The sequence below is a fragment of the Triticum urartu genome, chromosome 7 (genome assembly GCF_003073215.2).
Source record: "Triticum urartu cultivar G1812 chromosome 7, Tu2.1, whole genome shotgun sequence".
NCBI lineage: Eukaryota > Viridiplantae > Streptophyta > Magnoliopsida > Poales > Poaceae > Triticum > Triticum urartu.
This window is the reverse complement of record NC_053028.1, coordinates 19,501,467-19,644,923: the sequence shown is the minus strand read 5'-3', so window position 1 is coordinate 19,644,923 and position 143,457 is coordinate 19,501,467. Positions and strand designations below refer to the sequence as shown.

Sequence of the window (143,457 nt, the reverse complement as noted above, 5' to 3'; positions counted from 1 at the left end):
CTTTTTGCTATTGAAGAATATTATAGTTTTATTTTAGTTGATCATAACATAATAATTTAATTGATTGTTTTTATTTTCATAAAAGTTTTGTAGTTTATTCTGTTTGCTGTTAATTCATTCTTTGAGCTAAATGACTCTGAAATTGGAAAGCATTTCAAAATGAACTCTGAAAAGGTTGAAAGTTGGCATGGTATCATCATTTCACCCACATAGCATGTTCCAGAAAGTAGAGAGGGTTACGACAAAAACTTGATGCACTTCGTATACAAAATGGACAATCACTTTCGAAGTATCAAAGTTTCGAACCATAAGACATGAAAGCATTTCAAATGAACTCTGAAAAAGTTGAAAGTTGGGATGGTATCATAATTTCACCCACATAGCATGTGCATGTACAAAACGGACAATGGTAGCATGTTCGTCTGTTACAAATTTGGCATGGTATCATCATAATAGTTGCGGGAGAAAGTCTTCACTTTTTCTTCGCTTGTGTCATTTGCTTATTGCGCCGTAACCATGGATAATCTTCATTGTTTATCAGGATGCTTAGGTCAGCCTTGACATTGAAGGGAGGAATTTCATGAAACTTTTCATAATCTTCAGACATGTCTGTCTTGCCGTCCACTCCCAGGATGTCCCTTTTTCCTGAAAGAACTATGTGGCGCTTTGGCTCATCGTATGATGTATTTTCTTCCTTATCTTTTCTTTTTCTCGGTTTGGTAGACATGTCCTTCACATAGATAACCTGTGCCACATCATTGGCTAGGATGAACGGTTCGTCAGTGTACCCAAGATTTTTTCAGATCCACTGTTGTCATTTCGTACAGTGGGTCTACCTGTACCCCGCCGCCTAACAGATTGACCCATTTGCACTTAAACAAAGGGACCTTAAAATCAGGTCCGTAGTCAAGTTCCCATATGTCCACTATGTAACCATAATATGTATCCTTTCCGCTCTCGGTTGCTGCATCAAAGCGGACACCGCTGTTTTGGTTTGTGCTCTTTTGATCTTGGGCGATCGTGTAAAATGTATTCCCATTTATCTCGTATCCTTTGTAAGTCAATACAGTCAAAGATGGTCCCCTGGACAACAAGTACAACTCATCACAAACAGTGTTGTCACCTCCGAGACGTGTTTCCAACCAACTGCTGAAAGTCCTGATGTGTTCACATGTAATCCAGTCGTCGCATTGCTCCGGGTGTTTGGAGCGCAGACTGTTCTTGTGTTCATCGACATACGAGGTCACCAAGGTAGAGTTCTGTAGAACTGTGTAGTGTGCTTGAGACCAAGAATATCCGTCCCTGCATATTATTGAGTCTCTTCCAAGAGTGCCTTTTCCAGTCAGTCTCCCCTCATACCGCGATTTAGGGAGACCTATCTTGTTAAGGCCAGGAATGAAGTCAACACAAAACCCGATAACATCCTCTGTTTGATGGCCCATGGAGATGCTTCCTTCTGGCCTAGCGCGGTTACAGACATATTTCTTTAGGACTTCCATGAACCTCTCAAAGGGGAACATATTGTGTAGAAATACGGGCCCCAGGATGACAATCTCGTCGACTAGATGAACTAGGACGTGCGTCATGATATTGAAGAAGGATGGTGGGAACACCAGCTCGAAACTGACAAGACATTGCGCCACATCACTCCTTAGCCTTGGTACGATTTCTGGATCGATCACCTTCTGAGAGACTGCATTGAGGAATGCACATAGCTTCACAATGGCTAATCGGACGTTTTCCGGTACAAGCCCCCTCAATGCAACCGGAAGCAGTTGCGTCATAATCACGTGGCAGTCATGAGACTTTAGGTTCTGAAACTTTTTCTCTGGCATATTTATTATTCCCTTTATATTCGACGAGAAGCCAGTCGTGACCTTCATACTGAGCAGGCATTCAAAGAAGATTTCTTTCTCTTCTTTCGTAAGAGCGTAGCTGGCAGGACCTTTATACTGCTTCGGAGGCATGCCGTCTTTTTCGTGCAAACGTTGCAGGTCCTCCCGTGCCTCAGGTGTATCTTTTGTCTTCCCATACACGCCCAAGAAGCCTAGCAGGTTCACGCAAAGGTTCTTCGTCACGTGCATCACGTCGATTGAGGAGCGAACCTCTAGGTCTTTCCAGTAGGGTAGGTCCCAAAATATAGATTTCTTCTTCCACATGGGTGCGTGTCCCTCAGCGTCATTCGGAACAGCTAGTCCACCGGGACCCTTTCCAAAGATTACGTAGTGTAAATCATTGACCATAGCAAGCACGTGATCACCGGTGCGCATGGCGGGCTTCTTCCGGTGATCTGCCTCGCCTTTGAAATGCTTGCCTTTCTTTCGACATTGATGGTTGGTCGGAAGAAATCGACGATGGCCCAGGTACACATTCTTCCTGCATTTGTCCAGGTATATACTTTCAGTGTCATCTAAACAGTGCGTGCATGCGTGGTATCCTTTGTTTGTCTGTCCTGAAAGGTTACTGAGAGCGGGCCAATCGTTGATGGTCACGAACAGCAACGCCTTAAGGTTAAATTCCTCCTGTCTGTGCTCATCCCACGTACGTACACCGTTTCCATTCCACAGCTGTAAAATTTCTTCAACTAATGGCCTTAGGTACACATCAATTTCGTTGTCGGGTTGCTTAGGGCCTTGGATGAGAACTGGCATCATAATGAACTTCCGCTTCATGCACATCCAAGGAGGAAGGTTATACATACATAGAGTCACGGGCCAGGTGCTGTGATTGCTGCTCTGCTCCCCGAAAGGATTAATGCCATCCGCGCTTAAAGCAAACCATACATTCCTTGGGTCCTTTGCAAACTCATCCCAGTACTTTCTCTCGATTTTTCTCCACTGCGACCCGTCAGTGGGTGCTCTCAACTTCCCATCTTTCTTTCGGTTCTCACTGTGCCATCGCATCAACTTGGCATGCTCTTCGTTTCTGAACAGACGTTTCAACCGTGGTATTATAGGAGCATACCACATCACCTTCGCAGGAACCCTCTTCCTGAGGGGCTCGCCGTCAACATCACCAGGGTCATCTCGTCTGATCTTATACCGCAACGCACCGCATACCAGGCATGCGTTCAGATCCTTGTATGCACCGCGGTAGAGGATGCAGTCATTAGGGCATGCATGTATCTTCTCCACCTCCAATCCTAGAGGGCATACGACCTTCTTTGCTGCGTATGTACTGTCGCGCAATTCGTTATCCTTTGGAAGCTTCTTCTTCAATATTTTCAGTAGCTTCTCAAATCCTTTGTCAGCCACAGCATTCTCTGCCTTCCACTGCAGCAATTCCAGTACGGTACCGAGCTTTGTGTTGCCATCTTCGCAATTGGGGTATAACCCTTTTTTGTGATCCTCTAACATGCGATCGAACTTCAGCTTCTCCTTTTGACTAATGCATTGCGTCCTTGCATCGACAATGACCCGGCGGAGATCGTCATCATCGGGCACATCGTCTGGTTCCTCCTAATCTTCAGCAGCTTCACTCGTGGCAGCATCATTGGGCACATCGTCTGGTTCCTCTTGATCTTCACCAGCCCCCCCCCCCCCCCCCCCCCCCCCCCCCCCGTTGCAGCATCACCGTATTCAGGGGGCACATAGTTGTCATCGTACTCTTCTTCTTCGCCGTCTTCCATCATAACCCCTATTTCTCCGTGCCTCGTCCAAACATTATAGTGTGGCATGAAACCCTTGTAAAGCAGGTGGGAGTGAAGGATTTTCCGGTTAGAGTAAGACCTCGTATTCCCACATTCAGTGCATGGACAACACATAAAACCATTCTGCTTGTTTGCCTCAGCCGCATCGAGAAACTCATGCACGCCCTTAATGTACTCGCGGGTGTGTCTGTCACCGTACATCCATTGCCGGTTCATCTGCGTGGATTATATATAATTAAGTGTCCAAATTAATAGAAGTTCATCATCACATTAAAACCAAAGTGCACACATAGTTCTCATCTAATAACATATAGCTCTCTAGAGCATCTAATTAATTAAACCATACATTGAAACTATGTAAAACATTTCAATGCGAAAACAAATGCGATCATAATCGCAACCAAGGTAACAATTGATCCAACGGCATAATGATACCAAGCCTCGCTATGAATGGCATATTTTCTAATCTTTCTAATCTTCAAGCGCATTGCATCCATCTTGATCTTGTGATCATCGACGACATCCGCAACATGCAACTCCAATATCATCTTCTCCTCCTCAATTTTTTTATTTTTTCCTTCAACAAATTGTTTTCTTCTTCAACTAAATTTAACCTCTCGACAATAGGGTCGGTTGGCATTTCCGATTCACATACATCCTAGATAAATAAAATCTATGTCACGTTGGTCGGCATAATTTTCATAAACAATAAATGAACCAATAGTTATAAAGATAATATACGTACCAAATCCGAATCATAGACAGGACGAGGGCCGACGGGGGCGGATACCAAAACCATCGCACTATATAAGATGCAATAATAAATGTAAGAAAATGATACAAGTATCTATCTGAACATACAAGTAAGAATATTTTTCCTTTCAGAAAGAAGATAAGAACAAGAGGCTCACCGCGGTGGTGTCGGTGATGAGATCGGCGCGGGTGATCGACGGCGGTGAAGACGGGGACGGGGCGTGACGGACCGCTAAATCTAGACAAATCTCGAGGAAAATGGAGCTTGGAGGTCGAGCTTCGAGAGGAGAAAGCTTAAGTAGTGTGGCTCGGGTATTCCATCGAACACCTCATGTGCATAGGAGGTGAGCTAGAGCACCACAAAGCCCTCTCCCCCTCGGCCAGAAAAAACAGAGCACTGTGCTCTGCTCTTGCGCGAGGGGGTATATATAGGCACCTCATTGGTCCCGGTTGGTGACATGAGCCGGGACTAAAGGGGAGCCTTTGGTCCCGGTTCAAGCCACCAACCGGGACCAATAGTGGTGGGCCAGGAGCGAGGCCCATTGGTCCCGGTTCATCCCACCAACCGGGACCAAAAGGTCCAGACGAACCGAGACCAATGGCCCACGTGGCCCGGGCGGCCCCCTGGGCTGACGAACCGGGACCAATGCCCACATTGGTCCCGGTTCTAGACTGAACCGGGACTAATGGGCTAAGCCGGCCTGGACCATAGCCCTGTTTTCTACTAGTGATAGGAAAGAAACGGTAAAATCTATTGGCCTTCTTTTTTCTGATGGAGGCCTGAGACATCTTTCCTATACGGCCTCCTTTTTTTCGAATGAAGGGCTCCTTTTGTTCACATAAATTGAAGGACGCCGATAACCACCACACATCCCATGACCACAGATTGCGTCACGTTAGGTTCAAAGAAAATAGGTTTTTTTTCACTTTTTTCCTTTTGCAAAAGCAGCTAACTGGCAAAATTATGTTTTTATGCCACTTTCTTTCCTCTTGCAAAAAGCAACTACCTAGGCCTATCATGTTTTTTTTCGCGCTTCCTATAGTCTAGGCCAGTTTGCGGTCACGCGGAAGAAACGCCGAAGCGAATGCTCAAGGGGATGTTTGACGTTCGCTCGTTACATCCATCCAGGGGGACAAAACGTCGCTCAGGGTACCACGAGAGCTCACGTTTCCATAGCGCGGTCCTACTTTTCCTAAAAAAATTGGTTAAACATGGACATGATTGACTTTGACAAAAACTAATGCATCTTATATTTTGCACCAGTGAGAGTATAATATAAATTTAATGACCAATGCAAGAAAAAAACTAGAAGGATTTATCTTTTTTAGGAGAATATGTAAGGGACATGCTATGTGTCGGCCAGCGAATCTTCTTAAAAGATCTACTGCGTTGACACCCGTTAGATCTAGAGTTCTTCAGTGTCCAAATATATATCATCCTCGTCACTGCAACAAGGGTGATTTTGCACAGTCCTTTACAACAAAGCTTATGTTACGTAAATCTTTTGCATTATAGGTGATGTTGCGTTTTTTTCTTCACTATTCCTGCAACATGTGTTTTATCATGGAAGAAAATTTTACAACTCAGATTATATTGCAAAAAATCTTTGCAGCTTTTTTTGGCTTTATTTTCACACATAAAAGGCAACGGATCACGATCCACCGGCTGAAGGCAAGTGTTTCCAATTTATAAGGATCTGGCAATAAATAAATCTTATAAAAAATACTCCACTTAGACTAAAGTGGGTCTTGATCCTAGGGCTGGACCAAAAGCTCGTAGCTCGCGAGCTTAATGAACGCTCAATAGTTCGGTTCGTTAAGCTCGTAGCTCGTTTTTTAATAAACAAAGATTTCAGCTCGTTAAGCTTAACGAGCGAGCTAACGAGTTTCACGAGTAGCTCGTTAAGCTCGTTAGTAACAGCATAAGACATATTTTCATCTTACGTGACAAACTTTTTGTAGCACCTCAGCGCATCTATTCAATCTAATCGACATATGAGGCAACAAACTACTGTATTTTTTTGTAGTCACCATATTTCATCTTGAAAACCACACCTACACATTCATCATGCATATCGCAACACATTATAATCTGTTAACGAGCGCTCGCAAGCTTAACGAGCTTCGAATGAGCCGAGCCAAGCAAGGTTTTCAGCTTGTTAAACTTAATAGCAAGCTTAACGAGCCGGGCCTTGAGGAGCACGATCCCACCTAGCCGTCGATGATTGGAATATGACGGGCGGTAAAAGACACGATGGGGATGACGCCTGCAGCCGGAAGGCAGTGGTCACCGGCACCGTGCGTGTCGACACGACTGACGACACGAGGGCCAACAAGAAGAGCCTGCAGTGCCAATCTCTTCGGTCTCTAGATCCCGGGAGAAAATAATAAAAGGAAAGAAACAGAAACCAGAGCATCGGCCGGCCGCTAACTCCTGCCCAGCTCCCTCGCTCCGCTACGGCGGCGGATCTGGGAGACGCGGCTGCGCCAGCGGCGGCGGTCGGCTGGTTGATCGTGGACCGGCAGAGCCCCAGAGACCATCGATTGGGGGGGGGGGGGGGGGGGGGGGTGGGGGGCGGGGAAAACAGAGGGAGGAGAGGACCGGCGCGGCGGAGATCTATCGGGGGCCAGCAGCAGCAGCAGCCCAGGTTCGTACTCCCCGCTCTGAATCTGCTACTACTTGATTCCTTCGTCGTTGTCTCGCTAGCTGTTGGCTAGACTGCATGGAGAAGCTCCGACCTCCATTGCTAACTAGTACTAGTGTTACTGTAGTAGTAACACTCACGCATCACACAGAAGCTAACACCAGCGTGACTATAACTCTGCCTGCACAGTCAGTCCCTGCGCATAGTGATTGCTGTATTATGTTGATATTAATAGCATACATGTGTTGCAATTCTGTTTTGAACATCTGAAAGTTCTTAAAGATGTACTCCCTTCGTAAAGAAATACAAGAGCGTTTAGATCACCACTTACTGGTCGAAACGCTCTTATATTTCTTTACAGAGGGAGCACGTAATAATTACAAGTAGTGGATGTAATGTGCTATGCTATTAAAGTGTCCGATTTTTTTTTTATGTAATAACATGCCAAACTGCAAAATTCAACCCAAACATACGTCGATTCGTGACATCCACAGATGAAAGAACAAACTGCATGATTTTCTTAGAGCGGGCAAGGAATTGTAACATACGAGCACATACTCCTTGGGTAAAAAAATCAACTGTGTGGCTACGAGCTATCGGCGAGAAGCCACTGTTCTAACAGTTTAGCCGTGTCATCCAGAAAAAGAAAAACAGTTTAATCCTGCTTCTGCCAATGGCACATTCAATCCAATCTTTATCAATATGTTGATAATTTAGTTTCGCCAACAAAAATGTTGACAATTTATCTGTGTAATTGAAATTTTGTACTGTATGTTGAAATGCAGCGTGTTTCTGTGCTTACAACAAGCATCTCTGGAACCTTTGTGTGCAGTGCACTGTCATGTTTCTTAATCAGCACCCATTCTTTTAACTTCTTCAATTAGCGACCACGTCATTCTTCTAATGTTTGTCTTTGAATTCATGGCCTCTCGCAGATCAGAAGCTGCTGTCTGCAAAACTAAGAAAGGCCTGTTGTCCTGTTTGTGCCTCCGCCATGTCTGTGCATCAAGGTTGGGCAGATCTACCAGATGTCCTGCTTCATTCCATCATTGCTCTGATAGGCTCCTTCTCCGACCTCCTTGCCTTGGCTTGCACCTGCCGCTCTTGGCGTGAGGCCTTCTTCTCTTTTCCATCAAAGTCTGCCTCCTCGACGATCTTCCCGCCTGTGCTCCTGCAACCTGATGTCCCCGGGCGCTCTCCATGTCACCACCCCTTTGGTGATAAACGTCCATGTCAGGTCATTGATCCAGCCAGCCAACACTCGCGCCTTTGTTGTCAGATTGCCCTAAATCACCTTTCTCGTTGCCCCCAGAGTCCTCTCGGTAGCTTTTGCTTCCTGGGTGCTTCTTATGGCCATCTCATCTTCTCCAGCAACAGATCATGTCTCGTTGTTGATGCATTTACAGGTGTTAGTTTTTCACCACCACAGATTCCGGGTGACGAATTCACTGAGGTCTACTACGGTGCCCTCACGGCTCCTCTAGCGTCACCCAACCCACATCTCCTTGTCACCAACGGATCTCACAGTTACTTTTGGCGTCTTGGTAGTCACTCTTGGTTGAGAGCTTGTCCTTGCGATGGAACGGTCAAGCAGATCGTCACCTTCAAAGGCCAGGTCTTTGGCATGGACTCTGGTGGCATGCTCTTTGTTATGCACTTGGTGCCTCGGATTCGCGTACGGATGATGGGAGTCAGTTGGGGGGAAATCTCCACGCGTCATCTTGCCAACCTATACCTGGTTGCGTGTGGCGATATGCTTCTCTTGGTCGGGTGTCGGGGGTCGTTTCCGGCAAGAGGGGATTCCTTCGAAGCCTTCCGCCTTGACCAGTCGACCGAACATGCAAAGTGGGTGAAGGTGGAGGAGTTGAAGAATTGGGCGATCTTCATCAGCACTGACAAGAGAAGCCAACCATTATCCTTCATGAACCCGGAAAGGTGGGGAGGGAGGAGCAACTGCGTGTACTACTATTCCCATGATTCTGAACACTGGGCTGCATTTGAGTTGGGAAAGCCTGCCTCCAGCCGAAACAGCTTTGTTTTCATAAGCTCTAGCAATGTAGTGCAACCTACGTGGGTTGTCCCTAGCATGTTCTCCCAGTGTGGTGATGGTTGATGATGATAATGCTTTCCTTGGTTTAGGCATCGGCTATTACTGCTGGCTGGAGCAACTGAGCAACTTCCGTTGTAAGAGTGTGTAAGAATGTTCTGAAACATCGATAGGGATAATTATGTAATTATGTTTGTCATTACTCTGCTGGTATAATTGGAGCATGGCAATATTTTGTACTCAATTTCTTGCCTGGTGGTTCAGAATTCATGGCAGTGTTGTGAGGCACTAATGCACTGATGCTCTGTTTTTTGTACTCAATATTTTGCTTTGCTGGTTGTGCCCAATTTTGTGCTTCAAATCCTGAACTGATTACTGGAACTGTCAATTTCAGTGTGCTACACATCGGTGATTTTGAATGTTTGATTTTGGATGTTCCATTCATGTGCTTTTGTTTCGAACATCTCAATCCTGATTTCTTCAAATTCTGCCAAATCTGAATGCCTTGTCTCCAAAGAGTCCCGTACGTTAATGAAACATGCATTGGTTGATTGGTGTACAATGGCTGTGGGTTGTCCCCACTCCCCAGCATGTTCTCCTGGTGTCTGTGTTTGCTGAAGGTGTTGATGCATATGTGTGCTGTTCGATTATCTGGAGAAGAGCAACTTCTGCTGTAAGAATTTTCTGAGGATATTTCTGAGTGTAGAAGAGCAAATATTATGTACAGAGTAATTATTCTAGCACTACTAGAACTGTTAATTGGTACATATTATTTATTTACTTTGGAAGATGACTGCTAGTTCTAAGTGAGCTGATTTTTAGTGTTAACTTTTGGTGTCAGAAGTTATGATTTTGGGCCTAGCATTTGGTTTGAATGTGAATTGCCGCCTCTATCCCAATTCTAATTTCTTCGGATTTTTTGCCCTTCTATTTTTAGAATCGTCCCACTGTTCATCAATCCCGGTGCTTAGACTATAAGCCAGGTTCCGGCATTGCTAGCCTTTACTGAAAGCTAACAGCATGACTCTTATCATCTTGTTTCTTGATATCAAACTGATTATCAATAGATCAGTAAGCAGGCAAGTGAAGGTTTTTTGTTTTTTGATAGGACAAGCAAGTAAACTGATTAGCAGCAGTGAACTGAGAGCTTTTTGTTACTACAGAATTCGAGAGATGCATCCATGGGACTTATTCTAGCTGTTAATTCTACCACGGTGTCTAGCAGAAACTACAGGCCCGTTTGATAATGAATTGTTTCTTATTGTGGGTTCTAGGCATTACATATTTGCATGTAAAATATATAATTTTAGATGTTTTCATTTTTATATATGTTTATTACAGACCGACAAAACACTTCACTTGTTCCAACTTCTATTGAAATGTAGCATAAGGTCACTGAAAGTAAGTAAGTACTACAATAGTACACATTGATTATTAATGAAGCAAACTGAGAGCCTGTGACATACTGTACAGTACATTGGTGAGAGCTCGGCAGGCCACTGCAGAGCGATGATGTTCGCTGAAGGTGTTGATGCATATGATGCGGAGCAACATGCGCTGTAAGAATTTCCCGAGGATGATTTCGAGTATAGAAGAGCAAAAAATATGTAATCATGTTAGGATTACTAGAACTGTTAATTCCTACTTATATTTATTTATTTCGGAAGATGGCCGCTAATTCTAAGTGTTGATTTTTTTTGGTGTTGCAGCAGTTTTGATTTTGATCCTTGCATTTGGTTTGGATGTGAATTGCCTCCTCTATCCCATTTACAATTTCTTTGAATTTTTCGCCCATTCTGAAGATGGTGTCTGCAGAGTGCCAGAAGTCCCACTGTGTTCATCAATTGCAGTGTTGAGTGCTCGACTATAATTGCATACAGCTTTGACATCGCCAGCTTTTACTGACAATTCTATCATCTTGTTTACTGATAATAAACTGATTATCACTAGGTCAGTAAGGGCAAGTATAATAGGGGGGCATAAGTTGGCTATAAGAGGTGCCACATCAGATGATCCTACTGATTAGCAGCAGTGAACCGAGAGCCTTTTATTACTACAGGCTTCGAGAGATGCATCCATGGGATTTATTCTTCTACTAGCTAGTAATTCTACCATGGACAACTAACTTAGTTGTTGCCGCCGCCGTTGGCATGGGTGAGGTCCATGGCGGGTCTCTCCACGTCCTCCATCTCCTCTCGGACGAACACCGCCTGGTCCAGCACCGACGCTGACCCGCCCACGCCTCCGTACAGGTGCTGCGGTGGGGCGGGATGCGCGCCCCCGCCGTGGCCGTCATCGGCAGGGACGAAGACGCCCGTGTCCTGGTCGGGCACCCACGATGCGTCCTCGCCGCTGTCCAGCGCGCCCTCGCCGATGGTCTCGTCCGGCAGCACCGTGGCGACCTGCTCCTCCTCGCCCTGGAGCACCTCGACGTTCTTGCAGTTCAGCGCCGCCTCCACCTGCGCCCCGGTCATCGCCTCCGCCGCCGGACCATGGGCGTCCCCGCGCTCGTCCTCACGCTGCGCGCTGGCCGAGGAGTGGTTCATGCTGGCCCCGCTCCTGAAACAAAACACACAGGATCGATCGATGCTGCCATGAATGAGTGGTAGTTCTACTTCTAGTTCTTGGCGGCAAGAACAGAAGGTGGCAACGCAGAGCAAGCCGCAGAACAAAGCTGGTTACCTGGAGGAGGCGAGAAAAGGCGTAGGCCTGGTCTGGCTCTGGCCGGCCACCCGGCGGCCGGCAGCAGTCAGCGCTCGTGCAGCCATGGCCGAAACGGCAGAGCAGCTCTCTCTCAGATCGGATCGATGGAGTTCCTTTCCCTGCTCGTGTGAGCTCAATACAGAGCGAGAGGGGACAAAGCAGAGCAGGAGCAGTACGAGTACGAGTTTGAGCTTATCCGCTGTGTGGTCTGGGCCTGAGATCGAGTTTTTCGTCGCTCCCCTGAACCTCGGTGAGCGGTGGCCTATTTATTTACTTCTATCAATGCAGCAATGCCGGTGCGGGACGGCTAGTGGCGTGGCAACACGCGGCACGGCGCCATTGACGAGACAGGGTAGAGCAAAGCAGATGGTCGGTGATGGATGGATGCGGTGGAAGGAAAAGAAGGGAGAGGAGACACGCACGCACGCACGCCGCAGCTGCATGCAACCGCCCTTTTCGTCGGACAAAGACACACGCAAAATCTCCGCTTTTATTTCAGCACCGGTGCTTTTCTGGGGACGTTTTCAACATTTTCTTTTTTCCTGCTCCCCCGTTTATAAAATGTAAGGAGTATCATTTTTCCAAATTGAAACTTATTTATGTCTGTTTTTTTAACACAGTACAAACGCAAATACCCATACATACGCATACACTCATCCGTATGCTCTAACCCTATGAGCACCTTCGAAAGACCGAGCCATCACATTATTTTAAAATTAACAAAATCATCACAAACACCTTTGTAGCAGCATTAGTGTGCCAAAGTTATATTCTAAAGTGTGACGGTGACGAGCTGATGAAGTGGTTACTTTATGGTGGGTGCATGCTTCCTTCTCGGTTTCTCTAAAGAAAAATTAACCTTCTCCGTTCCCTACGAAGCGGGCCATGTACTAGCCGCGTGGAGCCTGTCATAGGCTGACACGTACCTGTCCTCTTTGACAGATTCAGCGAAAAGAAACCGCACCTAAACCTGATTCATCGACACTCGACAGCAAACCACGAAACAACATTGATGCAAAAGCTAATCGGAGCAGAGGCAGCCGTCAGATCTCCCGGAAAAGGATGGATTATCCTGCGCATTTTCTATGTAGCAACATTTTACCAAGTCTTCAAAAAAGAAAAAGGATAAGCAAGTCTTTTGACAAAATTTCTTCATCTGTGGAGAAGAAAGAGAAGAGTAGCCTCTCGAGATTAGCCATGAGACCTTTCGGGCTCCTGAGAGTATTTAACCAAAAACTACCATAATTCACGGAAACATGTTGAAAAACTACCACTTTACGATTTTGTGTCAAAAACTACCACTTTATTCTAATCTGTTGTTAAAAACTATCAAATGTGAAAATTGCTCGCTTTGACTGGATTAAACCCGAATCTCTGCCCGACCCCACTGTTTAGATGCCAGCGTGGCGAAGTGCACATGGCCAGCCGTTAACGCCGCCTGTACACCGGCCAGATGCAAGCCAGATAATGGCCATAGTCTGCCGTGGCTGGGCCGGAGGCGAGACCAGTTGCGCCGCCCCTGCGGGCTGCTTTGCCTCGCTGCAGCTCCTCTCCTGCCGCTCAGGACTGTTGCCGCTGCGTGAAGCTCACCTCCGACCCCGTGGGTCGTTGTGGCCTGCAGCTCCCCGTCAGCTCCAGCCCCATCGCTCCTCCGTCCAGCTCCGCCCTTCGTCTTCGCCAAGTCCACGCACGACCGGCTCCGCCTGCCCCGGCAGTGCTGCTGCTCCTCCCGCGGGCGCCGGCTCGTCCCTGCTGCTCCTTCCGCTGACCGGCTCCCGTGCTGGCCAGCTCGCGCCCGCATCCCGACCCGCGAGCATCGCCTCTGCTCCGTGCCGGCTCCAGTCCGCGCCGCCCTGGCTCTCGAGCGCCCGCTCGTCCGCCGTCTCACTCCGGTACAGGCGCCTCCGCGCTCGCCCTCGGCAACTCCGCGCGCCCGCTCATTCCCGTCGCCGACTCCGCCACTCCGGCCGGCCCGGCCTCCAGCGCTGCCCCGCTCCGACGGCTGCTGTGCTGCCTCGCACCGCTCCCGTCTGGCCGCGCGCCCGCATGCCGGTTCCGGGCGCCGTCAGCCGGCTACGCCCCGCGCGCCGTGCTGGGTCCTCCGCTGCCGGCCTCCCGCGCCCTCCGCGCAACCCGGCCTGGCCGGCTCCGCGCCTCGGCCGTCTTCGAGTTGGCCCGGCCTCCGCCCGGCCCGCCGGCTCCGCTCGCGCCGGCTTCCCCATCACCGACCTCCATGCTCCTCCTGACGTGGCTGCTTGACCACGAGCTCCAACACGGCCGCCCCGAATCCGCCTCCCCCGGACCTCCCCGCCGCCCCGCTCGCGCAGGAGCGCCGCCTGCAGGTCGCGCCGTCTCCTGCAGATCCGGACGCACCGCCGTAGTAGTTCATCTTCTCCGCCTTCGGTGAAGGCCGCCGCCGTCTCGATCTCTTTCTACGGTGACGGCAAAGTTAACTGTGCTGACTTTTTCCGTCCTGACATGTGGGCCACACTATCATAAACGAGCCAAAGCGAGCAGTTTTCATACTTGGTAGTTTTTAGCAACAGATTAGGACAAAAGTGATAGTTTTTGGCACAAAATCGTAAAGTGGTAGTTTTTCGACACGTTTCCATGAATTGTGATAGTTTTTGGTTAAATACTCGGCTCCTGATGATGATGTAAAAAAAAGTTTAGCCTTGAGATGCTAGCTATCAAGTGAGCTAAAGGCACAGCAGCTGTACACCAAGAGGACATCTGGATCCTACTCTACTACAGAGCTAGAAGAAAGGTCAGAAAGATTCTAAAACATACAAATCCTTTCTTTCAAGGCACATATTCGGATGCTGCGACAAGATGAGAGTGAAAGTTAACACATCATGTTCATCCATGCAAAGGTGGCAAAATACGCTTCAGGTTCTGTTCAGTTTAGTTCAGACAACATAATAGCACCTGTCCATGTGCTACTTGCTGGTGAAGTTCCATCAGAAAATGGAAGGGTATTTTGTTTGTTTGGCTGAGAGTTGTGCACCAATCCGAGCTTCGTACTCATCTTAAGCAAACTCTCAATTTAGTACTCCCTTCGGTCCTTTTAGTTCGCATATTAGATTTGTCTGAAGTGAAGCCTCGTAAAGTTTGATCAACTTTATAGAAAAAATACCAACATTCACAATATGAAATCAATACTAGTAGATGCGTCATGATTTGAAGTTTCATGTTGTATAACTTTATCATGGTAGATATTGATATTTTTTCATATAAATATGGTCAAACTTTGTAAAGTTTGACTTCAGACAATTCTTATATGCAGAGTAAAAAGGACCGGAGGAAGTATCAGCAAACGGAATGTGTTGTGAAAAGGAAGAAACATAAATATAATGACTGTGTTCCTTGTATTTAATAAACTGTAGTAGTAGTAGTAGTAGTAGTAGTGATAATTTGGGCAATCCACCCAAGTTATGTCACCCTCCGTTCTTAAATATAAGTATTTTAAAGATTTCAATATAAACTACATACGGATGTATATACACATAATTTAGAGTGTAGATTCACTCATTTTGCTCAATATGCAGTTTATATTGAAATCTTTAAAAAACTTATATTTAGGAACGGAAGGAATAAGTCATAGTTTTCATGAAAAGTGTCAAAAAATGATTAGGGGTTATTTAGATGTAAGAAGCAGCAACATGTCCAATCATCTTGACGGGGTAAAAAATGACACGGAGCCTCATGATTCAAAAGTTCGCAACAAAAGGGGAAGTTGAACTTGAGGAAAGCGAAATCTCCAAGGGTCTAGGCACACTGGAAGCAAGCAGTTCAAACTTAAACACCATACGGCCGTAGATCACTTAACTTCACAGGAAGGACCATTCCGGGTGAATTGCGGCGATTTTGGAATGATGAGAGAAGTCAAGCAGCATAACTTCGGCTCACATACCAGCACCTCTCGGCCGACCTCCTTGTGGACCACGGCATTTCATTCCAGCGTCAGACGTAGTTCATCACCAGACGATGAAATGAACACAGTTATTTTGTTAATCAACCAAAGCGAATGCAGTAATCGAGAAGATTTATGTTCATATGTACAGGTTTCAAACAGCCACTTGTGAGGCCTCCAACAGCTAAGCTGATTTTTGACAAACTTCCTTGGAACAACTTGTCCTAGTTCTCAAGTATGTCAAAAATGATTGACGCACCCATGTTACTGTAAATTCCAGTAAATGCATAGTAATACAGCACAGTACGACGCATCAGTTTAGTGGTAGAAAGACATATTAAGGCGGATGCTGTTTTGGTTTAGATTTTCTAAGCTTGTTTTGGTAACCTTGTCTTGCTTTAGTGGGAAAAACGCAACCGATTAAACTCAATATTCTTTTAAAATAGAGAAACTGAATATAAATTTAATTTTGAAACCAAATCATTTTTCAAAAGATAAAATTAAACTTTGTACTAGCGTTACACATGTGTGCTTAGTCAGTTACTAGGATGGTTTATTGCGTAACTAAAATTTGTATCTTTAAAATGTAGTGTGTTTCCATGGTTATAAACAATACAACGATCTCCATGAACTATCACGTCATCTCCAGCGTGGACCCTCAAACCGCCCACATAGGCCCGGACCCTGGAAGCCATCCAACGCGGCCATGTATCCGTCCGCTCAACGGTCCGGACGCATTTCCCCCCACAAACAGGAGACAATGAGGGGGGGGGGGGGGGGGGGGGGGGGGATTTGCGAGCGTCCGGACCGCTGCCACGTCCGCTCCTGGATGCTTTGTCCCGCCATTAACCCCCTCCCACACTTGCACGCGCTTCCCTCCCAATGCAGTCAATGCCGCTCCAGAGAGCCAGTGCCGCATTCATGCCCGGCCAGAGCGGACACACATCTCATTGCAGCCCGCATAGAAGCGGCGCGCCGGCCGAGAGAGCACCGCTCGTAACGCTTCTCGGTCCATGCGACTGCTCCGCGTTTAAACTACACCCCATTGTTCCGTCACCCTACATTAATGATATACGGATGCCGAGGAACCTACTTCGACGCCACCCGTCTGTCCTCTACCGCCCATTGCCATTCGCCCGCTATGTAAACTCCAACTGTAGCCATAGTTGTAGTCATCCTCCTCCGGTCCCTTTTTTCTCTCCGCACCACGCCCACCGTGGCCTCCTTCGGCTCCAAAGCCCTCAAGGACAACCTCTCATCCGAGTAGAAGGAGATGGCCGCCATTGTTGTCTGCTGGAAGGCCGACAGGCAGACGGCGGCTGATAATGTCCCAATGGAGGATTCAGCCGAGGCCAAGCTGGCGCCACCCTCCTCGCCGGTGCATGCCGATCTCACCATCGGCGAGGCCCGTGCTCACTACACGGACTTGCTGCGGGGGGAGCAGGAGGCCAAATTCGGACAGGCGCAGGCCGACCAGGCCTACAACCTTAGCCTCCTCCATGAGCTCCGGCCTCAGGGGAGCAACTCGCCGCCGGCACGAGCATCATGCCGGACATGGACGTGGTGGAGCAGAAAGTGTTGCTCGACTCCTACTGCTCCGCCTGCGATATCTGACGCGACTGCTGGTGGTACCACCTTCATCAGGCGGAATTAGAGCCCGCCTTCAGGGAGATTGACAAGGTGGAGGACGAGATGTTCGGCAAGAGCGACGACGAGGACGAATTGCCAACTCTGCCACGGTCGTGCCCTGCCACCCCGACCACGAAGCCGACACGTATGCGGGCGCCGCCCGCGGTGAGGAAGAGTAGTGCATGGTAGGTCGCAGCCGCTCGGGTCCGACGAAGGCCTCCGCTCCTTTCCTCCTGATGAAGCCAAGCTTGGTGGCCTGATCATCATCGGTTGATTAGCTGCTCAGGCTGTGGTGGCAAAGGCTGCGGAGGAAGAACTGGAGAGCGCTGAGGCGGAACTGGAGAAGGCGAAGGCAAGAGCCAGAGCTTCAGTTTTCAGGGCTCATGGCCGGACATAGGGAACGAGCGCCATCGATCATTTAGATAAGGTTTAGAGTAGGGTTTAGTTAAAATTGTCCAAAATGTAATAAATTTCATCTGGTTTATATGAAAAATGTTCAAAATGTATGAATTTCATCCGGTTTTTATATGAAAATCCACCGTGTTGGCCTCACTAGCTGGCCTCTATAAATAACTAGCTTATTGCTCGTGTAGTGCAATTGCATATAATTGGTAGGGGGAGTAGAGGAGAGTGGAGTGTGGGAGGAGAGCAACAATGACGAGCATGGATAATGGCATGGACTGTAACATAGCACAATCAAGCGGAGAATGGGATGTATTGGAAATTGAAGTCTGGGGCATGTAGAAGAGCATAATTGTTAGATACTAACGAGATAAAATAAGACACGAGAGCACACGGATTTTTACATGGAAATCCTTGCGGGAGAAAACCACGGACGCACGAAGGCGTAATCACTATGAGGAAGAGTATTACAAGCACGAGACGACATGCCATCTGAGGTGCGACTACATGGGGTATATATGAGGGGCAACACATAGGAGTCCTTGTAGGACAAGTAAACGAGTTGTACTCGTACGCGTCGGTACCAACGCAAAAGGCCCACACCGTATGTACTATGTCTAGTCCAATACGGTACTAGAATTTGGATCACAATTTAACTATCTCCACCTTGAGCAAAATTCCCTCCAGTAGTCGAAGAAAGTGAATAACTCCATCCAAATCAGCTTTAACACCTTGTGCGTCAAAGTCCATAGGACTAGTGAGAAATACCAACTAAGCCTGAGCAAAGCTCAAACTTATTGGTCGGAACTGGCTTTGTCATCATATCAGCAGGATTATCATGAGTACTTATCTTGCATACCTTCAAATCACCTTCAGCAACAACATCTCGAATATAGTGATATCTGACATCAATGTGCTTTGTTCTCTCATGATGCATTGGATTCTTTGTAAGATATATAGCACTTTGACTGTCACTAAATACGGTAGGGCAAGATGAGTCTCCTCAAAGCTCAGTGTACAAACCTCTCAACCAGATAGCTTCTTTGCATGCCTCAGAAATAGCCATATACTCGGCATCAGTAGTGGAACAAGCCACAATAGACTGCAAAGTTGCTCTCCAACTCACAGCACAACCACCAATGGTGAAAACATAACCTGTGAGTGATCTTCTCTTATCCAAATCACCAGCAAAATCAGAATCAACAAAACCAACAAGTCCATCTCTAGATTTCTCAAACTGTAAATAAGCATTAGAAGTATCACGCAGGTATCTGAAAATCCACTGAACTGCTCTCCAATGCTCTTTTCCAGGATTAGCCATGTATCTACTGACAACACTCAATGCATATGATAAATCCGGACGAGAACAAACCATGGCATACATAAGTGAACCAACTGCACTCGAATAGGGAACTCTAGACATGTACTCAATATCTGCATCTGACTTAGGACATAAAACTGATGATAATTTGAAGTGTGCAGCTAACGGAGTACTCACCGGCTTGGCATTATGCATATTAAAACGACGAAGAACTTTATCAATATATCCTCTCTGACTTAGATATACTTTTCCAGATGGTCTATCTCTAGATATTTTCATGCCAAGTATTTTCTTTGCTGCAGCCAAATCCTTCATCTCAAATTCATTACTCAATTGCTTCTTTAGTTCATTAATATCTGACATACTCTTTGCAGCAATAAGCATATCATCAACATAAAGGAGCAAATAAATAGTTGAACCTTTGACAGTTTTCAAATAAACACAACTATCATAATTAGACCTTTTGAAACCTTGAGAGAGCATAAAGGTGTCAAATCTCTTGTACCACTGTCTAGGGGATTGCTTCAATCCATAAATAGATTTCTTTAACTTACAGACAAGCTTTTCTTTTCCAGGAATAACAAAACCTTCAGGTTGTTCCATATAAATATCCTTTTCTAATTCTCCATGTAAGAATGCAGTTTTAACATCCAATTGTTCAAGCTCAAGATCATGCATGGCAACAATACTGAGTAAAGTGCGAATAGAGCTATGCTTCACAACAGGAGAAAAGACTTCGTTATAGTCAATACCTGGAATCTGACTATAACCTTTAGCAACTAACCTTGCTTTATATCTTGTCTCATCATTAGGAGAAACACCTTCTTTCCTCTTGAAAACCCACTTGCAACGAATAGGTTTCTTCTCTCTAGGTAATCTTACTAAATCCCAAGTGCCATTCTTTTCAAGTGATTCCATCTCATCATGCATAGCAGTCATCCACTTATTACTATCACCAGAAATAATAGCCTCGGAATATGAAGAAGGCTCAGCATTACCTTCAATTTCTTCTGCAACAGATAAAGCAAAAGAAACAATATTGCACTCTTCAATTAACCTGTCAGGTTTATTACTACCCCCTCTAACTCTGTCACGTGCAAGATTCCAACTGGGTGGAACAATAGGCTGATTTGGAGTGGGAGTGACATGATCATCATTAACGACGGGTTCATCATGTGCATCAACAATTTCATTACCAGATGTATCACCTGAATCAATAACATGCTCCACCCGAATAGTAGGCTCCTGAACAATAGGCTGTTGTTCACTCTCAACGGGAACATTAGTAGATGAAACATCATGTAACATAGCAGATTCATTAAAGATAACATTTCTGCTAATAACAACCTTCTGGGTTTCAGGATTCCATAATTTAAAACCTTTAACACCAGACTTATAACCAAGAAAGGTGCACTTAACAGCCCTAGGCTCCAACTTTCCATTATCAACATGAGCATAAGTAGTGCAACCAAAAACTCTCAACTGTGAATAATCAGCAGGTGAACCAGACCATACCTCAATTGGAGTTTTCTTATTAAGAGCAATAGATGGTGAACGGTTAATGAGATAACAAGCAGTGGAAGCGGCCTCAGCCCAAAAACGCCTATGCAAACCTGCATTGGACAACATGCAACGGGCTCTAGAAATAATGGTAATGTTCATGCGCTCAGCAACACCGTTTTGTTGAGGAGTATAAGGAACTGTGTAATGTCTGACAATGCCTTCAGACTTGCAATAATTCTTAAATTGCTTAGAACAGAATTCCATACCATTATCAGTGCGAAGTATTTTTACCTTCTTTTCAGTTTGTCTCTCAATCATAATCTTCCACTCCTTAAAAGCTGAGAATGCTTCATATTTATGCTTCAAGAAATAAGGCCATACTTTTCTCGAATAATCATCAATAATAGTCAGCATGTAACTAGCACCACCTAGTGACTTTCTACGAGATGGTCCCCATAAATCAGAATGAACATAATCAAGAATACCTTCAGTTGTATGATTCGAAGTGTTGAACTTCACCCTCTTGTGCTTGCCGAAGATACAATGCTCACAAAATTTCAATTTACCAGGTTCATGTCCATCAAGAAGACCTCTCTTATTTAACTCTGCTAAACCAAGTTCACTCATTTGTCCAAGACACATATGCCAAAGGTTAGCAGCATCACAATCAGAATTCTTTGAAACAACTGGAGTAGCGTTACCTGAAACGGTAGAACCTCGAAGGTAATAAAGACCATTGGTCGAACTCATATCACCTTTCATCACAATAAGGGAACCTTTGGTGACTTTCAAAACACTATCTCCACCTGAATACTTGTATCCCTTTGCATCAAGGACACTCATAGAAATAAGATTTCTCTTCATCTTCAGAATATACCGAACATCTGTCAAAGTTCTGATTATGCCATCAAACATCTTGATTCGAATAGAACCTATGCCTTCAATCTTGCATGGTTAATTATCAAAACCCAAAACGGACCAGCAGCAGAAGTGGAATCAAAAGTAGTAAACCAATCTCTATGCGGGCACATATGAAAAGTGCATGCAGTGTCTGTTGGGGAACGTTGCAGAAAACAAAAAAATTTCCTACGTTTTCACCAAGATCCATCTATGAGTTCATCTAGCAACGAGTGATCGGAGAGTGCATCTACATACCCTTGTAGATCGCTAAGCAGAAGCGTTCAAGTGAACGGGGTTGATGGAGTCGTACTCGTCGTGATTCAAATCACCGATGATCCTAGTACCGAACGGATGGCACCTCCGTGTTCAACACACGTACAGCCCGGTGACGTTTCCTATGCCTTGATCCAGCAAGGGGAGAAGGAGAGGTTGGGGAAGACTCCATCCAGCAACAACACGACGGCGTGGTGGTGGTGGAGGAGCGTGGTACTCCAACAGGGCTTCGCCAAGCACCGCAAGAGACGAGGAGGGAGAGGGGTAGGGCTGCGCCAAGAAGGAGATTGAATCGTGTCTATGGCAGCCCAAAACCTCAAGTATATATAGGGGGAGGGGAGGGGCTGCGCCCCCACCTAGGTTTCCACCCCTAGGTGTGGCGGCCAGCCCTAGATCCCATCTAGGGGGGCGGCCAAGGGGGGAGAGAGGGGGGCGCACCACTAGGTGGGCCTTAGGCCCATCTGAGCCTAGGGTTTGCCCCCTTCCACTCTCCCTTGCGCCTTGAGCCTTGGTGGGGGGGCGCACCACCCCACCTGGGGCTGGTCCCCTCCCACACTTGGCCCATGCAGCCCTCCGGGGCTGGTGGCCCCACTTGGTGGACCACTGAGACCCTCCCGGTGGTCCCGGTACATTAACGATAAACCCGAAACTTTTCCGGCGACCAAAACAGGACTTCCCATATATAAATCTTTACCTCCGGACCATTCCGGAACTCCTCGCGATGTCCAGGATCTCATCCGGGACTCCGAACAACATTCGGTAACCACGTATATCTATTCCCTATAACCCTAACGTCATCGAACCTTAAGTGTGTAGACCCTATGGGTTCGGGAACCATGCAGACATGACCGAGATAACTCTCCGGTCAATAACCAACAGCGGGATCTGGATACCCATGTTGGCTCCCACATGTTCCACGATGATCTCATCGGATGAACCACGATGTCAAGGACTTAATCAATCCCGTATACAATTCCTTTTATCTATCGGTACGATACTTGCCCGAGATTCGATCGTCGGTATCCCGATACCTTATTCAATCTCGTTACCGGCAAGTCTCTTTACTCGTTCCGTAACACATCATCCCGTGATCAACTCCTTGATCACATTGTGCACATTATGATGATGTCCTACCGAGTGGGCCCAGAGATACCTCTCCGTTTACACGGAGTGACAAATCCCAGTTTCGATTCGTGCCAACCCAACAGACACTTTCGGAGATACTTGTAGTGTACCTTTATAGCCAACCAATTACGTTGTGAAGTTTGGCACACCCAAAGCACTCCTACGGTATCCGGGAATTGCACAACCTCATGGGTCTAAGGAAATGATACTTGACATTAGAAAAGCTTTAGCATACGAACTACATGATCTTGTGCTAGGCTTAGGATTGGGTCTTGTCCATCACATCATTCTCCTAATGATGTGATCCCGTTATCAACGACATCCAATGTCCATGGTCAGGAAACCGTAACCATCTATTGATCAACGAGCTAGTCAACTAGAGGCTTACTAGGGACATGGTGTTGTCTATGTATCCACACATGTATCTGAGTTTCCTATCAATACAATTCTAGCATGGATAATAAAAGATTATCATGATCAAGGAAATATAATAATAACCAATTTATTATTGCCTCTAGGGCATATTTCCAAAAGTCTCCCACTTGCACTAGAGTCAAGAATCCAGTTCACATCGATATGTGATTAACACTCACGGTCACATACCCATGTGACTAACACCCAAAGAGTTCTGGGTTTGATCATGTTATGCTTGTGAGAGAGGTTTCAGTCAACGGGTCTGCAACATTCAGATCCGTATGTACTTCGCAAATTTCTATGTCATCTTGTAGATGCAACTACTACGCTACATTTGGAGCCATTTCAAATAACTGTTCTACTTGGAGCTATTCTAAATTGTTGCTCCATTATACGTATCTGGTATCTCTATTCAGAGCTATCCGGATAGGTGTTAAGCTTGCATCGACGTAACTCTTTACGTCGAACTCTTTATCACCTCCATAACCGAGAAACATATCCTTATTCCTCTAAGGATAATTTAGACCGCTATCTGGTGATCTGCTCCTAGATTACCTTTGTACCCTCTTGCCAGATATGTGGCAAGGCACACATCAGGTGCGGTACTCAGCATGGCATACCATATAGAGCCTATGACAAAAGCATAGGGGACGGCCTTCGTCCTTCATCTTTCTTCTGCCGTGGTCGAGCTTTAAGTCTTAACTTCATACCTTACAACTCAGGCAAGAACTCGTTCTTTGACTGATCCTCTTGAACACCTTCAAGATCATGTCAAGGTATGTGCTCATTTGAAAGTACCATTAAGCATTTTGATCTATCCTTATAGATCTTGATGCTCAATGTTCAAGTAGCTTCATCCAGGCTTTCCATTGAAAAACACTTTCCAAATAACCCTATATGCTTTCCAGAAATTCTACGTCATTTCTGATCAACAATATGTCAACAACATATATTCATCAGAAATTCTATAGTGCTCCCACTCACTTCTTTGGAAATACAAGTTTCTCATAAACTTTGTATACACCCAAAATCTTTGATCATCTCATCAAAGCATACATTCCAACTCCGAGATGCTTACTCCAGTCCTTAGAAGGATTGCTGGAGCTTTGCATACTTATTAGCATCTTTCAGGATTGACAAAACCTTCCGGTTGTATCACATACAACCTTTCCTCAAGAAAATCGTCGAGGAAACCATGTTTTGACATCCTATCTGCAAGATTTCATAAATAATGCAGTAATCGCTAATATAATTCCAACAGACTCTTAGCATCGCTACGAGTGAGAAAGTCTCATCGTAGTCAAATCCTTGAACTTGTCGGAAAACATCTTAACGACAAGTCGAGCTTTCTTATTGGTGATACTTACCATCATTGTCCGTCTTCCTTTTAAAAAATCCATATGTACCTAACAGCCTTACGACCATCAAGTAGTTCTTCCAAAGTCTACACTTTGTTTTCATATATGGATCCTCTCTCGGATTATATGGCGTCGAGCCATTTTGGAATCCAGGTCCACCATCGCTTCTCCATAGCTCGTAGGTTCATTGTTGTCTAGCAACATGACTTCCAAGACAGGATTACGTACCATTCTGAAGTAGTACGCATCCTTGTCATCCCAGGAGGTTTGGTAGTGACTTGATCTGAAGTTTCATGATCACTATCATAAGCTTCCACTTCAATTGGTGTAGGTGCCACAGGAACAACTCCCTGTGCCCTGCCACACACTAGTTGAAGAGACGGTTCAATAACCTCATCAAGTCTCCACCATCCTCCCACTCAATTCTTTCGAGAGAAACTTTTTCCTTGAGAAAGGACCCAATTCTAGAAATAATCCCTTATTGCTTTCGGATCTGAGACAGGAGGTATACCCAACTGTTTTGGGTGTCCTATGAAGATGCATTTATCCGCTTTGGGTTCGAGCTTTATCAGCCTGAAACTTTTTTCACATAAGCATCGCAGCCCCAAACTTTTAAGAAATGACAGCTTAGGTTTCTCTAAACCATAGTTCATACAGTGTCATCTCATCGGAATTACGTGGTGCCCTATTTAAAGTGAATGTGGTTGTCTCTAATGCCTAACCCATAAACTATCGTGGTAATTCGATAAGAGACATCATGGTATGCATCATATCCAATAGGGTGCAGTTATGATGTTCGGACACACCATCACACTATGGTGTTCCAGGCTGTATTAGTTGTGAAACAATTTCCACAATGTCTTAATTCTGTGCCAAACTCGTAATTCAGATATTCATCTCTATGATCATATCATAGATATTCTTGTCACGACGATATTTCAACTTCACCCTGAAATTACTTGAACCTTTCAATAATTCAGACTCGTGATTCATCAAGTAAATATACTCAACATCTACTCAAATCATCTGTGAAGTAAGAACATAACGATATCCACTACACGCCTCAACACTCATTGGACTGCACACATCAAAATTTATTACTTCCAACAAGTTTCTTTCTAGTTCCATTTTACTGAAAACGAGGCTTTCAGTCATCTTGCCCATGTGGTATGATTTGCATGTCTCAAGTGATTCAAAATCAAGTGAGTCCAAACGATCCATTTGCATGGAGTTTCTTCATGCATATACACCAATAGACATGGTTCGCATGTCTCAAACTTTTCAAAACGAGTGAGCCCAAAGATCCATCAACATGGAGCTTCTTCATGCGTTTTATACCAATATGACTTACGTGGCAGTGCCACAAGTAGGTGGTACTATCATTACTATCTTATATCTCTTGGCATGAACATGTGTATCACTACGATCGAGATTCAATAAACCATTCATTTTAGGTGCAAGACCATTGAAGGTATTATTCAAATAAACAGAGTAACCATTATTCTCCTTAAATGAATAACCGTATTGCGATAGACATAATCCAATCATGTCTATGCTCAACGCAAACACCAATCTCGATAGTAGAGGGAGCGTGCGATGCTTGATCACATCAAGCTTGGAAAAAACTTCCAACACATATTGCCAGCTCACCTTTAGATAGTCTCCGTTTACTCCGCAGCCTTTTATTTCGAGTTTACTAACATTTAGCAACCGAACCGGTATCTAATACCATGGTGCTACTAGGAGTACTAGTAAAGTACACATTAACACAATGTATATCCAATATACTTCTATCGACCTTGCCAGCCTTCTCATCTACCAAGTATCTAGGGTAATTCTGTTCCAGTGTCTGTTCCCCTTATTACAGAAGCACTTAGTCTCGGGTTTGGGTTCAACCTTGGGTTTCTTCACTAGAGCAGTAGCTGATTTGCCGTTTCATGAAGTATCCCCTTTTGCCCTTGCCTTTCTTGAAACTAGTGGTTTCACCAACCATCAACAATTGATGCTCCTTCTTGATTTCTACTTTTGTGGTGTCAAACATCGCGAATATCTCAAGGATCATCATATATGTCCCTGATATATTATAGTCCATCACGAAGCTCTAGCAGCTTGGTGGTAATGACTTCGGAGAAACATCACTATCTCATCTGGAAGATCAACTCCCACTCGATTCAAATGATTGTTGTACTCAGACAATCTGAGCACAAGCTCAACAATTGAGCTTTTCTCCCTTAGTTTGCAGGCTAAGAAAATCGTCGGAGGTCTTATACCTCTTGACGTGGGCACAAGCCTGAAATCCCAATTTCAGCCCTCGAAACATCTCATATGTTTCGCGACGTTTCCAAACGTCTTCGGTGCCTCAACTCTAAACCGTTTAACTGAACTATCACGTAGTTATCACAATGTGTATGTCAGATGTTCGCAACATCCACAGACGACGTCCGAGGTTCAACACACTGAGCGGTGCATTAAGGACATAAGCCTTCTATGAAGCAATGAGGACAATCCTCAGTTTACGGACCTAGTCCGCATAATTGCTACTATCAACTTTCAACTAAATTTTCTCTAGGAACATATCTAAACAGTAGAACTGAAGCGCGAGCTATGACATAATTTGCGAAGACCTTTTGACTATGTTCAGGATAATTAAGTTCATCTTATGAACTCCCACTCAGATAGACATCCCTCTAGTCATCTAAGTGATTACATGATCCGAGTCAACTAGGCCGTGTCCGATCATCACGTGAGACGGACTAGTCATCATCGGTGAACATCTTCATGTTGATCGTATCTACCATACGACTCATGCTCGACCTTTCGGTCTCTTGTGTTCCGAGGCCATGTCTGTACATGCTAGGCTCGTCAAGTCAACCTAAGTGTTTCGCGTGTGTAAATCTGGCTTACACCCATTGTATGTGAACGTAAGAACCTATCACACCCGATCATCACGTGGTGCTTCGAAACGACGAACTTTCGCAACGGTGCACAGTTAGGGGGAACACTTTCTTGAAATTTTAATGAGGGATCATCTTATTTACTACCGTCGTTCTAAGCAAATAAGATGTATAAACATGATAAACATCACATGCAATCAAATAGTGACATGATATGGCCAATATCATATTGCTCCTTTTGATCTCCATCTTCGGGGCTCCATGATCATCATTGTCGTCGGCATGACACCATGATCTCCATCATCATGATCCCCATCATTGTGTCTCCATGAAGTTGTCTCGCCAACTTATTACTTCTACTACTATGGCTACCGGTTAGCAATAAAGTAAAGTAATTACATGGCGTTGTACAATGACACGCAGGTCATACAATAAATAAAGACAACTCCTATGGCTCCTGCCGGTTGTCATACTCATCGACATGCAAGTCGTGATTCCTATTACAAGAACATGATCAATCTCATACATCACATATCATTCATCACATTCTTCTTGGCCATATCACATCACATAGCATACCCTGCAAAAACAAGTTAGACGTCCTCTAATTGTTGTTTGCATGTTTTACGTGGCTGCTATGGGTTTCTAGCAAGAACGTTTCTTACCTACGCAAAAACCACAACGTGATATGCCAATTGCTATTTACCCTTCATAAGGACCCTTTTCATCGAATCCGATCCGACTAAAGTGGGAGAGACAGACACCCGCCAGCCACCTTATGCAACTAGTGCATGCCAGTCGGTGGAACCGGTCTCACGTAAGCGTACATGTAAGGTTGGTCTGGGCCGCTTCATCCCACAATGTCGCCGAATCAAGATTGGACTAGTAACGGTAAGCATATTGAACAAAATCAACGCCCACAACTACTTTGTGTTCTACTCGTGCATAGAAACTACGCATAGACCTAGCTCATCAGGCCACTGTTGGGGAACGTTGCAGAAAACAAAAAAAATTCCTACGTTTTCACCAAGATCCATCTATGAGTTCATCTAGCAACGAGTGATCGGAGAGTGCATCTACATACCCTTGTAGATCGCTAAGCGAAAGCGTTCAAGTGAACGGGGTTGATGGAGTCGTACTCGTCGTGATTCAAATCACCGATGATCTTAGTGCCGAACGGACGGCACCTCCGTGTTCAACACACGTACAGCCCGGTGACGTCTCCTATGCCTTGATCCAGCAAGGGGAGAAGGAGAGGTTGGGGAACACTCCATCCAGCAGCAACACGACGGCATGGTGGTGGTGGAGGAGCGTGGTACTCCAGCAGGGCTTCGCCAAGCACCGCAAGAGACGAGGAGGGAGTGGGGTAGGGCTGCACCAAGAAGGAGATTGAATCGTGTCTATGGCAGCCCAAAACCTCAAGTATATATAGGGGGAGGGGAGGGGCTGCGCCCCCACCTAGGTTTCCACCCCTAGGGGTCGCAGCCAGCCCTAGATCCCATCTAGGGGGGCGGCCAAGGGGGGAGAGAGGGGGGCGCACCACTAGGTGGGCCTTAGGCCCATCTGAGCCTAGGGTTTGCCCCCTTCCACTCTCCCTTGCGCCTTGGGCCTTGGTGGGGGGGGCACACCAGCCCACCTGGGGCTGGTCCCCTCCCACACTTGGCCCATGCAGCCCTCCGGGGCTGGTGGCCCCACTTGGTGGACCACCGAGACCCTCCCGGTGGTCCCGGTACATTATCGATAAACCTGAAACTTTTCCGGCGACCAAAACAGGACTTCCCATATATAAATCTTTACCTCCGGACCATTCCGGAACTCCTCGTGACGTCCGGGATCTCATCCGGGACTCCGAACAACATTCGGTAACCACGTATATCTATTCCCTATAACCCTAGCGTCATCGAACCTTAAGTGTGTAGACCCTACGGGTTCGGGAACCATGCAGACATGACCGAGATAACTCTCCGGTCAATAACCAACAGCGGGATCTGGATACCCATGTTGGATCCCACATGTTCCAGATGATCTCATCGGATGAACCACGATGTCAAGGACTTAATCAATCCCGTATACATTTCCGAGATAACTCTCCGGTCAATAACCAACAGCGGGATCTGGATACCCATGTTGGCTCCCACATGTTCCACGATGATCTCATCGGATGAACCATGATGTCAAGGACTTGATCAATCCCGTATACAATTCCCTTTGTCTATCGGTACGATACTTGCCCGAGATTCGATCGTCGGTATCCCGATACCTTGTTCAATCTCGTTACCGGCAAGTCTCTTTACTCGTTCCGTAACACATCATCCCGTGATCAACTCCTTGATCACATTGTGCACATTATGATGATGTCCTACCAAGTGGGCCCAGAGATACCTCTTCGTTTACACGGAGTGACAAATCCCAGTCTCAATTCGTGCCAACCCAACAGACACTTTCGGAGATACCTGTAGTGTACCTTTATAGCCACCCAATTATGTTGTGACGTTTGGCACACCCAAAGCACTCCTACGGTATCCGGGAGTTGCACAATCTCATGGTCTAAGGAAATGATACTTGACATTAGAAAAGCTTTAGCATACGAACTACATGATCTTGTGCTAGGCTTAGGATTGGGTCTTGTCCATCACATCATTCTCCTAATGATGTGATCCCGTTATCAACGACATCCAATGTCCATGGTCAGGAAACCGTAACCATCTATTGATCAACGAGCTAGTCAACTAGAGGCTTACTGGGGACATGGTGTTGTCTATGTATCCACACATGTATCTTAGTTTCCTATCAATACAATTCTAGCATGGATAATAAACGATTATCATGAACAAGGAAATATAATAATAACCAATTTATTATTGCCTCTAGGGCATATTTCCAACAGTGTCAAGTACCCACTCATCATTGATCTCAGCACACACAGCAATAACGACAAGAGCATCATCGGAACTATCATCACGAGCAACGTTAGCAGAATTGTCACCTTGTTTGTTACCTTTTCTCTTTTCCTTGTTCTGAAACTTGAAACACTCTGAGATGTCATGCCCGTCTCTCTTGCAATACCTGCAATATTTCTTGTCTCTAGATTGCGACCGGCCCCTGTGGCCGTTCTTACTTTTGCCTCTATTTCCATTGTGTGAGTTCTTCTCCTTTGTCCTGCCACGAACAGATAATCCCTCGGCTTGGGATGAACTCGAACCATCATGAGGCACCATTAATTTCATCTTCTCCTTAGAGTTCAAAGCTTCATAAACTTCATTAAGCGTGAGAGTATCACGACTGTATAATATGGTGTCTCTAAAATTAGTATAAGAACTTGGCAGTGAACAAAGTAACATTAAAGCAGTATCTTCCTCTTCGTACTTAACCTCCATTGCAGCTAGATCGGATATAATCTCCTTAATTTATGAAATATGATTCAAAACATTACCTCCCTCGGGTAACCTGTGCAGAAATAATTTTTGCTTCAGATGCATCTTGCTGGTGAGATCTTTTGTCATGCAAATCCCTTTCAGCTTTAACCATAGAGCGGCGGCAGTTTTCTCGCTCAAAACTTCCTGCAAAATATTATTATGCAAATGGAGTTGAATTTTTGACAAAGCCTTATGATCAATTTTTTCTCCTCATCAGTCCAGTTCTCAATTCGGTTCTTCCCAAAACTATCCAGTGTTTCATCATATTCGGTCTGTGCCAACAACGCCCGCATCTTGACTTGCCATAAGGTAAACCTTGTGTCACGGTCCAGCGGCGGAAGATCGTACTTCATGAAAGCCATGAGTAGACAAATCTGTATACACAAAGTAGTACAAGTCGAAAGAAATAATTCTTGACAGAATTAATATTGCGGGCCAAGAACCAGAAAAAATAGCACCTGGTAGTTTGTTGGTGGCCGTACTGAGGCAGAACAAAAACTGATAGTAGATGGCTTCACGTGGAACTAGTACTAGTTGAACTAGCACTTAGTAGCAGTAGCGATCAATCAGAATCTCCCGAGTAGTAGCAGCAGCAACGCGATCCACTTCACGCTAGCGGCTGCCTCGGGACTTGAGCAATACGTGGAGCAACAATGATCGCCTTGGTCTCGGCGACTTGAAGCGTGCACTTGATTTGACGGCGACGCAATGGTAGTTCGTGTCGGTCTCGGTGTACTGCTGCAGTACGAGCGGGGCAGCAGAAAATCCAGTCAATCTTGGGACCGGCGGCGGCGCACGGACGTGCAACCCTAATTCCTCTCGTCTCAAAAAATCTCGTATCTGATCTCAGATCAACTTGGCTCTGTATACCATTTGTTAGATAATAACGAGATAAAACAAGACACGAGAGCACACGGATTTTTACGTGAAAACCCTTGTGGAAGAAAACTACGGACGCACGAAGGCGCAATCACTATCAGGAGGAGTATTACAAGCACGAGACGACATGCCGTCTGAGGTGCAACTACATGAGGTATATATAAGGGGCAATACATAGGAGTCCTTGTAGGACAAGTAAACGAATTGTACTCGTACGCGTCGGTACCAACGCAATAGGCCCACACCATATGTACTACGTCTAGTCCAATATAGTACTAGAATTTGAATCACAATTTAACAATAATCAACAAGCAGACGATGAAGCTAGCAAGCACCTCACAGGCTGTGACTCATATTATTTTGCACGCAGACACTTGGGGATCGCATGTTGACAAGCCGGTGTGATTCAATCCTTGAGGCATTAGTGATGTATATTTTCATCACTCCAGAAGCACCGCAGAGAACCCACTCACGGCTGAGTATCCTTCCCATCGCGTAAATAATCCAGAATTGTTTCCCATGATTCATACAAGGGTCAGATTTTTTTCGGTAGTAACACAACTACAACTTTTTTGCGGGGGAAAGAAAATTCTCGTTACTCAAGGGGGCCTTTCAGCCATAGCCAAGTTTACAACAAAGTCTGGCCCAGCAATAAACCAGACTGCCGTATGTAGGGTACTACGGCCATACGCGGTCAGCTCATGGCTAACATTGTTCTGCCAGCGGCTACAATGGGTGAACAAAATCTCCCTGGAATCTAGCTCAACTAATCTGTTTATTTCCTCTACGAGTGTACGATGTTGCGACCTGTCTGTCGTGGGTGCTCTGAGCATCGACACTGCCTGTGCACTATCCATCTCAATGATGATAGGCAATGTGGTCCGGTGTAAGGCCAGATCCAGGCCCTCTCTACAAGCTAAGAGCTCAGCCTCCAGCGCATTATCACATGTACGAAGCTCCCTGCATGCGCTATAGATGATATCACCTCTATCATCCCGTAGGACCATCCCTCCTCCGGCCGCACCTGTGGGCGTGATAAAACTCCCATCTGTGTTGAGCTTACCCCAACCCCGGCTAGGGGGGGGGGGTCTCCAGCGTGGCCGCACCTTTGCCACCAGACTAGGCCTCACACTCGGCTGAGTAGAACTGACCACCATCTTCCCCTTCTCTAAATTATCACCTGGGTACTGCTGTATGCACAAGAGTGAAGTGATGTAGCCATGTAAGAAGTGTCGGGACGCTTCAGCGGGGGGTGGCGGTTTGTCATGTGTGATCTCGTTACGCACATGCCAGATTCTCCACAAGATCATGATCACGACTAGCCTCGCCGTTTCATCCAGGGGTTCCAACAGCGTGAATAACCACTCTGGCCCTGTGTTGCGGATAGACTCCACCTTGGGAATGTTCCAATCCAGGGCCATGACCCTCCATAATTCTCTAGCCAATGGGCACCTGCAAAGCACGTGGAATCCGTCCTCATGTTCCACACCACAGAGGGAACAAACGTCAGTAAGCTCGAGGCGCCGTGAGGCTTTGTTGGCCCAAGTAGCGAGTGAATTAGTCACAACTCTCCATGCAAACACGCGTACCTTAGGGGGAGCAGGGCACCCCCATATGATCTTCCAGATGGCACGACGACCATCCGGTGCCCTGCTCGTGGCGGTAGCCGATGGACGCTCGTGCTTGTCCATGGCAAGGTGATAGGTAGACTGAACGGTGAAGATACCGTTCTTCTCCAGCGCCCAGGCGATGATGTCGTCGGTGACGCGCGGCGAGGTGCGCATGCTGGTGATGACGTCGATATCCGCTGGGAGGAAGTGGCGGCGGAGGAGGTCGGTGCGCCAGGACCCACCACCATCCAGGAGCTCGGCCACCCTCCTTAGGCGACAGGTGCCTTGCTGCGTGATGGGCTGGCACGAGGGCTCCCTAGAAAGCCAGCGGTCGCGCCAGATGCGGATGTCCCGGCCATCCCCGACACGCCAGATGATGCCCTTCTTCAAGAGCTCCAGGCCGTGCTGAATAGCCTGCCATGTGGGGGAGGCGTTCCCCGAAAACATTGTATCCTCGAGGCGTCCATCATGATAGTAGCGAGCCTTGAGAACCTGCGCACATAAGCTGTTGGGTTTAGTTAGAACCTGCGCACATAAGCTGTTGGGTTTAGTTAGTAAACGCCAGGCCTGTCTTGCTAGGAGAGCCTGGTTAAAGAGGCGGAAGTCTCTGAACCCCAGTCCACCCTTGCTTTTCCGTGCCTGAATTTTCGGCCATGCTAGCCAGTGTGTCTTTCTCTTGCCCTCTGATGCGCCTCACCAAAAATTACGAAGCATTCTGTTCAAATCATCATAGACTGACATAGGAAGCTTGAAGACACCCATAATATAAGTAGGTATTACCTGTGCAACAGCCTTAATCATCGTTTCCTTACCGGCGAGAGAGAGGTGTCACCCCAAGCAATAATCCTCTTCATTACCCTGGACTGCAGATTTTGGAATTTACCTCGCGACATGCGTCCGTCAGGCGTTGGAAGCCCTAGATACTTTTCCTCAAAGGTAACTGTACCTATATTCAGAATTGCTCTCACCACTTCCTGTTTATTCAGAACGCAAGAGGTACCAAACAGTGCGCTACACTTTGCCGGATTAATAAATTGTCCAATAGCTTTGGCATACATATTTAGCACTTCATGTACCTTTTTTGCTTGGTCCTCTTCTGCCTTAAAAAACAACGATGTGTCATCTGCAAACAGAAGGTGAGACACACCTAGAGCTCTGCGACAAACTTTCAGCGGAGTGTAATCACCTTTTTCCTCACCATCTTTCAACAAAGCAGAGAGACCATCAGCCACAAACAGGAACAAAAATGGGGACAAAGGATCACCTTGCCGCAGCCCGCGCGACTGTGCGAACGATTCCAAGAGAGTTCCATTAAATTTAACTGTGTATCTCACCGAGGTGACGCAAGCCATGATCCAGTCCATCCACCGGCAAGCAAAACCCATCCTTTTCATCATTCGCTCCAAGAAGATCCAGTCCACTCTGTCATATGCTTTGGATAAGTCCAACTTGTACGCACAAAAACTCTTATTAGGGTTCTTTTCCTTCTGAATAAAATGAAAACACTCAAAAGCGATTAATGCGTTATCGGTGATCATCCGTCCAGGAAGAAAGGCGCTCTGCTCAGGAGAAATAATATCATCCAAAATGGGTCTCAGCCGATTTACCAAGCACTTTGCCACCACCTTGTAGATGACATTGCATAAACTTATGGGACGAAACTCCGTGAGACTCTCGGGATTATCCACCTTCGGGATGAAGACAATGGAAGTGTTGTTCACCCCCTCAGGCATGACCCCTGTACGGAAAAACTCCTTTACCCCTGTAACACAACTACAATTCATGTACAGAAATCACAAGAGTACAACACTGTGACACGGAATATGGTTCGACCAACCAGATGGATTACTAGCTCAACATCAAATCAGAACATTATTATTTAAACATAATCTATTGATCGTCTAATCTCCCAACTCATAGGGTGCTGACATATGCTAATCCATAACCTCCCAAACAGCAGCAACCACCTGTAGATATCTCGATCTCATACGCCTCCAACTCCAATTCTATCCACATTGCACAGATCGGTCTCTAGCTTTGATCCCTAGATGTAAGAAATGAAAAAAGCATGTGGACTTTGACAAAATCTTTGATGAACATTCGCTTTGGATCGGTTCTTTCAAGTTCCTCCTCCCCGTCCCCCTGCGTCCCCCCCCCCCCCCCCCCCCGGCGACCGAGGGGACCCAACCCTCCGCCGCCGGCCCCCTCCTCCTTCCCGCTCTCCCCTCCGCCGCCGCCGGTAGCTTCAGCTATGAATTATATTTCAGTTATTTTCAATTCAGAACTTAAAAAATCACAATTGTATATTTGTCTTGAAAATATTTCTAAAATCTTAATATTTTCTTGGTTTTTATAAACATATTATGTTAGTTGTCAAATTTACATTTTCAAGACTGTGTCGGTCCCCAAAATGTTACTTAGTTAATTTTTACTCCCGACATTCCAATGAATAAGGTGTGCAAGAATCTTAATCCAACTTTGACCAAAAAAGAATAGACCAACCAAATATGTGCTATATGTGATAAAAATTATACCGTTGAATTCATATTGCAAAGAACCTTTGAATAGTATAATTTTGAAGTCACAAAATATATCTTAAAAGTCTAATTTATGATTAAAATTTCTTTTTTGTGGGAAAACTTCCAATCTATTCATCTTTCATCATGGCAGCATAACGAACACTAGAAATAATAAAAATTTCATCCACATCCGTAGATCACCTAGCGATGACGACAAGCATTGAAGCGAGCTGAAGGTGCGGCCATCATCGCCCCTCCCTCGTCTGAGACGGGCAAACTTGTTGTAATAGACAGTCGGGATATCGTCACGCCAGAACTTGTCGTAGCCGAATTTTAACGTGAGGGTCCTTCAACATTGTAGCTAACGACGTCTCCTACGTCAAAGACTGATCATGTCCATCCTGATGATCCTCTTCATTTTCGGATGCCTCTTAATCATTTTCTCCTTCTAGCGCCTCGTCATTGAAAGGGTTTTGCACTTCTCCTTGATACCACCCCTTCACCATTGAAATTAACACCCCCCCTCCTCACCGTGCTTTATCCATCGTGTATAACAAAGCATGAAACAATGTTGAAGCAAGCGCACCAACACTTTTCCATTGAAGGGGTGGTGCAAATATCCATATTCACACTTCTTACATGGACATAACATCTGTGTGTCACCATTTTCGAATCAGATGTGCTACCGCTAACTTGATGAATCCATTGATCCTTCGATCCATGGAATCGTTCGATAGATCGAGCTACCAACAACGGGTATATAAGTAAAAAAGACTTATATATATTACCAACAAAACTTTCGGCATGACCTTTGCTAAAAATGAAACATATTGAGAGTCTTAAATTTGACGAAATGGAAATGAATCAACGTTTTGCCAAAACGTTGGAAACTCTTGACATTTCCTACAAAATAAACATAGCATGAACCAATTCGCAAGCAACTCAATGCAATAGTAATCACACATCCATCCATATCATCATGCATAAATCAACGATAAGTTAGTTCTCTTACTTAGAGGGAGATGAGAAGATGATCGAGTTAGTCATCAATCGATCGAGCGAGAGACTGTCCCTCCGGATGTTGGTTGGTGGGTGCCATTAACGAGGCCGGTGGGAGAGTGGTGGATAATTTAATGCAAGTGTGTGAGTGGATGGAGGAGACATAGCTTAAGGAGTGTGTGTAGTAAAGCTATAAGCTTAATTAATGCGTCACCTAGCTAGATCTAGCTACCTGATTAAGAATAATGAGAAAGAATTTGGTGCTTTCATGCACAAGAAGATGGGAAGAGAAAGAGAGGATAGCTAGAGAGGAAGTTGATGGATAAGGTTCACATGTGAATAGTTCTACGACTATATTAGTGGTGCGCCAAACCTATCGTACGCCACTAGTAAATAAAGAATTGGCGGCGTGCCAAGTACAGACACACCGCTACAATGTGGGCCTGATTAAGGGCAAGGAAAAGTGGGCCTGCGTAATATAGTGGTGGAGTGGTGAAATCTAACACGCAACATCTATTTACAATAGTGGAGGCGTTGGAAAATATGACACATCACCATTAGCTTTGTGGCTTGTCAGACTAATGGGTCACACGTACTGGTGGCGTACCATGTCCTTTCCACGTCAGCAGTAGTACAATAGTGGTGGCGTGGATGAAAATTGGCGCACCATCAATTGATGTTGTGGATAACCATTTCTCTGCTAGTGTCCAATGTCATAGTTTGTTACAAACATTCCCTTTGGGGTTGCTCATATTCAGATATGACATGCATGCTACCAATGTCCGCAACTACACCACTCACGATAAATTAAATGATCACAATAGTTAGCATGTGATATTTGGTGAAACAATTATGATGTCTTACCACACAAACGTTGATCACTAGTTTATCTCCTATAAATACCTATTAGTCTATTGCCCATGTAGCAGGGTCATACTTTGTAGGTAGGGGGGTTAAGGGAGGATGAAGAGTGTCGGGGGAGCTCACCAATGACGAGTAGGGTGAATGGTCACATAGCATGATCCAATGGGGAATGGGATGTATTGGTAATTTGAATCAGGGACGTGGGAAGAGATCTAGTCCTTGTACAGATGATGAAGCTAGCAAGTACCATGCCGATGGCAGTTCCTTTTGACTCCCTAGGCGAACACATCACGGCTAAATGTTGTCCAGTTGGTATGATTCAAGCTAGACCATCCAACCACCTATTTTGCGACTAGAGTGGCATATGAGGGGATTTAATCATAGCTCGTTATGGTACTCATTGTGCACGTACAATCAATTCAATTACAAAAGCAATGAACTAGTTTACTACTACCATCTAGTTTACTACTACTTCCCACCAAAAAAAAAACTAGTTTACTACTACCATCTATGGTTCAAACCAGCCGCTGAGTGTTATGGGTTCCAATAGCAAGGGTTATATGTCCATATATGGTTGCCAGCAATGGTCGCTTACACATTTCTCCCAATCGACTAGTCAACAATCATCAACTCCCTTAAGGCGAGGCTAGGGAGGGGTGGGCGATGGTTGGGGCTTATCAAGTTGGAGCCCAATTGGTCACCCAAGTTGGTGCAGCCCAAGGAGAAAACGGCCAATGCAGACAATTTTTTCAGAGACTAAAATATAAATGTTGAGGAAGCAGATGGGACCTCTTTCACGAAGAACCCAGGATCCTTCTCCGACCTCCTTGCCTTAGCTTGCACCTGCACTCTTGACGTGATGCCTTCTTCTTGTATCCATCATTGTCTGCTTCCTCGAAGATCTTCCCACCAGTGCTTCTGCAACCTGATGTCCCCGTGTGCTCTCCATGACATCGCCCCTTTGGGGATAAACATCCATGTCATACAGCAGTCCAGCACTTGCTCGCGTCGCATGTGGTCCTCGTGCCGAGAAAATAGCTTAGGTAATTTTTTATTAGGAGACCAAGATACACCTTAGTAGTTTAGAAAAAGAATGACAACCGTTTAAAGAAACATCCAGATTGCACACATACATGTAACATGACGATCCAAGTTCTCTTTCCTTTGAATGTTATTATTTTTCGAATATTTACTACAAGAAAACAACAAAATTGTCATCCATTCATTAAAAGACCAAGAGTAAAAAGTGAGAGAGAAACAAGCCTACTTTTTTAAGTTAGCAATCATTCCATCAAAAATGAAGTCCTCAACGGTTTTGTTTTAATCTTTCCATGTTTCTTTATAGTTTTCTTCTTTTTAAGGGTTTTTCCATCCGGTTTGCAGTTGCCTGTTCAATGGGTTTTCCTTTTCATTGCATCTCATTTTTATACTTATTCAAATATATTTATTTTCTTTATTTAATTAGTTTTCATTGATCTTATTAAATTAAATGTTTTCTTATAATATTTTTATGCATGAACAATTTTTAAATATATGTCCACAATTTCTATTTTATATATACCAAACATATCTAATGTCATAATTGTCTAATTAAAAGACTAAACTTTTTAATACATGAATATAATGTTTCGTATACATGAAATTATCTAAACTATTTAATACAAGAATATAATGTTTTTAATACATTATTTGTTTTCATATGGGAAGCTATTACATTTATACCAATTTTTTATAAAGATAAGCCATATGTTTTTAAATAAATACTTAAATATTTTTAACAAATGAATATGTTTTCTACACATAATTTTTTTAAATAAGATGAACATGGTTGTACATAAATTTCTACAGCTATCCCAATCATGGTATAATTAAATGATCACAAAAGTTGACATGGGATGTTTGGCGAAGCAATGATTATATATATCCTGGTCACACACATGCGTTGGTCACTACTTGGCCTCCTACAAATAACGAGCTTATTCCACATGTAGTGGGATCACATGTAGTGGGTACAAGGACTAGAGGAGAATGGCAAAGTGTGAAAGAACAGCAACAATGAGTATGGTGAATGACATGGACAGCTACATTGCATCATCCATCAGGGACTGGGATGTATTGGAAATTTGACTCGGGGGCATGCACACATGCATATTCCACACACAATCAGTGAGGCTAGCAAGCAGCGTACAGGTTGGGGCTCTTATTACTTTCCGGGCAGACACACCAAGTCCGTATGTTGTCAAGCTGGTGCGACTCAGTCTAGGAATCATTCCTGATGTACTCTAGATCTTAACACTAGAGTGGCACGAGAGAGAGTCCGAGCAAGTTTGGTTCGTGCCCTCGTGCCAACTTGCCTGGCCTGAAGCGTGACTGGCTGTTTCAGTCACTTTGTTTGGATATTGTCCTTTTCGATAAAGGGAATATATTAATATCGCGAAAATAGTAATTATACCTGGCCTCTGTACCAACAAGATGTCCAAGGACACACAGCCAAAAATAAATAAAAAAGAACAGAAGAAAGAAAAAAGACCCCGGCATGGTGAACAATACTAGCAGCAGCACTCTAACCACCACCAAAGACAACACCTAGAATACAAATAGGTTCTCCAAAAACAACGCTTTCAAGAAGAAAACAATGCACAGGCGTTGTCATTGTCCGATTAAAGATCTCGAGTTTTCACTCAGAGAAATCCGAGATCACCCAAAACAATGCCTTCAACAAGGCCATTGCCAGATACAACCAATAAATGCCAGACCTTGGGTTTTCACCCCGGGGATCAAGACTCCGTACTCGAGGAGCACCATCAAAAATGCAGTCCTCCATTGCTGCCGCCCCCGCTTGCCGAGGCCGCTGTTACAAGTCACCACCTGGCACACAATCTTCATCGCATCCAATACACCTTTTCACCGAAGGTTATGACCTCCAATCGCAGCCGCCATGACTTTTCCCACCTCTATCAATGCCTTGAGAATCTTGACTTAGACATGTCCCATGGCATGGATAAGAAAGCGAAGCTTCGCGCCCTGTCCTCGTAAGGCCTTGTTGGCTGATAATATGAACGCGCGCGACCGGAACATTTTCGATCTAGATATCCAGGGGTGACATACGCCAATCCATATGGATCTTCGATAGGGATGACCGGAACTCGTCAGCAGCCAGATCCAAGAGATCAATATCCGGCAGAGCGATGACTTGGCAGAAGAAGATTGTTAGGGTCAAGATCCGGGGGAACCAGATCGGGGCAAGCGACCACCATGGAAGGGAGGTCCACCTCGACCCAGCCCACCGCCGGACGGGCCCTCGCCTGAGCCGCGTGTGCCGGTGAGAGAAGGCCTGGCCGCTGTCCAGCAGGATTCCTGCCAGCCGTCGGCGCGCCTCGCATTGCCTGCCATGGCCCAGATGCAGCGGAGCCGGATGGATCCAGACGAGGCCGCCACCGCCGGGGGTTGCCCTTGCATCCACGAACAGGATCCTCCAGATCGTGGATCGGATCTGAGGGTAAAACCTTGGTGGTGAAGGAAGATGAGAGCCGAAGAGGTGGATCCCGCCGCCGTCGTCAGCACCGACGGCCTCCTTCGGCGGCGGCGGAGGAGATGGCCGGCTGTGGTGGCCTGTGGTTTGGCGGCAGGGGAGGCCTCCGGAGTCGCCTGTAGGAGCAAGGATATTGTCCTGGAAGGCTTAAATATTTTGTTAGCCAGGCAGAAGAATCAGGCAGAGATTAGCCAGGTCCAGGCACAAGGAATCCCACGCCTGGTGCCCACCAATAGCTGCTTGGGAGCTGGGACGTTCACTACAACAATAGTTCTTGATGGATGTGCGGGCTGATTTTTAAAGCTAGATAACTCTCCAGGCCAGGGAAGGAACCAAACATCCTTCGCCTTGGGCTGCCTAACCAGGCAAAATTTCATCCTCTTCCAAGGATACTGTGCCCATGTAATACTTAATGGTTTCCTATGATTCACACAAGGAGCAAATTTTCAACTGTGTCCATGCCCATGACACAACTGTAATTCAAGTACAGAAATCACAAAGTACCTCGTGGTCACACGGATCATAGTTCAATGTGCCAGATGAATTGCTAGGTTAACGTGAAAGCACGAATTATATTGTCTAAACATATACATGGATCACATCACCTCCCAATTCATAGGACGCTGACATAGAGTAGTCCATAACATTGTTTTATGGGACATAGTAGTACTAGAGTTCCTCGATCCGTTGTTGCATTGTTGACTTGCAACTTGTAACTAGTCGACGGGAGTTTTTTTTAATAATTAACAAAAATATCGTTTGGAACAGTGCGACCAGCCGTTCCTGCTTCCTCACGCCTCCACCTCCCGCACCTTCCTCGGAACCCCGTGCTTCGACCCACTCCGCGGGTGGGATACCCCCCGCTCTTCAGGTGCGTCGCCTGAGATAGGTCCTGCTCCTATGCCAATAGGTACGGCAACACTTCAGTCATGATGGGCAAGATCATTGAGGGCACTTTCACATGCAAGGTGGATGGGGGCACGGTCTTCGCTGCATTCCCAACCTCCGCTTTGGTTGTCGCATGCTCAATGTTGGCGTCATCAAGTTAAACGAGTCTGGCATCGCCGGCTTCAGCCACGACCCATTTTTGCCACCGTTGCACATCAGGGTTTGCATGTTATCCAACTGTTTCACCGCAATCCTAGAGTTTAGGACCAGCCTGATGCTTCCTTGGCGCGCCCAACAACCTTGAAGCGCAAGCCGTGGGGAGGGGGGAGGGGTGCATTCAATGAAGCCCACGGGAGGTCACCGTTCAATGTGTCGGTGTTTGCGCTCTAGGGAGATGGCTACAATGGTGGGATGTTCGGCGACTCTGGCATGGCCGTCGCGTCCTTCCCGCAGGCCGTGTTTCTGAGCCAATTGGAAATTCTCACAAAAATTAGAAACACCTAACCTTTAATTTCATACATCAGAATATAAAACGACAATTGTTAGATTCATTTTAAAGTTCTAGAAATTATCCAGCAATGGCATCTTCTCTAAACTGCCTACCACCGCCATAGCCAATTGCCAATTTTTGAGAAAAAGAAAAGAATTGACAATTAATTTGATCAAGCATGCTTCTATGACAAATGGGTTTTCATAACTTGTACCACCACCCCTCCATGCAGCATTGGTGTCGATCTCATCTCATCGACTACACAATGTTCCTGCTCGATCTCATATTCCCAGTACACGACTCTTCTCTACTTACTTCTCTCTGCTCCCCATCTTCCCTAGACACACGCTCCTTCCGTTGTTTCTGCATCGGTCCCACCTACACAAGGCTGTTCTCCAGTAACCGATCATGTCTTGTTGTTGATGCATTTACAGGTGTTAGTTTTTCACCACCACAAATTCTGGGTGACGAATCCACCGAGGAATATTACGTGCCCTCGCGGCTCCTCTAGCGTCACCCAACACATCTCCTTGTCACCAACGGATCTCATAGTTACTTTTGGCGTGTTCGTGGTCACTCTTTGTTGAGAGCTTCGCTTGCGATGGAACGGTCAAGCATATCGTCACCTTCAAAACTAGGTCTTTGGGATGAAGTCTGGTGGCATGCTCTTTGTTGTGCACTTGGTGCCTCAAATTCACGTGCGGGTGATAGGAGTCAGTTGGGGGAATCTCCATACGTCATCTTGCCAACCTATACCTCGTTGTGTGTGGCGATATGCTTATCTTGGTCGGGTGTCGGGAGTCATTTCAGACAAGAGGGGATTCCTTCGAAGCCTTCCGCCACGGCCAGTCGACCGAACATGCAAAGTGGGTGAAAGTGGAGTAGTTGGAGAATTGGGCAATCTTCATTAGCACCGACATGAGAAGCCAGCCATTATCCTTCATGAACCCGGAAAAGTGGGGCGGGAGGAGTAACTGCATGTACTACTATTCCCATGATTCCGAACACTGGGCTGCATTTGAGCTAGGAAAGCCAGCTTCTAGCTGAAACAACTTTGTTTTCATAAGCTCTGGCAATGTTGTGCAACCTATGTGGGTTGTCCCTAGCATATTCTACCAGTCTCCGTGATGGTTGATGATTTTATAATGCATTCCTTGTTTTAGGCCTCGGATATTACTGTTGGCTGGAGCAACTGAGCAACTTCCGCTGTAAGAGTGTAAGAATGTCCTCAAACATCGATAGGAATAATTTTGTGTCGTTTATCATAATAAGATAGGCCTGGTGACAATTTTTTTTGGTCTTGTTTGTCGTAATAAGATAGAAGCATTTGGTCTTTTTATTCGTGTGAATTTTTCAATCTTCTCGCAAAGGATCCATATGGCCCACCGACAGGCCACAAAGAGCTTGCACAGGCCATGAGTTAGAGCTTTTGCGGACGAGCCAAGTGGTCTTCTATGCATGTGTACGCGGATGGGCGCCAGCACCGAGCAACTATCTGCCCCGACTCAAGGAATTGCGCCGGTGCTCGAACCAGCTATCGGTTTTGCTTCTGCTGCTCTGCTCGGCCAAATTGATATAGCCCCGCTCATGCATGTTGTGGTTTCGGGCATTCAAATGTCAGCACCTACGAACCTTCTCAATGTTGTGTTTTTTTATCACAGCAAGGGCAAAATGGGTCATCGTACTTTGCATATAGTTCGGCAAAAAGGGTTGTAATAGTTCACCTCACTTTTTTGGTTGCATTTAATTTTCACGCCAAGGGCGCAATGGATCATCTAGTATACTACACACACACACACACACACACACAACAAAACAACATAGAGCCTGAGAGTCCCTGAGATTGGGAAGAAACACGGATGACCCATCATATTTTGTGGTGTTGTAAAGGTGACCCGTAGATTTCACTCTGTTTCAAAAGATCTTTATATTGGAAAAAAAATTAACTGAAAGATCTTTCTGAATAATGGATCAAGGAAGCATAAATTCCTGCAAAATAAATTATTTTAGGGTCCTATGAAGTGGGCGAGGTCAAACAATCAACAGCTGTTTATTTATAAGCAATAACCATGTGTACCTCATGTTCTGCTGGTAACCAGCCGGTTTGTTGAATCACAGACTCTGCCTTTCCAGGTACTCTGTGTATTCTACATGAGACCATTCAGGATTACATGGGCACAATGGCATAGGAGACTCATACATGATATGCTTACTTGTCAACATAGAGCCCATATCTATTTGCTCGGGAAGTAATAAGCATCATGCCTTGTTCAGTGGGTGCTATCTTTTCTAATACATCTCATTCCCCTGCTAGATCGCTCTATGTGACCGGTAGTGCTATTCCCCTGCTAGATCGCTCTATGTTTGGTGATCTCCTCCCATGATTTGCCATCCTCTACCAGCCCCCCTACAAACTAAATGTGATCCCTCTATATGAGGACTAAGCTAGTTTATATAGGAGGTCACCGAGTGACCAATATTGTGTGAGGTCAGTACATCATCATTGCTTCACCAAACATCACATGCCAACTGTTGTGATTGTTTAATTCTAAAGTGAGTGGTGTAGTTAACAACATTTATAGCACTCATGGTGAATCTAAATATGAGAAGCCCTGAGCAGAATGTTGCTAGCAAACCATGACAATGAAGCCATTGCAAATACAACTTATAGTTTATAATGAAGAATTTGGGTTTGAGGAGATGTGTATATGATCCGTAGAAGCTAGTATATATATATTTGCATTATATTGCTAACCAAAGATAATCTTGCGCATCACAATTGGCAAGGAAGCAAGATGTGTAGTTTTTGTACTCATGGCGAGACAATCAAACACCACTTTTTTTAATACAAATGTGTGCGTTCTACGTGGTCAGACATCTAAATAGCGTCCAATTTATGTCCACCCACAAGTGTTTCCTATATTTGTAGTTATTGGTTGAATGGTATTTCAAATAAGTTAAGAATGCTAATAAGCACATTCCTTATTATAGGTGATTTGCCTTATCTTATTGTTTTGAAAAGGCGCTTTGTCTATGTAGAAATGATTTGGTTTTTGAGAGCAAAATTCTCTCATTTAGACATTTAATTAGGTTATTTCCCGTTGTATCACTCGCTTTCGTGCATGATCTAGGCATCACCAAACGGAATACCACATCCGATCTATGAAGAAATGAGTTGTTCAAGGCGGCATGTATATGGCTAAATAGGTTTGAAAAAATTCCTTATTTGACACTATCTTAAAATCTGCTTCCTTATTTGACACTGAAAAAGTTTTTCTTCTTTATTTAACACAAGTTCTAAATTTTATTCCCTATATGACATTTTCGTCCATTTTAAGCCTAAATGACATCTGAAAAGACTCTTTTGCCCCTCATGTGGTATGTGTGTGGGGGGCAATAGTGCACACACGCAACATCAGTGCGAAAGCAGAAGCACACACGCATCAACACATACACATGCACCAACACACACGCACGCGCACACACACGCACACGCGCGTGCACACACACACACGCACACACACACAGCAACACACACGCACGCAGCACACACCCACATACACACACACGCAGCAGCACACACACAGGCAACACATAGGCACGCAACAACACACACACGCGCACGTACACACGCAGTAGCAAACACACACGCAGCAGCACACATGCACACACACATGCAGCAGCAGCACACATGTGCGCGTGCACCCACACACGCAACAGCACACGCACGCGCGCACACATACCATATGAGGAGCAAAATCGTCTTTTCAGGTGTCATTTAGACTCAAAATGAACGGAAGTGTCGTATAGGGAATAAAATTTAGGACTAGTGTCAAATAGGGAAGAAAAACTTTTCCAGTGTCAAATAAGGAACCAGATTTTAAGACAGTGTCAAACAAGGAATTTTCTCAATAGGTTTTTACCCAACATGTGTGGTAACATAATCTTCCGATTGGTCTACCACATCCAATCTAGGCATGACTACTGTTGTCGACATATCAGTTTTTTTTAATCTTTTGTCAGTTTGTAATCATTTGGATGTGTACATCTATGTTATGCAGAGACCACGAGCTGCTCATGCTTTGTATCTACTTCACCATACATTTTAAGTTAATAAAAAATGCTTTTTATCCGAAAAAAAGATGCATCCGATATATGGGATTTATTCTTTCTAGCTACTAATTCTACCACGGAGTCTGACAGAGACACTTAGCTAGCTTACTGAAACTACTACAGTCTCTACAGGCCTCTGTCTGATGGATGCAGCTTTTTCAATAAAGGATGGATTTTATTGACTCAGAATGAAGCATCAAGAAGATACAAACACAATGAGCGCACACCCGGCCTCTGCATAGCTAAGATGCACACAGCCGACACCAACGCACACACACATAAACACGCCGACAAATGGCAAAGTCATATAAGACCAAAGCTATGCCTAAGCGAGGAAAAAAAAAAGAATCCCAAACCGATCAAGATAGCGATTGACAAACTACAACAATGACCTTATCCGCACCAACATCTTTTGACACACCCTGACGACGAGAAAAGTTCTTCAACAACGCCTTCATGAAGGAAACGACACTCAGTGTCATCATCACCTGATCCAACCATCAAAGGCCAGATTCTAAGTTTTCACCCTGAAGAACAAGTCCAAGCTCCGAACAATGCCTTCAACAAGATAACGATGCAAAAGCATCGTCATTGCCAGGTAAAACCATCTCAGTTCAAACCTTGGTTTTCACCACGGAGCTCCATATTAGGTACTCGAGAAGCACCATCAAATCGAAGTCAATTGTGTTGTCACCATCACCTTTCCATGATCCCGGCAATTACATGCGCTAAAGCACAACGTCATCGCTGCACACCCATCCCTTTGCGTCAAGTCATCATCCACAGATTGCATCATGCCGTCGAAAACAAGCTGACCGAAGTGAGAGCGGCCAAAACTCATGAAGGAGCCTTCCGGCTGCATCCCACAACCACACCAATGCTAGTTGCCAGCAGCAGCCAATGATTATGGACAGAGGAACAATCAGTGTCCACCACAACCCACAAATCAAAGATCGGCGGTGCCGCCACACAGTTCCAGCTCCAACCTTGAGGCAATCACCACCGGGGAGCAGTCCGCTAGGCCAAGCCGGATCCAACGGCTTTAGCAGCACAACCCCGGTCAGGCCGGATCTGACACCCGTGCAGCCGCCAAGCCGAGCCTGCCTCAAGCGCCAGCGAACACCGGGAACAGCCAATTCCACTTGTGAGGAGGCGCATAGCTGATGGATGCAGCTACCTGCACCAGCTAGTTGTTGCCGCCGTTGGCATCGGTCAGGTCCATGGCGGGCCTCTCGATGTCCTCCCGGACGAACACCGCCTGGTCCAGCACCGACGCCGACCCGCCCACGCCTCCGTACAGGTGCGGTGGGACGGGATGCGCACCGCTGCCGCCGTGGGCGTCAGCGCCGGCATCGGCAGGGACGAAGACGCCCGTGTCCTGGTCGGGGACCCACGCCGGGTCCTCGCCGCCGTCCAGCGCGCCGCCGATGGTCTCGTGGCGATCTGGTAGCACCGTGGCCGTGGCGACGTGGTCCTCGCCCTGGAGCACCTCGACGTTCTTGCGGTTCAGCGCGGCCTCCACTTGCGCCCCGTTCATCGCCGCCGCCCGGCCATGGACGTCCCTGCGCTCCTCCTCACGCCGAGGAGTGGTCCTTGGCCCTGCTCCTGAAACACACCCATGCTGTCATGAATAAGTGGTAGTTCTACATCTAGGCGGCAAAAAAGAAGGTGGCAACGCCGAGCAAGGAGCAGGACGAAGCTGGTTACCTGGACTGGAGGAGGCAAGAAGTAGCGTCGGCCTGGCCTGGCTCTGGCCGGGCACCCGGCGGCCGGCAGCGGTCAGTGCTCGTGCAGCCATGGTCGAAACAGCAGAGCAGCTCTCTCTCAGATCGGTGGAGTTCCCTTCCCTCCTCGTGTGAGCTCAATAGAGAGAGAGAGAGGGGACAAAGCAGGACAGGAGCAGTACGAGTGCGAGCTTATCCGCTCTATGGTCTGAGCCTGAGATTGAGTTCTGTTAGTAGTAATCTTAACATGTATAGATTGTTAGCCGCATGCATACAGGAGCATGGATCACGGTAAGTTAGTCGGGCCATATTCAGTTGGTTGGCTGGCATGATGTGTCCAAATTATTGGCTAGCTTTGTGCATGGAGTTGTGAGTGGATTTGGTCATTAGAGGATAACCACTACGATGGAGTAGTGGCCGGTGTGTTGGCCGGATCGTGCGTGCATGGTTGCATGCAAGTTAGTTGGATTAGTAGGAGTTAGCAGCCGAGTGTGGCGGCTGGCCAGTGTGTGTGTGAGTCTTTTATACTGGTATTTAAGGTGATCAGGTGAATGAGAAAGAGCAGCCGAGAGGGCTGGGCAAAAATGTAGTGTTTGTGTGACCAAGGAGAAGAGCTCTCGGCAAAGCTGGTGCTGGTGTCTTCCTTGTCATGTGCGTATGTATGTGTTGAGTTTTCTCATTATGTATGTATTTTTGAGAGAAACTATAAATGAGAGTTGTGTGAGGAAGAAGAAGAAGCGGCGCTGCAAGAAGGCTGCGCCAACAAGTTCTTACTCCCTTTCCTGAACCTCGGTGAGCGGTGGCCTATTTATGTACTTCCCCGATGCAGTACAGGTGCCGGACAAGTACCAGTGGCAAGAGAGCGCGGGCCGCGGCGCGGGTCGCCGCGCCATTGACGAGACAGGGCAGAGCTGATGGTCGGCGATGCATGCGGTGGAAGGAAAAGCCATTGAGGTGGGATAATTAAAGAGCAGGAGCGGTGGCCTTTTCAACGCATTTTTTTACTTCATATTATAATATGTTCTAAAGTTTTGATATTTATATTTATTCATGGACGGAGGGAGCATGCTTGATCAAGTTTTAAAAAATATATTAATATTAATAATATCAAATTTGTAGTATTTGATCCATCATGAAAAGTATATTTGTATTTATTTTATCTGTATTGCGGATGATGATATTGAATTCTATAATATTGGTCAGATATACTCCCTCGTTTGTAGTGTTTCTAGAGGTTTTAATATGACCTGAAGAGCGAGACCTTCTGTGAGAGGGAGCCAGGGCTTCGCCTCCTCCTCCAAGAAAGAAAGTTAGGGTTCGTGCCTCTAGCCGGCGTCGTCACAGGTCCGCCTCGTCTTCGGTGGCCCTAGGGCGATGGAGGCGCGATGGATCCTGATAAGGGCCGACGAGAGGGTTCGGTTTTTAGTCGTTTTTTTCAATCTTGTTAGGGGTTGTGTCCTACTCAGGAAGGCGAGACGGCTGCGGCTTCCTGAAGATGGAATAAAGGTCTCCCCGCCTAGCCCCCGTTCCGACGGTGCGTCTAGCATCGTTGGTGGGCATGTGGAGGTGTTTTTTTAGAAAAGGAGGATGATCCCCGGCCTCTGTATCTGGGCGATGCATACAGCCACTTTCTTAATTATTCTCACAAGACCAAAGTCATACAACGGTAAGACTAAAGCCGCCATCTAAGTAACAAACTGTCGCTACACTATCCAGTTGATGAAGGGGCGCATATAGCCTAGACCTAATACCAAACAGACATCGCAGCCAAGCCTAACATCTAAGACCTGAGACCCCAACCTAGCCACTTGCCGGGTCTGGGGCACACACTGGTCCGGCGTGCTCTCAGAGGTCGCCGCCGCCAACCGCCGCCGCTCCATCTTCAGAACTGTACTGATGCATCAATCTTGTGTCTCCGGCAGATCTATCTTTGGTGGATTTGCTCGGATCTTGTCATTGTTCATCTACGTTCGTGTGTTCGGTTTGGATCCTTCCGATCTATATTATTTTTCATCGACGGTGGTTGCTGTTCTGGGGTGCTGATCCTATGAGGCCTTAGCACAACGACTTCCCGACTGTCTACTACAACAAGTTGTGCCCGGCTCCGGCGATGGAGGGGCGATGACGGCGGCGCGCCTTCGGTTCGCTTCGGTGCTTGTAGTTGTTGCTAGGTGGTCTACGGATCTGGATGTAATTTTTATTTCTGGTGTTCGTTGTACTGTCATGATTGAAGATGAATAGATTGGAAGTTTTTCCGAAAAAAATATGAACTAAATAGGATGTATATAGACTTATTTTAGAGTGTAGATTCGCTCATTTTACTCTGTATGTAGTTTGTATTGGAATCTGTAAAAAGGGGGCTTATATTTAAGAACGGAGGGAGTATATATTTGACTTTCACACAAACTGATGCACCTAATATTATGGAATGGAGAAAATATAACAAACACAGTGGACCCTGCCGATTAAAAACCCGAGAACGAATTTTGAAAAATGAGAACACATATACCAAATTAAAATTTATGAAATCTAACCGACTAAACTTCTTAGTTGTATATCCAACATATTTGCATCTATAAGTTTAGGGCATACTATCCGATTGCATTGGTTACTTCACCACGACACATTCTATCGAAGAACATATGCAAGGAGCAAATATACATAATACACATCAAAGGTATTTGAAATCATCATTTGTACCTCCATAAATTCGCGCGGAGCACCACAGTTAAGTTGATAAACAAAGCCTAGGAATTCGCGACTACCCCTAGATTTGAGTGAAGTGCATGTGAGACAAATATACGAAACACAAGTGTGGAGCTCCTAAGTACCACTCCACATGTTTAAGTTTATCAAATCTCTCTCGATGTAGATAACTCTTGGAGATCAGGGTAACTAAACTTAATATCTAAAATAAGACAACTAAACAGGGTAAACACAAAAATCGAGAATGAGCAATATATATACATGTGGCTCTAGTGGACCCTAACCCATCACTATATTTTCATTAAAGAAGTCGTCACTATATATGATAGACTAAGTTTGGAATGGCTCCATTTTTCATGGCTAGTGCCAAACATTCCGCTTAGTTTTTCTTATTTACATCTGCCATGTGTGCTACAAATGTCTACAACTACACCACTCATGGTAGAATTAAATGATCACAATAGTTGGCATGTGATGTTTGGTGCAGCAATGGTGATGTCTTCGGAAAAAAAGCACGATGTAGGTAACTGGTCGACCTCGTTTATTGGACAGATAGCGGATTCTATTAACTTGGTAGGGGGTGGGAGGAGGATGAAAAAGCGTGGGAGGAGAGCACCATTCGCATACAGGGTTAATGACATTCACAGTGACATAAAGCGATCTAGTGGGGGAATGGGATGTATTGGAAATTCAAGTTAGGGACACATCAATCAACGAAGTCCGGCAAGGAATAGTGAAACTAGTTAGAACTTTCACAGTTGTGTCTCTCATTACTTTAATGGGGTAACACTCGCAGGGTTTATGCTCAGTCAGTGCGATCCAACTGAGCAGCTTCTGCTATAAGAGTGTGTAAGAATGTTCTGAAACATCGACAGGGATAATTATGTAATTATGTTTGTCATTACTCTGCTGGTATAATTGGAGTATGGCAATATTGTGTACTCAATTTATTGCCTGATGGTTCACAATTCATGACATTGCTGTTAGTCACTAATGCTCTGTTTATCTTTGAGACAGCTGTATGCTTTGTTGCTTCTGCCCAGTTTGTGCTTCAAATCCTGAAACTGATTACTGGAACTGTCAATTTCAGTGTGCTACACATTGCTGATTTTGAATGTTTGATTTTTGGTGTTCCATTCATGTGCTTTCCTTCTGAACATCCGAATCCTGATTTCTTCAAATATTGCCAAATCTTAATGTCCTATCTCCAAACAGTCCTGTCTGTTAATGAATTGTTTCTTATTGTAGGCCCAGACATTACAGATTTGCATATAAAGTATGTAATTTTAGATGATTTCTGAGCATTACACAGCTGCATAGAATCTTTTGTTTTGTTTCTTGTATTTCCATTTGTATATGGTGTACAGACAAAATGTAGCATATGTTCCCTGAAAGTGACTAAATACATACTGATTATTAGTGAAGTAAACCGAGAGCCTGTGACATACAGGAAACATGCATTGCTTGATTGGTTGATGTACAATGGCTGTGGGTTGTCCCCAGTCCCCAGCATGTTCTCCTGGTGTCTCCGTCGGCTGAAGGTGTTGATGCATCTGAAGGTGTTGATGCATATGGCTGCTGTTTGGTTATCTGGAGCAGAGCAACTTCTGAGGATGCTTTTAAGTGTAGAAGAGCAAAAAATATGTACCGAGTAATTATTCTAGCATGACTAGAACTGTTAATTCCTACAGTTATTTATTTATTTTGGAAGACGACCGGTAATTCTAAGTGACCTGATTTCTAGTGTTGATTTTTTGGTGTTGCAGCAGTTAATGATTTTGGGTCTAGCATTTGGTTTGAATGTGCATTGCCTCCTCTATCCCAATTCTAATTTCTTTGAATTTTTCGCCCCCTTATTCTGAGGATGGTGTCTGCAGAGTCCGACTGTTCATCAATTCCGGTGCTGAGTGCTCGACTATAGGCCAGGTTCTGGGCATTGCTAGCCTTTACTGAAAGCTAACAAAAAGGTTGCATAGAATCTTTTGTTTTATCATCTTGTTTATTGATATCAAACTAATTATCACAACTAGATCAGTAAGCAAGCAGGTGAAGGAGTCTATTCTAACTATTGATTCTACCACGGAGTCTGACAGAGACACTTTGCTAGCTTACTGAAACTCTACTAGTACATGCACTCTGCCTCTGATCGACGCACCAGGTAATCCTAGTTGTTGCTGCCGCCGTTGGCATCAAACTGATTATCATCATTAGATCAGGAGGCAGGCAAGTGAAGGTTAGTCCTGCTGATTAGCAGCAGTGAAAGCTTTTTTCTATTAGTACAGACTTCAAGAGATGCATCCATAGGATTTATTCTACCACGGAGTCTAAACTACTACAGGTCTCTGATCGATGCAGCTACTTGCACCAGCAGCTTAGTTGTTGCTGCCGCCGTTGGCATCGGTCAGATCCACGTCCTCCAGCTCCTCCTCCCGGAGGAACACTGCCTGATCCAGCCAGCACCGAAGCCGTCGACCCACCCAGGGCGGCGCCTCCGTACAGGTCCGGTGGGGCGGGATGCGCGCCCCCGCAGCGGTCGTCAGCGTCGGCCTCGGCATCGGCGGGGCCGAAGACGCCCGTGTCCTGGTCGGGCACCCACGACGCGTCCTCGCCGCCGTCCAGTGCCCCGCCGACGGTCTCATGGAGATCTGGCAGCACCGTGGCCGTGGCGACAAGGTCCTCGCCCTGGAGTACTTCGACGTTCTTGCGGTTCAGCGCGGCCTCCACCGGGCCGTGGACGTCCCTGCGCTCCTCCTCACGCTGCGTGCTGGCCGAGGAGTGGCTCTTGGCCCCGCTCCTGAAACACACAGGATCGATGCTGCCATGAATGAGTGGTGAGGCAAAAAAAGAAGGTGGCAACGCAGAGCAAGCAGCAAGCAGCATGATAAAGCTGGTTACCCGGAGGAGGCAAGAAGAGGCGGCGTCGGCCTGGTCAGGCTCTTCTCCATTCCCTACGAAGCAGCCATGGTCGAAACAGCAGAGCAGCTTCAGATCGATGGTGTGTGAGCTCAATACAGAGTGGACAAAAGCAGAGCAGGAGAAGTACGAGTGCGAGCTTATCCGCACTGTGGTCTGAGCCTGAGCTCCAGCCTCTATCATCCAACTTAGCAAAATATACTTTAGTCCTTACCGCCGCTGACTGTATCTTATTAGTCTTGCTCTAAAAAATAGTATTAAACTAATAAACTCTTCTCCATTCCCTACGAAGCACATGTACTGGCTAGCCGGGTGGAACCTTTGTAGTCCGACACGTGTATTGAGACCGATGTCTTTGACATATTCCTGTGAAAAGAAACTACATGTAAACCTCATTCGTCGACACTCGACAGCAGACATCCCAGCAAGAAAATCTCAGCATCACGAAACAACATCGATGCAAAAGCTAATGAGAGCAGAGGCCGTTATCTTATGCATTTTCTCTCCGGCAAAATTGTACCAAGTGCTAAAAAAGGAAAGATCAGCATGTCTTTGACAAAATCGCATCAGCCTCAGCAACAAGCACCATCTGTGGAGAAGAAAGAGAAGAGAAGCCTCTTGAGATTAGCCATGAGACCTTTCTGGCTCCCTCCCTGATGACATATAAAAAATAAAAAGATTAGCCATGAGATGCTAGCTATCAAGTGAGCTAAAAGCACAGCAGCTGTACACCAAGAGGACATCTGCACGCCAGCTACTCTAGTGCAAAGCTAGAAGAAGGGTCTGGAAGATTCTAAAACATACAAATCCCTTCTTGCAAGGCACATATTCGGATGCCACGACAAGCTCAGAGTGCAAGTTAACACATCATGCCCATTCATGCTAAGATGGCAAAATATGCTTCAGGTTCAGTTCAAGCAAAATAATAGCACCTGTCCATTTGCCACTTGCTGAAGGGTATTGTTTGGCTGAGAGATGTGTGCAAATCCGAGCTTCATAGCAAACTCTCAGTTTGGTATCAGCAAGATGGACGCGTTTGGTAGGCTGCATATACCTCAGCCAGGCCCGCCCGGAAAGAAAATGACCCGTTTGGTTACCCGCATAGCACGAACATTAAAGCATCTTTGGCCTGCATCCAGAGGAATGCTCAAATCGGCCGTTTTTGTGGAGCCAGGCCCGCGCGATGCAACCCTAGACACGTGGGCGTTGGCAGTTGCACGCATGAGTGCGGGTGCGGTCCCGAGAAGTTGTTTCCAGACACGTCGTTTGCCGCCAGTGGCAGTATGTCCTCGTCCTCTCTATTGATTAACTGCTTTCGACTCGGGCTATATTAGATTAGAGCACGCAATTGAACAGTTAGGGAGGGGACTGAACACATCGGGGTGGAGGATTGCCATCAATCGATTCTGCGTCGACGTCTACTAGGGTTCGTAGGCTATTTTTTGATTACATCAGGGTGGGGATTGCGGTACAAAGTTTCTTGTCTAGCCGCGGCGAACCTCATCGTCTTGGTCAAGAACGATGGGTCTTGCACGGTCGCTTGCCGCCAGTGCCATAGCCACCACCTGCACCTCATTGTTGTCGGCCTCCGGTGACTCGAACGTCCTACTCCAGTACGGCGTGGCACGCTGGTCTTGAGGCGCCTTCCACTGACTATACTTGGCCCATCTTGCCCGTTGTCCAGCGTCGCTAGAGTCTGCCTGATTCATGGCCCAGCGTAGGATGCCCACTGACATTGCACCCTTGGCTAGACAACACCTTCGCCGTGACCGCATGAGTTCCTGTTGCTCTTTCCTTGTTGGTTCTTACTTGGAATTCGTTTAAAAACTTATCGTACTATGTTCATTTAAAACTTGTGTTGCGTGGTTTAAACTTGTGATGCGTCGCTAGAGTCTGCCTAATTCATGGCCCAGCGTAGGATGCCCACTGACATTGCACCCTTGGCTAGGTCCAAAATCAGCGTCTTCAGCTCGTCCATCATAGCCTTCTTCATCACCGCATCGACCTCCTTGTGCATGCCATCGATGCTGCTGAAGTTCGAGCACACCTCCATGGTCACCGAGTGAGCACCCAAGGAAGAAGGCCCTCTATCCAATGCCCCAGGGGAAAGGGTTGGGGTTGGAGTTCATGGCGAGGGAGAGATGGTGAAACAAAGAGGTGGAAGAGGAGAGGTGGTAAAACAGAGAAGGTTTGTGTGTGGTGCTGGGTTAGTAGGGTGGGTTAATATAGGAGTGTTATGCCGATATGAATGAATGCTGACCATTGAACGATTCTTGTTCATAATGCGAATGGAGAAGGGCAAGGAGGTCGATTGTGCCTCCATTTGTCGAAGTGTCGATGCAAGATCACCCAAGCCCCAAGCAGAGGAACTATGGCCACTACCATCAAAAGTCAGGAGCAAACCACTTCTGCAAAGGTTATCCTTGCTCCAAAGCTGGAGAGTCCGCCATTGCCTCTGGACTTCACAAAGTACTTCCCCGCCATCCTTATAGAGTTCAAGCTCAAGACGAACACCGGCTACGCATGGAGGGTGACGGTGAGGGTGATCAATGGCAGGGTCATCCTTGATCAGGGTGGGGCCACCTTCGTCGTCGTTCACCAAATCATGATCGGGTACATGTTGACGTTCAAGCTGCTGACCCCCGACACCATGAAGGTGATCATCTTCAACGACAATGCCGTGGAGGTAGTCACCAAGTGCAAGGAGCACGACAACACCTTCGTCGTGACCGCATGAGTTCCTGTTGCTCTTTCCTTGTTGGTTCTTACTTGGAATTCGTTTAAAAACGTATCGTACTATGTTCGTTTAAAACTTGTGATGCGTGGTTTAGACTTGTGTTTGTGCTTAAGTTTGTTCTGTTTAGTGTAGGTCTTTCCATCCGTGCCTCTGGTAACCTCAACACATCAAGGAGGAGGTTACCACACAATCGTCCTAAATGTAACCAAACAATCAGACTTGTGTTTCCCCTCAAACAAGTCTGCAACCAAGGATGTGTTTGGTTACCTGCATTGATCTTAGGCACTTTGCATACTTGTCCCAACTGGGCCTGGCTAAGCATCTGCATGAAAAAACCAACATTTGCATGTCGATTGGTTGCCTGCATCCCCTGTAGCCTGCATGTGCCGAAACCACATGCCTGGTATTTTGTTGCGGAGTTGTTTGAGGGGAAACACAAGTCGGGTTGTTTGGTTACATCCAGTGCAGTTGTGTGGTAACCTCCTCCTCAATGTGGTGAGGTTACCAGAGGCACACATGAAAAGAACTAAACTAGACATAACAAACTTAGGCACAAACACAAGTATTAACCATTCATCACAAGTTTTAAACAAACATAGTACGATAAGTTTTTAAACGAAACCCCAAGTCTTAAATCAAGAAACAACATGGAACGGGCGACAGGAGCTCAGGCGGTCACGGCGAAGGCGTTGTCGTGCTCCTTGAACTTGGTGATCACCTCCACGCCCTCGTTGTTGAAGACGATCACCTTCATGGTGTCAGGGGTCAGCAGCTTGAACGTCAGCATGTACCCGAGCATGATCTAGTGAACGGCGGCAAAGGTGGCCCAACCCTGATCAAGGGTGACCCTGTCATTGATGACCCTCACCGTCACCCTCCATGCGCAGCCGGTGTTCGTCTTGAGCTTAAACTCTGTAGGGATGGCGGGGAAGTACTTTATGAAGTCTAGAGGCCATGCCAGACTTTACAGCTTTGGAGCAAGGATAGCCTTGCAGAATTGGTTTGGTCCTAACTCCTGATGGTACTGGCCATAGCTCCTCCGATTGGGCTTGGGTGATCCTGCCCCGACACTTAGACCAATGGAGGCACAACCTCCTTGCCCTTCTCCAATGGTGGAACGACCTCCTTGCCCTTATCCATCTACATTATGAACAACAATCAGTTCAATGGCCAACATTCATTCATATCGGCCTAACGCTCCTATATTAATCCACCCTACTAACCCAGCACCGGACTCAAATCCCCTCCATTTCACCACCTCTCCTCTTCCACCTCTCTGTTTCACCACCTCTCCTCGTTCACCTCTCCCTAGCCATGAACTCCAACTCCAACCCAACCCTTTCCCCCTGGGGCATTGGATGGGGGACCTTCTTCCTTGAGTGCTCGCTCGGTGACCGCAAGAAGTTCGAGCACACCTTGTGCTCGAACTTCAGCAACATCGATGACATGCACAAGGAGGCTGGTGCGGCGATGAAGAAGGCTATGCCGGACAAGCTGAAGACACTAATCCAGACCCAACCAAGGGCACAATGTTAGTGGACATCCTGCGTTGGGCCATGAATCAGGCAAAATCCAGTGATGTTGGACAATGGGCAAGATGGTCCAAGTACAATCAGTACAAGACGCCTTCAAAAGTTTGCAACACCATATAGCCATCAGCTCCGTTTCGAAAAAAATATAGCCATCAGCTGGCTGTACTACTAACCATGCTTTGAGGGGGTAAAAGAGGACACGAAACCTCACGATTCAAAAGTTTGCAACAAAAGGAGAAGTTAAACTTGAGCAAATTGAAACCTCCAAGAGTCCAGACACACCGGAAACAAGCAGTTCAAACTTCAACATTAGACAGCCCTGAACCACTTAACTTCACTGGAAGGCCCTTTCCGGATGAGTTGCATCGATTTTGGAATGATGAGGGAAGTCAAGCTGCATAACTTCAGCTCTCAGACCAGCACCTCTCAAGGTTCGGACGACCTCCTTGTGGACCAGAGCGTTTCCTTCCGGTGTCAGATGCAGTCCATCACTAGAACATGACCAAAACAGTTATTTCTCTTAGCTATCAAAACAAATGCAGTAATGTATTTTTCTAGGGAGCTTATGTTCATATGTACAGGTAACAAACAGCCACTTGTGAGGTCTCCAACAGCTAAGATGGTTCGTTGACAACTTTCTTTGGAAGGACTTTTGGTTAAATTAAGTCTTCCCAATTCCCAAGTATATGAAAGATGATTAATGCGACCATGTTATCCTAAATCCTGTCAAAAAGGCACAGTAATACACCACCCTACGACGCATCAACTTTAGTGGTAGAAAGATATAATATTAATGCAGTTGATGTGGTTTAGGTTTTTTGAGCTACTATCTAGCATCCATGAGAGAGAAAATGCAACCGGTTAAAATCAATATTAATTTCAAATAGAGAACTTCAGTATAGATTTATATTTGAAACAAAATCATCTATTCAACAAATGTATGCTTAGTCAATTACTAGGAAGCTACAAATCCAAAAATCCAAGTGGCAAATATTTTAAAACCCACCTTGATTGATACCATGTAGAGAAAAGTAAACAAAATCACCATTCAGAAAAGGTAAATAAAATCTGAGATAGAATTACCTCAAGTGTAGTTTCTGCCAACCTTCAACTGCTTGCATCTTTGACCAAATGTCAACACAGTGTACACCCATTTCTTTGGCAAGTTCTATGCATTGACCTGCATAGACACCAGCCATTTCATTTGTCCTTTCTGGGAGCCTTCTTGGATCGTATCCATAAAGTGATCTTGAGGAGAAAACACAAATAATCAAAAACTAACAAATTACATGTAATGTGCTCAGTAAAGCTTGTGGAAAATGAAACATGCCAGTCACTGCACACTTTAAAAATAACATTTTGTAACTCCATTGTTCCCACAGAAAAAAGTTACTCCAGTATGTAGTAGCTCCATAGTAGACAATAGAGAGATTATATTAAGGAAAAAGTAAGCACATCACAACACAGTTCAGCAACCACAAACTATGTATAATGGCACAAAAGGTGTTGCGTTTCTTCAGTCTCATTCCTTTCTCTCAGTCACTAAATTTTATAAAACAAACATGAATAATTCAGGAAGAGAAGTGATGCCAACCGTGCATATCTTTCTCTTCCGTCTTCATCAACAGGAGGTGGGGTGATAAGCAAAATCACCATGGACTTGGAACAATCCTGTATTGATATGAAATGTAAGAAAATAATTTGAAGGACTAATACAACATATAGCCCCACAAATACTATTGAAAAATATAGCACTGCAATGGTAGATTCTCCTCAGTATGCCTAGTTTAACTAAGACATAACTCACATTCATTTTTAACAGTGCAGCAAATTTAACTATATGACAGACCGAGAGACCTTGAAGTCAATGCTACTGTAACACATCAACATTAATGTTTTCTGTTCCAATAGCACCAGTTATTCGGTAAAGGCACCCAGAGACCAATGAGTTAAAAATGACTGGCCATCAACTCTGAACTGGAGGTTCCATAATTTTTGTATGATAGATACCAAGTGCGATGTAATTACTGCTTCTTACTCTCCCAAGCCCTAGCGATCACAAGACACTACTGCAGTAACCGGTGATCCTAAGGAAGTCAATTCACAGTTCCACATATTTATACCGGTGATCCTAACTCCTAAGGCAGAGTAACAGCTAGTCTGAAACTGCTTCAAGTCAGAGTTCAAAAAGCAAATATATGCATTCCCCTTTGTACACTTAACACTTCGAACTACTCCTAGTTAGGAACAATGTTTTTTTTCGCAGCAAATTTACCTTGAGATGATTAACCATGGCTCTGAGATTCTCTTTAAACTCCACAACTGGAACATGGTTTCGCTCGCATGACCGTCCCAGAAGCGCCGCATCATTGGCACCGAAGAATACAGCCGTCGCGACGGGCGGTAAGCCATCCTGCATAGCGCATAGGGAGCATTCATCAATTCACCACAGATCAGTGTGCTGATCCCATAAATGTAACACCTGAGAAGCGGGATGCAGCCGGTCGTACTCGTACCAGGGGAAAGACGCGCTGCATCAAGAACATAGCCCATCTTGTGTTGTACCCACTGTAGCCTCTGACAACAACATCGGCCTGATACAGAAAAATTCACTGAATGAAGCAAGCAAGAAAAAGGGATTTGTGAGGTCGGAAGAACTTGAGCGAGCAATGGAAATATTAAAGTGGGAGGAGCTACGTGAGAGGGATTGGGATGGGATCGGCGGTGGGAGGAGAATGCAGCAGCTAGACCTCCTGACGTGCCGGCTGGCGGGGCCGCCGCCGAGGGGCGGGAACGGGGCGTCGCCATCGAGGCCGCTCAGCTACTACTTGCAGGCGGGAGTGCCGAGCGGCCCCTATAAATGGGGGCAAGGTGACCCGACGGTCGATTCGAGGGGACGCCGACGCTACGAGTTCGGCCGGCGGCGGCCGTCTCGCTTCTCCAGGTGCATTCATTTTTACTTGAAGTCTGTAAATATTTTTTCTTTTCTTTTGGTGGCCTAGTGAAAATGCTATTTATTTTTTCTTTAAAAACTGCATCTTTTTTTAAAGGCGTCCTTTTCCTTCAGGATCCATCAATAGTGCGCCGTGAGCAAAACTTGTTGTTGCCTCTGGCCCTCCGTCCCAGCGGAGCAATCTTGTAAACCCAAAATCTTGTAGAAGTTGTCTCGGAGGAAAATCCCGTCGAAAACGGCATGTAAAAACTCAGAAGACCACGAGTGTCGGTTCAATCCAGACAGATCCACCGGAGACCAAAAACCGGCTAGATCCTAGAAAACCCGTCAAAGACACACCTCCATATGCCTTTCGCTGGTGCTAAGCACACAAGTTAAAATATTTTTGATACAAAATCGTACTAAATCAAAAATACTTGCTTTGGGACGGATGGAGTACTAGAGTGCAAAGTGAGAGAGAAACATGCCTACTTATTTACAATAGTTAGCAATCCTTGATGCATTTTTTCGATCATTTCTAGTATTCTTCGTTTTTCCTCATAGGCTTTTCTTCCGGTTTGCAACCGATTTTTTTCATTCATCTTATTACTCTTTTTTCAGATTTTTTGTTTCATTTTCTTTGAATTGGTCTATCTTAAATGTTTTTCTATAATGTTTTTCTACATGATTTTTATAAAGACTTGTTAAATATTTTTTATTTCACATATGTCATGCATATTTAAATGTCATGATTTTTTATGACATATGCAAACTTCTAAATGCACGAATATAATGTTTGTCATACATGATTTGTTTACCATGGGAAGAAAATACATTTATACAACCATTCTTTAAAAATATTTTTATTTCAAAATGCATAAATAGTTTTAACATATGAGTATATTTTCTACACGTTAAAATTTGAAAATAATTGACTGAAATATATACATTGACGAGAGTGGATTAGTTTTGTTTTTTGAAATTGATTAACATATTTTTATGTCAAAATACGACGTTAGTTTTTTCGGAAACTAAAAATCTTGGTGAAAACCAGACATGTACGACCGCAAGCACCTTAATCTAAAGGGGCTTTAGACTGAATTGACAGACTCAAAAAAAAGGACTGAATTGACTGTACATATTATTGTAAATTCTTTCTCTGTTACAAATTATATTTTTAGGATTTTCATAATTCAGACATCTTTACATTTGACCAAATCTATATAACTTATTTTTCCAATTCCAAAGATATATAAGATATTTATCTTTAGAGTTTGGCAAACTTGAAGTTTAACCTTTTTTAGGGCTATAGTTGAAGTTTAACTTAGAACAAACCTAGAATTACCCCACAAGAAAAACCTAGAATTCAAGGCCCAGGTTTGATGGAAAAAAAGCCCAGGTAGACATCCCTAACAGGCCCACGTTCCGAGCCCGAGGCGGCCCAGCTACACCGGCCTCTTCTTCTTCCCCACCCCACGTCTTCTGTCTGGGGCATTCCAGAATCTTTCTCCCCTCTCGCTCTCTCCACCAACCAAGAACAGCAAGAACTCGACCTCGGAGCAGCAACGAATCCGCCGCCGCCCGGCAAAAGGGATCCAAAGGTAACCCCCGCCCCACAGCTCCATCCTCACCTGCCCGCGCGCGCCGAATCTGCAGCCTCAAGCTGCTTGCTTTACTTTGCTTCGCCGCCCGCTCTGGATCTGGCAGCAGCGTTCTTGGTTTCCCCTTCCGTCCTTAGCTTCCGCGAGCTGGATCTCGGGGATTAGGAGCTCTGGGAGTCGAGAGACCAGCTTAGGTTTTGCTCTCGCGGGAGACCCCGTCTGGATCTCGCGCGCCGGGTTCCCGTCGGCGGGGAAAAGGCTCGCGCCGTGCGTGTGTGCCCCGTGCTACGGCTGTAGCTCGCGCCGCGAGCTGCTGCTTGCGCTCGGGTTTCTTGCTCGGCAACAGCAGATCCAGAGTAGGATTCGCGTACCTCGGGCGCAGCCCCCAGGATGGGGGGAGATGAGCCAAACTGGCGCCTTGACCTTTGTGAAATGGGTTAGGTTGGTTCGCTGCCCCTGCCTGCTGTACGAGGGGCACGGTTGCTGGATCTTGACCGGAGCAGCGTGCACCTGCATAGCTCGCTAGTTTCCAATTGATAGATAAGGGTGAGATGTTTCTCTTCTCCCTAGGTTGGTCTGCTCCCCAGGGTTCAAGTGCTGAATGCGTCTCCGGTCTTGCTAAAACTGCTCTCAAGTGTATCCTGTCTGCGACAGTAAATGGCTCTCATTTCTGCTTGTTACAATGAGAAAAGCGAGCAGGTAGCCATGTGTTGCTAGATTGTTGGTTTGGTCTACCATGTTTTCTGCAAGTGCCTCAGTCCTGCAACCGAATGAGCCTAGTTTTAGGTTAGGTCACATTTCCGTGTTATCAGTGACTCATTGGGGCTCATGGATTGTTTGCATTTGGGTTCAGTTTTTATTAATGAAGGATAAAAGCCGGAGGGATTTTGTGCATGTTCCTATCCCCAAGGGTGAATTTTTATACTGAATGAGCTTGGGAAATGCCCATATATAATTATGATGTATGAAGTATATTGACAGATAACAGCTTTGCCTCATTATTTGCACGGTACTACTATGGTAAAACATCACTTTGGTCATCTGAAGCCTGAAGGGCCTACTGACGGATGTAGTTGGTAGAACCTTCTCATTATTTGCAAATGTTTCATTCCAAGCTTGGCAACTTTGATGATTTAAACCTTGAACGTTCTGTACAAGTTTCCTGCCTTCTGTTGCTAACTTTCTGTGTACTGAACTGTGCAGCTCCAATGGCTGGCAAGTACATCGTCGCCGGCCTCGTCGGCTCCTGTGTCATCTCGTATGCCTGTGACTACATCGTTTCTCAGAAGAAGATCTTCGGTGGTATGTAGTGTGTCCTGTCTCTGTAGTTCCTGTTGTGAATTCACAGCATAGTCAGCATTACACTCTTGGTGCTAAGAGAAGTGTTCAAAAACCATTTCCATTTGTGTTAATTATTCTTACCATGCTGTTACTCCTTGATCAGGCACCATCCCAGGGACTGTGTCCGACAAGGAGTGGTTGAAGGCGACGGAGCAGAGGTTCCAGGCCTGGCCCCGGGTCGCTGGGCCGCCGGTCATCATGAACCCCATCAGCCGCCAGAACTTCATCGTCAAGGACCTCAACCCCTGAGGCTCAAGATCTTAAGGTAGAGCAGCCATCTAGACTGAACTCGCTGCCCGCTAAACCTCCGCACCATTTTTCATGGCACTGATTCTAGATCTTCCACACGTTCGTTTCAGGTTTGCGGTCGGTTGGAACCTTTACCCTGATGGCGATGCCTGTTGCTAAATCTACCTATGTGTTCTGGCTGTACTCTCGAGGCTATTTTGTCTGTCGCAATAATTAAAACAACACTATTGTGTAGGGCACCGTGGTTATATTTCTTCTGAAGAACAGAAGAGAACCTAAAGCATACTTTTTGTCATCTTTCGTTTGTATAAACATCTGTTTACTTTTCAATTTGTGCTTGTCAGAGCATCGGAGTACTTGCCTTGCAAATTCAGACCCTTTTCCTTGCCTTGCAAATTCAGACCCTTTTCCTAACTCTAGACTAGGATCCAGATCGCCTTGGTCTTGAGGTTTCTCTTGAGTGATGCTCATTGCTTACGTTGGTAAACTTTTTTGTTAAAGATTCGGTTAACAAAATTGTGAGAGGAAAAAGTGCAGGTAGATTGAACTGCTAACTCTATTCTGGTTAGTTTTTGCATTGGTGTTGATTGATGATTGGTTGGCAGTTTTTGTGAAGGAGGTTCAGGTGCAGTTTCTGGCCTGAAACTTTTTAGCACCAGGATTTAAACCCTGATGGATTGGGGATTCCACTGTTCTTCTAACCATCCAAATAAAAAGAACATCTAAAAAAACACCATCCAACCATAGATTAGTTCGTGGCCTGAATTTTTTTCAATGAAATTAGTACTGATGCGAGGGGCAGCTTGTCAGCGGTACGTGTAAAAGATCTGCAATCTGTATTAAACTGCCAACATGTACTTTTAGTTGATTTGCTTTTCTGTCAGCAAGTCCAAAGCTCACATGTGCGCATGTCGCGTGTTTGGGTCGCATGAAGAAAAACATTGTTTATCTGATGCCTTACACAGCTATGTGATGAAATTGCAAAAAAGCTTGTGGAAAGAGGGAAGATGGATCAAACTTGTCGACGCATCAGCACAGCCGAAGTGTCACTCGGCAGAAAGGATGAGAGGTCCATCAACATTGCTCTGCTATGTGCAAAAGAGAGAGAATGCAGCTGAATGACTTGGCAAATGTTGGATATTATTTCAGTGCTAAGAAACAAGACTATGATCCGAACACACCATAAGCACCAAAATGTATTTCAACCGGTAATTAAGAGAAATACACTGAAAGTTAGTCATTTAGTGATAAATTTTATGACTATATCTATTACACAAAGACTTGGATGCTACATGAGCCTAAGCACCCAATGATTTCCAGTCCTACTATAGTTTTTCGTTGTGTTGTCATATGGATTTTGTATTTTCCATTTTCCATATGCTAAGGGTTTTCTCTCTAAATCATAGAGAATTGCAACATGTTCTGTAAAGTGGACGGAGCCAATCAAACAATGGCAACAACATCGTTTTTAAGGCCACATTGCTCGCCAAAGGGCTGCTGTGCTTCTTCTTGTGGTTTTTCATGTGACCTCAAAAAAACTAGCTCGATGAAGCCGCGTGGTACAATGTAGAACTTTCCTGATGTCTCATATTTCTAAGTATTACTAATTTCAAGAACATTATACGATACCAGAAGTTTGTCGAATGTTCTCCATGGGTGGAGGAAGGATGGAGCTTATGATGCCTATTTAGGCGAATAGTACAACGACGAGAGGGGTTGGCTTGCCATTCATTTCCACAGATTTCACGCAAGCATGGAAGACCTTACTGCTATTTATTGTACATCATGTGTGCGAGTTATCGGTATATCTTCGTGATACTCTTCTGTGTTTTATGATTATTTTTATTTGTGCCAATAGCTCAGTGCATATAGTACCTTTGTATGGTTGAAAGTTGTTGTATCATGTTCCACAAAACAAAAAGTTCTGCAAAAAAAAATTGTACTACAATATTTATCATATTGAGCCCATATCGTACTTTAACTGTTTGTAAAGATGACTTCATATACTAGTGTTTTCTTTACTTTGTGGGGATCGTATAATGTGTTCAGCGAATATATTCAACTTTAGTTAGTTCCAGCAGTGTGTTCATGTTACTATAAGCAAAGCTTTGAAATGTTGATTTCAACTTTAGCTAATGAGTCATTGGAATGTATAATTCATCTCTTTTGAGACAACATAAGATTATATCGGTTAGGGATAAGTATATTTTTCGTCCCTCAACTCTTTCAGAAGTTTAGCAATGGTGCCTCAACTTCAAAACTAGCAAAACTTGGTCCCTCAACTTTTAAAACCAGATATGTTTAGTCCCTCAGGCGGTTTTCGCCTGGCATGAATAGTACATCGATGAACAAAAAATCCAAAAAATTAGCAAACATATTAAGAAAAATCTGAAATCTTATGACATCGAAAATACTTGGGTGCGCAAGGTGCGTGCAAAATTTTGTCCTGTTTCGACGTCCGAGGAGCTCAAGGCAAAAAACAAAAGTAAATCTGCTCTACAATGTACAGTAAATTAAAAAAAATTAAAAAATCTGATTTTTTTTTGCCGTTGAAGATGCTCGGTAGCGCAAGGTCCATGCATAAATTCATGGTCAAATAACATCCGAGGAGCTCGTGCTGTTTGGAAACCACCCGAAATGGCACGCACACGTACACTATTTTGTTTATTTTGCCACGAGCGCCATGGATATCATTTGACCCCCAAAAATTGGCACACGCCTTGCTCACCCAATCATCTTGGGTTCCGACAAATTTCAGGTTTTTTATTTAGTTTGTTATTTTTTAATTTACTGTTTATGATAGAGCAGATTTATGTTCATTTTTTTGCCGCGAGCTGCTTGAACGTGCAAACACGACTAAATTTTGCATGCACCTTGTGCACTTGAGTATCTTCGGCGTCATAAAATTTCAGAATCTTTTGATTTTTTTTGCTATTTTTCCGAATTTACTATTCTTATGTGTACTGTTCACACTGGACGAAAACCACCGGAGGGACTAAACTTATCCGGTTTAAAAGTTGAGGGACCTAGTTTTGCTGGTTTTGGTGTTGAGGAACCATTGCTACACTTACGAAAGAGTTGAGGGATGAAAAATATACTTATCCCTATCGGTTATTTGCATTGTACAATACATCTTGTCATTTTCACAAGTACTCAACGTGTTCAGCAATACATCTTGGTTCATGCCTTCATACGAAGTTCTATAGCTTTGACATGTAAACACGATTGTGTTGACTCAACAGTTATCCTAGAAACACATGGTACTGACCAAACTAGCTAGCAAGAATGTGGTTTGCCATGATGCTTTGGAACACAAACATACTGTGTAGTATGCATTATATCGATAAAACGAATTTTCCCTTTGCATATCACAAGGATGAAAAGTTGTAGTTGCCCATAAAAGCATTAATTCCTAGCTAAATGCCATGGTCCATGATGCTAATTAGATGATTATGTTAATTAATCAATATTGATTTGTCTATGTGGACGTAAGCGTGCCTAGCTAAGCCAAGATTTATAAGCTCCTAGGGAAACTGCGCACAAGAACATGAACCCAAAGCGAATCAAATCCACACCATGTCGCGCTGCCGCATCCTGCTCTTCTCCTCAATGCATGCTAGAGCATTCCACATCGAGCTACACTATACATTATCGATGAAGGCACGAATGCCAAAGTGTGTGTAGGTATGATGGAACAAATGGTAAAGGTCTGGAACACGCGGTCATGTTCCAATGGCCCACTGCAAGTTACTAAAAGGAAACTTGAAAGGAGGCGTAAATGACAGTTGCTTGGGCACAAGGTATGCGAGGCGGTGTTTATAACAATTGAGCCACCTGCCGGTATCAAACGTTGGTAGCTCCACATACTAGTACCACTTCCTTTTCCGAAGTCTCCCATTCCCGAACACATCACATGATCATTATCTAATTTCCTTCTTCAGGCATGCATCCCCTAGGGCCGCTTCCTATTTTTCTTTCCTCGCTTGTGAGCTATTTAATAGCAACAATATAAGTTTGTGTCAACTGGTAGGTCATCAAACTTGCTGCCATATGGGAGATTTAGCATTATATATGTGCGCAACATTATCGATATTAGCATGGTGCAACATGGTAGTTGGGGATGAGTACCATTTTGCACTGATTTCATATCAGTAAGTCTATATTTATGAGCATGGGAGTGAATTTTAATGTGTGTTAATTGACTGAAAATAAAATCATGGATTTTAGTTGTGTATCTCTCATACATTTGGTTCAGGTACAATGCGTAGGCAGTAATTCGTTCTCGAGATTGCTTTCAGTTGGCCACAACTTATAGCCACGTACATGTTAAAATCCTGAATGACCCAACATGGCTAAGAAACAAGTAAATTTAATACAAGGAAATAATATATGCATACTTTCTTCAGAAATAAGATATATGTGCTTTTGGAACTCTGACTTAGAGCAGTTTCAGACTAGCAGTAACTCTGCCTGCCTAGAGGCATATATCCGTCGAACTGTGAATATGGCTTGCTTAGGATCACAGGTTTCTGGAGTGTCTATTGTGATTACTAGAGCTAGGAAGATTAAGCAGCAGTTTTCACATCGTGCTTGCTATCTGTCATACAAAAATTATGGAACCTCCATTTAAGAGTTGATGGCCAGTCATTTTAACTCATTGGCTTCTCCAAGTGCCTTTACCTAATAATTAGTACTATTGGAATAGAAAACAACAATGTTGATATATTACAGCAGCATCAACTTCAGGGTCTCGTGGTCTGTCAATGTCATGTAGTTAAATGTACGTGTTGCATTGTTAAAAAATCGATCTAAGTTATGTGTTAGTTAATGTAAGCACACTGAGATAAATTTACAATGGCAGTGCTATATTTTTCAGTAGTATTTTTTAGGCTCAATATGAAGTGTCAGTCCTTCAAATTATTTGTAATCAGTCATTTCATCTCAACACAGGATTGTTCCAAGTCCTTGGTAATTTTGCTTATCACTCCACCTCCTATTCATGAAGATGAAAGAGAGAGGTACACACGGTTGGCATCACTTCTCCTCTTGAACTATTCATGTTTGCTTTAGAAACTTTAGTAACTGACTGGCACAGAAATAAATAAATCAGAGCGAAGAAAGCCAATACCTTTCCTGTCAATTCTACTTAGGCTCAGTTGCGGTTGCTGAACTATGTTGTGATGCGCTTATTTTATAATGTGCTGCTGAAAAATAGAAGGAAGCAGCAGGTGGGGCAAACGGGATTATGATAAATCCACTGCAATGCCAAAAGCAGCTTTAATCACTTTATTGGGGAACAATGCAGTTACGGAACATTATAATTAATTTGTTATTTGTCATTCATTTTATGTGAAGTTACTAACATGTTTCATCTTCCACAAGCTTTCGTGAACACATTGCATGTAATTTTTTGGCTGTTGATTTTTTGTATTTTCTCACTATGGAAAATATGCATGGAGGCTACGGAAAGAACAAATGAAATGGAATGTCTATGCAGGTCAATGCATAGAACTAGCCAAAGAACTGGATGTACACTGTGTTGATATTTGGTCAAAAATGCAAGCGACCGACGGTTGGCAGAAATGTTACTTAAGGTAATGCTTTCTCAGGTTTATTTTACCTTTTGAAAATGAGAATTTTATTTACGTTTTCTCTAAATGGTACTCCCTCCGTTCGAAAAAGCTTGTCCCTTAAATGAATGTATCTAGCATCAAGTTAGTGCTAGACACATCCATTTGAGAGACCAGCTTGGGACAAGCTTTTCCGGACGGAGGGAGTATCAATCAAGTTGGATTTTAAAAATATTTGTAATTGTATCTTTGAACTTATACCTTCCTATTAATTGACCAAGCATATGTAAACACTTGTGCATATTTTAATTTTCTTTGTTACCACCCTTTACAGAATGAATGATTTGGTTTCAGAAATAGAATTATTTTTATTCAGGCTCTCTATTTTAGAATGATATTGATCAGTTCGATTCATTTTTTCACCGAACCAAGATTAGGCTATTTTTGTAACAAAACTAGCTCAAAAAGTTCAGGCTGCGACATTCGCCTTGATATATCTTTGTAGCACTAAACTTGCTGCTTCTTAGGTTGGTGTATTACTGTGCGTTCATGATAGATAACATGGGTGTGTTAATCATCTTTCACATACTTGGGAACTGTGAAGGTTTATGATGCGTTCGCTTTCACCCTGTGCTTGTTGCAGCATATCGGAATATGTTCCTAGCAATTCTTTTTTTAAGGATCATTCGTTTTAGACTCATGGTTCATCAAGAGGCTTCTTTTCTCTTTCGACCTCAGCTGATGTTGGGGGGTGGGGGTGGGGTTGTCAGGTACAAATGCTAACTTTTCCAGGAGATCTGATGGCTGACTCCGCCCTGATTGGCTTTGGCATCAGTGTCGAACTGTGATTTGCAGGGAGATTCTTGCCGAGATCTGTCATCTCGTCTGCTAGTGCCGATGGCATCCTGCTCTTCTCCTTAATGTAGAAGAGCAATAGAACGTGAACGTGAACACAAAACGAATCAAATCCACACCCTGTCGTGCTTCCGCATCCTGCTCTTCTCCTCAATATGTGCTAGAGCATTCCACATCGAGCTATACAAGATATTATTGACGAAGGCACGAATGCCAAAGTGTTAGGTATGGTTGAACACATGGCGGAAGTCTGGAACATGCAGTCAAATTGCAATGACCCACGACAAATCAAAAGAAACTTGAAAGGAGGCGCAAATGGCAGTTGCTTAGGCACAAGGTACACAAGGCGGTGTTTATATTGGCCTAGGATTGCAGGTGCATGTTTGACCGCACACCAAGTAAGTAAACAAATGGTCCATGTATTGTGGTCTAGAGGACATGATCTGTCCGCTGCAACTGAGTAGCGCGTCTCTCAGCATTAGAGGGCAAGGGATCCCCCAGTTAACAACTGAGCCATCTTATGAAACGTTGGTAGCTTCACAGCTAGTACCACATTCTTTTCTGAAGTCTCCCATTCCCGAACACATCACACGATCGTTATCTAATAAATTTTCTTCTCCGGCCATGCATCCCCTAGGACTGCTTCTTATTTTGCTTTCCTCGCTTGTGAGCTATTTAATAACAACAATAGAAGTTTGTGTCGACTAGTAGGTTGTTAAGCTTGCTGCCATAGGAGACACTCAGCATTATATATGCACACAACATTATTGATATTACTAGCATGTTGCAACATAGTTGTTGGGGATGAGTACTATTCCATACCGATTCCGTAGTACATTAACTTTTAACGTGTATTAATTGACTGGAAGGAAAGTCATGAATTTTAGTAGAGAATTATTCTGTATCTCCCCTGCATTTGGTTCAAACATGTACAATATGTAGTTAGTGATTTATTCTCGAGATTGCTTTCACTTGGCCACAACTTATAGCCTATGTACATGCTGAAATCGTGAATGACTCAGTATGGCTAGACACAAGTAAATTAATTATAACAAAATAGTACAAACATATATATACTTTCATCCGAAATATGAAGAGCAATTAACAAGCAATTTCTTGGAGCGGTTTAGGAAAGCTTAGACGGTCAATATACACAACCTTACACAAGTAATATTTGGATCTTTGAACTTGTACCTTCCTATTAACTGACTAAGCACATGTAAACGCCTGTGCATATTTTAATTTTCTCAATTACCATTTTTACGGAATGAATGATTTTCTTTCAGAAATAAAATATTTCCGAAACGCTGCCTTTTCCGGGGATCTGACGGCCGACCCCGCTCTGATTAGCTTTTGCATCAGGGTTGACATGTGATTTGCGGGGAGACTCTTGCTGAGCTCTGGCATCCCGTCTGCTAGCGCGATGGTGTGTCCTGTTCTTCTCCTCAATGTAGAAGAGCAGTAGAACGTGAACGTCAACCCAAAACGAATCAGATCCACACCCGGTCGCGAAACTTGAAAGGGGGTGCAAATGGCAGTTGCTTGGGCACAAGGTACGGGAGGAGGAGTTTATGTTGGCCTTCAGGGTTGTAGGTGCATGTCTGACTGCGCACCAAGCAATTAAACAAATGGTTCACGTATTGTGGTCTACAGGACATGATGTGTCCACCTACAGCTGAGTTGCGTGACTAGAAACGAGAGGGCAAGGGATCCCTCAATTAACAACTAAGCCACCTGACAGTATTAAACATTGGTAGCTCCACAAACTAGTACCACTTCCTTTTCCAAAGTCTCCCATTCCCGAACACATCACACGATCATTATCTAATTTCCTTCTTCGGGCATGCATCCCCTAGGGTTGCTTCTTATTCTGCTTTCCTCTCTTGTGAGCTATTTAATATCAGCAGTAGAAGTTTGTGTCTACTAGTAGGTCTTCAAGCTTGCTTCCATAGGGGAGATTTAGCTTTATATATGCGGACAACATATTGATATTAGCATGGTGCAACATGGTTGTTGGGGACGGGTACCATTTTGCACTGATTTTGTTCGGTAGGCAGTACATTTTTTAGCATGGGGGTGGCTTTTAACGCGTATTAATTGACTGGAAGGCAAATTATGAATTTTAGTAGAGTATTATTGTCTATCTCTCGTACATTTGGTTCAGATAGGTACAATATGTAGTTAGTGATTCGATCTCGAGATTACTTTCACTCGTCCATAATTTATAGCCTATGTATATGCTGAAATCATGAACAATACAACATGGCTAAGACACACGCAAACTAAATACGTAATACATTCATTAGAAATGTGATGAGCAATTAACATACAATTCTGGAAGTGGTTTAGAAAAGCAAACACGACGATATGTATACTTACCCTTATTTCGTGACTACTCTTCAAAAGTATGCTAATATTTGCCTCAATAATGTTACAATGATAAACATCAGTTGGTTTTTAGACATATACCTAAACCTTTCTTAGTTTACGAGAAGGGAATTATTGTTCATTCTCGGGGCTCAGGTACAACAAGAGATAATGGCAAGAGTATAAACAATGTCCCAATAAACACTACAAATGATGATGACACTTCCTAACCTCCATAGCAACATCTACAAGACATGTATGTTGATTGATGCCATGAGAATCCTCAATCACTACCAGGGAACACACTTTTTCCTCAACATCAGAAGACATGTGTGTAGAAGTGGTCGTGGAAATAATCCCATGAGAATAAGCCATCCAGTTCTTTTTAGGTTATTTCATTTAGCTTATTTTCTCATATGTCTGGTGAATAGTCTATAATACCTTTGGACTTCAATTCCGTTCTGATTTAATGATATGAAGTTATTTTATAGTGTTTTGTCGCACATATGAACATAAAAGTGATTGCTATGATATCTCAATTATGAGCATCATTGTCTTGCATACGAATATCACACAAAGTGTTAGACACCAATATCACAAAATCATTAAATAGAACAATGTTTCTTTATCTCACATTTCAATACCAGCAACAGAAATGTTCACATACAATACTTACATGTACAAATATCATAAGAATTTACTGTCTGGTAGATAAAAACCCTTATTCACAAATACTCAGCAATAGGATACAGAAAATGGATCAATCAATTTGACATCTCAATTTGATGTGCAGAAAGTCAAATCTCAATGTAAATTTGATTGTAAGACAAATCATAGCTTGTAGGCAATAGCCCGAACACCTTGTGGGCGAGGCATTAAGCTTCTGTAAGCCTCAAAAGAACTGGCCCTTAAATGTTGCATGTGATCTCCTTAGTTTTTTCTTTTTGTTCAAAAATGGTGTGTGCATTCTTTTAGTTTTTTCTTCTATATAATACTCCTTTGGTTCACTATTATAAGATGTTCTGACTCTTTTTTGGTTTAAGGATATACAGACACATTTTAGCGTGTTTGTTCACTCATTTCAGTCTATATGTAGTTCATATTGAAATATCCAAAACATTTTATATTTGCGAACAAAGGGAGTACTCTATAGTTTGTTCTTGTACTGTTTTGGCTTTGGTAAAACTATGGCCGTTGGATCTGCTTTGCAGGGCAGAGATGAAAGGCTAGGTTGGCCTTGTATTAGCAGAGGTAGTGACCAAAAAGGACAAGACATTTTAATTGTCCTGAAAAGCATTAATTCGTAGTTAAATGCCACAATTGAATGTCCTAATTAACCAATTTTGATTTTTCCATGTGGACGTATGTTCGCCTAGACGATCCATGCTTGTAAGCTCCTAGGGCAACTGCGCACTTGAATGTGAACCCAAAATGAATCAACTCCACACCTGCCACGCTTCCGCACCCTTCTCTACACTACAAGTTATGCTAGAGCATTCCACATCAAGCTGCACCAAAGATCACTGTTGAAGGCATGAATGTCGGACTGTTTGCTAGTATGGTTGAAAGCATGACGGAAGTCAAGAGCATGCGGTTAGGCTCCAATAACCCACTCCAAGTCATTGATGAACAACTTGGAAGAAGGTGCAAATGGTAGTTGCTTGGGTAGATGGTACGTGAGACGGTCTTGATGTTGGCCTTTACGGTTGTAGACGCATGTCTAACCACACACCAAGTAAGTCAGCAAATGGTTCCTTCATTGTGGTCTTGAGGACATGATGGGTCCATCTGCAACTTAGTTGTGTGTCTCGGCATGCCAGGGCAAGGGATCCCTCAATTAACAACCGAGCCAAATTGGACTATCAGACGTAGGTAACCCCGCATGATAGTACCACTTTCTTTCCCGAAGTCTCCCATTCCCGAACGCATCACACAACTGCTGTCTAATTTTCTTCTTTGAGCATGCATCCCCTAGATAGGCTGCTTCTTGATAGCAGCAATATAAGTTGTATCAACTGGTAGATCGTCAAGCTTGCAGCGAAGGTTTAGCATTATATATGTGCGAAGCATGGTGCAACATGGTCGATGAGGGTATCTACCTTCCTGCACTGATTTCATGTCGGTTAGTAGTACTTTTGTGAGTATGGGACTATGGGAGTGACTTTAGTAGACAATTATTGTGTATCGCTCCTACATTTGGTTCATACTGATACAGGTACTATATGTAGTGAGTGACTACTTGAGATTGCTTGCACTTGGCCATAACCTATAGCATACGTACGTGCTGCAATCATGAACGACCCAGCATAGCCAATTCACAAGTAAATTACACTCAAAGAAATAGCACAAACCTAATTTTGTCAAAGAATGACGAACAAATTTAACTTCCTGTCTATTCATCTCTAATCATGACAATATAACAAACATCAGAAATAATAAAAATTGCATCAAGATTCATTGAGCATGTAGAGATGGCTACAAGAACTGAAGCGAGCCGAAGGCACTTACCGTCATCGCCCCTCCCTCGTTGAACCCGAACAAAACTTGTTGTAGTAGATAGTCGGGAAGTCGTCGTGCTAAGACCTCATAGGACCAGCGCACCAGAACAACAACCGTCGTCGATGAAGAGTAGTAGATCGAAAGGATCCAACCCGAAAACACACGAACATAGGTGAACAACGAACAAATCCTTAGATCCACAAAAGATAGATCCACCGGAGACACATCTCTACACGCCCCCCGACAGTGCTAGACGCATCATTGAAACGAGGGCTAGGCGGGGAGAACCTTATTCCATCTTCATGCGTAGTTTAAAAAACCTGACCGGGCCGATGTTCTGATCGGAAAAAACCAGAACCGATGATCCAAAGCTGTTTTTTAAGCTTGGTGGACTGTTGGAGCAATCAAACTGGAAAAGCCCGGTCAAATCAGCCGGTATTTGGAAAAACTAGTGAACTGGGCGGTTCACATAAAACTGGACAGTTCGATGTTGATGTCAGAAAATCCCCTCGGTCGACTTGTTTTGTGCATATAAGTTGAGGGTAGAGTCGGTAAAGTTAAAACACACACCATCTTTTGGTATGATTTTGGTGAACCGGGAGCTTTCACTCTCGATTTTGTCCACAAAGACAAAGCCATCGGGCGCCGCCGCCCCCTGCCACCCTTGCTCTGCGCCGTGGCGCGGCGACCCCGTCTCTCCCTCGTCGCTCCAGCTCTACGCGGCAGTAACAACACATTTTCTTTATAATGTATATGAATTAGATATTAACATGTAGTTATTGGTTACTCTGTCATGCCATTACACATTTTTTAATCTATTGATTGGTGTATTTATTGCTGACAATGGAACTGATGAACCAACGGTCTGACCGATAAAAAAACTGAACCGACAGCCTTGCCGGTTTGATTGTTTGCACTATGTCTTCAGGGAGCCGTCCTCAGAATAATCAACAATTTGACATACAATTTCTTGAAGCGGATTAAGAAAAACACGGTCATGCACCCACTCTTGTTTCTTGTGTGTTCTTCAAAAGTATGCTAATATTTGCTCCAATAATGTTTCAACGATAATTGGCAGTTGGCTTTTAAACATATACTCTATAGTTTATTCTAGTAGTACTGTTTTGGCTTTTGTAAAATCATGGGCGTTGGATCTGCTTTGCAGGCAGAGATGAAAGGCTAGGTTGGCCTTGTGTTAGCAGCAGAGCTTCAGCGCACATCCCGTGGAGGACAGGAGCGAGGCGGCCCGCCGCCGGCGGAATCAAACGCGGCGGCGCTCCCTCTACGCCCCCCTGAGGCCCACCGACCTCCGCCACCCCGCGCAGCGAGGCCGACCACTGAATCACTGATGACCTGATCAGAGCAGGTTCGATCCGATCCACTCTTTTCCCCTCACCCTCCAATCCCCTGATCTAGTTTGCTCTGCGTGTATGGATCTAGGCGTCAACGTCAGATGCTTCTAGATCGACAGTAGGAGCCCCAGATCTTCTTCATTGAGCTGGTGAGGGGAGCGGCGTCTCGATTCCTTTGCTCTCCCATGCCTTCCTTCCTTCCTTCAGCAATGGACTAGACCAAGATTCTCCTTCTAGCTGCTAGCTATGAATCAGGATTCAATATTGTCGACTGCTACCTGCAACTCCAAAACGATTTCAGCTTTTGCTTGCATCAAACGTCCGTCTAGTATGTAGGTTGGTAGGATCGCAAGCATGTTTGTGATTCCTTTCTTCTTTGATGCAACTTGTGTTGTGTGGTTATATCTACATACACATCTCCTTTAATTGGTCAGCCGGCACATCGGTTCTTTGTATGCCCCCATTTAGGCGCTCTTGTGTCGAATGAACTTGTGTCTGTGTGCTCACTCCTTTGAAACTGTATGGTGATTACGACACCTGCTCTGCTCTAACTATAGCTGCCATTTTTCCTCTTGCAGGTTAGGAGGGGAAAGATAAAATTATAGGGGCCTCTCGATACTCCTGCCTGCAAGTAGGTGCTCAGCCTCGATGGCGATGCCCGGATCCTGCCCGTCAACAACGGCGGCTCCATCTGCCGGCCACCCTCCCATCTGCCTCACCGACGCTTCAGCTGGTTTGCTGCATTCCTCTCCCACCCTCACCCCGCACACTCCCGCCAACTCCAGTCCCTCTCACATAGCTCTCCCACTTTTGGCTTTGGCAGGGGGAGCGGGATCCCAAGACATGCTGCGGCCACGTCTGGTGCTCTTCGGCGACTCCATCACCGAGCAGTCCTTCCGCCCTGGCGGTTGGGGAGCGGCCCTCGCCGACACCTACTCCCGCAAGGTTGAACCAGACCCCATCGAATCTCAAATCCCTTGCGTTTCCTGGTGTGTCCGTGCCGGTATCCAGTGATTTTTTCCTGGTGTTCCAGGCCGATGTTGTTGTCAGAGGCTATGGTGGATACAACTCAAGATGGGCTCTGTTCCTGATCCAGCGCATTTTCCCCCTGGTACCAACGGCTTGCATCCAGCTGCTCAGGTGTTAAATTATGGGATCATCACACTGATCTGTGGGAATGAATACTCCCTATGCAGGTTGGCTTGCCACCCGTTGCGACGACTATATTCTTTGGCGCTAATGATGCGGCGCTTCCAGGACGAACAAGTCAGCGGCAGCATGTTCCGGTTGAGGAGTATAAACAGAATCTCAAAACGATTGTTAATCATCTGAAGGTAAATTTGAATAAAAAATTAGTAATGTTCATAACTAGTTTGAAGTGTATAAAAGGGGAAAGCTTATATTTTCTTTCAGAACTCTTACTTGAAGCAGTTTCAGACTAGCTGTAACTCTGCCTGCCTAGAGGTATATATCTTAGAAGCTGTGGATTGATTTGCTTAGAATCACAGGTTGCCAGAGTACCGATTTTTATGAATAGGTCTAGGGAGATTAAGAGGCAGTATTCACATCATGCTTGCTATCTGTCATACAAAGTTATACAACCTGCATTGCAGAGTTAATGACACCAGGTCATTTTAACTTGTTTGTTTCTCGAAGTGTCTTTACCTAGTAATTAGTAATGTAGGAATAGAAAACATCACTGCTGATATATTACAGCAGCATCGACTTCGGGGTCTCTCGGTCTGTCATATAGTTAAATGTGTTGCATTGTTAAAAAAATGATCTATGTATGTCCTAGTTAAAGTAGTCATACTAAGCTAAATTTACAATTGCAGTGCTATGTTTTTCAGTAGTATTTTTTTGGGCCAATAGTATCAACTCACATTATATATAACCTGACATTCCATCTCAATAACAGGATTGTTCCAAGTCCATGGTGATTTTGCTTATCACCCCACCTCCTATTGATGAGGATGGAAGAGAAAGATATGCACGGTTGGCATCACTTCTCTTCCTGAACTATTCATCTTTCATCTAAAAACTTTAGTGACTGGTTGGTGCAGAAATAAATAATGAGAGTGAAGAACACGAAACGCAGCCCTAATCTCTTTATTGTCCGTATTTTGGCGCTACTAAATACTGGAGTCCTTTTTTGTGGGAACAATGGAGTTAGGGAATAGTATAATTCACTTGTTATTGGTCATTCATATAATGTGCAATGACAGACATGCTTCACTCTCCACAAGCTTTACTGAACAGATAACATGTAATCTATTTGTTGTTGATTCATTACATTTTCTGCTCAAGATCACTGTACGGAGAAGATGCGAGGAGGCTCCCAGAAAGGACAAATGAAATGGCTGGTGTCTATGCAGGTCAGTGCATAGAACTAGCCAAAGAAATGGATGTACAGTGTGTTGATCTTTGGTCAAAGATGCAAACCACTGAAGGTTGGCAGAAACTTTACTTAAGGTAATGCCTGTCCAAATTTCGATTTTCCCTGTTACCAATTTTTATAGAACGAATGATATGGTATAAAAAATTAAGTTATTTTTATTTAGGTTCTCTATTTTAGAATAATATTGAGTTTAATCAGTAGCATTTTTTTCTCACCAAGGCAAGATAAGGCTATTTTTGTTACAATACTGACAACTTCAAAATTTTAGACAACGTCATCCGCTTTGGTATATCGTGCGTTTACGATGGAATTAAACATAACATGGGTGCATTAATCATCTTTTTTTGATACTTGGGAAACCAGGCAAGCTTCAACAATAACTTTTTCCAAGAAAGTTGTCGAATCAGCCTAGTCGTTCGAGACCACCTCAGAAGTGGCTGTTTGCAACCTGTGCATATGAACAGAAGCTTGTTAAGAAGCATCCATTACTGCATGCTTTCGTTCTGATCGATCAATTAAATAACTGTTTATATCATCTCGTAGTGATGGACTGCATCTGACGCCGGAAGGAAACGCTCTGGTCCACAAGGAGGTCGTCCAGACCTTGAGAGGCGCTGGTCTGAAACCTGAAGACATGCCACATGACTTCCCCCATCATTCCAAAATCGATGGGGTTCACCCGGAAAGGGCCTTCCAGTGAAGCGGTTTCAGGCAGCGTGATGTCCAAGTTCTGAACCGCTTGCTGGATGTTTTACTTTCCCTTGTGTTTTAAATTTTTATTCTTTTGGTGTGAAACTTCCGAACTGTGAAATTTCACATCCATTTTTCACCCCGTTGAAATAGTTGGGTGTGCTCCATTTTCCATAAAAAAATTGTAAGTAGATGGCATGATCTTTACGTGGATTGCTGCTCAGATTATCACTACTACAGTACAATTTACAATACAAGGAACGCAGTGGCTAATGTTTCATAGTGCGGCGACATAGAGTACCTGCACTGGAAATTGCATTTGTTTGGTGCATTTCTTTTGAAATAGTTTTGGTGCATTTCTTTTCTTGTGAAGAACAGAAGAGAACCTGAAGCGTATTTGCTTTAGACCTTTTTGTCATCTTTGATTGCGGGAACATGATTGTTTGTTTACTTTTTCTTTGTGGCTTGCTAGTCACACTGGAATATGTGCCTTGTTGAAGGATTTTTTTTTTGTTTTGAGAATTTGCTAGAGGAATCTGTTTTAGACCCTTGTTCTAACTCTACACCAGGACCCAGATGGCATCTCTCTCTCAGGGTACAGCTGCTGTGCCTTTTAGCTGCACTTGGTAGCTATCATCTCATGGTTCTTCGAGACGCATCTCATTCTCCTCTCCAGAGATGCTCGCTGCTGAGGCTCGGTCCATTTTGTCAAAGGCTTTTAATATGGATCGGAGAGAGTATCTTTTTCCAAGGTTTTCGCTAATTTTTTTTAAAAAAAATTTGCCGAAGAGTTGGTGAAGAAGTATTTTTCCAGATAAAAAGGGCAGAAAATACCCATCCCTTTCGGGGATATCTGGCGGCTGGCTCTCCTCTGGTTAGATTTTGTATATCCTTGTTCATCTGTGATTTGCTTTTTGATGGTTGGTTTTTCATGAGCTCGACAGCATCTGCATGCTGCCGTCGACGAATGAGGCTGAGGTCGCTGAAATCTGTTGGAAACTTTGGTCACAAAACACGTGTCGCTAGTAATTATTTGTTGTCCATTGCTTCATTGTTCGTAATCTTAGGCCGTGTAATACGAGTTTTTCGTTTGCTAATAGTTGTGTAGTAATACAAAATATTTATTACATGGATCTTTTTTTTTCCTTTGTGTAACTACGTGTATGTTTCAGTTTCTTAGATCAACTAGTAAGCGTGCACATACAACGCACGAATGTCGTGCGTAAAAGTAAACTTCCTTGTACATCTTAGTCATGAAACAATTATTTAAATAAACACAGTTGTTAATTAGATCATACCTAGACGCATCTTCTTAAATCATATTTTTAGATAGATTTTGCAATGTTGCGAAGGATATACCGAAATATGAACGAATATGCATGGGAAGTGTATGGATGAATCCGGATACATATGAACCCACTTTGAAAAACACATTTTGAAATGTCAAAATATTCAGAAAAAAGGTGCGTGTGGACATCTCCATATTCTACGTGTGTTGAGAAAGTTTCACGGGAAGACAATTTTTTGTGACCTGTGCAACAAAATATTGTGTCACGAAACGCTATTTAGAAGTACTAAAATTTGTCTTTTTTGCTGGGACAAAATAAAAGACTTTTTTATAAACTTTGTCCTATGGACATATTTTTGCGAACATGTATGCACACAATTTTGTTTTAATTTTTTGACATCACAAAATGTGTTTAAAGTACATTTTTGAAAAGAGGGTTCATATTTACCCGTGTTCAAGATGTGCCGATTCGAATGTGCACAAGCTATACAATGGTAAAATAATATACAGTGATATCAAAAGTTGGTTATAAAACATGTCAAAAGTTGGTGATGTCAAAAACTGTCAAAAGAAGATCTTAATCAGGTGTTGGGCTTATAAAAAATATAGTGATGTCAAAAGTTGGAATGTCATAAACACTCGTATGTAGAAATGAAACCTCCATGCTCGATCCTTATATACAAGAAAAATAGAAATAATATATTTTACAATGTTATTGCAAGAGAAAATCAACCATTTGCATGCATTGGCCAGGTTGAGACAAAGCACCAAGGGTAGTTATCACTTCTCCACTTTCTCTATACAGCAAGGTGTTTTTCCACATAAGTAATATATATATTTTGTTAGGGAAAAACCTCTTTTGCAACATTGAGTTCTAACATGCAACCATCAAGGAAAGCAAATCGACATGGGAGATGAACCCATGACATGGTTGTTCGTAAGTAAGTAACTTGTACTATGGTGTCATTGTGGAGGTACCAGTTCAGTGAGAGATAATGCAGATGCATAACATGGATGTACATCACGCTATAAGATGAAAACTTCCTAAGATTCACATATAAAAATGAAAATGTGGAAACCATAGAGCATTTTCATTTCATAACAGGAACCTAGCTATTTTCATGCTTCGTATCGAAACTTTATTATTTGTAGCTGGATTAACTTTAGTTCAACAGCTACGGTACTCAAACCTCATACTCCATGGCAGGACTTTAAATTACAGAACACAGAGAATTCTAATGGACAACAACTCTGTTAGTATGGAAGAACAAATACAAGTAAATGAGAACATACCGTATCTTTTTATTATGCAGTAATGACAATACCGTATCACCAACTCAGAGCACCGCTTCTTTTCAAATATGTTCATACGGGAAGTGGTGAGAAGGAAAATGCTATATCTTGCAACAGAAAAGAAGACTGGAAATTAGGTGAAAAATAAGAAAACAAGTTGCATACAATCAAAACATCGCATTTTCTATATCATCTCATTCCACACCCGACGCTAGCTGCACAGCAACGCTGACTTCTCCTTCCATCTCTGCGTCAATGTGAATACGTTGGAGAGCATGTTGGCCTCATGGGCAGGGTACTTTATAAACCTCAGTTTTGGCTGCCCAAATATAATCTGAACTTTGGTTTTATTAGAAAAAGTTGCAAATATGTACATGGGCAGTGAAAAACTTTACAAAGTATTGCCTTCAAATAAAAATGCAGATAATACAAATGCACTTCACCATTAGCAATACTTTGTGCAACTGAAACCTGACTTTTGTACCTACAATGCACTTCACCATTGACTTCTTGACGGCACTGCTCTGCAGTCAGGAGTCATTTGATTGCGTCGAGGCTGACTTCGTTCCTCAGCACCAAGCTCATGTCGAGGCTTACTTCGTTCCAGACGTAGCAACAACTACAAAATACAGTAGTGAAGTAGTAGCAGTCGGATGTGCACCTCGTGCCCGTGTGCTTCACGCTGAGCTGGCCTGCGCACCACACACATGCTGTCGCCAAGCTTGCCGCCCATGCGCGCTGGCCACCGCCCGCCCACCGCCACCACTCGTCGGGCAGCCACTGCTCCGCAAGGCACCCTGGCCATGCTGGCCGTGCGTGTCGCCACGACGCGCTGGTTCGCGCGCTGGCCGCCGTCGCCAGCACCGATGTCCGCCGCCGGTCTCTTGTTGAGCGCGCTGTCAGTTACCGCTGCCATGCGCCTGCGCAGCTGATGCGCCGAGCCAGCCTCCTGGCCACACATATACGCGTTCTCGCGATCGCCCCAGCGTCCCACCCGCTGCCCGTCGTGTCGCGCGAGGCATGCCCAGGACCCGCTGCCTTCATGGCCGTGCCATGCCCGCAGTCCGCAGAGCCCGAGTTCCACGGTGAACCGCCTCGACCATCCTCATACCGCCCGGCCCCCGCCGGACGGAGCACGCCGCCGTCGCCTGCCATCGTTAACAACCATTAGTCGTCCGCCGTCACTGCTCGTACGTTTAGGAATAACGCTAACACCGCCATCACTGCTTGACAAGGGCCACGCCGTCGCGGGCTGAGCGCCGCACCCTCCGGTTCATCACCAACAGCATGGCTCCACTCTCGCCCCCGACGGCCCTTTTGAAGAAATCCATCTCAGCGGCGGTTGAGAACGAAGACTCCTCATACTCTGGGTTTGTTTCGTTGCTTGATGGCCGCTAGTTGCCTTGCGTGCGTGATTGTAGAGGTCGAGGACTCGGGCGTGGAATTTGTTATGCGGTGGGTTGAGTGGAGAGATGTGCGCTAATCACGGAAGAGAGGTTGCGGAGTCACTCAAGGTAAATTGCTAAGTGCACATAAAAAACCGATTAGATCAAGGCTAGCGGTTGGATTGAATTTAATGGGCCTAATCCTGCGATGGTAATGGGTTCGTGTATATTTGTGGGGTGCGTTTATAAAAGTTTATGTTTGATTGTTTATTAGTAGAGAAGAGATAGAGATGCATGGCGATTAAGTAACCCCAAAATTTTGTCGGAAATACGTCAAAAACATCACTGGAAAGCACCTGCTGCTGGAATATATGCGGGAATTTTGTGAGGCCATTGTTGCGTGTCCATTTCCGACGGAAAGGGCGGTCGCATGCAGCAGCGCGCGTGTCTCCGCTCGTCTCCGTCCACCGCATCCATCACCGACCATCGTCTCTTCCCTCCCCTGTCTCGTCAATGGCGCCACTCCGCGTGTCCACACGCCATTCCCCGCACCACTACTCGTCCTGCACCGGGCTTGCCTCGGGGGCAGTAACTCATTAATAAAGCCACCGCCCATCGAAGAAGAGAACTTCATCTCAGGTCTCAGCTCTGCCCGCGTGGATAAGCTCCCACCGCTCGTGCTCTGCTCTCCCTCCCAGACACACACACACCCTACACACGCTCTCAGCTTGGCGATCTTCTGTACTGAGCTCGCGAGGAGGAAAGCCGGTGCCGCATCGAACTCTCTCGACCATGGCTGCGCGAGCACTGACCGCCGCCGCCCGCTGGGTGGCCGGCCGGACCAGGACGGCGCCTCTTCTCGCCTCCTGCAGGTAACTAACTACTCAGCTTTATTTACCCTGCTTGTTGTCGAACTCTCGGTCATTCATGGCGGCATCGTCATGTCTGTGTGCTCGCAGGAACGGAGCCAGCATGAACCACTCCTCGGCCACGGCCAGCGCGCGGCGGGAGGAGGAGCAGTACAAGGACGTGCGCGCGACGATGACGGGGGCGCAGGTGGAGGCCGCGCTCAACCGCAAGAACGTCGAGGTGCTCCAGGGCGAGGATGAGCACGTCGCCACGGTGCTGCCGGACGAGACCATCGGTGGCGCGCTGGACGGCGGCGAGGACGCGTCGTGGGTGCCCGACCAGGACACGGGCGTCTTCGGCCCCGCCCACGTCGACGCCCACGGCGGCGGCTCGGCTGCCGCTCCACCGCACCTGTTCGGAGGTGCCACGGCGGCCACCACGGAGGGGTCAGCGGCGTCTTCGGCCGGCCAGGACACGGGCGCCTTCGTCCCCGCCGATGCCGATGCCGACGCTGACACCCACGGCCGCGGCGCGCATCCCGCCCCACCGCAGCACCTGTACGGAGGCGTGGGTGGGACGGCGTCGGTGCTGGACCAGGCGGTGTTCGTCCGGGAGGAGGAGATGGAGGACGTGGAGAGGCCCGCCGCCGTCGACATGGCCAACGTCAACGCAGACGTCAACGCCAGCATCAAGAACTACTAGTGCAGCTTACTTAGCTCCAGCAATCAGTCGGTGCTCGGTAGTTTCAGTAAGCTAGTTACTACTGCCCCTGCCTCCCTAGTGGAGTAGAAAGAATAAATCACAGGTGAAGCTATTCTGTAACGTTCACTTGCTTGCTTACCTATTTAGAGCATCTCCAGAGCTGCGTCCCCAGAAAGGCCTTACACGTTAGGGCGCTCGGGGCGCCGAGGCGAGCGGTTTTGGCGCGAAAGAGCCGTGGGCCCGCCGCGTCAGTGACACCGCACGTCTTCGTCCCTGAACGCCTCGGTTATCCGCGGGGAATCAATGGCAATGCTGCCGCCGGTCAGCCTTATCCTTGATTCCTCACGGACGGCGCGTCACGGGGTGGCGCGCCGACGCCTCTCCTTCCTCGCACGCGTACACACGGGACGGCGCCGCTATATAAGACGATGGGCTTCCTCACCTCTGGCCACACCAGCCTTAGGCCGCCGTCTACCTCTCCTGAGCGCCGCCGCCGGGCCCTCCCTCCCCCTCCCTCCCTCTCCCGATGGCCGAGCGATTCCTCAAGAGGAGGCCGTGGCGAACGGCTTCGGCCGCCGCTCGCTTCGCGAACAGGAGTCTTGGCTCCTATTCCAGGCGAACATCTCGGCGCCGTCGGACATGCGCGTCGGGCCAACAGGGTAGAGACTCAACAACGGGGAAGTGCCCGTTTGCCCGTTGCCCGATGCCGTGGCGAAACCGGGCTACTTCGCCGACGAGGTCGACGTCGTGCACGCCTCCCTCACCGACGCCCAGCTCGCCCTTCCCGAGTATGCCGCCGACAACATAGCGGCATGGACGGCGTGCTTCCAACGTCGGCATCAGCAAAGGATGGCGTCCATCAAGGGCGCGCCGGTGATGGGCGGGCCGAAGAACAGCGAGGGATGCCACCTGTGGTGGGGTGTCCCCGACCGCACCATCGAGGGCGTTCTGACGTACCTCAAAGGCGGCAACGACCTGCCGTTGGCATACCCCTCAGCGAGGGCGGCAGCCACGGCCACGGCTCACCGCCGACGCGACAGGCAATGGTTGCCCAGGAGGTTCGGTGCCTTCTCTTCTTCCTCCTCCTCCCGCTCTTTCTTACACTCGTCCGGCGATGCTCGACGTCAAGGCCGAGCCCGCGGCGGAGACGCCGCTCGGCCGATGCACTCGCAGCGCCGGCATTGTCATCAATGAGAGCGGCCGGCGCGCCCCCTTGTCGGCTCCTCCGTGCTTCGTCAAGCCTAAGACGGAGCCGGGCCTGGCGCCGGTGAAGACGGAGCCGGGCCTCCCCGCAGTGAAGACAGAGCACGGCGACGACGTCGAGCTCGACGACAAGGCGGCCTTAGAATGGGCGCGCGCGGACTCTCTAAAGATGGCGAGGGAGTGCCAATGCGCCGCCCTGCGGCGATTCGCGCAGCGCCGCCAGGGCCGTGACGAAGGAGGAATCATCGTCATCGACGACATCGACGACGACGCCGCGTCGCCGCCACCAGCCCGCATAGGCGACGTCGATCAGGGGTCCATCAGGGACGGCCGCGTCAAGAAGGAGAAGCTGAACAACGACGACGGCGGCGACGACGGCGACTACTCCGGTTTTAGCCAGTTCTTTTTTAATTATATATATTATATAATAAAAACCTGATTTTTAAATGTAATATATGCCGAACTTCGCTGAATTTTGAACTTTGCTATATATTTTTTATTTTTTTAAACGCGCCTGGAGACGGCCCTGGGCCGGCAGCTGGGGACCAACTCGGCCCCAGAACGATGTTTTGCGCCGGCTCATCCCCGGGGGCGATTTTAGGCGCCCCCTCGGGGCCAACGGCTCGAGATACTCTTACTCCCTTTGTTTCAGAATAATTGAAGTTCTGGATTTGTATCAACTAAATCTTGTTTACGTTTGACAAGACTATAGAAATATATACTATTAACATCTCCGAACACCAAATTAGTCTTTATAGATTCTTTACTAAATACTTGCAGAATGGCCCGTGCATTGCAACGGAAGAAAAAAATTATAATATTTAATGGCTATTATCACATTTTGCCGTATCACCGAGATACACTTCACTCACATTTTGTGAAATCATGAACAATTTTTGAAATCATGAACATTCTTTTGAACTCAAGAACATATCTGAAATCATGAATATTTTTGAAATTCATAAACATTTTTATAGATTTTCAAACATTTTCTAAACTCATAACATTTTTGGAATGCATGAATATTTTATAATTTATTGGCAAAAAATTTAGAAACTTGTGAAGATATTTAGAAATATTTTTCTTGATAGGGCAAACATTTGAAAAATCAATGATTTTTTTTGGAAATTGGTGAAACAATTTTTGAAATTACTGAATATTTTTAAAATGCATAATCATCTTTTGAATCCGTGAACATTTTGTGAACCTATAAAATATTTTGTAAGTCACGAATAGTTTTTGAAATTGTAGGATATTTTCAATTGGCGAAATTTTATTCAATTTCATTAACCTTTTTCAATGCATGAACCTTTTTTAAAAAATAAGGCCCGGCCCCACCCCCTTAAAATCAGGGGGGAGATGATTAGATTAGAAAGAAAAAAGGAAAAAAGACAACCGTAGGATGAAGTGAGAGCACGGATGGGAGTATGAGAAGGGAGCAGGCAAGCCGGATCCAACTGTGATACTACTTGCAGGATTAGTTTCCTAACCGCTTGCACGCTCGGAGAAGCGAACGCCTCGGTGCTTTCCTTTGCTCGACCAACATTTAACGTTGAAAATAATCATAAGTAAGAAGCAAAAACAGCTATGGTAACATAACACGGTTGGCTTTATTAGTGTCTCATTCATTCGTTGTCTGCTATTGCTAAGGCTGGAAACGGAGACGTTTCCAGCTTATTCTGAGCATTTTCTCCAGCATGTACTCTCTCTTATGAACGACTTGAGCCAGGCAATCCAAGAAATAGCTCCGTCTCCACATCCATGACGTCGTGGTGGTCATCGTCGTCTGGGAAGGTTGCCATAGCAGAGGCTGCCGCCGCCATCGCAAGGTGGTGCTCCTTCTGGTACTGCACATGTTAACGAGGGCAAGCCCATCAGTGGACAGATCATTATACTCCTATATGTTACACTTAGTTGAGCTGCTTGCTAGATGCATGGATGGGTGGTGATCTCGACCGGGATGCACATGAGGGACATGATATGTGTTCAGAGTTGGGTTGTTTCATTCTTGAAGGCAATTTCATTGTCCATCTTTACCTGGAAATATAGTTCTTGTTTGTGGTGGCTCAACTTCACCACATTCTGCCTCAGCTTAGCGAGCTGCTCTTCCAACCGCCGAGCCTGACATGTAAGATAATTGAGTAGCATTAAGCTTGCACTGGTACTGGTAGCATGCTAAGTTTCTATTACCTTTGCACTTAGATATAAATATACATATACTAAGTAATTAATGATGCAAAGATGGCAGGTTAAACATCCTTTTTGAAAAAAGACATTAGTACTTGACACACCTCACTCTCTCACGAAGCTTTTTGGAGCCAGTGTTGTAGCTTGATGCAAGTTTACGACCCATTTCTGTTCTCCCTCCTCCAACTAACCACAAATCTTTGCCTAAAAAAAAAACTAACCACAAATCTGATGTGGCAACTCTTATAATCTGCTTATGTCACCTTATTATACTTGCTCTAATATAATTAAGAATTTACGTCGCATTAGCTATTGTGTAAGATTCCATTGCCTGTCTTGTGTATCATTAAATCACACATGGATTCGTTATTGCTAAAACTTCATGTGGACTGAGTTAGAATTTGCTAACCTTCATTGTTCTGATGCTAAGAAGGCTTTTTTCAGTTCTGTCCTCTATGCTTTGCAGTTCTTCAATAGAGCATTCTTCTAAATTAGAACCCAAAATTTTCCTGCATCTCAACAGTATAGAGAGGATTCCAACCGATAATTTGGCTGGTAGCGCATAAAAAGTACTCCCTCCGTTCCAAAGTAGATGACCCAAATTTATACTAACTTTAGTATAAATTTGGGTCATCTATTTTGGAACGGAGGGAATAGTCTCATTTCTCATAGTTGTTACCTTTTGCATGCTTCAAGAGCATCGAGCTTCTTTGACAAGGCCTCTGCATCAGCTTTTATTTTCTGCAGTTGAGATCACATAGCGTTTTTGAAATTTTTGTCACATTTAAAATCAAACCACAAGGTACTACTATCAATCGATGCCAAAATACAGTGCATATTACATTTTTCTGAAGTCAAAAATTGTAATGTTTGGCTGAGTTTATAGAGAACAATATGAACATTTGCATACCAATACATATGATATGAAAAATATTTCATGATAAACCTAATGGTATTGTAGATGCTGATGACTTTTTCTACAAACTTGGTAAAAGCTTAAAAAGCTGAGCAAGACAAAAGTAATATGCACTATATATTAGTAATAAAGAGGGAGTACTATGTGTATGAAACACAGACTATGCACCTCTATATCTTGATGTACCTGGTTGCTAGTACTATCCTTTGTGTTTGTCTCATTATAACGTCCAATTGTATTCTGCATGCTGAATTTAAATTTAAGATGTAAAATATACAATAATAACAACAACAATAACAGTTAATTACTCTATAAACAGTTAATTAACTCAGGGTTAACAACCATAACCAAACACGTAGTACTCCTACACGGCAAACGATCTCAAGATAAGCTATTGTGACAAGCATTAGTGCGTCCCGTGTAATTCTAGGCTGGCCAGTAGCATTTGGTTATTATTCTATATATTACTATATTTTTTGCTTTCCTTCCATCCCAGATTATCCTATTGGTTAAAGAATCTAGGCCATAGGGAAATGAGTAGCCTAGATGTACTAACCGTCCTTCCATCTGGAGGCCCTTCTGTTTAAATTTTAGCTCAAACTGGGGCAATAACCGGACGTACGGAGAAAGATTTATCTGCTCTTTTCATTGAGAGAAGTATACATCAATTCTAAAGCTCGGCAACTCTCACCCAGTCTTCAGTAAGCACTCCTTTGATTCATAGGAATTTTGGAGGATTAGAATCCTTAGAATTTTTTTCTATGCTGGTTGTTTGATTCATAAGATTGAATCCTATAAGAATTTTTCCTAAGTATTTCTATGTATTACTTTTCATAGAATTTCTAGCATCCACTCAAATCTCTTAGAAAGAATCCTTTGTTTTTCCTATGATGCAAATGCAATCTAACAAACCAAAATTGTGTAGGATTGAGATGAGCATGACATTCCAATCCTGTGTTTTCCCTACTCTCACATTTTCAAAATCCTGCAAATCAAAGAGGCCATAAACCTTGTGTGCCGCCTGAGTTTGTGCATTGTGATAGAAAAATGGATGGAGTGCACCCGGTCCCAGATATATAGAACGAGACGGACGTAGTGTGACGGTGGAGTGCAGAGGGCTTCTTTTTTGCGAAAAGGATTAGATCTATTATTAAATTTCACTGGAAGTACAAATTTTGTTTTTTCTTTTTGTTTGCAGAGGGCTTTGGGCGAGTAGCGAGTTTTGCTGCTAAAATAGTTAGCGCGAATATCCATGACTACATGGATGGGGCACATTTTTCTTTCGCCAGCAAGCGAACAAAGAGTAGGAAGGAGGGGTGGTAAAAAATAATACAATTACCCGGCGTTGGCAAACTCGTAGAGCCTGCCGCCTGGGGAGAAGACGATGAGGGCGACCTCGGCATCGCAGAGCACGGAGAGCTGGAAAGCCTTCCTGTGCAAGCCGCTGCGGCGCTTGGAGAAGGCCACCCGCCGGCTCGTCCGGTCCTCTATCAGCTTCACCTGCGTCTTCCCCCGCCCCATCCTCTTCCTCCTACCACCACCCACCACCACAATGTCTAATCCAAATGAAAACTAGCTAAGCTAGGACGGCATGCAAAGTGAGTGAGACTCAACGAAAATGGCAAGCTTTCCCTCTGGGCGAGAGGCCGTTTTATGGGGATGACCATGCAACGCATGAGACGACAAGGCCTCCCATATACTATGAGGTCCAAAGAGGGTTTATTCCTCTGAGGCCAAGAGCATATGTCCTTTTTTCTTTTTCTTATTGTATCTTGTTTCTTTCGAGACGACTGTTCACTACAATGAAAGAGCCAAATTGGGAAAGGGCAGGCATCGTCAGCTAGTATTATATTTTTGCCTTTGGCCACTAGCAGGCTAGACCCCTGAATTAGTGCCAAAGAAAAAAGAAAGCTAGGCACCCTGAATCAATTCCCTTCACCTGCATGCAGCCGTGACCTTGCTGTCCTACTATAGTATCGTGCACAATTTCTCTATCCAGTCGATTCTATATCGTACCATATGCAGGATTGTGGGCTTTGCCCTTTTACTCAGAGTGTTGAGGGTGCACATCACGCGATCTATACAACACCGATGTCTAAGGCATCTTCCCTTAAAAAAAAAGACCAGGTTTCAACTTTGTTTGGAGCCAAGAACATTTAACACACAATCTGTCTTGTTTTCTTCCTTGTATCAATATTATCACTTGAGTCATATAACTTGGGCTTGACTTTCAGTTTGATTTCAAAACTTGCAAAATACATTAGTGCGGTCACATAACTTGACCCAACATGTAAATACGGTGCTTTCTCTTGTATCCAGTCGTATGGTCTGCCCACATGGCGGAGGCCCACCTGTCAGTGGCTGGGATTGCAGGAGGCGTTGGGTGACCCGCACACTCCAATTTTCTTAAAAAATTCTTTGCAGAAAACCCTCTAGCAATCTTTTTAGTTCCGCACAAAAGCCCTCAAATAAAATGAAAAAGGCTGGGGCGGATGTGGTTTGACTAGGGATGGCAGTTTTTCCCATGGGTATGGGTACCTGCGGGTACCCTACCCGAAAACAATGGGCATGGGCAAGACTTGGAGAGGTTTTGTACCCACGGATAATGGGTATCCATACCCGCAAAATATATGGGTAGGGCATGGGTATAAAATTGCGCCCATGAATAACCCAATGGATACCCACAAACAATGTTAAATGAAACTAACTCCTATGATATGTGGAGTCAACACTCAACTGTCATGGCCCATCCTAAATCTTGTATTCCCTAAACCGGCCATAGCACATAGGGCCACACATACTTGTTCGCCACTCCTCCTACGTTATATGTGTCTCCTCGAAGTGATGAAATTTTGACTTATCATCATTGAACACCTGTCCATCTCTCCATCTAATGATCCGGAATTCCCACTGCTGCCTCTCACAGCGTAGGGGTACCACTAACCATTGCTCATACTCACTTGATTCCTCCAAGAGGCCACCCACAGAAGCAAGCCGCGTCGATACTATACTGCTCGCCCATCATCACTTGAATTTTAGACTCATTTCTCTACTTTTTAAAAATTTAAATGCCATAGATTGTACCCATTGGATACCCATTGGGTAGAGGATACCCGATGGGTATGGACATGGGTATCAATTTATGCCCATGGGTATTGAAACGGGTGGGTATAGAAGATTTCTGCGGGTATGGGTTTGGGCAGAAGAAGGTCATACCCGCCCATACCCTACCCATTGTCATCCCTAGGTTTGACCCCCAACCTGCTAATAATACACTCGCATGTACATCCAGCCCACCAGGTTGACGCTTAATATAGCGTGCACAACTAATTTTTGTGTGTGGCTCAATCAGATAAATGGGCCCACATGTCATTAAATGGTTATTAAGGTTAGAGCCTAACTGGGTAATTTAGGGGGTGGGGACCACTAGTCAGTGGGACACTAACAATAGGTTAGGCTAATTAGGGTAACCTATGCAGGGCCCACCTATCAGTGGGTCAACAAGGCGCGAATGCCAGTTACCACATAGGACGGCGGTGACATGTTGAAACTACTCGGATAACCATGGGGAATGTCTGTGTGCACTTCCGAGGTTGGGAGAACAAGGTCACACATCCCCTATGTGGTGGACGTGTATTGGGCGGTCGGGAGCTCGCTGGACCAGAGGCGGTGGTGGGGCCACGCGGCGCGGGCAGCAAGCCAGAGAAATGAGTGAGGCAAATTTTCTTTCATTAGATGTGAGAAAATCATTTTAAAATATGAAGTTTTTTTTAATAAGGGTGTTATAGCAATTGGATATTTTTCCTGCACTTTGTTTCATCCTTTCCACATGGACGTGCATCACCCACTGCCCACACGTGCGAAACAAGATTTCACTAGAGACTTCCATAGTCACCGCCGCATCGCAACGACACGTTACCCAACTCAATCTTCTGTCGAGGACGGAGATAGTCCGGCTTTCGCAGTCGCTACCTGCGCATTTGGCGAGCCTCACAACTCATGTAAGTTCTTCTAGGGCCCCCTTTGTGGGTTTATATGATTAATGACAAAATGATTAAGGTACTAATATGTTTATGATTATACCCATGTGAAAGTTACCGAGGATTTGATTTAAACAGTGGGTGATGACCCTACAAATGTTGTGAGAACATTGAAAACTTCAGAATGCCATGTGAAGAAGCAAAGCTCGAAGAATATCGTTTCTTTATTAGTTTCTTTTTGTATCCACTTTGATATATTTTTCCCCACTAAACTTACTGATAGAATAATCATTTTCCTCATATCCTAGTGACGGACTGCATCTGAGGCCGGAAGGAAACGGTCTGGTCTACAAGGAAGTTGTCGAGACATTGAGAGGTGTTGGTCTCAAAGCTGAAGATATGCCGCATGACTTCCCTCATCATTCCCAAATCGATGGAATTCATCTGGAGAAGGCCTTCCAGTGAAGTAATAGATTTTGGGCCATGTTATGTTCTAGTTTGAGCCGTGCATTTCCTGTGCGTGGAAGTTTTGCTTTTCCTCATATTTCACTATTTATTTTGTTTTGAACTTTTGAATTGTGAAGTATCATGTTCATTTTTACCCCTTCAAAATAGTTGAGCATGTTGTTGTGGCATATATCATGATACCCCCTAATTATTTCCTAGAATGGCCATTTCTATTGGCACACCTTGTATTACAGATCTGTGCTGTGCCGTAGTATCACTTGAAGGTTGTTTTGTCCTGGTAATAAAAACACCCAATACACTTAGTTTGGCAGGGTTGTCTGGTTGAACAACAAAAGTGAACCACCCACCTCCATAGAACAATATCGTGGAAATGTAGACCTAAGTATAATTGGCATATAGAATAAGAATGTCGTTTTGTCCAACAGAGCTTAAAAGAAGGTGACTCAGAGTCTAAGGAAGTTGACTCGCGCAGACAGCTGACTCCTTTTCAACAGAAAGGAATACCCCAAAACAGCGCGCTCACGCAGCCACATCCTCCCCTAATTTTCAGGGTTCCTCCGCCTCCTGCCGACACCGTCGCTGGTCCGCTTCGTCTCCGGTGGCCTTAGGGCCATGGGAGCACGGTAGATCCCGGCTCTTGCCGGTGGGAGGGCTCTGTTTTTAGATGTGTTTTTTTAGTTTTGTTAGGGTTTGTGTTCTACTCAGTAAGGCGAGACGACAGCGGCTACCTGAAGATAGAATAAGGTTCTCCCCGCCTAGCCCCCATTCCGGTGGTGCATCTAGCACCATCGGTGAGCGTGTGGAGGTATGTCTCCGGCGGATCTGTTCGCCGTTCGGCTGCGTTCATGTGTGTTCAGATTGGATCCTTCCGATCTGCGCTACTCTTCGTTGGTGGCAGTTGCTATTTTGGTGCGTTGGTCGTATGAGGCCTTAGTATGACGACTTCCCGACTGTCTACTACAAAAAGTTTTGCTCGGCTCTGGTAAGGGAGGGGCAATGATAGCGGCACGCTTCTGGCTTGCTTCAGAGCTTATAGTCGTCGCTACGTGGCCTATAAAATCTGGACGTAATTTTTATTATTTTTTGTTTTTGTTATACTGCCATAATTGAAGATGAATAGATCGGATGTGTTCCACCAAAGAAAAGAAAGGATGCCCAAACTAACCCAGCTGGCCGGTCAATCTCAAGTAAGCACATTCATTTGCACTAGGCTTTTTTGCATCTTTATGATGTGTTCACTTTCACCTGGTGCTTTTCGCAGCATACCGGAATATGTTTCCTGCAGATTAAGGATTTGTTCGTCTTTTAGACACTGCACCAGCTAGGATCCAGATGGCCGGCCTCTCAGTGTATAGCTTTAGCAACCTCATGGGAGGTGTTTGGTTCCTCAATTTTGGCACGTAACGTGAAAACGTTACTCGTGTTTAGTTCACGTGTTACTCGTGTTTAGTTCACGTGGTCCAATTACATCGCTAGTCACGGCCGATACCGCCCACCCCGCTGCCGAAATGGTTGCCGATACCAGGCCAAACTAATCTCACGTTTCTTCTCGCCTTGTGTCCCACTATCTCCTCAATTTCTCCATCGAAGCGAAATCTCCCATTGGGATGGCATGAGGCGGAGGCGCCCAGGTACGCGTGGGACGTGAGAGCGGCTCTACGCAGCGGTGTTGCTCAACCTGTCCGGCGGCTATGGCGAGCCGTTCATGGCGACGGTCCAAAAGGACGATGCGGCAGCTGGGGGGTAGCAGTACGCGGCGGTAAGCAGCGAGGCGCCGTCCATGGTAGCGCAGGATTTGGCTCCCCTAATTGCAATGTTCACGCTGACGCAAGGCTGTTCTTGTGATGATTTTTCTTCAATTTGTATATTTGAAGAAAATACTATATATGCAGACGTTAAAGTCACAAGACAAACAAAGTTGAGTTTTTCTCATTCCGTTGAATATCCATTTATGAGACCAAGGCTCATCTACACCCGGCCAAAAAAATCACAAAAAAATAAAAAAAATCCATTTTTTTTATATATGTTAGATAATTTGATGTGTGAGGTGAGCTCCAAATTTCAGGTAATCTGGACATACGAATAGCTCTTAGCAAAAAAAACAAATTGGGTCAAAACAACATGTGAACAGTGAACTTTTCAACGGACTTCACATTTGTCTTTTTTGCCGAATCGCTGCACTATCATTCCATTTCCTTTACAAGTGTATTCTGATTCCATTACCATTTGTGTTACAATTTCTGAACCAAACACCTCCCAGTTCATCGAGAGGTTTCTCCTCTCTTTCTGCAGTGATGCTCGTTGATTTTGTTGCCAATTGCTCTTCTTGGTCGTCAAAGAGTAGGTTTGTTATAGATAAACAATGGTGGTAATACACGAATAGTGACTTTGGAGCGCGGGCACATTGAGCCCATTTTTGTGTTTAACAAAATGGATTTTTACAGCCCGAAAAATTCCAAAATTTTATGTGCATGCAGGTATAGTAGTGTATAATAACTGTGTAAATTTTCGTCAATGTACATGTTTGCTTGGGAGAGACAGGAAAAAGACAAATACATGCAAATAATGGGCTTGTTTTTCCTTGATTTTGGAGCTGGAATTTGTCATTTTTTGTAGCATACAATACAACGTATATTGAACGAAACATGTACATAGACCACATGCATACATATTCATGTGAAAAAAAATTAAGCATAATTCTTTAGGGATTTGAAAAAATGTGCTCCAATGCGCCCATGCTCCAAAAGTCTGTTTTATGGTAATACTACATCCCTTTCTGGGAGATATGAGTGCTGACCGATGCTCTAGTTAGCTTTTGCATCACTGTTGATGTGTGATTTTGCCCGAAACTATCGGTGAGCTATGTGCTGTCGATGAAGTATGTTCGGGTGTATTTTTGGGTGAAGCCCTCTCGCCTGCCTAGTCACACTCACACCACATGTGTCCACCTTACAGTTTTTCTTTTGAGTTGTACAGGTTTTGAATTGTTGATTCCTACTTCTCCTACGTGTAGTGCTTGTCTACAAAACTATCGAAAATTGCTTTTGGAGCTCGTCCTCCATGGAGGCCAGTTTTTGAAAGCTCAAAATTCCAAAAAATTCATATTTTTACATTTCAAAAAATTCTGAAAAAATACAGACATATATGGAGGCATAACACACACGTGTGTAAATTTTCAGGACAAAATACATTAAAACGAGGGTTGTGCAAAAAAGACAAATCTATGGCCTTTTAACACATGATACTATTGATCACGAAAGTCTATGAATTTGTTCTTTTTGCAGAAATCGCATCTCAAGGTATTTCATTCTGAAATTTTACACACACACACATCACATCCTTGTATACTTGAACAAACTTTTTCAGAATTTTTTTAAACCCAAAAATACGAATTTTGATTTTTTAATAAAAAACAGCCTCCATGGAGGCCGAGCTCCAAAATGCCGTTCTCCACAAAACAATTCCCTTTGTAAGTTAATATAAAACTTCCTTATATGTATTAGTTTATAGGGTGAGTATTATTTTTCTGTCGTAGTACATTGCTATATGCACCTTTTTTTTGCTGTAGTTAATTTTTGGTTGAAATAAACTATTATTTTTCTGTCGTAGTACTATTCCCTTTGTAAATAAACTACCAATATGCGAAGCAAATAAACCAAAGACAGTACTAACCAGTAATTAATGTTCACTTTGCTTAAGAACGAGTGTGATAGCAGAAAGCAGACACCCTCATGTTGTTTACTCTGAATACAAACTGGGAATGAGACTCTTCTGTATATAATGAAATTAAAAGTAAAAATAAACAATAGAACGTGTTCGTGGGGCCTTTCTTGTAGTGGTGTGCGTGGGGTATCTTATGTGTGCCGTTCAGTGATTGTGATGGTTTTCGTCCGGTTTTTCATGATCAACAGGCAATCTGATTTTTGCTTGGTTTTTCTAATTAACTGAGCAATTTTTTCTACTTATTGAATGCAGGATAACTGCCATTTAAAAAAAACTTGTTCTTTTATGCGGACACGCGGCGTCCGCATCCTCATCGACCCTCTGCTGATATGTGGTATTAGATGATTTGCACCATTTTATAAGGGGTTAGATAATTTGCCTCAGGGTTGTTTCAATGACCAGTTGCTCTGGCCCCACCTGGCAGCCTCTCAAGGGGGTAAATGATCTAATGGAGATGTAAAGTGGGGCAAAAAATCTGCACTGCCCCCGGCCTCAATGGCGCTGCTCCGCGTGTCGCCGCACCATTTCTCCGGCCGCATGTTTATTTTTTACTCCAGCGAGGCTTCGTCGTGCACCGGCGTTGCATAGGGGGCAGTGAGTTAATAAAAGCCACCGCTCACCGCCCATCGAGGTGCAGCCAGGGAAAGAAGAAGAACTCGCGCTACTCGAACTGTACTCAAAGCCTCTCGCAGACACACACTCACAGACACTGTGCTCTCTGCCCCTCCCCTTCGCGATCCGTGCTGTCTTGAGCACCAGAACATCAGGGCCGGCGTCTTGTCTTCATGGCCGCGCGAGCACTCACCGCCGCAGGCCGCCGGGTGCTCCAGGGCGAGGACCACGTCGCCACGGTGCTGCCGGACGAGGAGGACGCGTCGTGGGTGCCCGACCAGGACACGGGCGTCTTCGACCCCGCCCACGTCGAAACCCAAGGCGGCGGCACTCATCCCGCGCCACCGCACCTGTTCGGAGGCGCCACGGCGGCCACGACGGAGGGGTCGACGGCTTCAGTGCTGGACCAGGCGGTGTTCGTCCGGGACGAGGAGATGGAGGACGTGGAGAGGCTCGCCGCCGTCGACATGGCCAATGCCAACGCATACGTCGACGACATCAACAAGAACTACTAGTGCAACTTACTTAGCTCCATCGATCAATCTCTCTTAGTTTTATTCTGATGAAGCAACCTCTGTAGTTTACTAAGCTACTCCTTCGTCTCATATAATGTAATAGTGTAAAAAGAGTCTTACATTACGAGACAGAGGAAGCAGTTAGTACTGATCTAGAACAGAATAAATCCCCATCCATTTCTCTAGTGTTTCGCTTTCTTGCTTACTGATATAGTAATATAAGTCTGCTATCTAGATTTCAGTAGAAGCAAAGCTGTTAATAGCTCAGAACCTGGCTGAAATGCTTTATTAACCAAACACTTTGTACTGCTGAAGTATTCCGTGCATAAGATAATAAACCCACACTGATAAGTGCCACATGTGTGGCATGAAATAATTCCACCCTAACGTTTTTGATGGTAATTTTAGTTACTCATGGATGGATGGCAACTTTCTGCTTGGATGTCAAGTTTCAATTTTCTTTGGTTTCATTTTTCTTTTTTTGACAATTTTAGTTGTATAAATGCCAGGATGGTGTTGTTTCATGCCACACATGTGCAGTGGCGTAGCTAGGATTTTATGCCAGGATGGTCCAATTGCCAAGAAAAATAATTGCACCACAAATTCAACAAATCAACATATGCATACAGAATATATCAAATAGGTCTTTCAAATAATATAAAATTCATGGTTATGTCTTAAATTTGCATAAAAGAAGATAACACATCTTATTTGTCGGGATAACGCCTTCTCAAGACCATGAAAGTTCTACTATAGTATTTATCAATTATTAATTGTAAAAAATAAAACTAAATCTTGCACTCTCAGGTCTCAGCTTAGCTTGTTCAAATCTTCGTAGCAAGAAATTTATACTTTGAATTTATGAATTAACAGAGAACAAAAATCTTACTTTAGATCGGAGTAGTAGGATGGAAAACTGAACAACTGGTTCTCAACCAAACTAGATTGTGCGTGCTTCGCCGGCTGCCTGTTTGCCGCCGCCGGCAAGTGTCCTTCGCCCGGCCGCCAGTCCGTCGCCGTCGACGAGTGCCATGTAGGCCGGCGGATGCCCGCTGGGGGCCGCTAGGCGATGGCTGATGGCTATGGCCGCTCGCTCCTAGGGTTCCCGAACTGAAAGAGGCGGCGGGAATCAGGAACGTCTTCTCGCGTCGATCAATCAGCGCACAGACGCAGAGACTAACGAGCCAATCCTTCACGTGTACATGGGCTGAGTTGGGCTTGCTTTTCTTTTTTCTTTTTTTACAGACTAAGTAGTATACTAATGGGCTGAATTCCAGGGTGGTCCATGGACCACCCTGGCCACCCTACAGCTACGCCACTGCACATGTGGCACTTATCATTTAGGAAAAAAGCAATTCCGTAAACAGATGGGACTCTCTGAAACCAAACTTCAGAACTCAAACTTATGCTACAACGGGCTGTGCCCGGCCCTGCACCCACCCGGCCCTTCATCCGGTCCGCGACCACGCCCTTCTTTTTTGGGGCTTGCGGTGTTGTTGAGTTGATATTTAGTGGCCGCATTTGCCGGATCCTCCATCTACCCGTCTTCGACAGCTTTTCATACGGGTCCACATGGCAGTGAGAGTGAAAAAGATGGTAATTGAGGTGGAGAGCGGCATGGCAGTGAGAGTGAAAAAGATGGTAATTGGGGTGGAGAGCGGCATGGGAGTGAGAGTGAAAAAGATGGTAATTGGGGTGGAGAGCGGCTGGATGATAGCGGAGAAGGTGGAGAAAGTGTGTAATGTCCACGGTTCTACTATTGGTCATTAAATGAAAGAGGTTTTGTTGAGGACTATGTTTTACCGAACTTACAGAGTCACAAGCTTAAGGGAATCACGATCTGCTGAGTATTAGTGGCAAGAGTTATGAGAAAATAATTATGAAGTAGTTTTATTAATATTAGAAATAGTCCTGAGAGAAACTAGAAGCGTTCCGGGGTTACGGGAAAGGTTTTGGGGTTTACCAGGTAATACCGAAAATTGATATATAGATGAAAAATATTTTTGAAGATGTTAAAATTAATAATAAAAAGCTCTAATAATGATTAAGCAGATTTTATATTTAATTAAATATCGACGGGCCAAAGAAAATACAATAAGGCCAAGTGGTGGTGGGAGGTTATTGGTCCCGGCCCAATAACAAAAGGAGGCGCCTCTAGCTTATTGGACAAGCTAGGGGAGGCCGAATTGAAGTGGGGGGAGGACTCCTCTTCCCCTATGGACGGCGCAAGGGGGAGGCGTCCTTCCTTCCCTTGTGGCGCCCCCTCCCTCTTGACCAAACTATATATATACTAGAGGATTTGGCCGTTTGGAGACACAAGTTTTCGAGCGTCCTCTAGTTCTCTAGTTTTAATTGATCCAATTAGAGCAAGACTTAATCCTCTCTGGTCCTCATAATTAGAAGCCTAATGTGGTTCTATCTTGTCCCTCTAATTTTCCAACATCAATTACCTCTGGACGGCAAAGCGCTGTCGGATTGTGAAGACCGTGCACTTGCAAACTATGGAGAGACAGTGCTTTCGGTCTTCGTTTCAAGGGATCGTTCGTGATCACTTCGAGGGATATCAAGTACGATCTACACCGACTCTTCTTCCATTGCAACTCAAAGTTGGTAGGGATCAGATCTAAACCGTTAATTCATCTTCATAGTGTTCTTGGTTGGATTGTAGGACGATTTTGTTTTATTTTCTACTATGTTTCCCAAAACCAATGCGTTGGAGTTCCACCTTTCTTATGTTAGAGTCACCGCTCCAATTTCGAAGAGCCTTTCGTACTTTGGTGCAACGGGGCAAGGATTACAAATTTTTCCCATCCCTGGAAGAGTGGGAAAGAGCTCAAGCTGTTTGTGATATGCTATGCTATGAATTTTTCACATAACCATAGAAGTAGTCTCTGGTTCAAGTTATACTACCTCAAATATGTATCAAATTTGGAATGTGAGAGTGTTGCTGCAGAAGGAAGCATCATCAGAGGATGATGTTATGTAGGGTAACGCTGCAGAAACAAAAAATTCCCGACTTACGCACCAGCCCAGGACCACTATGGAGACTGCATGCAAGGTTTGATCTTTTTCGTTACCGACTCGTAGCGCAGCGGAAAGTAGAGTCGATGACGATCGACGGTGCAGATCCCCAAAGCTAGGATTTACAACCTCCCATCCGCGAGGATGTATACCCTCATCTGCCCCTCGGACAGCCCTCCGGGAGGTGGTCGGACAGTCCCCTGGACGGTGTCGCGGACAGCCCTTCAGGAGGACCTTCGAAACTCTGACTATCACTCGGACAACCCTTCGGGAGGACCTTTGAAACTCGGACGGTCACACGGACTGCCCTTCGGGAGGCACTCTCGAACTAAGACCGAAACTACGATCTCTCTACAGAGTTGCACACATACGATGTCATCTATCCGGCAAGGCTTCGCCGTTCAGAACTAGTTCCTACCGAAACCCAGACAGCCTTTCGGCTCTATGAAACTATTTCGCGGGGAGGAAGAGAGAAGCCAGATCATTGCAATGGCACTTGTATATGAGAAAGAGTGAGTGTGGAGAGTGTCTCTCCACCTCTATTTATAGGAAAACCCAAGGGGTAGGGGGCACATGAAAAACCCAAAATGCTCACACTTTATGTCACACATAAAGGGCATAAAGGGATGACAAGTGGAGCCCCATGGAGAAGATGCACCCTCCAACGTCCCACCTTCATGGGGGCCCCCAAAGGGGGTTCCTTGATCCCCAAGTCCTTCTAGAAACCTTTTGGGAAAAGGCCCAAAAGGTGGCTTTCCATAAATATCCCAAAAATCACTTTCACTATTCACGACGACATTTTTCAGCGTCCGTTCAAATTGAAAATATTTATGTGGGCTTAGAACGTTTCCAGTACCCACTAAAATAATTTTCAACGCATTCCGAAACAATTTCGGATTAGTGATTTTCATCTGTGAAAAGCATATGAAATGGTTCCGGCAGCTCCGGAGCATTTTCAGCTTTTATCCCGAAAAATTCCAGAAAGTTTTCATAATGACTCTGGCACCCTCCAAGAATTATCAAGAATGTGCCCAAAACAATTTGACTTAATAGTATATCCCGAAATAACTTTTCGGTTTCACCGAAACTCAACCGATGACCTCTCTCTGCGGAACTTTTCCACTGTCCGAAACTTCTCCGGTGTCCGAAACTTTTTTGGTGATTTTCTCTCAGACTCCCTGTCTAGCATTCAGCTGGTAGATGACCCTTAAGCGTGTGACCCTATAGGTTCGGTGAAGTATAGACATGACCGGAACCCTTTCTGATCAATGATCAACATCGGAGTCGTGGACACCCATATTGACTCCTATACCCACACGAATGAATATTCGAGTGAACCTCCAGTTGCCGTGTGCTATTCCTGTAGCTTCGCGATATGTCACAAACACCCGAGGTGAGATTTATTGCATCCCCGTGGACGAACAATTTGTCCACCATGCAAGTTACCTCGTTACCGGTTTTGTTCTCTTTTCTCGTTTCCGTGTTCCAGCATCCCAGTGATCAAATCACAAGGTGTCTGGCCAGACGATTATGGATACCGTAACACCGAGAGGGTCCGAGAATATCTCTCCATCGCCGGAGGAGAAAATCCCAATCTTAAGCTATCTTGTTACTTGCCATACTTTTCCGTGAACCCGTAAGCCACCATAATAGCCACCCAATTACAGATGACGTTTAACAAACCCCAAAGTTCATGAAGCAAGCACGAAGGAACTCGATACTCTACGGAGGCGCCACGACCACGGCGGCCACCACCGAGGGGTCGGCGGCGTCGGTGCTGGACCAGGCAGTGTTCATCCGGGAGGAGGAGATGGAGAAAGTCGAGAGGCCCGCCGCCGTCGACATGGCCAATGCCAACGCAGACGTCAACGACAGCATCAGGAACTTCTAGCGCAACTCTGATCCATGGATCAGTCAGTCCTCTGTAGTTTAGTTTCAGTAAGCCAGTTAGTACTACTGCCACCCCTGCTTCCGCAGTGGAGTAGAACAGAATAATCCCCATTCATCACTCTAGCGTCACACTAGTGCAGCTTATCAGTAACGTTCACTTGCTTTGCTTACGTACTGATCTTGTAATAATCAGTTTGATATCAATAAGGAGGTAGAATCATGTCATGTCATAAGCTTTGACAAGATTAGAAGCTGGTAACACCAAGAACCTTGCTGCAAAACCTGTATGCGTTTTTTCCCAAGCACTGCAGTGAAACTTTGTAGTACTGCTGAAGAATTATGTGCTGTCTACAAATTTTTCACAATACAAAGCAATTCATAAACAGATAGGAGACTCTGGAGAAAATCAATAAAACCTAATGCAATACCCAAAATCAACACTGAGAACCACCGTTGTGTAGCTCACTGGTATTAACAGTGCTAGTAACGCTGAGAGCATCTCCATTAGCTGCCCTATTTTTTCTTTATATTTCAAAATGTACAAAAGAATATACTCCCTCCGTCCGGAAATACTTGTCACCAAAATGAATAAAAAGTGATGCATCTAGACGTATTTTAGTTCTAGATACAACCCTTTTTATCCATTTTAATGACAAGTATTTTCGGACGGAGGGAGTATATTACAAACATTAAGTTACTTCAATGTTTAAAAGCGGTCACCATGCATTTAAAAAATGTTAACGAATTTTTTGTTTGCACGATTTCTAAAACTATTCATGACATTTCAAAAAAAATTCACACATTTACAAAATTAGTCCATGACATTTTAAAATGTGTTCACCCTGCTTTTAAATTTTTTTATTTCCATTTTTTATAAAATGTGCGTGACATTCCGAAAAATGTTTGTGACATTTAGAAAAACATCGCACATTTAAGATTTTCAAGACACTTTATAGTAATAATGTAAAAAAAGTCAAATAGTTTGTAAAAATAGTTCATATCATTCAAAAAAATGTTCATGAAATTTAAAAAATATCTACATATTTAAAAATAATTTTTGTGACATTTTAATAATAATGAAAACTTATAAAAAGTCCAATGTGTGTTTAAAGTTCACTATGTATTTTTTATACATAATATGTATTTGGACAATGTTCAAAGTGTATCTTAAAATGTCAACGTATATACGATAAATGTTTAACGCTTGTGTGTTTAAAAAAATAAAAAATAAAAACAGAAAATAAAAAATAAAATAAAAACCCATAAAGAAAATCAAAGAAAGGAAAAAAGAAAGAAAAACACATAGAACCTTTCCAAAACAGGTGGAACATTCGTGGAACGGGCCCTAGGAACCTTGCCAAAACTGCCCGTACAACTCTTAAACCTTGTCGTTTCTCAAAAAAAAAAACTGTTAAACCTTGCCAAAACTGCCCATACAACCCCTGTCGCTGATCGTTGAGGCGACACTTGCTACAGTCTCACAGTAAGCGTGACCTAGAATTTGCACTATAGTACTGCCCGACATCTTGAAAAAACTTTTTGTTAGATACATTGTTTATGACATTAAGTTGCCATATCATTCCACTTTGTTTAGTACCCTAGCAATCATTTGGACTCACTAGAAAAATGCTCGTGCGTTACAACGGGATATAAATATTATAGTACATTTGCTTGTGATTTATATTTCAATAATAATGTGATTGCGTGAATAAATGTTTGTCAAATTCTGATCGTGAATTACCCTATATTTTGATTAGAAGTTTGGTAATTAAATTAAAGTGAAATTAATTCAGAAGATAAGTGAATTAAGATGATTAATTATCATATACATGAAAGGTTGGACGAAGTGGTGATGGAAAGAAAGATAAAATAGGAACCTCATGTTATTTTTAAATATAGTAGAGATCCGCACATAGGTCGTGCATTATCAAATAAAATGAGTCCAAATGATGGGTGCCTCCCTGCATGCAGAGACATGTGAACGGTCACCGGTTGGCTCATGTGCTTGCTCGAGTCCCGTCGTGGGCAAATCGTAACACCGGAGCAGCCAGCGTATTTTTTCATTGAATTGATCTATGAAAATGATACAACCGTATTAAAAAGATGCCCGGCCTCTGCATAGCTCGCGATGCGCATGTTCAACAAGTCCAACAAGCTTAAAATTATATATCGTTTTATAACAAATGTAAATCAGTCGAGCTTTCGCAATCAGCGATTGGAGCAGGTAGTCAAGGTACCGAACCGTGACAAGGACACCGTCGCCATGGATGCATCATCGATCTGCCGTTGTCCTTCCCTGCAATGTGGACTGCTGGGGGGAGGAGGAGGATTGTCCGTCACTCTCCTTCACCTACCCCCCTCCCCTTGCTCAAAGTGCACATCGCACTACCAATGCAATGCAAATTATGCAATGCAAGGTGGTGATATCATATCATGATTCTCAACAGTCAACACTGCCCGCCCCACTCACCGCATCCACAACAAGAACGCCATGCCAAAAGCTTTAGACGATGGAGCTCATCACCTTGCTATGCTACCTACAACCTATAGCTAGCGCGGCCTAAGACTGCTGCCATTGAGGAGCCCGCGACTTCATCTCACTTTGCACAGCTGCAGCGCGCGCCGCCGCCATGCAGCTCGCCGCTCTGTGCACCGACCCCGTCGTGCTCTCGTGCACCTTCCTGTGCCTCCTGCTCCACCTAGCGCTCCGCTCCCTGAGCCACCGCAGCTCCCGGCTCCCGCCGGGGCCTCCTGGCGTCCCCATTCTTGGCGCGATGCCGTTCGTCGGCCCGGCCCCGCACACCGGCCTCGCGGCGCTGGCGCGCAAGTACGGCCCCGTCATGTACCTGCGGATGGGCACCTGCGGCGTGGTGGTGGCCTCGTCGCCGTCGGCCGCGCGGACGTTCCTCAAGGCGCTGGACGCGCGCTTCGCGAACCGGCCGGCGGTGGCCAGCGCGGCGGACATCACCTACGGGCGCCAGAACATGGTGTTCGCCGACTACGGGCCCAAGTGGAAGCTGATGCGCAAGCTGTCGAGCGTGCACCTGCTCGGGGCGCGCGCCGTCGCGGACTGGGCTTGCGTGCGCCGCGACGAGGCGGGGCGCGCCCTGCGCGGCATGGCGGAGGCCGCGGAGGCCGGGCGGGCCGTGGTGGTGCCGGAGACGCTGGTGTGCGCGCTGGCCAACATCGTGGGGCAGATCACGGTGAGCAAGCGGGTGTTCGACGCGCAGGGCGACGAGTCCAGCAGCTACAAGGAGATGATCGTGTCGCTGCTGACCGGCACGGGGCTGTTCAACATCAGCGACTTCGTGCCGGCGCTGTCGCGGCTGGACCTGCAGGGGGTGCAGGGCAGGCTGCGCCGGGTGCACCGCCAGTTCGACGGGCTCATCACCAAGCTGCTGGCGGAGCACGCGGCGACGGCCGAGGAGCGCGCCCGGGAGGGCCGGCTCGACTTCGTGGACAGGCTCCGCGCCAGCAGCAACGACGAGGACGACAACGACGGCGAGACCATCACCGAGGTCAACATCAAGGGCCTCATCTTCGTAAGCTCCCACACTTTATTCCCTCTGCCATTTCTGATTAATTACCGGCCGCATGCATCATCTAATCGAACGACCATTAGTTTAAGTTTCAACATACATTTTGGTTCTCCGTCAACTTGTACTGATCGATGCGCATCATCATCTATACGTGTGCACGACACGGGAACCACCCACCCAATGCATGCAATCGAGTGAAGCTGCTGTGGTGGCGGTGCAATATAATTGTGGGGTCGGAGCATAGCTAGTGGAGTGGTTGGGAAGAGACCGAGACGATTCCTACAGTCCCTCAAAAAAGTATTTCTCTACAAATCTGGCCCCCCCCTGCACAACTTGAGGCACGTCTGGCGCTTGAGCAAAACTAATTTGAAATCTGGCCTCTGGAGTCGGCCTCATATATCATGGAGCCGAAACTGTACATGTTGGCGTCACACTACACGGAGCCGACTTGTACAAGTTCGACGCCGTGCTACGTGGAGCCGACCTCAGATGGCCCCACAGAAACACTAAGGGCCAGATTTGCTCGGCTCCACATAGCATGGTGTCAAACTTGTACGTCTCGGCGAAATGTAGTGTAGCGCCGACATGTACAAGTCGACGCCATGCTCTATGGCGCCGACCCCAGGGGCCAGATTTTAAATTAGTTTTGACCAAGGGTTAGATATGTCTCAAGTCGCTCAAAGGGGCCAGATTTATCAAAAAATACCTCAAAAAATGATGCACCACCACGATTTGCCGTCCGGGTAGTGGTTTCGTTACCATGATGAGTGCTAGCAATAGCTATCGTAGTACGTTCAAAACCAGTCAAGGCATACACAGCTGATGGCCCAGAATGCGAGCAACCGTACTACCATGATGCAACAATTTGAGTACACCCATAGTATGCGGTCTTCCACCTAGATCAAGACAATCATATGCGAACTTTAAGCCTAGCTAGCTGGTGTTGGAAAATCGCCGTCACACATTTCTTTGCTGTTGGTGGAATGCGACGGCAATTATAGAAGAATTAGGCTATCGTAGAAATGACTTAAGCAACCAAACCACTACATGCCATATAGTTAGACAAGAGCTAAAAGCAGTGCTTGAAATATGGAGCAAATTTGAGAACTGGCTCTGTAGCAAGTCTCAAAAGATTATCTTTCTTTCTAAATGGAGGTTTTTCTCTTTTTATGACCGTGTGCTATCTGCATCAACAAACGCAGAGGCCGGGATACATCCTTTTTCAATAAAAGAGGGGAAGAAAACACGGTTACGTATCCGTCACTCTCGGTCTCAAGTCCACACTTGATTGGTTGATAGCAATCACTCACCCCTCCCCTTGATAGCAATCACTCACACTTGTAAACAAAACTGATTTTAGTCACTTGGGTTGGGAAGATAAGAGTGAAGGTGATACTGATTTATCTAGTACTCGGTTGGTGTACCTTAGCTTTAATTTGCCTTTGATTTGATTCCCCTTGAAATGATATAGGCACAAGTCATTCTCAACGACTAGTGGTAATAGTATAATTGAGTACACCAAACTGATCAGATTGCCAAGCAAAGTGCACTCATGGCAGTCCCAATGCTTCACGGTGTGCTATATAAAAAACTTGCCATCTAGGTAAAATATGTTATGGCGGCTTATTTAATAAGGAAAGTGAGTTCTATTGCATCTTAATCTAGACCCGCAAAACACATTAAGGCCTCTTTTGGTTCATAGGATAGGATTATCATAGGAATATGAATCTTGTAGGAAGTGAGATGACATGTATCTCAAATCCTATGAGTAGGAATAGGAAACAAGATGTCATTTGGTTGACACCAAAGGAATTTTTCCATTGAGTCTAGACTCTTTTTTATTTTCCTATGAAATGTGAAGGATAGGAACCAATTTTATGTAGGAATAGGAATCCATTCCTATGAACCAAAGAGCTCTAAAGGAAAAAAATCCTGTAAGAATCCTATCCTCTAGAATTCCTATAAAATTCCTCTAAACCAAAGAAGGCCTAAATAAGAGTACCTTCAGATGGAGTACAACATTAAGATACAACACATTGTAAAAGTTGTAGTATCTAAACACATATATAGTATATGCATGATATAGTTTAATATGATGCGTTAGTAGTGCCCTCTGGTCAAGTGATAATCAGAGATGATGATTACAAAGAGTTGATGATTACATGTGCGCAAGTAGTTACTACTTTGCCATTCTAGTGCATGCTTTTTTCCGTAAGTAATTACTACTTTGCCGCCGAGTCGATGCATGCTTTTTTCGTAAGTAATTACTAACACATAGGAGAAATGCACACATAGGATAGGAGTACCGTACACAGGATATCTCGTGCTTGCATCGGCCATTCATTGAGTTGGAGATTTGTACCCTCACTAGCTTGTTCACATTGAGTTGGTTTGGTAGCACACACTGACACACAAGGAAATATTATGGTACACTCTAAAACTAATTTGCATGATGCAAGTTCAAAGTGCATTTAAAAACAATGAAACATTGTGGTAAACCCCAGAAGAGAGTGAACATTGAGAACATTAAATAAAATAATAGTCAAAAGACGAATTGTATTTTTGTTGTAAGAAAAATCATTCCAATAATATATTCAACATTAGTCTTTTTTAAATGGTTGTGTCTAGGGCACATCGAGATGAGTGAATCAAGCATAAAGAGGAACAAAAGAAAAAGTAAATATCCACATGAATCTCAACGTAAGATCAATGACATAGGATTTAGATGTGCAATACTTATTGCACATCTAGATGTGCTTTAGCAAAACTGTTTTCAAATATCTCCTTTAGAACAAACACAATTGTTCAAACAGAATATCAATCAAACATATGCTTCAAAACATATTTTTTTTTAGAAACGGAGGATAACTCCCAGCCTCTCAATCATTGTGATGCACACAGCCAATGCTTCAAAATATTATTAGCCATTTATATCGTTTTCCTAAAAAGAAGAGTGATGACATTTGTGAGATAGAGATGGAGTGAGTCTGAGAGTGGTGGGCTAGTGGTGGCAGGCAGTGGCTAGGACAGTGTTCTCAATCATTTCGTAACTGCTACATGACATAGTCACCTCCCACTAGGCATGGAAAAGGAGGCACGATAGGTGAGGTGGTTATACATAATAAAGAAAGAGAAATAATTTGCATGTATTTTGAGGCACGAATCTCAACAACTGAAAGAAAGGTGGATGCATACATTGGGTATGATGGATAATCCACTCTCGAACACATATAAGCATGCACACGTAGATTGTAGGAAAATGCATCAAAAACATAGTAGCACTTGGAATTTTAAACCCGTGTAAATATGCATGCATGCAGGACATGTTCACGGCCGGCACGGACACGTCGGCGATCATCGTGGAGTGGGCAATGGCGGAGATGATCAACAACCCGTCTATCATGGCGCGCGCCCAGGAGGAGATGGACCGTGTCATCGGCCGTGACCGCCGTATCGAGGAATCCGACATCGCCAACCTCCCCTACCTGCAGGCCATATGCAAAGAGGCCATGCGCCTGCACCCCTCCACGCCGCTCAGCCTGCCCCATTTCTCCTTCGAGGAGTGCGAGGTGGACGGCCACCACGTCCCCGCCAACACGCGGCTTCTCATCAACATCTGGGCCATCGGCCGTGACCCAGCGGCGTGGGAGGATCCTCTGGAGTTCCGGCCGGAGCGGTTCCTGTCCGGGCCGGCGGCCAAGATCGACCCCATGGGGAACAACTTCGAGCTGATCCCGTTCGGCGCCGGCAGAAGGATATGCGCCGGGAAGCTGGCCGGAATGGTGTTTGTGCAGTACTTCCTGGGAACGCTGGTGCACGCGTTCGAGTGGCGGCTGCCGGACGGCGAGGAGAAGGTGGACATGGCTGAGACCTTCGGGCTGGCGCTCCCCAAGGCCGTCCCGCTCAAGGCCATCGTCACCCCGCGGCTCGTGCCGGCCGCCTACACGTGATTGTTCGTGTTTCTGGAGTTCAGGACGATCAGTGTAGTGTTTTATGTTGGGTGTGACCCAAGCTTTGTGTGCTGCATGCTTCGAACATTTGCCCTCCTCGCAAAATGAAATTACCAGCTTTAAGCTGCCAAAAAGTACATTTGCCTCTTTTTTTAGTGTTGTTACACGACAACTTCTTGGAGAATACTAGTAGTTCCCGAAAATGCTGTTGATTGTTTTTCCTTTTGCTCTCACTGACAGTTGGGATCTCTACTCCTCAAAAGGGAAGTCCCCTTTAATTGTGAGTACATAAAGTTCAAATAAATTCATATTTTTAGTTGATGTTTGTGGTACACATTGATGAATTCCGGTTGATTTATAGACTCAGCACTGTGACCGAACTCTGTATCAAAACGTAGCTCAAAATTATGATAAGAATTCCCGCAATTGATTTAGTTGTTCGTTTATTGAAATCAAAGGCATTTAATTTTACACGTGTGAACTGAAGAAGTCTACAAGTAGGAGAATCATTCGAGTATATGCCGAAAATATTGCATTTTTTAGGGCTAGAGCAGCAGAGTTCTAGGATTGGACACATTCAAACAACATTAGCTGATTCAGTCTATCTGGGGCTTTCGCCATGAAAGTATGGTCTCCACGCACTCGGGCTTCAACTGCTAATTCATGTGCCATCTTGTTACCTTCCCTCGCGGTGTGAGTCACCTCGAAAGCAGAGAACGTAGCGAGGGCATCATTCAGATCACTGATAAGGCCATAGTTGTTCGGTGCATTTTTCTTCAGTGCATCTGCTATCCACTTGCAGTCCACCTCCAACTGAATTTTTCCATGTACACTGCTGCAAGTGCATACAATCCGGTGAGTGCAGCACGTCCTTCAGCGTCTTCCACACTTGTAGATCGCGGCAACTCCTTGCAGACTGACAGGAATACATGCCCGCTGTGATCTCTAGCAATCGCGCCAGCCCAACTTTGGCCGCTGTCGGCGTGGAAAGCAGCATCTGAATTTAATTTCAACTCTGCTCTTCGGCGCCGTCCACTATGCATTTGTTCGTTGATATATAGGGCTTAGGATTGGATAAGCAGCCCGTCCCCTTGCCCCGAGCTCGTTGACAGTTCCCCTCGAGAGCTGCACCATTCCTCCTCATAACTTTCCAGGAACAACACTGAATTCAGAATTGGTTCTTTTCCCACTTCCATGGATGCAATCATCATGCAAATGCCAGCATCTCCACAGCAGAAGGAGTATTTTAGCTCTCATATCCTCCTGATTCGAATCGAGCAATACTTGAAGCCAATCATTTCCGGTGTAGCAGAATGCACTCTCTGGTGGCAGTTCCCATTTATCTCTCATGGCACATCTTAGAGCCCTGCTCTTTGTGCATTTTTGTTAGAATATTTTCGTGACCTGTGAATTCAAGCACTAATCAAAATAGATGTGTTATAGCATCCACGTCATAGCGGTCCCCCGTCGCTGTAGGCGAGGACACACGACTGTTCTTATATAAAAACATTGGGTACCCCTTGCCACACTTGGTCCCTCTCAACTTCTAGAAATATTGTTTCATCAGTTCAGATTTGGCTGGATTATAACGCAGATAAAGCCAATAAGAAACAAATGAAAATTCAATAATACTCATGTTGAATTTAATCGAAAAACTATCTTGCTTCAAATAATAATAAATGGGCTCACATTCTAGTGTGTGATGTCATCGCTCAGTTCTACGCCGTGCACCCATCCCTCACCTCCACACCCCCATCGTTGATTTTTCTTGTTACTACCTCTCACGTCGAAGCAGTTATCATGGAAGCCAAGTCGAGAAGCTGGAGTAGGCGCGGTAGTCACTGAGGCGATGGAGAGTGGTTTTCTAGCGGTCTGGGTTTCTACCGGGTAAGCTCACATCAAACGATATTGGTTGGAGATTCATGCAGTATCTGCCCGGTTAATGAAGTGAACTGTGCTTATTTGGTTGGGCAGTACACAGCCTCAACCAATGTGTACTGCTGTACATGTCAGAAATAGTAGCAATACAATGGCGGGCTCACGTTAGAGCCATGCCTCGTCCATATGCCCACTTGCTTGCGTGTCCTATGAGCCCTGTGACCTAAATCAAAGTGTGTGGCGGAAAACTAAAATAACAATACCGATCAATGTGACTGGCGAGAGAGAGAGAAAATTTCGGATCAATGGATCGGAAAAAAGACTCTCTAGAGTAGCCGATCAACATGTACATGTGCCACGGCCCCTAGCGGTGATCACGAAGATCGACCGCCCTGGAGGCGGCGCGAAGCAGAAGTGGCATCTAGGGTTTTGGATTGGCTAGGCTAGTACCATGTTAAAACGGATAGAGAGGGATTGTGCCGTAATGTGTGTGATGTTGTATTGAACCTCACGAGCGAGTATATATAGGAGTATAGACTTGGAGGGCGAAAAACGTCTCCTAGAATTAAGGTAGGAGCCGAATTACAAATTGTAAACTATCAAATACATGTAAACCAAATATATCTCTAACATAGACCTTCCACTTGGTGGTTGATTCTGCAGGTAAACCAAATATATCTCTAAGAGCATCTACAGTCGTGCGCCTCAAATCCGTCATACGCCCGGGCGGTCTGCCCGATCACTGTCCGGTCATATTTTTTTACCTAGACGCCCCTCCCTCCCCCCCCCTCAAACAGCCCTCAAACGCTCGGACTGACTGGCACCCCTCATATCCAGCCCAAATATGGGGCGGATATGGGGGCGCCCTGGCGCGCCTGGGCACGCCGGTCACGTAGGACTGACGAAAGGGTCCCAGCCGAAAACGCCTTGAAACCCGCTGGTCTGAAGCTCGTCTCCTCCATCGGGCCGGTGGCGCCGCGTGGGGCAGCTCCGGCGGGCCGCATCGTGCCTAGCCCGACTATTTAAGTCAACCGGTGGCACCGAAAACCTACCATATATCCACATTTTCCTCCTCCTCCTGTCCACCGCCTCCACCACTTTCCACTCCACCCGTCCACCTAGTAGCCATGCCCCCACGCCACCGAGTGAGGAGTGAGTCATTTCTGATGCCGGAGCGCCGCCTCGAGCTCCTTGAGCAGATCCGGGCTAGGCTCGAAGCCCGGATCGCTGCGGGGCTACCTTCGGAGGCAGTGGATCTGGAGGAGTTGGAGGAGGAGGAAGAAGACGAGGAGGAGGAGGTTGAGGAGAATGAGGAAGAGGAAGAGGAGGATGAGCCAGAGGAGGAGGATGTGGGAGACGCTGGCGACGCGGATCTGCAGACGGAGCAACATGCCATCCTCGATTCCCTTCGGTCGAACTTGGCTGCGAAGGCCAAACACCTCGTCGGCAGGAGATGGAGGTGCAGGAGGCTGCGGAGATGCTCGCCTACATGGATGAAGTCGGGTAGGAGGAGGATGAGCCGGAGGCCTCATACCCGCCCGTCCAGCCGGCGCCCGGCACCATCGTCATGGACATCTCCGACGATGAGGACTAAATAGGGTAGTACGTAATATGTAGTATTATGATTTTTTTGCATGCTTTGTATGGATCTAGAGGATGAAATATGGATCTGAAGGCAGATGCAGAGTTACTAATTTGAGAGGTGACCGGCCACTGTTTGCGGACGCATCAGGTCATGTGCGCGGGCATTTGAGAGGCCGGATTTGCCAAATAGGACTGTAGATGCTTTAACATAGACCTTCCACTTCGAGGTTGATTCTGAAGTCTTTTGTGCGGCGCTAGAATGGCCACGTCTATTGCTACGTCATGCACATCTCTGATCAGCAGAGAAAGGCCACGCCAAAAAGCTCCCCACTCGGACGCCCCAGGTCTCATGGATCGAGCACGATCTCCGCCTCGGATCCACCGAGCTCATACCAGACGATCTTGGCACAGAAGATTAAGATCGTTGTTTTCTGACACTACTTGTTAGACTAATATATTACAGGATCCTGATATAATCCTAATCGCCTAAATTGAGGAGAATCGAATATTTGTGATCTCCCATTTATGGTAAGATTAGGTAGGATTGTATATACTTGTCTATAAAATTAACACGTAATGGATAATATTAGTCTAACACTACTAAGCTAACTCGAGTGGAAAAATATACCATATGGAGTAGCTTAAGCTCTAACACGATTTTTGACGTTAAACTGTAGGTGAATTACCCACTGTGGCTTAATAAACTAACTCAAGTGGGAAACTATATAGTATACTTAAGCTAACTGACACGATCACGTTTTACGATGGCTCGGCGGCCACATGCACTTTCAGTCCAAGACAAGGGCCCTGTTTGGATACTCTAATGCAGTTAGAGTTAGAGTTATTTTCTAACCCACTCTAACCCAAATAAGCACCTCTCCATCAGGATAGTTGGGTTAGATAGAACTAACCCACTCTAACCCTCCCTGTTTGGATACTTTTGGGTTATTTGAGCCTCCAACTAACCCAAACTAGCTCTAACCCCATGATCCAAACAGGGCCAAGATCCGCGACCTACGCTGGTACTTTGGCGCGTACTTCGTGTAAGTGGATGGAGAATCTATGAGCATCTAATCCAGTAGCAGTACAACCCTTAAATTCCATAACTCCTCGAATCAGCATATTTTAAGGAGTTAAACTGCACCTAATCGCACTCTTAAACCGATAATTCTTAAGAAAATTGACTGGTTAAGTTTCAAAAGTTTTTTTTGGCTCAAATTTAAGAGACTAACACCAGTTCTACCGCCTTCAAATATTTTTCTTCTCCACTCGCAAGAAAAACAACTCCACCCGAACCCGAAATTGACCCCCCCCCTACTGCCATAAATTCACGCTGGCTCCCCACCCGAACCCGAAATCCCTCCCCACCATTCCGCATTTCTCTCCAAATCACCGCAACCGCCACTCGAATCGCCATGTAGTGCCGCCTATTGTGCACCGAGAGGTAGGGTGTTGTGACGACGGATGTCATCCCCATCAAATCATCATCATCGGAGGACGAGCGGGAGGCGACGCAGCTCGCGGCGGCCATGGTGTCGGGAGCCGACAAAGAGAAGAAAAAAGCCACAAAAGAGGAGGATGGGGCGAAGCAGAGGAAGAGAACATCTAGGTGGCAGACGAAGCTGAGGAGGAGGGTGGCACCGGCGCCGGCTTCTCATGGGAGGAGGCAGAGGCCCTGCTCAAGGAGGAGGAACTCCGGGAGGTGGAGTGCACTGACGCTCAGGTGGTCGCTCGGCTCCCCGCAACGCCGAGTTGATGGGGGTTTGGAGAATTTTCGAGCGACGAGCCGATGTGTAGGCCAACAGCCAGTACTTGACTGTGGTGGACCACGAGTGTGGCACATTCGTAAACGAGCTCAACACCGTCGACTCCGGCGATGTGCCGATGCCATGGCGGGGCACCCACGATGCCGAGGCGGCGGGTCCAGCTTGCCAGTGGTGATACACCTCAACTCTGTCTCAGATTAGTGCTCATTTTAGCTTAAATTTCCTTATTTTAGCTTTATCTAAGTTCAATCTACTTTAATTATGAACTATAATGTTGCCAGAGTTAAAAATTTCAACGGAATTTCAATGAAATTTCGCATATTTAAGTGGGGTCCGAAAAATTTTAACCCTGAAATTTCAAGGCAGATTCAAACTGATTTCAAAATAAATTTAAATTATGTTTTACTTCTTTAAAATTAACTGAAATTTAAAATCTCAAGATCTGAAATAATTTCCGAAATTTCGCATATTTCAGTGAGGTCCGAAATTATTTTGTTTCGAAATAAAAAACCTTGGCTACTATGTACAGTTATGCATTGTGTGGTGTTAATCTAGTTTCAAATTAGGTGTTTGTACACAATTTGAATTTGAAGAGTTAAATCTGAGGGTTCAGCAATCTAAATTCATACTACATTTTTTTAAAAACCCTCATATTTGAGGAGAAATTTGAAGAGATGTCTATTTAGAGAGTTAAAGATGCTATGAGAAAAATAAAGAGCAGCTGCCTTTGTCGTCCAATGATGAGATTTTCTGCCTACAAATAGGGTGCCGTGCCATATGCAGAACAGACAGCAGGGTAGGTAGCAGTGGGAAGCCATCAGGTCAGCCATGCAAGAGCTACTCATTCTCACCTTGATGCTCCTCCTCGTCGTCATGCTCGTCCTGCGGCATGCCTCGGTCTACACGCGCCTCGCCGCCAGCGTCAAGTCGGCTTTAGCACGCCGGCTCCGGCAGCCAGCCGTCGTAATCAAGGACCGAGCGGCAGCGCACCGCCTTCTCGTCCGTGGCTGCACCGGCGGCTCCTTCTCCAACCGCCCGCCATCCCTGGTGCCAACCTCCGTCGTCTCGCACCTTCGCCACCACAACCTAACCTCGGTGCCATACGGCCCCTTCTGGTGCGTCACCCGCCGCAACCTCACTTCCGGCGTCTTCCACCCGTTGCGCCTCCACCGCTATGCTGCCGCCCGGCGCGACGCGCTGTGCGGTCTCATCGCGGACCTCAAGGAGCAGTGCACGTCCAACCCCGACGGCCTAGTCCTCGCGGCTGAGAGCATCCGCAATGCCATGTTCGGCCTGCTGGCCACCATGTGCTTCGGCGACGGCGTAGACAAGGGCCTCATCCGCGCGATGGCGGACGCCCAGCTCGAGTTCGTCCAAATCTTCCCTCAGCTGCGCGTCTTCGCGAGGCTACCGGCGGTGGCTAGGCTAATCCACCGCAAACGGTGGAGCAAGCTAGTCGCACTACGGCGGAAGCAGGAGGAGATGTACCTCCCGCTCATCCACGCCCGCCGCAACCGGCCACGCCACTCCGGCGAGCTGCCGGCGTATGTGGACACGCTCATCGACCTCTGGGTCCCTGACGACCACAACGCCTATGGCAGAAACGCTGGAAAGCGAAGGCGGCAGCGCAGGTTCACCGACGGCGAACTCGTGGGCATGTGCGCCGAGTTCGTTGGTGCAGGAACTGAAACTGTTGCCGCGGAGCTGCAGTGGATGATGGCGAACCTGGTGAAACACCCACAAATGCAAGCGGCTGTCCGGAGCGAGATCGATGCTGCTGTGGACGCGGACGCGGAGGAGGTGGGCGAGCAGGTTCTTGGGAAGCTAGAGTACCTTAACGCTGTTATCATGGAGGTGCTCCGCCTATACCCCACGGTGACGTTGGTGGTCAGGCAGGTAAGTAAACAGACCGCTGACGTACAAACCTCTCAATTGAGGTTAACTACCTAGTCAGTCAGCATCATGAGTTCATGACTGTAATTTTGTGCTGACAAGGTATCGGAAGAAGACGACGTCGTTCATGATGGCCGACGTATTCCAGCGGGCACCAATGTGCTCTTCCCGCCGGAGTCTTTAGCCCGAGACAGGACGGCGTGGGCTAACCCGGATGAGTTCAGGCCAGAACGGTTCCTCGCATGTAGAGGCGGGGAAAACATGAACCTTATTGCGGCGGCAGGAGGCGGCGGTGGGGAGATCAGGATGATGCCGTTCGGTACCGGCCGAAGGGGATGCCCCGGCATGGGCGTCGCCATGCTCCACATGGGTTACTTCATGGCCAATCTCGTGAAGGAGTTTGAGTGGAGGGAGGCCGAGGGGGGGCTGGCTGTGGATCTCCGCCAGCATTTCGGATTCTTCACCGTCATGAAGCGCCCGTTGCATGCTCACCTAGTGAGCACACAACTTGAGGGGCCCCTAAGGAAGATAGGCTGAAAGGAGTTAGTAATAATTACCGGTGTGACTAGTGCTCAGTTTACTTGCGGTAGGCCCAATCTTCTTTCGCCTAGTCCAGAGTGCCTTTGTTATCTTTTCGGTACTGCTAAAAATCAGTCGACGGGCTAGCCGTTTGATTTTTAGCAGCTTGTAGATTCGAGCTGGGAGTGCTTTGTCCCTGTTTCGGCCTGTCTAAGACGTGGACCGGCTCACTTTATTTTCTCCCTGTCAAACCCGTGATCCCCTGTGCGAGCGCTGCTGATGGGCTGGGGCTATGCTGTGTTCCAGTGTTTCTTTTCTGTGTTTGTTTTTGGGCCGCATTAAAGTGAAGAAGGGGAAGCGGCCACCCCGTGGAGTGAGTTTCCCCCTATACCATTCTTCTCCATCTTTTTCTTATTTGTCCTGTTCTTGTTGGTGGTACACCATAGATCTGAAGAGATTAGGGTTGTTTTTTGTGTGGATCAAGCGAAGATTAATAGCTTTAACTCTATGATCGACTACAGGGTTGTTAGTTATTTTTCGTGTCATTATTGTTCAAGCAGTCAATAGATTGGAGGTGTTTTTTCTGTGGTTCATGCGGATGTAAGGTTTGGGGTAGTTTTTGTAGTGCATCAAGGGCGGCCAGAGTGAGCGGCTGCTTTTGTTTTTTTGTTAGGTGCTGCAGATGTAACGCCAAGTAAACTACACTCTTTAGTGTTTAATTTCAGTTAGGTTCAGTTAGTTTAGTTCTTTTTGCTTCTTAGTCCGAAATTCATGTCTGCTACATTGTAGGAGTTCGTCACTGTGCCTATGTATCCAATAGAGTGGATGGGATTTTGTATGTCTATATTTTTCCCCCACGCCTGTTCTTTTTTCTTTCTATTTTGTATCAAATATGTGATTAGTAGTTTCAAGCAGAGAATCACCCCATAGTTTAGACCTTATTTTTTTAGGTTTGATTTTTTTTGTGCGTTCATGCGCAATAGTGTCTCTCGCTCTCGTGTGTCTATCGGCAATGTCAGTGTGGTGGATTTTTTATGATGAAACTGGATTCTTTGCTTGTAGCTAGATTCACTTACCTCGCTAAATAAAGCCCTGTTTTTATGTGTCACCGTTTTTTGTAATTCAGATTTTTTTGCTTTTTTTGCTGCGTTTTTTGAGGTTCTTTCCAGTAAAGATTATTTTACAACCAGCAGTACTAAATTTCTTAGTAGGCCAAGAGACTGAGATGCAGTGTGCTTCTCCGCTGGATTGTACTGGAAGTAGTTTTTTATCAACATGTTTTTTTATGCTTGTAGGTACTTATAGAGAAAATTTTTACACGCTCTGTACATCCTCTGTACAGAGAGTATAGTGCACTTTTTTACACCCTCTGTTCATGAGTAGGTGACAAGACAGATGTGTGTTTAGGATTTTTTTTTTGCTAAGTTGAACATTCTTTTTTGTTTTTTTAGTATATCAACCTCTGCTAGTTATCTTTTTTTTGGACACTTTTTTTATCTGGTCAGTGCTATCACTTATACTGTTCTTTACTGGGATATTTTTAGTGTCTCAAGAAGTGCTTCTCTCATATCCCCTCACACACATTACTGAAACCATTAGTAGGAGTGATTCAATCCCTTGTTTTGCTTTATTCTAGTCTAGATTAGTAAGTCGAAGAATAGGATTTTGCTGAAACATTACTTTCGCGAAATCAGTTCCATGTTTTTTGAGGATTATCTCTAAACTCAAATCCCCTCATATATGACTGGGCCATCATTCGGAGTTGTATAGTCCTTTTGTTTGTTTTACTTAGGTTTTTCGCTGAAATCTTTTCTCTCGAAACAAGAGAGATTTTTTATTACTGAATGTATTAGCAGTAGTGTGGTATGTTTATTTTATTTCTCATAACCACTATCTAATCTGCAACATGTTTTTTCTGAAATCTTTTCTTTTTGTAAACAGGAGATATTACTGTTGATATCTATCACTAGAGTGGTTTTTTTTCTTTTGCTTAGACTCTTTTTTAATTGTGAAGCATGTTCAAATCTATCATTTTTTTGCGTAGTCAAAAAGAGAATGATTTAATGAAAGTAAGTTTCCAGCAGCAGCATGTTTTCTTTAGTTTTCTTATTTTCGCGCTAAAAACCATATGAAATTAATGTGATGTTCATTTTTTCTTTTTGTATATGAATTAATACGGTCTTTTTGATAGATTCATCATCCTTTTTATCTCCACATTGCAAATGCAAATATGTTTCTTTTTTTCATCAGCGGCGACGCCAATGATATATTATCATTATCACGAAATCCTTTTTCTTCGGAAGCATACAAGTTATTTTTGCACTAAAAATCATTTAGCTGAATATGTATGCGTATCAGTAGCACAAATTTATGTTTTTTGCCTTTTTATTTATGCGCACAGGAGATGCTTTGCAGAGTTTGTCTTCTAACTTGGTCGCGACCGGGGGACCTTTGTTTTGTCAGAGGAGGCGGCGTCGAGAGAGAGGGGGCAAGTTACATGTCCCAACACTAGGCATGCAACTACATGTCTTCTAACTTGATCGCAACTGGGGACCTTTGTTTTGTTAGAGGGGGCGGCGTCGAGAGAGAGGGGGCAAGTTACATGTCCCAACACTAGGCATGCAACTACATGTCTTCTAACTTGGTCGCAACTGGGGACCTTTGTTTTGTCCAAGGGGGCGGCGTCGAGAGAGAAGGCCCCCACTGCATGCTCAACTATACACACGCAACTGCAGGTTTTTTTTCCAGCATGGTCGCAATTGCATGTGTTATAACTTTGTCCCAACTTGAGTTTTTCATTTTTTGTTGTATGGGGAGAGGGGCCAGTTGCATTTCCGAAACCAGGAAAGACAACCGTATGTTTTCTAACTTGATCGCAACCGGGTGACCTTTCTTTTTGTCGGAGGGGCGGCGTCGAGAGAGATGGGCAGTTGCATGTCCCACACTAGGCACGGAACTGCATGTCTTCTAACATTGGTCGCAACTTGGGGAACCTTTGTTTTGTCGGAGGTGACGGCGTCGAGAGAGAGGGGCACAGTTGCATGCCCCACACTACGTACGCAACTGCATGTCTTCGAGCATGGTCGCAACGGCATGCCTTATAACTTGGCTGCAACTCTAACTTTGCCAGTTTCATGTCCCATAATGGGCACGCAACTGCATGTCTTCTTACTTGGTTGCAATTGGGGACATTTGTTTTGTTGGAGGGAGCAGCGTCGAGAGAGATGGTCCCCAGTTGCATGTCCCAACTAGGCACGCAACTGCATGTCTTTTAACTTGGTCGCAACTGGGGAGGGGGGGATTTGTTTTGTCAAAGGGGGCCACACCGAGAGAGATTGGTCCAGGTGCATGTCCCACACTAGGCACACAACTCCATGCCTTCTAACTTGGTCACAACTTGGGGGAACATTTGCTTTGTCGGAGGGGGCGACGGCGAGAGAGAGGCCCAGTTGCATGCCCCACACGAGACACGCAACTGCAAGTCTTCGAGCATGGTCGCAACTGCATGTCTTATAACTTGGTTGCAACCGACTTTTGCCAGTTTCACGTCCCACAGTGGGCACGCAATTGCATGTCTTCTGACTTTTGTCGCAATTGGGCGACCTTTTGTTTTGTCGGAGGGGGCGGCGTCGAGAGAGACGGGGCCCACTTGCATGTCCCACAAAAGGCACGCAACTGCATGTCTTCTAAGTTGGTCGCAACAGGGGAACCTTCGTTTTGTCGGATGGGGTGGTGTCGAGAGAGAGGGGCCCAGTTGCATCCTCCACACTAGGCACACAACTGCATGTCTTCGAGCATGGTCACAACTACATGTCTTATAATTTGGTTGCAACTTCGACTTTGCCAGTTTCATGTCCCACAATATCATGACAAATGTAAAGAAGTGCTTCTTTTTCTTTTTTCTTTTTAGTGTACATGGAACTGAAAATGAAAATAAAAGAAAAACACAAAAAAAAGAAAAGGAAACAAGCAGAAACGAACAAGAAAACTAGACATGGGAAAATCGTACAAGGACCTAACGGTAGGCTAACAGTGCGCTTCAAGAAGAATTAGCGCCCAGAAAAATCACGAGGCAATAAAAAATCGCTGGCCAAAAAGCACTTGTCATGCACATTTTTGTCTCTATCACGGGCTTGTATTTTTTTGTTCAACACTCTTTTCCCTGTGTGTGTATAAAACAAATTAACAAGGGAATTTCCCAATCCAAACAAACAAACAAACAAACAAACAATAGAAACAAGGAAAGCCCACAAATCAGGCTGATACAGCCCAAGAGACGCAAGTCAAGAAATGGGCCTAATCTACTTTAGGTGACATCAGCTGAGTAAGACTTCGCGAAGTCTAAGTCGACTGAGACTTAGACAGACCCTTATCTTTTTTAAGCGGGTTGTCATTTGTTGTGTCGTGTTTGTCCCTTATATTGTTGTTGGTCATACGTAGTAGTATATGCTGTAATCGTTGTCCACTTTTTCCCACTGGATCTTTTACCTGAGATTTCTTTTCTCCGCTACCTTCAGTTGGGTTGTTAAAGATACATCATTACAGGGAAAACATATGCTGCCTTGTGTTTGTGGATAAGCCGAGTGTCATTTATCGACCACTCGGCTTATACCGGCGTAAGCCGAATACAAACCTTCGTATGTGACACGTCTGTACATAGACGTACACAAATGATCCACCCGCCTGTTGCACAAACTGGCCCGTTTTTTCTTATTTTTTAACCTTCAAACAATATTTGCATGAGGTACAATTTGAAATCCTAACCTCTTAGTTTACTTTAACCTACTATAACCAACTAGGACAACTCAAAATTTTATTCTATTTATCCATTACCCTCACGCACTGCTTCAAATTTTGAAGCAATACTGATACAACTGGGAAGCATCCAGTGCCCTTTTTTTAAGCAATAATAATGCACCTGTGCCATCCATGGCCATTGACGTGAACTGTCTCGTCAAATTGGTCAGACAATCCTTATAAGTCATTCTTGTTGCTTAGCAAAATCAAATTTCATTGGAAGCAGATTGAATATATTCATTGGAAACAAAGTCTGGAAGCAATGTTTGATGGAAACAAATGTTATTTTCTCTGGATTGGATGTAGTTCAATGTTATGTTTGTAATAACAATCATGTAGCCGCTTGAACCATATTTTTTTTTGTGTTGCAAACAATACAACATTAGGGCATCTCCAACACAGACCCTCAACTCACCGGCACACGTTCAAACCATATTGTCCGCAAGTGTTGTCTCATCCAATACGGACCTGTATCGGTTCACTGGGCAGTCCGAACACACTTTATCCCGCAAACCGGGGACAAGTGTAAGGGCTTTGCGGGTGTTCGAAATGCTCTCAAGCCCGCAGTTTGGCCTGCACCCACTACACGTCCAGCCACACCAGCGGCAGCACGAAGTCGCTGATGTTGAACAGCCCCGCGCCGGTCAGCAGCGACATGATCATCTCCTTGTAGTTGCTGGACCCGTCGCCCTGCGCGTCGAACACCCGCCTGCTCACCCTTATCCGCCCCACGATGTTGGCAAGCGCGCACACCAGCACCTCCGGCACCACCACTGTTAGCATAATCTTGAAAGTTAGGTTAGTAGTACGTACACAACTTGGAAAGCCACCTAGTTGAGTCCGGCTAGCTGTCTAGGCTGTGTACGTGTATATATAATGTGTCCAAGTCGTGGTAGAATTAGTAGTTAATGCGTACTACGTTCTAGTGCTTGGTTTAGTATGTGTCCGTGTACTGATTGGAGTCCTAGTCCATACAGGTTTAGGCTCTTTGGGTCGGCTGGTCCCTGCGTGTATATATACATGTGGAGGGCTGCAGTTTTGTATCGTGAAGAGAAAATAGAAAAGAAATAAAAAAAGAAAAACAAGGCACGACACGTGCCTTTGGCCAAAGTTTTTGTGCGCGTATGTTCATTGTGATTTGATGTGATTGATCCTGTGGGCAAAGTTCCAACAATTGGTATCTAGAGCAAGGTTCCGGAGTCGAGCACTTGCCCCGGGGTTGCGACCCGACTAGCGCCTCGGGGCGGGCGATGAAGTCGCTGGGTGATGCGGCGATCAGGAGGTTCTGTCATCGTCATTCAACAGAGCGACATGGAGGGAGACGGCGGGCTGTCGTCGGCAAGGCGGTGGAGGAAGATCGTTGATGGGAGATGTGGTGCCGAGGTGCGGCGGCGGAGCTCATCAAGGTCATAGTCCGGGGGAGTCGGATGAGCAAGGAGTCGTGCGAGTTTGCATGGTCAGTCGTCGTTGCGTCTGTGAGTCGTCATTGCGTCCAAGTGCTCGTCTCTGTGATGATTCATTGAAGTGGAAGCAGTGTGCACGGTGTTTCGTGAGTCGTGTCCATGTCCTCGTGGAGCGTCCTGGTTGCGGCCAGTGTGGATTCGGCGTGATGCCGAAGGCGGATGGTGGTAGGCGAAGCCATCGTAAAGTGAGGAGGTGTGCGAGCAGTGGAGAGTGGATCTACTGCAAGCAAGTACAAGGAGTATGGTGCGTACCGAGTGCAAGGCAGCGGCCAAGCAATAGCGGTGGCACAACATTGTAGAGCAAGGAGGTTCTGCATGTTTTCAGGCGGGTCGTACTCAGTGTATAGATATGACGGTTGATTCGATGAGTCGACAAGATGCGGATCTTCAGCGAGTCAAGATAAGAAGGAGCATGAGGAAGATAACAAGTTAAGATCAGGGGAAGATTGTTAGCATAATTTTGAAAGTTAGGTTAGTAGTACGTACACAACTTGGAAAGCCATTTAGTTGAGTCCGGTTAGCTGTCTAGGCTGTGTACGTGTATACATAATGTGTCCAAGTCGTGGTAGAATTAGTAGTTAATGCGTACTACGTACTAGTGCTTGGTTTAGTATGTGTCCGTGTACTGATTGGAGTCCTAGTTCATATAGGTTTAGGCTCTTTGGGTCGGCTGGTCCCTGCGTGTATATATATATGTGGAGGGCTGCAGTTTTGTATCGTGAAGAGAAAATAGAAAAGAAATAAAAAATAAAAAACAAGGCATGACACGTGCCTTTGGCCAAAGTTTTTGTGCGCGTATGTTCATTGTGATTTGATGTGATCGATCCTGTGGGCAAAATTCCAACAACCACGGCCCGCCCGGCTTCCACCATGCCGGGCAGGGCGCGGCTGGCCTCGTCGTGGCGCACACGCGCCCAGTCCGTGCGCGCCCGAGCAGGTGCACGCTCCCCAGCTTCCACTTGGGCCTGTAGTCGGCGAACACCATGTTCTAGCGCCTGTACGTGATGTCCGGCGCGCTGGCCACCGCCGGCCGGTTCGCGAAGCGCGCATCCAGCACCTTGAGGAACGTCCGCGCGGCCGATGGCGACGACGCCACCACCACGCCGCAGGTGCCCATCCGCAGGTGCATGACGGGGCCGTACTTGCGCGCCAGCGCCGCAGGCCGAGCCGACGAACGGCATCGCGCCGAGAATGGGGACGCCAGGAGGCCCCGGCGGGAGACGGGAGCTGCGGTGGTTCAGGGAGCGGAGCGCTAGGTGGAGCAGGAGGCACAGGAGGGAGGGTGCAGGAGAGCACGAAGGGGTCGGTGCACACAGCGGCGAGCTGCATGGCGGCGGCGCGGTTGTGTTCACTACTACTCCTCCTCAATAACAGTTTTAGACTGCACTAGCAAGGTGATAAGCTCCATCGTCCAAAGCTTTTGGCATGGCGATGGCGTTGTGGTTCCGGTAGACGATCGATAACGAGTTGTGGTTGTGGTGTGTGGGGCGGGCAGTGTTGACTGTTGAGGAGAATGCTATCATCACCTTGCATTGCATTGCATTGGTAGTGCGGTGTGCACTTTGAGCCAGGGAAGGGGAGTAGGTGAAGGAGAGTGACGCACAATCCTCCAGCAGTCCACATTGCAGGGAAGGACGATGATGCATCCATGGCGACGGCGTCCTTGTCGAGTCTATATCTGGTCCGGTCTTACCATTGGCGCGCGACAGAACGTACAGTTCATCCACCGTCCGACTTGGACAAGCATATCTATGAGCCGGACAGCCGGTGGCCGTTCACATGTCTTATCGTGCAATTTTTTTATAGAAAAAATCATCATGACTAGCTTTATTGAATGAGTGCAATATCTGTCTGCCTTCAGCTGAGGGGCAGGCCCCAATGAACGTTTCCTACGCTGTGGTAAGCTTTCCCAGCGAGCGTTTCCGGTTCATTCTTTTGACGACCATAGGCATTTTTCAGTCCTACAGGCCCAATCCCCAATGGGACCAAACTGTATATGACAAAAAATGCATACGTTTGTTACAAAAATATGTACATAGATTTGCCATGGATAATGCCATAGACCAATACACAATGCAATTTGACATGGTAAACTAGCACAAGTCCAGAATCATTACATATCATAGAAAATAAAAAATATAGTTATAAGTTATAACACAAAGAAAAATGGACATTATCTAATTAAATGAAATGTCCATAAAGAACAAAAAATGTCATGCTACAAAAAATAGAACTGCCACGCTCTGGTTAATAAACATACAATGGTTTACTTACTAAAAATTTGTGATGTTCTAAATAAATAAAATGCCATGCTACCTAAATTGGATATGCAATGGCATACTTAAACTAAAAATGCCATGGTAGCTACAAAATTACCATAGTCTAATAAATAATAATAATAATGCGATGCTTTAAATAATATAAATGCCATGCTACCTAAAATGGAAATTGCCATGATCTGCGTAATAAAAATGCCATGGTCTAATTACTTTTTTCTTTGATGTTCTAAAGAAATAAAATGCCATGCTACCTAAATTGAATATGCGACGGTATACTTTAAAAATGCCATGGTAGCTAAAAAATTACCATAGTCTAAATAATAATATTGCCATGCTCTAAAGAATATAAATGCCATGGTACCTAAAATTGAAATTTGCATGGTCTGCTTAATAAAAATATCATTGTCTAATTATTAAATATATGTGATGTGATAAAGAAATAAAATGCTATGCTACCTAAATTGAATATAACATGGTAAACTAAAATTAAAAATGACATGGTAGCTAAAAAATTACCATATCCTAATTAATAATATTGCCATGCTCTATATAATATAAAGGCCATGATACCTAAAATTGAATTTGACATCGTCTAGAAACAAAATGCCATGGTTTGATTACAAAAGTTGCAAAGGTCCCTATAATAAAAAATGCACATGGAAAGACGAGGACAAAATTACTCTAAAACTCACATGCTCTAAGGAAATAAATTGCCATGCTACCTAAACTAAACATGCAATGGTATACTTAAACTAAAAATACCATGGTAGCTAACAAATTACCATTTTCTAATTAATAAATATTTTCATGCTCTAAAGAATATAAATGCCATGCTAACTAAAATTGAAACTTGGCATAGCCTACTTAATGAAAATACCATGGTCTAATTACTAATGTTTCGAGGCCCCTATAATAAATTTGCACATGGAAACATTAGGAAAAAAGTTACTCTCAAAATGCCATACTGAAAAAATAATACAGCAAAAAAAATAATATGAATTTGCATGTGGAAAAAAGAGGGAAAAATACATTTTATTTTAGGGGCGAAAAAATATCATGGCATTTTCTTATTTATAAAATTATATAAAAATGCCATCAAAATGTGTTGTATGTTGCATGTCATTTTTATTGGCTAAACATGACCTTTTATAAAAATGCCATGTTATGTTCATTTATTTTTGTAATTAAAAAGAAAATAAAAGCTCAAGTCGAGTAGCTGGGTATCAAAAGATTTTTTCTATAAAGAAAAAGTTACAACCCAATAATACAAGATCAGCGAACTCTAGTAGTGTATATCGTAAAAAATATGTCAGGTGCCAACAAAGGTATAACGAAGAGTAACCCATCGGGTTAATGGAACATAAGTCTTTGTCCGTCTACGTTCATGTGTCCTTAGGTTGGATCATTTAGTTCTGCATCTCTTCATCGACGGTAGTTGTTGTTCTGATGACCTGATCCTATGGAGTCTTAGCACGACGACTTCTCAACTGTCTACTACAAGTAATTTTGGCCGGCTCAGCGAGGGAGAGGCGATGACATCAGCGCATTTTGCTCCCTGCGGTGCTTGTAGTAATCGCTAGGTGGTCTTCGAATCTGGATGTAATTTTTATTATTTCTGGTGTTCGTTATACTGGCATAACTAAAAATAAATAGATCGGATGTTTTCCCGCAAAAACGAAAATAAGTTATGTATGTTAGTGTCCTATAAATTGGGAGGTGAGAAGATCAACATATAATTTTGGGTTTTCTCATTGAGCTAGTAATCCATCTGGTTGGTTGAACCATACTACATGTCACGAGTCACCGCGTGGTACTCTGCCATACTCTGCGATTTTTCTGCTTAAATTACAGTCTATCACGGACGAAAGCTTGGTCCTTGTGTGAATCAGAGGAAACCATTGAGGATTACATGGGCACAATAACGTAGAAGACTGAGACATTACTGAATTATATCTGGTCCTACTTCAATGATGAAAGGCACGACACCATTATTCCAAGGATTGAATCGTACCGGCTTCACAACGCATACCCTCTGTGTCACTGCCCGGAGCGTTTGTGTGTGGAATATGCCCATGTACGTGCCTCGGGCTCAAATTTCTAACACATCCCATTCCCCGTTGGACTGTGCTACGCACGGTCCATGCTATTAATTTACCCTGTTCGTCGTTGTTGCTCTTATTCCACTCTTTTCCATTCTCTAGTTCCCCTGCTGACTATGTGTGATCTCACTCATGGGGGAAAATACTAGTTATTTATAGGAGGCTGGCTCGTGACCAGCTATCTGTGTGGCAGGACATGTATAATCATTGCTTCACCAAATATCACATGCAACTACTGCGAGTGGTGTAGCTGTAGACATATTGTAGCACACATGACATATCTAAATACGAGCAATTTCAAGAGGAATGTTGCTAGTAAACCATGACAAATGAGCCATTCTGCCTACTATATGATTGTGGTGCTACAACTACCAATACACGGCCATAACAAAAAATATTTCCATTTTTTGTACGGAAATCTGATGTCACTAGTAGAAAAAGGGTCAAATGTGAAGCACATTAGTGCCGGTTTGAATTTGAGCCGGCACTAATGTGACCATTAGTGCCGGTTCCAACGGCTAGGCGGACGGACATCATTAGTACCGGTTCGTGGGCAACCTTTAGTACCGGTTCATGCCACGAACCGGTACTAATGAGATTGTGTCAGACTGTGGTCAGGCTGGGGCCCCCACGAAGACCTTTAGTACCGGTTCATGGCATGAATCGGCACTAGAGTTTCTTACTAAGCTGATTTTTAGTCCCACCTCGCTAAGAGAGAGGCAGTATGAGCGGTTTATAAGCCGTGAGTGCAGAGACAATGATGAAGAGGCGCAATGCTCACCTGCACGTTGCTTAGCTTCAAGCCTTTCGGAATAGCATAGATTGCACTGAGCTATGTGCAGTGCAGTCTACCCTATTCCGAAAGGCTTGAAGCAAATTAACCAGCATTGCACCTCTTTTTTATTTTTAATAACTTATTTGAACTCCGGATTTCTTGTGTTCAGTATGCAGCATTCAAAGCGGCGTCATCAATTTCCAACATGTTCTAACATCATTTGCTATTTTTCAGTCATTTACCGAATTGTTTAGAGAGCTAAATGACCGTGAACTTGAAAATCACTACAAAATAAACTGTGAAAATGTTGAAATTTGGCATGGTATCATCATTTCACCCGCATAGCATGTGCGAAAGAGTAGAGAGGGTCACGACAAAAACTGGACGCACTTCGTGTACAAACTGGACAATCTCTTTCGGAGTATCAGGGCTTTGGACGAGAACTCATCTGTTACACGGGCACTTCAATGTTTTTTATACTTATTTGAACTCCGGACTTCTTTTGCATTCAGTATGCAGCATTCAAAACGACGTCATCAATTTCCAACACGTTCTGACATCATTTTTTGTTTTTCAGTCATTTACCGAATTGTTTAGAGAGCTAAATGACCGTGAAATTGAAAATCATTACAAAATGAACTCTGAAAATGTTGAAATTTGGCATGGTATCATCATTTCACCCGCATAGCATGTGCAAAAGAATTGAGAGGGTCACGGTAAAAACTGGACGCACTTCGTGTACACACTAGACAATGTCTTTCGGAGCATCAGGGTTTCGGACAAGAACTCATCTGTTACACGGGCACTTCAATGTTTTTAATACTTATTTAAACTCCGGACTTCTTTTGCGTTCAGTATGCAGCACTCAAACCAACGTCATCAATTTCCAACACGTTCTGACATCATCTGCTGTTTTTCAGTCATTTACCGAATTGTTTAGAGAGCTAAATGACCGTGAAATTGAAAATCATTACAAAATGAACTGTGAAAATGTTGAAATTTGGCATGGTATCATCATTTCACCCGCATAGCATTTGCAAAAGAGTAGAGAGGGTCACGGCAAAAACTAGACGCACTTCGTGTACAAACTGGACAATCTTTTTCGGAGTATCAGGGTTTCGGACAAGAACTCATCTGTTACACGGGCACTTCAATGTTTTTTATACTTATTTGAACTCCGGACTTCTTTTGCGTCCAGTATGCAGCATTCAAAGCGACATCATCAATTTCCAACATGTTCTGACATCATTTGCTGTTTTTAGTCATTTATCGAATTGTTTAGAGAGCTAAATGACCATGAAATTGAAAATCACTACAAAATGAACTCTAAAAATGTTGAAACTTGGCATGGTATCATCATTTCACCTGCATAGCATGTGAAAAAGAGTAGAGAGGGTCACAGCAAAAACTGGACGTACTTCATGTACAAACTGGACAATGTCTTTCGGAGCATGAGGGTTTCGGACGAGAACTCATCTGTTACACGGGCACTTCAATGTTTTTTATATTTATTTGAACTCCTAACTTCTTTTGCGTTCAGTATGCAGCATTCAAAGCGGCGTCATCAATTTCCAACACGTTCTGACATCATTTGTTGTTTTTTCAGTCATTTACCGAATTGTTTAGAGAGCTAAATAACCGTGAAATTGAAAATCACTACAAAATGAACTGTGAAAATGTTGAAATTTGGCATGGTATCATCATTTCACCCGCATAGCATGTGCGAAAGAGTAGAGAGGGTCACGGCAAAAACTGGACGCACTTCGTGTACAAACTAGACAATCTCTTTCGGAGTATCAGGGTTTCGGACGAGAACTCATCTGTTACACGGGCACTTCAATGTTTTTTAAACTTATTTGAACTCCGGACTTCTTTTGCGTCCAGTATGCAGCATTCAAAGCGACGTCATCAATTTCCAACATGTTCTGACATCATTTGCTGTTTTTAGTCATTTACCGAATTGTTTAGAGAGCTAAATGACCATGAAATTGAAAATCACTACAAAATGAACTCTAAAAATGTTGAAACTTGGCATGTTATCATCATTTCACCTGCATAGCATGTGCAAAAGAGTAGAGAGGGTCACGGCAAAAACTGGACGTACTTCGTGTACAAACTGGACAATGTCTTTCGGAGCATGAGGGTTTCGGACGAGAACTCATCTGTTACACTGGCACTTCAATGTTTTTTATACTTATTTGAACTCCTAACTTCTTTTGCGTCCATTATGCAGCATTCAAAGCGGCGTCATCAATTTCCAACACGTTCTGACATCATTTGCTGTTTTTCAGTCATTTACCGAGTTGTTTAGGGAGCTAAATGACCGTGAAATTGAAAATCACTACAAAATGAACTGTGAAAATGTTGAAATTTGGCATGGTATCATCATTTCACCCGCATAGCATGTGCGAAAGAGTAGAGAGGGTCACGGCAAAAACTGGACGCACTTCGTGTACAAACTGGACAATCTCTTTCAGAGTATCAGGGTTTCGGACGAGAACTCATCTGTTACACGGGCACTTTAATGTTTTTTATGCTTATTTGAAATCCTGACTTTTTTTGCGTTCATTATGCAGCATTCAAAGCGACATCATCATTTCACCCGCATAGCATGTGCAAAAAAGTAGAGAGGGTCACAAAGAAAGTAAATACAGAAAAAAATAGACAGAAATAAATAGAAGAAAATAAATAAAGCAGAAAAGAAAAAACTATATATAAATTACTCAAAAATAAATAGAAGAAAATAAATAATGCAGAAAAGAAAAAAATATATAAAAAATTACTCAAAAATAAATAGAAAAAAATAAATAATGCGGAAAAGAAAAAACTATAAAAAAATTGTTGGGACGCTGCCCAGTGGGCCTGCCAGACCTAGGGTGTGCAAATTCAGGCCCAGAAGGTCCGGCAGACTCACAGGGCAGCGCGCCATAGTTAGGCCCAGAAGCCTGCTATATAGAGGAGTTCGAAGGAGCAGTCGCGGCTGGGTTTATAAACCAGTGCGACTGCCCTTCGCTCGGCGAGGTGGGACTAAACATTGTGCACCGCAGGTGGCAGCGCAACACCTCTAGTACCGGTTCGTGGCTCCAACCGGTACTAAAGGGTGGTCTTTAGTACCGGTTGGAGCCACAAACTGGTACAAATGGCCTGCTCTTCCCGTCTCTTGGTCAGACCAAAGTTGGCCTTTAGTACCGGTTGGTGGCTCCAACCGGTACTAAAGGCCTTTGCTATATATACAACACTTACGAAAATTTTCAGTTAGTTTCTGTTCGTCTTCGTCGCCGCCCCGCCCCGTCCTCGTCGCCGTCGTCGCGCCCCCGGCCGTCCCCGGCGTCGCGCGCCCCGGCCGTCCCCGTCCCCGTCGTCGCGCGCGCCCCGGCCGTCCCCGTCCCCGTCGTTGCGCGCGCCCCGGCCGTCCCCACCCCCGTCGCGCCGTCCCCGTCGTTGCCGTCTCGCGCTGCCGCCCGTACGCCGCCGGCCCCGTCGTCGCCGTCTCGCGCCGCCGCCCGTACGCCGCCGCTCCCGCTCGTACGTACACACACACACACACACAATTTTTTACTTATTTTATGTTTTCTATGTTTTAGATTAATGCATGTCAAATTGTTAATTAGATGAATTACCTAGATAAGAATGTTAGAATGTTAATGTTAGATGAATTAGATAGAGAAGTTAAATATTAATGTCAATTGTTAGATGAATTAGATAGAGAAGTTAAATATTAATGTCAATTGTTAGATGAATTAGCTAGATATTAATTAATTAGGTATACGAGATTATTTGAACTAGTTGAATTAATATAACTAGTTTATTTTTAGTAAATGTTTAGTTGAACTAGCTAGTTGAATTAGTACTAGTTTATTTTTAGTAAGAAAATTTAGGTATATGAGATTTGATGATCTAATTAAAATATTACTATATATAGCTACTTTATATATTTTAGTAAGAAAATTAATAGAACTAATTTATTGTTAGTAAATTCTTAGTTGAATTAGTTGAATTAATAGACCTAGTTATTTTTAGTAAGAAAATTTAGGTATATGAGATTTAATGATCTAATCAAAATATTATTATATAGAACTACCTACTTTGTTTTAGTAAGAAATTAATAGAACTAGTTTATTTTTAGTAAATGCTTAGTTGAATTAATAGAACTAGTTTATTTAGTTGAATTAATAGAACTAGTAAGTGTTTAATATTTCACCTATATATGAACATATGTTAGATATTAATGTCAAATGTTAGATGAATTAGATATAAATTATATGTTAGATATATATTTAATTTAGTTATATGAGATTTGATTATCTAATTAACATTTTACTATATAGAAGTAGCTACCTTATTTTTAGTAAGAAAATTAATAGAACTAGTTTAGTTGAATTAGTTTAATTAATTAGTTGAACTAGTTAGTTGAATTAGTTGAGCTACTTTATTTAGGTATATTTTTCGTAAGTGCTTAGTTGAATTAATTAGTTGATCTAGTTGAATTAACAGAACTAGTTGAATTAATAGAACTAATAAGTGTTTAATGTTTCACCTATGAACATAGGAATGTCATCTGACGACGAACACGATTTCATTATGTGCGAATACTGTGAAGACCAGCGCGGCCTGTGCGGCAGGAATTTTCTAGTTGATGATAGACGCTTCAGTATCAAGCTGGATGAGAACTTCGAAGTGGATACAGTAAGTCACAATGACAAGTCTTTTTTCGTAATTAAGCATGACTTATGCTTCATTTCCTTCAACTTTTAATTTTAATATTTCACTATTCTACTAGCGTATCCCCTGCCATGCAAGAATTTTTGTCTTGAATGAGATAGGTTTTAGTCCTAATGAAATTATGGAGGTAAAAAGAGTTTACTTGAAGACCGAGTATGGTTATACCTTCAACGTCAAATTATACAATGTAGACACATACACCTATTTTGAATGCAAAACTTGGCAAGCACTATGCAATGCTTATGCATTTGAGCCTGATATGGTTATCACCTTTGATATTCGTCTGGAAGATGATATTGAAGGTAATAGAGACATCTGGGTCGATGTGCAGACGCCTCCAGTTCTACCATTATGTGAGTTTCTCAACCATATTTATGTCTTCGATATTGTTTATTCAAAAAAAGTTGACAAGTAATTTATATTGACAGCTTATTTCCAATCAGGCAAACATGTCCGGCGCTTGGTAGACAGGACCGTCCACTGTCCCGGGGCTGAACTAAAATGCGTGGAGACAAGTCATTATGTTTCATGGCTTGAGGATCTTGATGCTGTCAAGACAAATTTTTTTCCTGCACTTAGAAATATTAGTACTCAAAACGTGCGACCAATAGTGTTCGTAATGAACTACGGTCACATATATTTAGGAAAGATGGTAAGATTTCTACTATTTCTCCTCAGTGCATCTTTTGCATACATTATTTTTTAAGCTAAACTTCATTGCTAAGTATGTTACTGTATGATGTTCTTCAACAGGGACTCCCGATGAATGTTGTTCCTGATTGGATCGAGACTACAGGTACCATGAATATTGTTAGCTTATGGCCAAGATATCCTACAACACACTTTAGTGCATTCAGGATTTCTAATAGCAAGGAATGCTTAATAGTAAAAGACTGGAGCAAAATTGTGAACGATCGCAGAGAAGTACAAGGGGCAGCAATCAGAAGCGCAACCCACGATTAGGAGACAGGTTCATCTGCATGCTCCAATATGATGAATCAGGAAAGCTATACATGTTCTATGCTATTTTACCTGAGAGGGAGCAGCATGAGTGATTAGCTAGTTCATGCTCTTAGTACTTGTCCTCTCATGTCCGTGTTCTTCGTACTGAACTTAATCTCAAAGAGTGATTTGCCTTTGTGGTGTTATGAACGCTTATAATATCATTACCATGTTGAACTCGATGATATCTTTGCTTCTGGTACAAGTGAATGTTTCTTCTTTAAGCTAGTGTTGGTGGTGATTAGATAGTGGTAATGACTACATGATGATTAAGTAGTGGTAATGAGACGACTATTATATGATGATTTTTAGCTAGCTATGAAAAATGTTGTTGGTGATGATATATATGATGCAATAGTTTTTATATTAATATGATGATGATGGTGAGTTATTATATCATTTATGAAAGAAACCACAGATTAGTTTCAACGGGATGGATTCTAGCTAAGTGATCAAGTATATGCCATATCCATATTACCTCGATCACTTAATTCGGTGATCAAGTATATATAATATGGATATGGCATATACTTGATGACTTAGCTAGGATCCACATGCATCCAATCAAACTAATCTGCGATACATTCACCTAATGATTTAACAACTCATTATAATGTAAAACAATCACTAAATTAAATTGAAAACACAAAATTAAAGTAAAAATAAAAAATAAAACCAAAACACACCCAAACATTTAGTACCGGTTGGTGTAATGTCCTACGCGCCCCTGGAGCTGACTCGTGCCACGTGGTTGCCCTTTAGCACCGGTTCGTGCTGAACCGGTACTAGGGGGGGCTTTAGTGCCCACACTTTAGTGCCGGTTACCGAACTGACACTAAAGGACCTTACGAACCGGTGCTATTGCCCGGTTCTGCACTAGTGTGTGCCAAGTGCATAGCAACACAACCTTCGAAGGTCAAAATTTGCTTGACTGCTCCATCACAAGGACAAGGCCTCAGCCATGAGTGATAACCGAACTGCCAAAATTTAACAAAATGTGGGATCCGTTGGCGACAAGGATATGTGGTTTGCGTCAGCTAGAGAAGCCATGAGGGTTCCCAAGTAGAACATGGTGTATTTTCTTCCCCATATCGATTTAGGTTAAACAGTAGTACATGTAAACCAATCAACATTAGATGAAGATGAACTGAATGCTAAGAGCTTAAGAAAGGAAGTAGACTGGGAGCTAAAAAAATATGTGGCCGTGCACGGACATATGGTTCACGGAGATAGATGTTGTCTGTAAGCACCTAAGCATATAGAAACATGCTACTCCTCCGTTCCAAAATACTCATCATGGTTTTAGTTCAAAACCACAGCAAGTATTTTGGAACGGAGGTAGTACATTAGAAGATAAAGTAATCTAGATACAAAATAACCATATGTATTAAGCATGGAAACACAATATATTAGAAGATAAAACCATATACATGCTGATACGATTTGAATTTGAATTCATTTGACATGAACATTCATTGTTTGGATCAACATTTCACAGGTTGAAACTACAACATATATATGCTCTTTTGACTAAACTTTGATCTGTATATCAATTCGAGTCACATCCAAATTGTATCTTAATTGATGGCATATTTATAACATCATCATTTGTAGCCTTATGTTTATTCTTCAAAAAGAGAGGACTAGCAGTTGTTGCTTTGATTAATTATTACCTGCATGCTTTATGTGGGACTAATTGATGACATGTCGATGGAGATTTTTGAATCCAATTTGATACTCACGACTAATGCTCAAGTTTTTCTAGCCGTTAGCAAAAAATGATGGGAAAGTTGTGGTGGAGCTCAAGCTCCATGGCACCTATTTTAGTGATGACGCATGAAAATCATATTTTTAGCTTTAAAATATTCTGAAAAATAATACACATGACAATAGAGATGTGTACTACATCTCTATATAATTTCATGACGATGTACGCATTGGTGTGAGTGTTGGAATTATGTGTCCTACAACTATATTCAAATTACTTGGAATTGTTAATATTTGAAATAACTCATTATGTAATTATACATGGAATAGCTTTCCATGTTTAGCATTGAATTGTTGCTTGCTGGATTGTACTTAAGTAATATATGCTTAAGGAACCTGGTCGATTATCAGTGGAACACAATATACTATTTATATTGGAAAGACTACCCGGGTACACTGGTGCTTGAAAGGAGCTAGATCGTATAGTTAGATTACATCCCTAATATTGATCTACGTAATTAGAGGAATTTACACTCTATTATGGTGCGTTGCTCACAAGCGCGTGCTCTGGGGACATAACGGATAGAATCCATTAACAGACAATTATGATCGTGGTTGGTAATTTGATCTAGACTCTATCCTGGAAACTAGTTGTAACGACTAGGAATCTTATCTATGTAAGAGGTGAACTCTTTGGAAAAACAATATAAAAAGGTCACTACCCCATAGCCTCAGATATGAGATATGTGAGCGGCACCACAGATAAGCTCGGAGGAATAGGGGATAGACCATAAACCCTAAATTTCTAACATTGCTATCATGACCAAGGTTCAGCTCCTAGCCTAACCTTGGTCCGCCAGGAACTCTGATGCCTCATGTGGCTGCCGGGATCATTGGATTTCTACCCCACTGTTCGCATCAATCGATCGCCATGCATGCAACGCGCTTGGCTTCTGGCCGACATCTTCCTTTGCCATCGTTGCGTACTCTGCCGCCGATCAAATCCGCTGTGTATCGACGATAGCCCTTGATCTTCTCGGTGAATTGAGTGGCTACCAAAGAGAAAAGTAACAGGCAACCTGACATCACAACTCCGTGTGAATCAATCTTTTATTGCACGAAGATCAAGGGATCTTCGAAAGCAAAGGATAGGCTTAATCCCTACACACGTGACCGAGGAACACTTTTGCTTCGTTCTTGTTGCCAATTAATGGTGGAGTGTCGAAAATAGTAAATCGTATACATGAAAGACAATCTACGTTTCATTCGATCGTTCAGGTTCATACAGATCGAGAAGCCATGGAGGCTCGTCACTCCATCCAAGCCGATATTCTTTTGCGCGTGGATTGAGAAAATCACCATGGTTGAATTATTCTGCAGAAAACTATGCATAATCCGGAAAGGGATTTCAGACAACTGTTATTATTGAGAATCACTTGTTTATGGAGGGAGATAGGAGTCACTCCAAGGACAAGGAAATTTGCTTTTCATTTGTCGGTATTCTAATGATAATATTTGCACTATATATATTTATTTGTGGGTACTCTTTCAAATATTTGGATTATGATGTTGGTTTATATACATCATCCATTGTTGGAAAACTATAGCAACTTTATTGGCATGCAACAATTTCAAAGGAAAATTGATGTACTTTGGATTGGAAATTAAGTCATGAAACTCCCTTGTGGAGGAAAATTATTATTGTTACAGAACACTCTGTGCAACTTCAGTGAGAAGGTATTTCATTTATTGTTCTATCTTGGAGTCTATTGACTATGTAATGTTGGAAATATGCCCTAGAGGCAATAATAAATAAGTTATTATTATATTTCCTTGTTCATGATAATCGTTTATTATCCATGCTAGAACTGTATTGATAGGAAACTCAGATACATGTGTGGATACATAGACAACACCATGTCCCTAGTAAGCCTCTAGTTGACTAGCTCGTTGATCAATAGATGGTTACGCTTTCCTAACCATGGACATTGGATGTCGTTGATAACGGGATCACATCATTAGGAGAATGATGTGATGGACAAGACCCAATCCTAAGCCTAGCACAAGATCGTGTAGTTCGTATGCTAAAGCTTTTCTAATGTCAAGTATCATTTCCTTAGACCATGAGATTGTGCAACTCCCGGATACCGTAGGAGTGCTTTGGGTGTGCCAAACGTCACAACGTAACTGGGTGGCTATAAAGGTACACTACGGGTATCTCTGAAAGTGTCTGTTGGGTTGGCACGAATCGAGACTGGGATTTGTCACTCCGTGTAAGCGGAGAGGTATCTCTGGGCCCACTCGGTAGGACATCATCATAATGTGCACAATGTGATCAAGGAGTTGATCACGGGATGATGTGTTACGGAACGAGTAAAGAGACTTGCCGGTAACGAGATTGAACAAGGTATCGGGATACCGGCGATCGAATCTCGGGCAAGTATCGTACCGCTAGACAAAGGGAATTGTATACGGGATTGATTAAGTCCTTGACATCGTGGTTCATCCGATGAGATCATCGTGGAACATGTGGGAGCCAACATGGGTATCCAGATCCCGCTGTTGGTTATTGACCGGAGAACGTCAAGGTCATGTCTGCATGTCTCCCAAACCCGTAGGGTCTACACACTTAAGGTTCGATGACGCTAGGGTTATAAAGGAAGTTTGTATGTGGTTACCGAATGTTGTTCGGAGTCCCGGATGAGATCCCGGACGTCACGAGGAGTTCCGGAATGGTCCGGAGGTAAAGATTTATATATGGGAAGTCCTGTTTTGGTCACCGGAAAAGTTTCGGGGTTTATCGGTAACGTACCGGGACCACCGGGAGAGTCCTGGGGGTCCACCAAGTGGGGCCACCAGCCCCGGAGGTCTTCGTGGGCCAAGAGTGGTGAGGGACCAGCCCCTATGTGGGCTGGTGCGCCTCCCACAAGGCCCAAGGGGCAGCAAAGGAGGAGAGAGGGGAAACCCTAGGCTTAGATGGGCCTAAGGCCCACCCTAGGGGGCGCTGTTGGGGAACGCAGTAATTTCAAAATTTTCCTACGCACACGCAAGATCATGGTGATGCATAGCAACGAGAGGGGAGAGTGTGATCTACGTACCCTCGTAGACCGAAGCGGAAGCGTTGACGCAACGTAGAGGAAGTAGTCGTACGTCTTCCCGATCCGACCGATCCAAGCACCGTTACTCCGGCACCTCCGAGTTCTTGGCACACGTTCAGCTCGATGACGATCCCCGGGCTCTGATCCAGCAAAGCGTCGGAGGAGTTCCGTCAGCACGACGGCGTGGTGACGATCTTGATGTTCTACCGTCGCAGGGCTTCGCCTAAGCACCGCTACAATATGACCGAGGTGGAATATGGTGGAGGGGGGCACCGCACACGGCTAAGGAACGATCACGAAGATCAACTTGTGTGTCTATGGGGTGCCCCCTGCCCCCGTATATAAAGGAGTGGAGGAGGGGAGGGCCGGCCCTCTCTATGGTGCGCCCTAGGGGAGTCCTACTCCCACCGGGAGTAGGATTCCCCCTTTCCTAGTCCAACTAGGAGTCCTTCCATGTAGTAGGAGTAGGAGTCAAGGCAAGGGAAAAGAGAAGAGAAGGAAGGAGGGGGCGCAGCCCTTCCCCCTAGTTCAATTCGGACTAGGCCTTGCGGGGGCGCCCAACCTCTCTTATCTCTTTCCCCTAAAGCCCAATAAGGCCCATATACTCCCCGGCGAATTCCCGTAACTCTCCGATACTCCGAAAAACACTCGAATCACTCGGAACCTTTCCGATGTCCGAATATAGTCGTCCAATATATCGATTTTTACGTCTCGACCATTTCGAGACTCCTCGTCATGTCCCCGATCTCATCCGGGACTACGAACTCCTTCGGTACATCAAAACTCATAAACTCATAATATAACTGTCATCGAAACCTTAAGCGTGCGGACCCTACGGTTCGAGAACAATGTAGACATGACCGAGACACGTCTTCGGTCAAGAAACAATAGCGGGACCTGGATGCCCATATTGGCTCCTACATATTCTATGAAGATCTTTTATCGGTCAGACCGCATAACAACATACGTTGTTCCCTTTGTCATCGGTATGTTACTTGCCCGAGATTCGATCGTCGGTATCCAATACCTAGTTCAATCTCGTTACCGGCAAGTCTCTTTACTCGTTCTGTAATACATCATCTCCGCAACTAACTCATTAGTTGCAATGCTTGCAAGGCTTATGTGATGTGCATTACCGAGAGGGCCCAGAGATACCTCTCCGACAATCGGAGTGACAAATCCTAATCTCGAAATACGCCAACCCAACATGTACCTTTGGAGACACCTGTAGAGCACCTTTATAATCACCCAGTTACGTTGTGACGTTTGGTAGCACACAAAGTGTTCCTCCGGCAAACGGGAGTTGCATAATCTCATAGTCATAGGAACATGTATAAGTCATGAAGAAAGCAATAGCAACATACTAAACGATCGGGTGCTAAGCTAATGGAATGGGTCATGTCAATCAGACATTCACCTAATGATGTGATCCTTAATCAAATAACAACTCTTTGTCCATGGTTAGGAAACATAACCATCTTTGATTAACGAGCTAGTCAAGTAGAGGCATACTAGTGACACTCTGTTTGTCTATGTATTCACACATGTATTATGTTTCCGGTTAATACAATTCTAGCATGAATAATAAACATTTATCATGATATAAGGAAAAAATAATAACTTTATTATTGCCTCTAGGGCATATTTCCTTCAGTCTCCCACTTGCACTAGAGTCAATAATCTAGTTCACATCGTGTGATTTAACACCAATAGTTCACATCTTTATGTGATTAGTTCACATCTCCATGTGACTAATACCCAAAGGGTTTACTAGAGTCAATAATCTAGTTCACATCGCTATGTGATTAACACCCAAAGAGTGATCATGTTTTGCTTGTGAGAGAAATTTAGTCAACGGGTCTGCCAATTCAGATCCGTATGTATTTTGCAAATTCTATGTCTACAATGCTCTGCACGGAGCTACTCTAGCTAATTGCTCCCACTTTCAATATGTATCTAGATCGAGACTTAGAGTCATCCAGATCTGTCAAAACTTGCATCGACGTAACTTTACGACGAACCTTTTGTCACCTCCATAATCGAGAAACA

At 44.7% G+C, this 143,457-nt stretch overlaps 10 protein-coding genes and 1 pseudogene across 13 annotated transcripts; 6 read left to right on the top strand and 5 right to left on the bottom strand.

Moving 5' to 3' along the window:
- Positions 1 to 6,716: 6,716 nt before the first annotated feature.
- On the top strand, positions 6,717 to 9,386 carry LOC125520910. The gene is made up of 2 exons (XM_048685951.1): positions 6,717 to 7,050; positions 7,983 to 9,386. Exon 2 carries the CDS (start codon positions 8,042 to 8,044, stop codon positions 9,158 to 9,160), a length of 1,119 nt encoding a protein of 372 aa, XP_048541908.1. The 5' UTR covers positions 6,717 to 7,050; positions 7,983 to 8,041; the 3' UTR covers positions 9,161 to 9,386.
- A 1,583-nt stretch (positions 9,387 to 10,969) lies between these two features.
- On the bottom strand, positions 10,970 to 12,245 carry LOC125520911. The gene is made up of 2 exons (XM_048685952.1): positions 11,777 to 12,245; positions 10,970 to 11,653 (listed from the first exon to the last, which is right to left on the bottom strand). The coding sequence occupies exons 1-2, from the start codon at positions 11,860 to 11,862 to the stop codon at positions 11,221 to 11,223; spliced, it is 519 nt and encodes a 172-aa protein (XP_048541909.1). The 5' UTR covers positions 11,863 to 12,245; the 3' UTR covers positions 10,970 to 11,220.
- Positions 12,246 to 47,061: 34,816 nt separating this feature from the next.
- LOC125523879 lies at positions 47,062 to 48,448 on the bottom strand. Its single transcript, XM_048688940.1, has one exon. The coding sequence runs from the start codon at positions 48,374 to 48,376 to the stop codon at positions 48,026 to 48,028; it is 351 nt and encodes a 116-aa protein (XP_048544897.1). The 5' UTR covers positions 48,377 to 48,448; the 3' UTR covers positions 47,062 to 48,025.
- A 4,908-nt stretch (positions 48,449 to 53,356) lies between these two features.
- Positions 53,357 to 54,794, bottom strand: LOC125522775 (annotated as a pseudogene).
- Positions 54,795 to 59,993: 5,199 nt separating this feature from the next.
- Positions 59,994 to 61,825, bottom strand: LOC125518171 (GDSL esterase/lipase At5g62930-like). The gene is made up of 3 exons (XM_048683095.1): positions 60,968 to 61,825; positions 60,727 to 60,864; positions 59,994 to 60,122 (listed from the first exon to the last, which is right to left on the bottom strand). Exons 1-3 carry the CDS (start codon positions 60,995 to 60,997, stop codon positions 59,994 to 59,996), a joined length of 297 nt encoding a protein of 98 aa, XP_048539052.1. The 5' UTR covers positions 60,998 to 61,825.
- Positions 61,826 to 62,827: 1,002 nt separating this feature from the next.
- On the top strand, positions 62,828 to 64,904 carry LOC125523596. Of its 2 annotated transcripts, none has more exons than XM_048688618.1 (4): positions 62,828 to 62,984; positions 64,188 to 64,286; positions 64,429 to 64,590; positions 64,685 to 64,904. In XM_048688618.1, exons 2-3 carry the CDS (start codon positions 64,193 to 64,195, stop codon positions 64,572 to 64,574), a joined length of 240 nt encoding a protein of 79 aa, XP_048544575.1. In that variant the 5' UTR covers positions 62,828 to 62,984; positions 64,188 to 64,192; the 3' UTR covers positions 64,575 to 64,590; positions 64,685 to 64,904. The 2 variants fall into 2 exon arrangements, with proteins under 2 accessions (XP_048544575.1, XP_048544577.1); XM_048688620.1 differs by having other exon boundaries at positions 62,908 to 62,970; positions 64,186 to 64,286.
- Positions 64,905 to 77,011: 12,107 nt separating this feature from the next.
- LOC125522826 (GDSL esterase/lipase At5g62930) lies at positions 77,012 to 80,585 on the top strand. Of its 3 annotated transcripts, none has more exons than XM_048687861.1 (8): positions 77,012 to 77,231; positions 77,306 to 77,366; positions 77,796 to 78,162; positions 78,251 to 78,328; positions 78,414 to 78,551; positions 79,136 to 79,212; positions 79,525 to 79,689; positions 80,159 to 80,585. In XM_048687861.1, the coding sequence occupies exons 3-8, from the start codon at positions 77,866 to 77,868 to the stop codon at positions 80,313 to 80,315; spliced, it is 912 nt and encodes a 303-aa protein (XP_048543818.1). In that variant the 5' UTR covers positions 77,012 to 77,231; positions 77,306 to 77,366; positions 77,796 to 77,865; the 3' UTR covers positions 80,316 to 80,585. The 3 variants fall into 3 exon arrangements, with proteins under 3 accessions (XP_048543818.1, XP_048543817.1, XP_048543820.1); XM_048687863.1 differs by lacking the exon at positions 77,306 to 77,366 and having other exon boundaries at positions 77,016 to 77,231; positions 77,796 to 77,950; positions 78,041 to 78,162; XM_048687860.1 differs by lacking the exon at positions 77,306 to 77,366 and having other exon boundaries at positions 77,013 to 77,231.
- A 4,301-nt stretch (positions 80,586 to 84,886) lies between these two features.
- On the top strand, positions 84,887 to 85,988 carry LOC125522502. The gene is made up of 2 exons (XM_048687560.1): positions 84,887 to 85,143; positions 85,231 to 85,988. The coding sequence occupies exons 1-2, from the start codon at positions 85,064 to 85,066 to the stop codon at positions 85,820 to 85,822; spliced, it is 672 nt and encodes a 223-aa protein (XP_048543517.1). The 5' UTR covers positions 84,887 to 85,063; the 3' UTR covers positions 85,823 to 85,988.
- Positions 85,989 to 88,632: 2,644 nt separating this feature from the next.
- LOC125524112 (MADS-box transcription factor 50-like) lies at positions 88,633 to 91,765 on the bottom strand. The gene is made up of 6 exons (XM_048689185.1): positions 91,468 to 91,765; positions 90,297 to 90,375; positions 89,892 to 89,953; positions 89,622 to 89,721; positions 89,063 to 89,146; positions 88,633 to 88,872 (listed from the first exon to the last, which is right to left on the bottom strand). The coding sequence occupies exons 1-6, from the start codon at positions 91,647 to 91,649 to the stop codon at positions 88,735 to 88,737; spliced, it is 645 nt and encodes a 214-aa protein (XP_048545142.1). The 5' UTR covers positions 91,650 to 91,765; the 3' UTR covers positions 88,633 to 88,734.
- A 14,907-nt stretch (positions 91,766 to 106,672) lies between these two features.
- On the top strand, positions 106,673 to 112,147 carry LOC125520472 (flavonoid 3',5'-hydroxylase-like). Its single transcript, XM_048685411.1, has 2 exons — positions 106,673 to 107,879; positions 111,197 to 112,147. The coding sequence occupies exons 1-2, from the start codon at positions 106,968 to 106,970 to the stop codon at positions 111,824 to 111,826; spliced, it is 1,542 nt and encodes a 513-aa protein (XP_048541368.1). The 5' UTR covers positions 106,673 to 106,967; the 3' UTR covers positions 111,827 to 112,147.
- A 5,720-nt stretch (positions 112,148 to 117,867) lies between these two features.
- LOC125524307 (cytochrome P450 89A2-like) lies at positions 117,868 to 119,815 on the top strand. Its single transcript, XM_048689379.1, has 2 exons — positions 117,868 to 118,950; positions 119,050 to 119,815. The coding sequence occupies exons 1-2, from the start codon at positions 117,883 to 117,885 to the stop codon at positions 119,482 to 119,484; spliced, it is 1,503 nt and encodes a 500-aa protein (XP_048545336.1). The 5' UTR covers positions 117,868 to 117,882; the 3' UTR covers positions 119,485 to 119,815.
- Positions 119,816 to 143,457: the final 23,642 nt, after the last annotated feature.

Bases quoted from the DNA above. Each gene is read 5' to 3' on its own strand.
- LOC125522502 (XM_048687560.1), top strand. From the start codon at position 85,064: ATGGCTGCGCGAGCACTGACCGCCGCCGCCCGCTGGGTGGCCGGCCGG. The intron at 85,144-85,230 runs GTAACTAACTAC...GTGTGCTCGCAG, and splicing joins CCTCTTCTCGCCTCCTGCAG to GAACGGAGCCAGCATGAACC.
- LOC125520910 (XM_048685951.1), top strand. From the start codon at position 8,042: ATGTCTGTGCATCAAGGTTGGGCAGATCTACCAGATGTCCTGCTTCAT.
- LOC125518171 (XM_048683095.1), bottom strand. From the start codon at position 60,997: ATGTTCTTGATGCAGCGCGTCTTTCCCCTG. The intron at 60,865-60,967 runs GTACGAGTACGA...TGCGCTATGCAG, and splicing joins TGCAGCGCGTCTTTCCCCTG to GATGGCTTACCGCCCGTCGC. The intron at 60,123-60,726 runs GTAAATTTGCTG...ATATCAATACAG, and splicing joins CCATGGTTAATCATCTCAAG to GATTGTTCCAAGTCCATGGT.
- LOC125520472 (XM_048685411.1), top strand. From the start codon at position 106,968: ATGCAGCTCGCCGCTCTGTGCACCGACCCCGTCGTGCTCTCGTGCACC. The intron at 107,880-111,196 runs GTAAGCTCCCAC...GCATGCATGCAG, and splicing joins ACATCAAGGGCCTCATCTTC to GACATGTTCACGGCCGGCAC.
- LOC125520911 (XM_048685952.1), bottom strand. From the start codon at position 11,862: ATGGCTGCACGAGCGCTGACTGCTGCCGGCCGCCGGGTGGCCGGCCAG. The intron at 11,654-11,776 runs GTAACCAGCTTT...GTTTTGTTTCAG, and splicing joins CCTTTTCTCGCCTCCTCCAG to GAGCGGGGCCAGCATGAACC.
- LOC125523879 (XM_048688940.1), bottom strand. From the start codon at position 48,376: ATGAACGGGGCGCAAGTGGAGGCCGCGCTGAACCGCAAGAACGTCGAG.
- LOC125522826 (XM_048687861.1), top strand. From the start codon at position 77,866: ATGGCGATGCCCGGATCCTGCCCGTCAACAACGGCGGCTCCATCTGCC. The intron at 78,329-78,413 runs GTACCAACGGCT...CTCCCTATGCAG, and splicing joins TCCAGCGCATTTTCCCCCTG to GTTGGCTTGCCACCCGTTGC. The intron at 79,213-79,524 runs GTTGGCATCACT...TTTCTGCTCAAG, and splicing joins GGAAGAGAAAGATATGCACG to ATCACTGTACGGAGAAGATG.
- LOC125523596 (XM_048688618.1), top strand. From the start codon at position 64,193: ATGGCTGGCAAGTACATCGTCGCCGGCCTCGTCGGCTCCTGTGTCATC. The intron at 64,287-64,428 runs GTATGTAGTGTG...CTCCTTGATCAG, and splicing joins TCAGAAGAAGATCTTCGGTG to GCACCATCCCAGGGACTGTG.
- LOC125524112 (XM_048689185.1), bottom strand. From the start codon at position 91,649: ATGGGGCGGGGGAAGACGCAGGTGAAGCTGATAGAGGACCGGACGAGC. The intron at 89,954-90,296 runs GTGCATAGTCTG...TCTCAACTGCAG, and splicing joins AGGTACATCAAGATATAGAG to AAAATAAAAGCTGATGCAGA. The intron at 89,147-89,621 runs GTTAGCAAATTC...CTTACATGTCAG, and splicing joins TTAGCATCAGAACAATGAAG to GCTCGGCGGTTGGAAGAGCA.
- LOC125524307 (XM_048689379.1), top strand. From the start codon at position 117,883: ATGCAAGAGCTACTCATTCTCACCTTGATGCTCCTCCTCGTCGTCATG. The intron at 118,951-119,049 runs GTAAGTAAACAG...TGTGCTGACAAG, and splicing joins TGACGTTGGTGGTCAGGCAG to GTATCGGAAGAAGACGACGT.